The following is a 135,158-nucleotide window of genomic DNA, read 5'->3' on the forward strand; positions in this document are numbered from 1 at the left end:
CGGCCGAGATCCTCCCCTCCATCGACGTGCTGGTGAGCCACCTTTCCTTTTTTTCCATTTTTGGTTAAATCGAATGAAGCTTTTCCTTTCCCCTGCTCCGGATACAAACCGAGGATGTCCTCAATTTTTCTCTTTACGGTCGACCCACAGCGGCACTGTGCCGTAGGCTGCATCCACCTCGCCGCCGCCGCAGGCCATGTCCATTGTGGGCAAAATTCGGACCCTATTGGGTTGTGCCTATTATAAGCCAAGTTTGGGCTTTGTTCACCCTGTTGGGTCGTGCCCATTGTGGGCCATATTTGGGCATGTTCACCCATTGTGGACCCGTTCATCCATTGTGTCATCCATTGTGGGCTGTATTTATTTTGGGCCCTGTTCACCCTTCATGGGTCGTATTTATTTTGGGCCCTTTTTGTCTATTATGGGCTATATTCATTTTAGGTCACGATCATTCATTTTGGGCCTTCCTCATCTATTGTGGGTCATATTCCTTTTGGGCCCTATTCTTCTATTATGGGTCGAGTCCGTTCATTATGGTCCAGATATATTGATTGATTCAGGTCGACCCAGGCTAAATATCTCTTTTCCAATTTTGGTCAAACCGGACAGAATAGGCCAAGCCTCTAATTAGACCTAACTAAGTAGATCAAGCCGAAAAGTTCAATTAGCCTTAGATTGTGTATATCTTTTTCTCTCTAAGCAAGCCCACATTCTAACTAGGTCTAGACCTTTTCTCTGATGGTCAATCCGAACCATTCGGACTAAGCCCATGACCAAGATCAGACCAAATTCAGACCCGAGTTAAGATTCTCTCTCCTCCTTTTTCTTCCTTCAGGCAAGCTTGACGATCCTAGTGTAAGCCATGTCCTTCTTGTAACTCAAATCCATGTTGACCTAGTTTGAAAATCCCAAAGGACCTAGGTACCCGAGTAGTAGACCGGCTATTACTTCAACCCTAGTTAGATTTGGTCACCTTCGATCTTCACCTTTGACCCATTGAATCCTCCTTGCACGAACCAAACTGATCTAGGGGCATAAGACCGTAGTATTTAATTTTGACTTCTGAAATTATGTTAAAATTAATAATATTTTAATGATATTAAATAGGTGTATCTGACATGTTTGTGGAATTTAAAATGAAAAAAGATAAATAACTTAATACTTCAAAGTGTATTTTCCAAAGTATTTAGTAAAATAATTATTAATGGATTAAATTTTTAATATATATTTTGTTCGTAGTTAAAAAGGGTCAGGCATGCTAATGATTATTTCGAAATTATGTTCTATATCATGAAATCTGAAAAATGTGACTAGGCAAATTATGAAAAATCTATTTTGTATACATATATGTATTTTCAGCATGGCTATGATCTGGCTCTGCCAATAGAGATTCTTTGTTGGCCCTGTCGACTTGTAATTTATAGGAAACTAGTTTCGGCATCGCACCACTGGTGATTAGAATAGTAGTATTTGGACACCATTACCGATGGTTAACAATAATGATTTTTGGCACTTTATGCGAGCCATGCCATTGGGTTACGTGGTCATAACCTATTGATATTGGGATTCTAGTATCAGAGTTTTTATAAAAATATTTGGTAAATTTTAAAAAAATACATGTTATTTGTGATTTATTTACCAGTCATGATTTTATGTGTAAATTAAATATCTAGCAAGCTTTGACCCCACTTTAGGTATTATGTTGCTTACTGGGCTAGTGTAGCTCATTATCATATTTTCTCTATTTTTCATTTCTAGAGACATGATCGAACGAGATTGGGGAGTGCACTAGATTCCAAAAAATTTATTTAATTATTGGCATTTTAGTTAAACTAGCTAAATTATTTGATTTATGTTAGTATATACTTTGAAACTTTTGTAAGAATTATTTGATTAAATTAATGATTAAATCAAATTGTTATTGCTTTGATATATTTCGTTGCCTTGCATGCTTGTACGGTCCATCGGGCAGGCGTGCAGTGTCTTGCGTGCTCCGGACTTGGGGCATGACACACCTCACAAAATATTTAAGAATTTGACAAGGAGAGCGCCAATTCACCATCAAAAAAAAAATGCCACCCGCAAGTGACCTTGTTTCTATAGAAGGTGGCGTGAGGGTGCATGCCCATCATAGGAGTGCTGGCCTGGCGTGGGGTTAGTATTCCTCCAGGATGTTGGGCCTGTCTAGAGGTAGAGGAGTCGATCTTCCATATTCTCTTTGCCTTTCAGTGGGCTACTCAGATTTGGGAGTGTGCCGCAACTTCCTCCAAGCTGACGCAGGGGTGGACATCGACAGAGGAGTTCCTAACCTTCCTGCAAGATTCCTCCCGGAGGCTGGCCCGTCTGGACCAGAGATTTAGGGCAGGCTATCTGGCTTATCGTTGTTGGATAGATAGAAATACCCGAGTCTTTCAGGATAGAGACGTGCATCCAAGGTTGGTGGTGGACCGCCTCTCATTCATGCAGTGGAGGTCCTTAGCATTACTGTATCGTCGTCCCTTAGGTTGGCTAGAAAAATTTAAGGCTCTCACTCTGCTCTTGTAGCGCCCGGGACTATATCCGTAGCCTGAGAACCCCCACCCTCTAGTTTTCTCAAGGTAAACTTCGACCACAGTGTCAGCGAAGGAGGAGGCAACGGAGGTGTTTAGTTTGTCATCAGAGACTAGAAGGCCAAACTGGTGGCGGCCGAGGGTCGACGGATCTTCGATCAGACTGTGATCGGTGCCAAGGCCAAAGCTGCATGGAAGGATATCTCCTAAGCAAAGCAAGTATTAACCGCAGACCGTATCATTTTTAAGGAGGATTCAGCCACGGTGATCAAGTGGATCCAGGATCCGGGTCGCGTCTTCGGTGGGATGTGACTGATCCACCACATTTTCCAACTTTTGGGTAAGTGTGCCTCCCATCTAACTACTCGTGCCTATACGGAGGCGAACAGTGCAGCGGATTAGGTGGCATTTTTTGCAACTTAGCATTCCGAGAATTTTATTTGGGAGGACCACTTCTTGGTGTCGTCTTTTTTTTATTCTCTTATCTTTCTTGATTTTATGGGTTGCACCACACATGTTGTGTGTAAGTCGTCGTTGTCATAAAAAAAGAAGAAGAAGAAGAAAGAAGAAGAAGAAGAAAGAAAGAAAGAAGAAGAGAGAGAGTCTGCCACCGTCGGCACCAACTCCACCGCATCTTCAAAGGTCCCATTGAAGCACAAGGCCCAAGGGTCATTTAGCCAGTGCGGCACCTCCGGCAGGCGAGCATGTTCCCTCACCTTGGACACCACCAGATCGAACAACGGCTTCTTCAAGAAGGTAAGGGGTGTCACGAGGCAAAGACAGACGAACATTTGCCACCTAACAACTCCTCGGTGAGGTTCAGCGCCTTCGGGCCAACGCCTATCCCTCTCATGGTGGGTAAGAAGAACTGCGACATCGTGCCCACCTGGCATCTGGCTAGGGGGCTCGACGACCTGTCTTTCAACCTCGCACACTTAGTTTTATTTTGGATTTTCCTATTTTTATCTTTTTTCAATTTATAAATACTCAAAAATAATATTTTTAATATTTTTGGAATTAAAAATTAAGTTTGGTGATGGAAATTTCTGTCAATAACCTGTCATTACCAAAAATAATCTTTTAAAAATTTATAAACACTTGGGTTACGATTTTTGTGACGACTGAATTTGTCACTATATGGTTGCAATTTCGGTTACCAGTTTTATGACAGATACCCCGTCACTACGGTGGTCACTAAGTTTTGTCGCCCATCCTACTCGCATATTCTGTGACCGGTCTGTCACTAATCTATCACTGAGTTCATACCACGGTAACCAAATTCCTGTCTGCCATTAATCCATCACAAATAGTGACTGATAACGGGTCGTCACTAGTTTTTTGTCACTATACGTTTGTTTTCTGGTAGTGCTTCATAAGGCAGTGGGAGAAGGTAAATGGTGCAGAACTAAATCTGAACATGCGCGAGAACACATTGCTCCCAGTGAGGCCCACCCTTTCTGGAACTAGTCTCGTATAAAAGTTGTCTCTGCTGCAGCCAAAAGGCAAGTTAGTGTAGGCTACGCCGTTGATCGTGAGCACATCGAAGGTGAGGGAGCCGCTAGTCAGGACGTCGTTCGCGTAGGACTAGGGCTGGAAGTGGGCTCGGGCCGGCCCGAAGCCCATCGGGTCGGGCCGCCCGCGGGCAGGGCTATGGGCTGAATAATTAAGCCCATTTCTATTTCGGGCCGGGCTCGGGTTGAATAATTAAGCCCATTTCTATTTCGGGCCGGGCTCGGGTATCTCATTGGCCCGGCCCGGGCCCGACCCAAGCCCGAGCGGGGGAGGAGGAGGTCGGCGGGGAGAAGGGGCAGTCGGAGGCGAGGGAGAGGAGGGAGGAGCGGAGGAGGAGGAGGTCGGCGGGGGAACATGTCGACAGCGAGAGGGTCGGCGGATGGGAGGCAGGGGAGGAGTTGGAGGAAGGGGGAGGGCCAGAGGGTGGGGTACTCGAGGCGGATGAGGGCGGCGATGACCTGAGCGAGCTTATTGCGGAGGAAGGAAGGGGATGAGGGTGGGAAGGGGCAGTCGGAGGCGAGGGAGAGGAGGGAGGAGCGAAGAAGGAGGAGGTCGGCGGGGGAACATGTCGACAGCGAGAGGGTCGGGGGATGGGATGCAGGGGAGGAGTTGGAGGAAGGGGGAGGGCCAGAGGGTGGGGTACTCGAGGCGGATGAGGGCGGCGATGACCTGAGCGAGCTTATTGCGGAGGAAGGAAGGGGATGAGGGTGGGAAGGGGCAGTCGGAGGCGAGGGAGAGGAGGGAGGAGCGAAGAAGGAGGAGGTCGGCGGGGGAACATGTCGACAGCGAGAGGGTCGGGGGATGGGATGCAGGGGAGGAGTTGGAGGAAGGGGGAGGGCCAGAGGGTGGGGTACTCGAAGCGGATGAGGGCGGTGATGACCTGAGCGAGCTTGTTGCGGAGGAAGGAAGAGGATGAGGGTGGGAAGGGGCAGTCGGAGGTGAGGGAGAGGAGGGAGGAGCGGAGAAGGAGGAGGTCGGTGGGGGAAAGGCAAGAGTACCGGCCTCGCACACGATGGACCTCCGCGAAGACCTGGGTCTCTCCACCGCCGTCAAGGTATTCGCCCCTTGAATACCCACCTCTGGGGAATGCGACGAGGGAGAGATTCGAAGCGAAGGAAAGAGATTCGGGCTGGCCCAATTGGGCTCGGGCCGGGCTCGGGCCGAGTTTCTGTAAAACTGTTTGGGCCTAGGCCCGGCCCGAAGCCCGGAAAATAATTTCGGGCTGGGCTTGGGTAGAGGTGTGGCCCGGCCCGGCCCGGTCCACTTCCAGCCCTACGTAGGACCGGATGTACTCGCAAGTATCGTTGCCAGTTGCCACTGCATTTATCTCAAGACGAAGGCATTCGCTTGACGAGTCGGAAAAGGTGCTGCATGTTGAGGACTTGGAGGAGTTGTAGAGCGGGCCCAGAGACGGGCTGCAGCCGGGACACGGCACGCACTAAATCCAGATGGAGTCGCCCAGCACATCTAGCATCCCTGTCACCCGCACTTGAGGGGTGCCGATGGCAAATTCCATCACATATTCTCCACCGATCTGATCGAAGCCTGCCTCCTCATCTTCTGTATCCAGAGGTGTCAGCGACTTGCGGCGGCCCTCTAGGGCTGCTTGGAAGTGGTCACAGTAGGCAACCGAGTGCCGATGGACCCTCCGCCAAGGGCCATGGTGGTGCTCGAGTCGAAAAGAGGCGACTCAGGGGAATCACGGTGAATGAGGCGGATGCGCTACTGGTGGGAGAGAGATGGGAGTACAACGAGGAAGAGGAGCAAGAGGAACGACTTCGTTGAAGGTGGAGCAAAGGCCGTTGGGGGACTTCGAACGTTTAATTTGCTGCACAAGATATTTATGGTTGCTCTGTTTTAGTTTAGATGTGGGGGAGGATGTGGGACAAAGGATATTTGCTCCTTTTTTTTTTTTAGCATCCGATGTTACCATAAACGGATCGCCATCTGGATAAGAATTATGCTGACGTGTAAAAGTGAGCCAGCAAAGCCAGCCCTATTGTGTCGGATTTTAATTTCAATATGCATCAACGTAAGGACAATCCCGAGTGAGTTGGCCTTTACTCTTAATCCATACACGTGTAAGATTGGGTCATCATTGCTAACCCATTAAGTTAGATTTTAATTTCAATATGTGTGACATCATAACTATCTTCGGTAAATTGAATTTTAATTTTAATTTTAATCCATTAATTTTAAGAACGGATTAAGCAACACTATACTAAGCATGACCTTTGTAGCCATGAGATTTTAAAGATGGCAACCTGTGGCATTATGCAACACCCTATAAGTAGTACGTAGAACACAGCATCTTGCTGGGGTTTGGGTCGTTCTTTCGTGCGAAAAAATGATTGATCTTCTTTCACAATACCAACCATTAGATCAAGCTCCACACAGATCTAAAGCATTTTACACTCATGCCCCACACATATCTATAGCATTTTAAACTCCATTCATCCACTTACACATATCTCCAATAGTGATTCGTATAAAGGAAAGCAAATCCTTCTTTCACACAAAAAATACATGTTAGAGGTCACCGTTTTAGAAAACTCCTCGCTTTAACATTTTTTTATTTTTAAAACAATTTTTCATACTCTATCTCATCACTAAATTTTCTTTTTCTTTATTTTTTTTCATTTCATAACTACCTATGACATTATAATCCTCAGCAGAATGCTGGTGTGTGATGTAACCACGAACTAGATCACAATATTTTCCAGCTTGTGGCTGGTACCAATGCATCATGGTTAATCACAATTTTAATTCTTCAGCCTACCTATCCATGTCATGGTTGAATCCTACTTTTTCTTCCTCAAGTCTCTATACTTAGTATCATTCATTATAGCCAAATTCTACCCAATCTAGCAAGCGTCATACAACTCACATCTGCTATATTTCCATCAAAACCTAATCCATGTGGTGTTTGCTCTTGATCGCCAGCTTGATTTTTAAGATACAGTGTAAACACAAGTATATTGTGTAATAACAATTATAATGAGTGTATCAAATAGAGTAATATAAGTATTACCCAAAAACAAGATTATAAGAATTTGTATTAATCTTTTGATAGGTAGAGGGTGCGTGAATATGAGACACCCAAGAAAGGCATGTGTGTTCACCATACAATGTGCATATCATATATTAAAATGAGTTGGCTGCATTTCATACCTCCCAGGGTTATCTCAGAGAAAACAAATGTCATGCGAAAAAATGCAGTTTAGGCATGGCTGACTTTTAGTAACAGACTATTCTTGTACACCTTCGTTCGTCTACTATAACAAGCAAGTTCATGGACAAACGTACCAGAAACATTTATCAAGGCATATTTTTTCCCTAAGTACCATCAACTCCTGCCATCAGTAGCTTCTCGAACTTGCAGGAAATGTTAAGAATCGTTCACAGAGGAGACAAGTTTTGCATGCGCAAAGAACTAACTCAGCATGCACCGTATTCAAGTCAAAGTCATTCACAAAAGAAGTCATCCACAAGAAGTCACTTTTTACACAAAGGACCATACATAAGTTGCTAGTTTATCCAACATAACAAGAGAAACATAAGCCAGAATTCTTAAAGGCGAACAGTAGGCAATAGCAATAATCGAATATTATTGCTTCTTTTCTTGCTCCAGAAGTCAACTGCCACGATTTGGGCATACATTTGCAAAGTGTGAGGGATCACCACAGACGAAACAACTACCAGATACTGGCTCACCAGTTGCAGAAACAAATGTTACACCACCAGTGCGTGCTCCCCCCTGTCCTCGGCCACGACCGCCTCTCCTTGCAGTGGACGATGCCCTGCTACTGCTTCCATGAGATGCTCCACATCCATGTGTTCCACCATTCTCCAGACTATCTTCCCATCTGCACCCCCGAACATGTGTAATTAGAAGCATTTTTCCTCTTTTGATGCACTTCTTGTGTCACCATGACGTCCATCCATATATTATTTAACAAATTACAGAATGAAGATTAGCTAAGTCAATCTTTCACCCGCTGGTAAACAGCTTACCACATGGTTTCGGCTGTAAATTGCACAAATCGGAAATTGGATGACTTGATTCTTTGGCAATATAATATACGCCAAAAGATAAAATGGGTTGCATTTAGTCTGTAAACAGACCTCAACAACTGAAAAATCAGGTGGTAGCATTCATGGAGATTTTAATAAAATACTTTGGATGAGTCGTAATTGGTCCTTGATCAGTTGCAACATGACACTGTAAATTTTTTGTCTAGTGTCCTGACACTACCACCCTGTATCTCAGCATTGCAGAGAAATGTTGCTCTTTCAGGTTTCTCAAACAACAAATGGTGATCCCACTTTTCAGATCATAGCCTGATCGGGAAGTGAAGAGGTTTTAGATGCATAGGTGGACCCTTATAACATGTACTTAATTGTTGAAATTAGGACATCATTGTCTGAAGTGTTTAGAAAACCACATAACAATGAGTTTTATGTTCAAGAGTTTCTTAGGGAAGACAAAATATTAGAACCAAAATCAATAAAATAAAAGAACCTACAAGACAATTCAAAAATGTTTTGGCTGCAAGAGAGAGGTGTTGTTGAATCAACTTGCAAGTCTATGGACTTCAACAGTAATTGGGCAATAATGCAGCTATTACGGATATTGACAGCTAGAAAATAAACCAATGGAAAAAAGATCCATATATTCAGAGAAGAATTAATTAAATAAAGGTAATCCATAGAACATGGCTAAATACCTACTTGCATAACTTGTTTAAGGTATGGATAATATTGCACAAAGTGTAATCCGAAAGAGCAACAGTGACATCAAATTTACCAGATCTGAGCTGAACTAGTTGAAATATGAAAGGGAGAATATGGGGGATTATTGGGCAGTGGAAGGCTGGAAATTAGGGCATGAATATGAAATTCATGGATGCAGGAGTAAGTACGAAAGTCTAAGCATATACTATCAATGCAAAATAATCAAAAATTAAATTCCAGAATGTCTAATCGCACATACACAAAGAAACCACATTCTTGAGATTGGCATGTGTAGAACTTCCTTCCTCTATTAGTTTCTGTGTTAGCAGTTCTCAATGCGCATGGTGCTCCACAACTACACAAGACTTGGCCTGCATTAACATAAATATTCTGACATAAGATTATGATGACGATGATGATAATGATGAACATGAAGTGCGAGTTCCATGAATAGCTGGGAATTCCAGGAGATCTAATTGCTAACTACTGCTTAGTTTGAAATTTGTACAGTGTATTGTATTAATTAATTACTACTAACATGCGCGCATATCGTGTGGCAAATTGTCAGAATGCAGCGCAAACCAAAAGAGAAATGGATGACATTCCCATGGCAGAAGTTCATCAAATTCTAAAAATATATATGAGGCCAAACAATCAAGAATCGAAGTGTTCCATTATGGCCAGGCAAATATGACCCATGCAGATGATGCACAATCTATTCTTGACATGCAATGCCATCAGAAGATTCGCTTGTGCTTTCTTAAACATGCATGCAAGCTACTATACCTCATGCATTTGAGCAACAACTTGCAGGCGTACTTTGAATTCATAATGAACAGCACATCATTAATTAAGATCACCTGAACCATTCCTTGACTTTTGGATGCGAATGGATGGAGCTCCATGTGAATGGGAAACCTGGGAGGGGCAATCATTTGAAGAATGCCCTGTTCGCCTGCAATACATACAAGAATCCTGCCTTGAATTTCCTCGCCTTGTACTACTAGGAGGTTCTGTGGATCTCTGTGCTCTTGCTGGTAGCAATAGTGAAATCATATAAGAATAGTTAATTCTTCTATTTTTTCTTATGTATGCATGAAAATCAACTAAACATATGATTGGAAAGGAAGCAAAATATTCATCCAACAATGAAGATCCTATTTACTAGCTGAAAATGTAGTTTACCCTACTGTGTGAGTCTGTTTTTTCCATTCAGATATGGATTAATTATGAAATGTTTGAAGCTACAGACCCTGCACTTTTATATATGATAGATGGAATATCACATTCTTTATATATGGGTCAACAATATTTTTCCTGATAGTATGTTTAGTAAATTTATGTACCAATCTAGGGATTCACATGAGCATTTTCTGCTCCCTGTCACATGAGTTGTTATGAGCATCACTTTTTGGTCCACAAGTTGTCCGAAAATCAGGAAATTTTAACAAGCTGCTTGGCTGGCTCTCCATTCATCATAGGATCAACTACTTTGTTTTGTGCAGTCTTTTGGGGAAATTTGATGACACCAAAAGAGAACATAGAACACAATTTTAAATCTAGCATGAAGGTTGAGTAGGCCTTACACAACATTGATACTGATGCAGGGAATAAATTTTGTTTTTACCAACTACTGGCCAATGTAGTGAAATCAAACAATACATATATTTCTACACTGTTCATCTATCACACAACAGGACAAAGAACAGAACATAAACACACATGTGAAGAATGACAATAAATTAAGACAGAACTTGAGACAGGCAATTGAATTCCCATGGTTCTACTTATTTCAAGCTAGGCATTTGAGATGTATATCATCCAGCCTGAGACTTGAGAGGTTGTGTCTGACTGTCTTATACATAATAACCATGTGAACTCAGCATGGAGGACAATAGCCATGGGTTTGAGATAAACTTAACATGGTGACAATTTGTCAGAATAGATGAACAACCTAACTTACAAATGCAAAAGCATACAGGCACATGAAATGCACATAGAGATAAATGGATACATGAACTAACTGACAAAGGGTCATAAAAAGATCCATAGAAAATTAGCTCAGTGTGAACTTATTGGGATGGGAAAACAAACAGATGCATACGTGAACATACATGCACAAAAATATACAGACGTCAGACATTGAAAGTTATAGAGGGAAACACTGGTTTCTTCCATGAACTTGGGGCACTGGCCAGCAACTTGTCGGGCTTTCAAGTAATTTTGGACCTATAACTGGACTTCCTTCTTTCTCTCTTCTTCATCCTTCCCTCTTTTTTTCAGATTATTATTAATTTCTTGAAGGGACAGTTTATGGACAATGAACAACATCCACTGATATCATAATGTGACAACATGAATCTCCATATGTCAAAATCTGTTCAGCTAAGGAAACTGATTTTCTTCAGATGATCCACTCTATTGCATTGAAAATAGTCATTATCTAGTTCTGCATTAGTTAAGGAAAATACACTCATCGATGACTAGAAATGGTTTTGGAGTGTCAAGGTTGTACTTCATAGTATTTTAAAGGTGGATATTTAAGGACGATGGTCATTGCAAGTCCCTTGACAATCCTATGTAGATAGTGTCTGAGAATTTTTGATTACACATGGATCTTGACCAACAAAGAGACTGGATGTCATTAGGAATGATCTTGCTCGAATCATTTCTTATGTATGAGTAATGACATCTAGCTTCGACTAATAGTTTCTCTCTTTTATGTGACATGTTGAAAAGTTGTTAATCTAGAATGTTGAAACTTATGAATAGAATAGGACCAGTTGGGTTAATTAATTTATTTAATGGGATTAAACACTCAAAGAAGTGCTAGATGACACAAGAATCTAGAGGTTCTTGCTTGTAACAGTGAAAAAAAAGAACAAAATACGAAGTTTTCGTGATTAACAAAATATCAGAGTTACAAGTCAGTTTGAAATTATGGCAGAGGGGTGCACAAAAGAATTTTTATTTAATTTTTTTTTTTTTCAAATGTGTAGAAGAAGCCTATAGGTGATAGGCCGCACAATGGGAGGCAGCCCTACCCTAACCCCCAAAAGAATTTTACCAGCTAGGTAAGATGGCAACTTCAGTTGCAGAAAAGAAATTAAGATCGGTTGTTGCTTAACCTTGCTGATCTGAGATTGTGGATGCTACCAATAGCAAAAGGAAGTTGTAAACATGACTCCTCATAATGTATATCTGGAGAGTTAGTTTAATATTGGTTTTTCCACTAAATTGCCTAGAGGATGTGGTGAAATCTTGTAGTACAATAATGGAAATTATCCTGAGTAATAGGGCATTAAATTGCACACAGTTATATTATGGTACAAAATCCGCAAAGTTCTGTTCTACATATCATATGGTATAGATTTCTTTTATACGTATATGATGAAGACAGCATATAATGAAAACAAACCTGTCATACCAGTATTATTTCGAGATCCTGTTCCACAAATCTCTGCTAGTTCTCTAAGTGCAACATCACAGCCACCAATGCAACCTAATAGAGTGAAGCATTCTTGAGTAACTTTAAAGTGAGATGACCAACTTCAAATTTTCAACTCATAAATAATTAGGGAAAATTTCTTATATGGGTCTTTAATGGAAACATATAAAATTTCTACTGAATGAGAAACCATCCTAGAATTAGAAAATCAGCATGTTTCCAATTCTAAACATGCATATACAATGCACAAGCAATTGAATACAAAATTCTTTTCACAATCTAACTTAAATTGCAAAAAAAAGGGATAAAGGCAATGTTGTCATAAGTAGTGATACCTAGACTGATGGCTTAAGTGCCATGTGTCCTCGTGTGTCAAATACAGCTGCAATCAAAGATCTAGGCACCAACACATGGCAGATTTTTATCTGTGTATCTATATACTTTATACGTAAACAAACATATATAGGTGTATGTATATCATAAATACACAAAGATTTAGATCCTGGTCCTCGGGTCTATCTTGATCTAGGACCAAGCTAGTATGAGACATACCGGAACAACTTGTAACAACATGAACAAAAAGAAAAATAAAAACAAAAATAAATTAAAAATTGGTGTTTTGGGAGACCAAGCCATCCCAAGTATCGAGGCAAAGCTGCCCTCATGCCTCTTGGCCAGGACAGACTAGGATGACCTAGTATAGAATGATTTAGGTCATGCATGAATTCCAAGACATAGTCTCCCTTAGGTCTAGTCCAGTACAGTTGAGAAGCTCCAGGATCTTAATCATTCTATACATATATATACATGCCAACATCTATTATCTCTGTATGTATGTTTGTATATTTCTGATGATTAACAAGAAAGAGAAACAAAATGGAAAAAGGAGAGTAATCTATACTATCTAACAAACAAATTATAGAATAGCTATGAGTTTCTAATTTGTTTATATATAGGTTCATTTGAGGTTGCTTAAGATGTGTTAAGAAACTCAAATACTTAACCATGATAACTTTGTATTTGAAATACAATGACACTTTAGTTAAAGTGTCCATATAATTTTGATTATATATATATATATATATATATATATATATATATATATATATATATATATATATATATATATATCATATCATATTAAAAAAAATATAGACATGTTGCCTTGAGTATCCATATAACCTTGACAACTTGATACTAAAAGAAAAAGGATGCTTCATTAATTTTCTGACACTTGAAACTAGGAGTCCCTTGCATGACATTCCAAAAGAAATTGCCACGTTGTCACTTTGTGTGAATGTTGGCCATGTTCTATCCAAATGCCAGTGTCGTGTCCAAAACTGTTGACACTCCCATAAATCTTCAACATGGAGTGTCTAGGTAATATACTCACTGGTAGCTAACTAAACACCTAGGCGGTCCCACCTAGGTGACTGGACAACACAAATACTCATCACTGTTACGAGTAAAGATCATCTACTCAACGCATCCGCCACTATATTCAACTCTCGAGTTTTATATTTCAGTGAAAAATTGAACTCATGAAGAAAAGAACTCCACCTCGCATGACGTTCATTAAGCTTCTTCTTAGAATTCAAATACCACAATGCCTAATGATCCGAATAAACCACAAACTCCTCATTAGCCAAGTAATGCTGCCACTAATGAATAGCCCACACCAAAGCACAAAACTCGAAGTCAAAGGTGGAATACGTCATTTAAAATTCAGATAACTTCTCGCTAAAAAATTCCACTAGCCTTTCATCTTGGCTGGAACAATACCAATTCCCACATGCAATGCATCACACTCCACAACAAACAACTTCTCAAAATCTGGTAATGCAAGCATTGGAGCTTTTGTCATCGAAGTTTTGATCTGTTCAAAGGCTCTTTGCGCAGAATATGACCACTCAACATTGTTCTTCTTCAAGTTTTTACTCATAGGACTCATAATGGAGCTGAAATTCTTTATCAATCTCCTATAAAATGAGGCTAACCCTACAAACTTAAAATTCTTTGATTGATTGAGGAGTTGGCCACTCCGTGATGGCATGCACTTTATTAGGGTCTGGTTTTAATCCATCTGCTGAAACAATAAATCCTAGAAATACAACTTCGTTGTGCAAGAGAGCATTTCTTCAAGTTTATAAAGAGTTTCTCCCTACGGAGCACCTCTAAAACTTGGCCCAGCTGAACCAAATGCTCCTCTTTGGTTTGACTATAAAGTAAAATATCATCAAAATAAGCAACGACAAATGATTTCAAAAAAGGTTTTAGTACCTCCATCATAACCCTCATAAATGTACTCGGTGCATTAGAAAGGCCAAACGGCATCACTAACCACTCGAAGAGCTCATCGAGTGTTTTGAATGCAGTCTTCCATTCATCGCCGCTCCTCAATTTGATTTGGGGATAACCACTTTGCAAATCAATCTTCGAAAATACTCTCGAATCAGCCAACTGATCAAGCATATATTTTAGGCAAGGAATGAAAAATCGGTAGTTGATAGTGATTTTGTTAATAGCACAGCTGTTTGCATACATCCCCAAGAACCATTTTTTAGGAGCAAGGCTGGACAAGCACATGGGCATTTGATTTCATGCACCAACCTTTTAGCAAATCAATGGCATGTTGGATGCTCCTAGAACCAAATCACTGGCATGTTGGATGCTCCTCATGGGCAGTAAACCCTGTGGCAAATCATCACCAACCAGCTCCTCAAACTCTTTTAACAATTGCTGAATTTCAACAGGATGTTCATGTGATTCTCCAATTATGTCATCCTTTACCAGTTTGCTAACCAACGCATTCATAACTCCTATTTGTCTACTCTCAGCTTCAAATTTTTCAGCAGATAAAAATCCATTAACTTTGTTGCTTGGAGAAGAACTAACCGCTATTCCAATCCACCTCATACCGCATGACTTACAGGTCCAACATCATGAAAAGGGTTCTCATCTTTTTGATCATCAATTTCATCCTCAAGACCACCTTCCGGCATGTCTAGAGGATCGTGGTCACATTCTCGATTCTCCATATGATCTCCCACATGTTCCTGTCACTGTAAACTTTGTACAGTCCGCGATAAATCTTCAATCACATGCTGCATCCCAGCCAATTCTATTTGCTGGGCATGATTTCCCCTTCCACAGCCTCTACCATGTCCAACCATAGTTTATAAATAAAATCGTATGCAACCTTAGGATCCTTTTGCTTTGATAGTAGTGTTGGATGTAAAAAACAGCAAATAGACAGCAAAATAGGGGCTAAAATTCAGCAATATTGAAACAGGAACAAGAACAATGGATTTTAGGGTTTGTAAACCACTAACTTCTGAAACAAGAATAAGACGGCGACTTAATTTGAGTCTAAAAGACTATTTATACTAGGGTTACAGAAGCTCTCTAATCCCAGCCCTTGATGATAAATAACCCTATCTAATCTTAGCCATTGAAACTCACTAAAAGTCACATGCTAGTCACATAACTACTTAATATAACTAGAGACATAATTACTGACTATAAACTAAACTAATCAAAAGAACAAATTAAAAGTAGTTAATTAAGCAAACTCCCTGGATGCTCCTGCATCACATGGTGTCCATCTTGCTATCAAATTGTTCCTTGTTTTTGATTTTCTCTAAAAATATACACAAATGAACTTTAAATCAAATGTCTTTGTGATTACAGTCATTCTTATATAAGCATCAATACTTCATAACATGCTTCTACTATTTTTTTTTGGCACTAGAATAAATTCATTTTGCATCACTCAATTAAATTATTTTCATTATTTGCTTAATAGTGGAACTAAAGCTTATAGCTTTGTTTGCATTACCTTCCAGACTGTAGTGATTGACAATCATGTCGAGTAATCCAACCATATCTAACACTTTCAGAATGCTGAATGTTTTGATACATGATCACAATGAAATCACAATATGGTCTAAATCAATAGTAGCTAATATTATTTACTAGTAAACATGGCTAATGTCTAGTAACTTATCACAAGGTTATTTATGTATAAATATAATGCACTTAACAGTGCTGGTATGTTTGACCAGAATTGGAGGGGAACAAAATGTCAAAAGAGACACCAGATAAGTGCATAAAAGAAGACCTTCAAAATGTACCAAGAGCATTTTAATAGATTTTGTGCTTTGTTTTGTATGATATTCAAAGATGGAGTGTTAAACAGAATAATTTAAAGGGATAATAATCAAGAATGATGCATCTCTTAGTTCAATAAAGGCTGGACAAAGTACAAATACATGATGAGCTTGATTACTGTTATCATAGAAGAGTACTTACTCTCACAGAAAAAAAAAAAAAAAATAAAAAAAACTGCACTTACCTAAATGATCAACATCATAGTTTGGTGGTATCTCCAGTCGACGAAACTTAAATTGAATCAGAAAAACAGGACCTATAAATGAAATAGAATTTTATTAATATAAAATAAATATTTAGAAAAAGAAAATACAGGTTCATCTTTATGAGGCAAGGTCAGAGAAAAAAAATTATATATTGTACACTTTGATGATTGGATGACCTGGAGCACAAGTGGGGCAAACTTCGCTAGTTACAGCTGCCTCTGAAATGGATCCTGGGAGCCAAACCACATTCCTACACTGCGAAGTTATGGCAGGTAATTAATATGGCAAACAGAAATTACTTGAAGAATTACAGAAAATGCAGAAACTGGGAGCTCAAATCATGAAGTAGCTAGGCAAGTTAGAAGCAGCTCAAAATTTCATTACTAATGAATCTGAAAGCCAATGTTGAAATATGCTCTATTTTCAATAGCCACTGCTCTTGGGGCAGTGCCATGCATTGTAGCTCAAGCAGTAAGATGTGTTATCAGCATCAATTCCTTATTAATACTATTATCACAAAACTCATAGTTGATTGCACTTTTCATAGCTTCAGACCAGATGGTGTTTTAGGACTTCTCCATGTCGGCTCCAAATTATTTAACAATTTCTTAACTCAAGTCTCAACCTGTCTTATTGACCAAACTATTATAGTAACCCAGGCCAGTCATGTATAGTTCAGATTACAATGTTACAATTTTATAGTCTGAAACTAATAAAACATCACATAGTTATTCAAATATTAAGCATTGAGGTCAAATTTAACTCTACTAACATATAACCACTTTGTTACCATGCTTGATCGATCTAGATCGGTTTCATACCTTTTCTAATACCTTCAATGAACTCGGCATTATTGTGCATTGGAACAAACAGAATCATACAGAAACTTATATATAATCATCATAGTAAGAACGGCACGAGTTAAGTCATGATATCATCTTAAAAAGAAAATAATGCTTTGAAGTTTGAACAGTATAATCTTTTGTGGATGAATATGACTAAACTGTAGTAATGCACATGTTGTGTGTTTGCCATTGCAAGGTGCAAACAGATTAAGTCTATGATCAGTAAAGGTCGTTCCCTAGATTATGGAATGGTTAGAAACAAAGTTCCTTATTCTTAAATTGTATTATTGATATATTGATAATCTAAATTCTTCACAAAATCTATTATATTTCTTCCTCTGAATGCACTAACATACTAAGGTCCAAGGATTGACGACCTAGTATTTCCTGGTCCATATCCGGCCATTCTGATCAAACTGGTCGTATACTAGGTCTTGGGACTGATCTGAGAACCCAGGACCTGTGAAAACAGGTTGTCCTGGTTGATCTGCCCCAAGGCTGAAGGCCTGAGGAGAGGGCCCGTGTCAATACATCCTTTAAATACAAGAAACAACATAACAAGAGCTAGGAGAAAGAAACAGGGATAGTGTGCTTAGAAAATAGGCACTATAACCCAACACCAATTTGATGTCAAACTGGTACGGGAACCTGCACCATAAAGCCAATCATGGACCAACAATTATGACATAAAAAAACCATAAAATGCCTCTAAACAACCATTAAAAAAGAATAATAAGAAGATAAAAAAATGGCATCCAATGAACTACAAGACACCAAGCAATCCCAAGTGTAGATATGTTATCATCCCAATACTGCACTAACCTGGACACAGACCAATACTTGATCTGGAACTGGGATTTCAAACCTTGCTCAATGCCTTCTTCTTGGATAATGTGCTCACATGTTTCTTTTTCTAATAAGCATTGTTCGGTTTCTATGGCAGTCAAAAATTTTGGTATTCTCTACCCTGGCCTTCAACTTTCCATAACTAAGCAGTGTTATCTTTACTTGTCTTCTAAAAAACTCCTGCACTCTCTAATCTCAATCTGTCAATCAGAATATTAGATCACGAAAATATTCTGCAGATCCTCCTCATGTTGAAGTCCCCTGTTCTCTAAAGATAAAGATGACTCCTTTATTGAAATTGGAGCAAATAATAGTATGAATTGGTATTAGACATTCCAATTCACAAGACACATATGAGGAGAGCAAGTTAGGTAACCCAAGTCAACACCATCTGTCATACCATAAACCAAACTTCACTTATAGGTCCTGTCTTCATGATTCAAAGATCATAAAAAATTGAATCATTTCCTTAATAAAAGATCATAACAAGTTAAGAATAGATTTGTAATTTATCATTTAATGTAGATATGTGTTGGATGCATCCTATCATAATATACAATAACTGCTGAGAAAAAATTAACAGAGTTACAATTTTCAAAAATCTTCAAACAGCACCAATCTTTTCCTAATTTATAAGTTGCTATGAGACTAAGGTATCCAGCATATGAAGCTCACCAATGGAAAGCGCAAACATCCAACCATAAAGTCACCACTCTGGAAAAATGGGAAAAAAGGCATAAGGTGTCAGAGAAACAAGCCAAGATAAAGAATTGCATATTAGCTCTTCAATTAGGAATCATTTACAGCTCAGAAAATGGGAAAGCCTATACCGGTCTTCGCTTCAGCACCATATCCGATTCATGACACGAATCACACGGCCTTACAGTCTCTCCGATATTATTTGTATCTGCACCAGATCTATTAGATCTGCATCATAAGAAAGAATAAAAAAGAAAGTTAAAAAAGTTACATGAACAGAGAGCATAGAGATCTAATGTTACCTTTCAAAAAATAACTCCATTGCTTCAAAGAGTTTCACTCTATTCAGCCTTGCCTGCAATTAGATAGACACATCATACACTAAACTACAGGAAAAACTATTTCAATGCAAGAAGGAAACTTTGTGAATGACTCAAGATGAAATGTGTAGAATTTCATAAGAATCTTCAATATAATAAAATTATTAGCAGCAGAAAGAGAAGAGCCCGGTCGTGCACTAAATATAGTCAACGGTCTAATGAATGGTAGCACTACTAACCATGTCTCAATAGTTGTGTACAGAGAACAGCATTTAGGTTTAAGTTCCATTCAAGTCTTAGTATCTTGTGTCATGCCTATGTCAGTCAGGGGTGGGGACAGTGGGTTTGCTGTATTGTATCAAGCCAAAACTTGGCAGATATAGGCATGGTAACTTATATAACTTTCGTAAAAAATATATATATATATTCAACTAGAATTCTTAGATATGCTCCTTTTTTTCCGAATTAGCTTAGACAAATTTTAATTGCTTTATCCTTTTTAAACAGCTCGAAAGAACTAGCATCATAAACTATTCTAGATAACCAAGCAATTTGTTTATTAGCAATAAATATTGTTTATTAGTTTCAAAACATTTGGCTACACATACTAAAATCACACACCTATATTTGCATATTAACAACAAAAATTAGCTCAAATTTCATAGTCCAAACTAGGTCTATAAATGAACAACTTGTTCAGGTATGTACATACTGGCAGAATGATACGAAGCTTAGATATTGGTAATACCATGTCAAATACCATCCTGTGTACTTCATGTCCTCTATAGCATCATCATGGGCATCAACAGCCGCTGCCAAAAACATACCAGAATACCTAGTTCAGTGTTCCTGGGATTTTCATAATGGGAATAGGATCGCTTACTGCATACATTGGTTGGGTACCCTTTAGGTGTGAAAATGCCTACCCATACACATGCATGCATACGCATTAACACATATATGCACACATGCATGTGTGTATACATATGCTTGATTTAACTTGAATCACCAGATAGACAAGACAAAAAACTATATGTGGGATGAGATGGAATAACCCGCATGTACTTAAATTTCTAATTAATACCAATGTTGGTGGAACGAGTACCATAACCCATACTGGTCAAGTATCGGGTCAGTATGGTATGATATAGTATCGCATCGACATATGTTATGCATGCCACTGCTAATTCACCCGAAACCTAGATTTCACCCTAAAAATAGAGAGAGTTGGTGAGGGGAAGAGGGAGGGAAGCACCATTCCAACATCCTACTAGTGCTGGCGGAGAAAATAATGGGGGTGCAGCTGTAGGAGCCATTGAAGTGGAGATGGTCGAGGGCAAAGATGGGTTCGACAACCTCATGGCTTCAATGCCGAGGCCAAGGCGACTAAGAGACACAATGGAGATGACTCAATAAGGCCAACATCAAGTCCAACCGAGGAGATTGGATAAGCAAAGGTGAGAGAGAAAGCGAGAGCTAAGGGGGTTGAAGTGCAATCAAGAAATGCATAGAGTTAGGAGATTTTATAGAGATGGGCAGTTCAGTGCAGGCAAATTGGGTCAATACAGCTCGAAATTGAGCAAAATCAGTTAGCTCAACCTGTTGTGCAGTTCACCCCTTGCCTCATTTTGAGAGCCCAAATTGAACCATGCTAATGTAGTTCGATATGCCCTAAACCACTCAACTCCGAACAGTTCAATGAGCCTCGACTAATGCATTGTATATCATATATATGAACCTTTTTCTTAAAGTGCAGCATGTTGATATGTATCATATTCGACGAAAAGACAAACAAAGATGTTAACCTTTACCAAAAAGTCCTAAGTTTTAGCAATATTGGATATATTTACATTTATGATCTATTAAGATTTTAAAAATACCCTTAAGCATGATTTTGACCCATGCCTAGAAATCTGCTATTTTTTCTTTACCTGAAATGTTGACCTTTTTTTCTTATGGAGATTTGAATTTTTCAGTATTTTTATTGAACTCAAATGGAAAGAGTTGCCTTATGTCAATTGGTTGACTAAGTGATTATCATCAGTTCAAATAATAAAGCAAGAATGACCAACTTGTTGATAAAATCCTATTTGACGGTACTTGATCCAGATCAGTTCAACTTACTAAGTATAGATCAAGGATTGCCAAACCAATACCGGGTGTCGTACCGGTCGGCACCCGTTCAATACCGATTTGGACGGGACTAAATCGGTCCGAACAAGTCGCCAAAAATGCCACAGCGTGCGCGGACTCGGTGCGACCGGTTCGCACCGAGTCCAGGCCAAACTAGACGGAACCGATCAAGTTCCATCCAGTTCGCTCTTGTACCAGCCGGTTCCGGCCCATACGGGGTCAAAACCGTTTTATATGCCCAAACCGATCCGGTCAGAGATCGGGTCGGTTCAGTTCGGCCTGAACCGGGCATGTTGCCCAAGGTGACAAGACAAGAGGGGGGGGTGAATTGGTTTCTTTTAATTTTAATTATCTTACTTGTGTTAAATGATGAGTTAGTAAACTTAAACAACTCACAATACAAACAATAAGAAATATAGTGGTTCGGTGCTCTCCTTAGCACCTACGTCCACTCCCCAAGCGACCCCTTGGGAATTCACTATAATCCCGCGGATTACAGTTGGATTGTTTTCCGGGCTCACAATCCAAAAACCTTTACACCTTGGTTTTCCGGGTTCACCAAAAACCTATGTTGGTTTTACGGGCTCACCAACGAACCTATGTTGGTTTTACGGGCTCACCAACGAACCTTTACAATTGGTTTTCCGGGTTCACCAATCAACCTATTCCGTTGGTTTTGCGGGCTAACCAACCAACCTTTACAAGTAGTTTAACAAATAAAGGAAGAAGATTTAAACTCCTAGATGAGCAAATAAAACAATATAATCTACAAAGAAGAGTTTAGAAAGTATTTATCGCTTGTAGTGACTTCTCTCTTCTTTGTCAAGGATGCTTCACTCTTCAAGGGAGGATGGAGCTCTTGATGACTCTTTGAATCTGCTCAACCCCTTTCTTTGATTCTTGAATGAAGCACTTGGATGAAGAAGATTAGGGCACTTTCTCTTTCTTGTGTACTCTTTGATATTCTTTGGAAAGGATGTTCTATCTGATGAATAGTGCCACTTTAAATAGTCTCCTACATCCATTGGACAAGCCCCAATGGTTAGAATTCAAAAACTAGCCGTTACTCACTTTTGGAAGGACAAAAAGTACTTCTGCAGAACTAGCCGTTATGCTTCTGCCCGTGTTTGGGTCGGCTCAACCTGTCCTTGGGTCGACCCAACTTTCACTTGGGTCGACTCAAACATTCATTGGGTCGACCCTCTCAGAAACACAGAAACTTGCAATTCAGCCTTCCTTCACTTGGGTCGACCCAACCTTTCTTTGGGTCGACTCAAGGTTCAGTTGGGTCGACTCAACTTCTTCTTGGGTCGACCCTAACAGGGTTTCCAGAGAACCTTTTCTGTCTTCTGTTCTGTCTTGCCTTTGGGTCGACCCACACAGGGTTTGGGTCGACTCAAGCTTGGGTCGACTCAACTATATCTTGGGTCGACCCTCTCAGTAAATCCAGAGAACCATTTTCTGAGTTGTTTGAGGATCTTGATGTTTGGGTCGACTCATGCTTTCCTTGGGTCGACCCAACTCACTGTTCATCTGTGCCATTTTTGCAGAAGTGTGCCAAATGCTTTCTTGACGTGCCGGGGTCGACTCAATCCACACTTTGCTGCATCTCAAAGTTAGATTCATTCAAATAAACAATGAAATGTATCTATATCAATTTATACAAATATACTGAGAGTAATAGACTTATAAATGAAGTATCGATTTAACTTATAACATACTCTAGATAATTGCTTGTTAATCATCAAAATAACACTATCATCCTCAATCTCCCCCTTTTTGATGATTACAAAATAAAGAGTATGAGCCTATTGATACTTATCTTAAATTCAGTTTTTGAAAGGACTTAACTTGCTGAATTTCAGCTTTTCATATATAAGAGTGAAGTCTCCCCCTATATCATTCAAATGTTGCCAATTTGACTTTTTGAATTGCTCCCCCTTTCATTTATAATTCATTAAAGATGAAACTCCAAAAATTTGAGATAAAACATGAGTTTCAGGTTATGTATCGAGGTGTGAAAGGAGCGTGCCAAATTCTGAAATTCTATGTGCCAAATTCTGAAATTTGATAGAAATTTTTGATTTGATCATTTCCATTGTTGCAAATTGCTCCCCCTTGGATGTATATGCATTCCTATATGATTTTCAATTTGTTTTACAAGTTATTTCTCCTTCTTTCTTTACTTCTCCTCTTATCACTCTATCTTTACTTCTCCCCCTATTACTCTTTCTTTACTTCTCCCCCTTTTTGTTATCATCAAATAGATGCATGGGAAAAGACACAATAAATAACAAACATTCAAACTTCATTGATCAAAATAGAAACATTTTAGTACATTCATGCCCAAAAACAAAAACAAATACAATGTTCCTTAATCAAAGTTTAAAGATACATGATAAAAGCAAAATACATATGAGAACTAGATATCTAGCCTAGGCTCTAAACAGAAATGCTAATATCAGCCTAGGGAGTATCTAATGGCTGGGATCTAGTCCTCATCCTCCTAGTGTACGTGGCGAGGGGAGGTCGAGCCTGGTGAGACTGTGTCTGGCGTGGAGCACGATGAGCTGGATGACTCTGTGCCGATATCTCTGACTCAGCAGCCTGTGGCACAGATAGTCCATGGGTCTCTCTCTCTCCGGAGTGCTCCTATCTGCTGCCTCAGATCACTGATCTCAGCAGACATGATGTCCAGTCGGCTCGTCAGCCCATCAGTAATAGTCCTCGCCTGAGCTGACATACTATCTAATCTGCTCGTCAGCCCGTCAGTGATAGTCCTCGCCTGAGCTGACATGATCTCAGTCATCCTACTCCAGAACTCATCTGTATCTCTCGGAGGAACAGATGACGATGGTCCAGCCTCCGAAGGTGCAGTAGGATGATCCATATGCTCCTCATCCTCAGGGATAGGGTCTCCAAGATCTGGTGCATCACCTTCTGGTGCCTCCCCCTGAATCCCTGCTCCAGTATGAACCCACTGCCCGTTCACTTTCTCATAACCCATACGTATAAGTGTACGTGCAGTGTAGGTATTAGTAAAGAGTAGATGCTTGGATGCCTCCTCCTCGACAGATATGCCGTGCTGTCGAAAAATCAAAGTGAGTATCATACCATAAGGCAGTGATACTCTGGAGTTGCAGATTACTTTCCTCATCTGCTTCAGTATCATGGCCGGGAGATTCAGGGGAATACCCTGAATAATATACTCCATCACTACTAGATCTCGCTCTGTGATGAGATCGAATCTCCCGCTCTTTGGAAATAAAATTCTATTTATGATACTAAGCAATAATCTCATTTCAGCAGATAAAGAGCTTGCTATTACCTTCTCAGAGAAGTCGAAGTCCTGATTTTCCATAATCAACTGCAGAGCACTCATCTTGTTTTCTGGCTTTTCCGGAGTGGCTCCTTCGCAGGGAAGATGAAGTAGCTCACTCAAACTTTCCTCGGAAACTCGAACCCTTACTCCTCGAACTTCCGAAACAAGCCCTCCCATTCCAGTTTTAAGGAAGGCATAGAACTCCCGAACTAATCCGGGGTAGATCATCACATCTAGGGAGCAAAGATACTTCCAACCTTGCCTTTGGATCCATTCCCTCAACCGAAACCCTTCTTGATCAAAGAACTCGGAATGGATCCTTCTCCCCGTAGTAACTGGTCTCCCCGCAAATCTTGCAAGTATAACTGATGGGGAAGGAGGAGGAGGTGGCTCTGCACGTGCCTCACGTTGTGGAGACACTGTAGATGGCTCCGTAGGTTGCCTTTCCTCACGTTGGATCCGTGAGACTCTTCCGGATCTCTTGGCTACGGCTCTTTTGGGTCCCATTTCTCCAAGATCTTAAGGTAATCTACTGTTTGGAGAAGTTTGGAGGAGTTTGGAGAGTGGGGATTAGAGTATTCAGAAGAGGACAAGGGCAAACAGTGCCCTAATAGTGCTCTCGGGTCCCCCTTTTAACAGTGGGGTCCCGACGTTGGGTCGACTCAAGAAATTTCTTGGGTCGACTCAACGTTGGGTCGACCCAAGTGCAGAATTTTTCTTTTCTCTTCCTTTTTGCTTCTAAAAATTTTCCTTGCTTCCAATCCTTATAAATTCTTTCTGGGACAATGATACATGAGTAAGGAATCTATGGATAACAAGTTTGACTCATGTTTCATGGGTTTTTTTGAAATTAGAGGAATGTATCATGAGACTACTTGCTCCCTTTTATATTTCTTCAATAAAAAGGATCACATATGCCTAATTCCCTCCTTAGCGTGCAGAATCTATCTTCACTCAAGGGTTTTGTAAATATGTCGGCTAATTGTTTTTCAGTGCATATATGTTCAATACATATGTTTCCATTTTGCACATGATCCCTAATAAAATGATATCTTATTTCTATGTGCTTGGCTTTAGAATGCTGAACTGAATTTTTAGTAAGATTGATGGCACTAGTATTATCACACTTAATAGGAATATTATCTAGCTTAACTCCATAGTCCTCTAGTTGTTGCTTAAGCCATAATACTTGAGCACAACAACTACCAGCAGCTATATATTCAGCTTTAGCTGTGGACAGTGCCACTGAATTCTGCTTTTTGCTAAACCATGATACTAAGTTATTTCCTAAGAATTGACATGTGCCACTTGTGCTCTTCCTATCTAATTTGCATCCGGCAAAATCAGCATCTGAATATGCAAGCAAATCTAGACAGGAGTCTCTTGAGTACCATAATCCTATATTGGTAGTTCCTCTTAAATATCTAAGGATTCTTTTAACAGCACTTAAATGTGACTCCTTAGGATCCGATTGGTATCTAGCACATATTCCTACACTAAATACGATGTCGGGTCTACTAGCAGTAAGGTAGAGTAAGGATCCAATTAGTCCTCTATAGAGCTTAATATCAATACTCTTCCCTTTTTCATCTTTATCTAGCTTACTAGTAGGATTCATTGGAGTGCCTACTCCCTTATGATTTTCATTCCCAAACTTCTTTAGTATTTCCTTTGTATACTTAGTTTGATGAATGAAAATGCCTTCTTTAGTTTGTTTGATTTGTAATCCTAGAAAGAAGCTTAGTTCTCCCATCAGACTCATTTCGAATTCTCCATGCATTAAATCAGCAAATTCTTTGCAAAGAGTATCATTTGTGGCACCAAAGATTATGTCATCTACATATATTTGTACCACTAATAGATTTTTGTCCTTTCTTTTGAGAAATAGTGTTTTATCTACATTTCCTCTACTAAAGTCATTATTAAGCAAAAATTTGCTTAATCGATCATACCAAGCCCTAGGTGCTTGCTTTAATCCATATAATGCCTTATGTAGTTTAAACACATGATTTGGCAATTCATGATTCTCAAAACCAGGAGGTTGTTCTACATATACTTCCTCCTCAATAAAACCATTTAAGAATGCACTCTTCACATCCATTTGATATAATTTGAAATCCATGAAACATGCAAATGCTAGAAGTAATCTAATAGCCTCTAATCTAGCTACAGGAGCAAATGTTTCATCAAAATCTATTCCTTCTTCTTGATTGTATCCCTTAGCTACAAGTCTAGCCTTATTTCTTATAACTAATCCATTTTCATCTAATTTATTTCTAAATATCCATTTTGTTCCAATTACTGAGTTATGCTTTGGTCTTTCAGTTAATGTCCATACATTACTTCTTTTGAATTGATTTAATTCTTCTTGCATGGCATTTATCCAATTAGTATCTTTTTCAGCTTCTTCATAAGTCTTAGGTTCTAATTGTGAAACAAAAGCAAGATAATCATTTAAGTTTCTAAGAGATGATCGAGTTCTTACCCCTTGAGATGGATCACCAATGATTAAGTCTTTAGGGTGTCCATATGCATACCTCCATTCCTTTGGCAAGCTTTGGGATTGTGGTGGCACGCAATCATCTCCCTTATCTTGAATTGGCACGTCATCAATATTCAACTTTTCAAAGTCGATAATTCCTGTATCATCATCAACAATATTTTCTTTCCTAGCAGACTCACTATCAGACTCATCAAATATAATATTGACTGACTCTTCCACTACTAGAGTTCTTTTATTGAATACTCTGTATGCCCTGCTAGATGTGGAGTATCCTAAGAAGATACCTTCATCTGACTTGGCATCAAATTTACTTAGATCCTCCTTGCCATTGTTTAAGATGAAACATCTACATCCAAATACTTTAAGATATTTAGCAGTTGGTTTCTTATTCTTCCAAAGTTCATAAGGAGTTTTCTTGGTTATTGGTCGTATTAAAACTCGATTTAGAATATGGCAAGCAGTGCTTATAGCTTCAGCCCAAAAGTACTTTGAAAGATTTGACTCACACAACATCGTGCGTGCCATTTCTGCCAATGTCCTATTTTTCCTTTCAACAACCCCATTTTGTTGAGGCGTTCTAGGTGCTGAAAATTGATGTGAAATACCATTTTTAGTACAAAATTCTTCAAAGTGTTGATTTTCAAATTCAGTACCATGATCACTTCGAATTGCTACTAAGGTGAGTTTCTTTTCATTTATGATATTATTATAAAGTTTCAAGAATTCTGAAAATGCTTCATTCTTATGTGCCAAAAATGAAACCCATGTATATCTTGAAAAATCATCAACAATAACTAGACCATACTTCTTCCCTCCTAGACTCGCAGTTCTAGTGGGTCCAAATAAATCCATGTGTATAAGTTCAAAAGGCCTAGTTGTTGATACTATATTCTTTGATTTGAAAGATGATTTAGTTTGTTTTCCCAAAGAACATGGTCCACAGATTTTATCCTTTTCAAAAATCAATTTTGGCACATCTTTTATTAGTTCCTTCTTGACTAGTTTTGATATTAATTCCATACTAGCATGTCCTAGTCTACGATGCCAAAGCCAACTTGTTTCGTTTTTCTTTTCTTCATTAGTAATTAAACATAATCCATTTTTCTTGCCTAACTCATGAAGATCTACTAAGTAAATATTTCTTTGTCTTTGTCCTACAAGTACAATACTATTATCTTTAGGATTTGTGATTATGCATACTGATGCTTCAAATGTGACTTTAAACCCTTTATCACAAAATTGACTTATGCTAAGCAGGTTATGTTTCAAACCCTTAACTAATAAGACATTTTCTATAAAAATAGATGGAGTAATGAAAATTTTACCCTTTCCAATGATATGCCCTTTACCATTGTCTCCATAGGTTACTACTCCACCCTTCTTTGATTCCAAGGTGACAAATTGATCTACGTCACCGGTCATGTGTCTTGAACAGCCGCTATCTAGATACCATCGTTTTTCCATTTTATCAGCTGCAAGACATCCCTGCAATCAAGATCAAGAAAGAGCTTTAGGTACCCAAACTATGTTGGGTCCTTTAGGGTTAGTACTCGATGTTCCTTTTGAAACCCAAACTTTCTTGAATTTAATCTTTTGATTATTACTTAATTTGTTTTGACCTGGACTTTCTATAGTTACATTCATATGCTCTATGTCCTAATTTATTGCAGCAATGACAAGTAATATTTTCACTTTTAGCTTTCACAAAAATGTTCTTTAAGAATTTTTGTTTCCTATTTGTTTTATATCCTAAACCAGCCTTATCATATACAGCTTTTTGACTATCAAGAATCATATTTAGTTTGGTAGAACTAAGTGTAAACTTATCTACCAAGGATTTATATTTTTCAGCATCTTCTTTTAACTTGATATTTTCAGCAATTAGATTCTTAGTTTCGTTTGTAAGTTTCCTACTTAATGTTTCATAGTTATGAGATAGTTTTAACTTATCTTTGATAAGAGATTGATTTTCTTCTTTTAGAACTTTATTTTTATTGATTAGTTTCTTATGTTCTTCCATGAGTTCTAAGAATGCATCATGTAATTCATCAACAGTAAAATCACAGTCAAGTTCAGAATCTACCTCATCGTCATTGGCCATATGACACATTTGGGCCGTCTCTTGATGATCTTCCTCTTCCGAACTTGACTCCTCACTTTCACTCCATTCAGCCATGAAGTTCTTCTTTTTCAGTTTTCTTGCCATCCATTTCAAATCTGGGCAATCTATCTTATAATGCCCGGGTTTGTTACACTCATAGCAAATAGGAGTTTCTTTTTTCTTTTCTTTGTCCTTACCCTTTTCTTTGCTTGAGCTACCTTTGAGGAAGGGTTTCTTTCTATAAAATCTATTCTTACCTCTCATAAATTTTCTGAATTTTTTTCCAAGAATAGCCATCCCTTCTTCATCAAATTCATCATCATCATCTGAATCTTCCGATTCAGTTTGTTGTTTAGGGGTGGTAGTCTTTAGGGCAATGGGCTTTCTTCTCTTAACCTCATCTTCTGAATTTTGCCTCATTGTCAACTCATGGGTCATGAGTGATCCTAGAAGCTCCTCTAATTGCAGTGTGTTGAGGTCCTTAGCTTCCTGAATTGCGGTAACCTTGGCCTCCCAAATTCTTGGTAGAGACCTGAGAATTTTTCGCACCAATTCAGAGTTAGTGTAAGACTTTCCCCAACTCTTAAGCCCATTTATAATTTCAGTAAAACGAGTAAACATATCAGTTATGGACTCAGTAGATTCCATTTAACCAATTCATACTTGTGTACTAATATGTTTATTTTTGACTCCTTAACTTGATTGGTCCCTTCATGAGTGACCTCAAGTTTGTCCCAAATTTCTTTAGCAGTAATGCAAGTAGATATTCTATTAAATTCACTTACATCTAATGAGCAATAAAGTACATTTATAGCTCTTGCATTTAACTGTGCCAATCTTCTATCACTTTCATTCCAATCCATTTCTGGTTTGGGTATGATAGTGCCCTCTATATTAAGTGTGGGTGTGTGAGGTCCTCTAGTTATGATGTACCATAATTCATAGTCTGAAGCTTGAATGAATATCCTCATCCTAGCTTTCCAATATGTGTAGTTTGTGCCATTAAATAGAGGTGGTCTATTTGTGGATTGACCCTCACTCATAGAACATCCCACTTGGGTTGTCATGATCTTTAACTCTTGATTATGAGATCAATGAGTACTATTGGAGCACCTTGCTCTGATACCACTTGTTGCCCAAGGTGACAAGACAAGAGGGGGGGTGAATTGGTTTCTTTTAATTTTAATTATCTTACTTGTGTTAAATGATGAGTTAGTAAACTTAAACAACTCACAATACAAACAACAAGAAATATAGTGGTTCGGTGCTCTCCTTAGCACCTACGTCCACTCCCTAAGCGATCCCTTGGGAATTCACTATAATCCCGCGGATTACAGTTGGATTGTTTTCCGGGCTCACAATCCAAAAACCTTTACACCTTGGTTTTCCGGGTTCACCAAAAACCTATGTTGGTTTTACGGGCTCACCAACGAACCTATGTTGGTTTTACGGGCTCACCAACGAACCTTTACAATTGGTTTTTCGGGTTCACCAATCAACCTATTCCGTTGGTTTTGCGGGCTAACCAACCAACCTTTACAAGTAGTTTAACAAATAAAGGAAGAAGATTTAAACTCCTAGATGAGCAAATAAAACAATATAATCTACAAAGAAGAGTTTAGAAAGTATTTATCGCTTGTAGTGACTTCTCTCTTCTTTGTCAAGGATGCTTCACTCTTCAAGGGAGGATGGAGCTCTTGATGACTCTTTGAATCTGCTCAACCCCTTTCTTTGATTCTTGAATGAAGCACTTGGATGAAGAAGATTAGGGCACTTTCTCTTTCTTGTGTACTCTTTGATATTCTTTGGAAAGGATGTTCTATCTGATGAATAGTGCCACTTTAAATAGTCTCCTACATCCATTGGACAAGCCCCAATGGTTAGAATTCAAAAACTAGCCGTTACTCACTTTTGGAAGGACAAAAAGTACTTCTGCAGAACTAGCCGTTATGCTTCTGCCCGTGTTTGGATCGGCTCAACCTGTCCTTGGGTCGACCCAACTTTCACTTGGGTCGACTCAAACATTCCTTGGGTCGACCCTCTCAGAAACACAGAAACTTGCAATTCAGCCTTCCTTCACTTGGGTCGACCCAACCTTTCTTTGGGTCGACTCAAGGTTCAGTTGGGTCGACTCAACTTCTTCTTGGGTCGACCCTAACAGGGTTTCCAGAGAACCTTTTCTGTCTTCTGTTCTGTCTTGCCTTTGGGTCGACCCACACAGGGTTTGGGTCGACTCAAGCTTGGGTCGACTCAACTATATCTTGGGTCAACCCTCTCAGTAAATCCAGAGAACCATTTTCTGAGTTGTTTGAGAATCTTGATGTTTGGGTCGACTCATGCTTTCCTTGGGTCGACCCAACTCACTGTTCATCTGTGCCATTTTTGCAGAAGTGTGCCAAATGCTTTCTTGACGTGCCGGGGTCGACCCAATCATCCTTTGGGTCGACTCAATCCACACTTTGCTGCATCTCAAGGTTAGATTCATTCAAATAAACAATGAAATGTATCTATATCAATTTATACAAATATACTGAGAGTAATAGACTTATAAATGAAGTATCGATTTAACTTATAACATACTCTAGATAATTGCTTGTTAATCATCAAAATAACACTATCATCCTCAGGGCGGTACGGCCCAGTTTGGCATTCTTTGGTATAGATCAAATCTCTAGAGAGAACAACCTATTGTGTTATTGTTTAATCTGTCGTTCTGTCATCCAGCAATAGAACTTCGAATGATCCAAGATTATTGGTACCATCTTGAACCGCCCGATTCAAAACTTACCAAAGCATCCACCCCAAATCCAGGCAAGTATGGGGGGTCAACTCGAGACGAGGCCCAAACTGGTCAATTCAGGCCCACACATTGCAGTTCAAGCCCAAACTCAGCAGAATTGCCCAGTTCTCCAGGTTCAAGCCCTGTTCGGCCCCTAATCCTCTTAAATTATGAAGAGGGAGGTCGAGAAGGCCTCCCATGCTCTCTCCACCTCTCTCTATTTTATTCTTCCACCAAAAAAATAATGAAAAAGGGAGGATTTTCATAGAGTTCAGCTCATATCCAACCCAAAATTAGGTAAAAGGCCCTCTCCTCTTCCCTCTCCTCTCTTTTTTTTCTTGCTTAGGCTGAAAATTGGCCAAAAATGGAGAAATGTGGGAAGATCAAGCCAAAATTCTGGATTTTCGCATGAATTCATGTAATGTTGTAGATCTACGGATGGTCTACATGATACAGCCAAAATCATATTTTTTCATTAAGTATACGTAATTTTAGATTAAAAATTTATTTTGGATTAAAAATAATAATAAATAAAATAGCGATCAAAAATTTTCTACAAAATTGGGAGCATGTTTGGGAAAATTCATGTTATTTCTTATCTTAATTTAACAGAAATTTGTTTAAACTTAGGCATGATCATGCACGTGGCAACATAAGCCCAAATTTAAATAAATTGGAAAAATAAGTGTTGATTTATGCGTATACATGGATCGAGAAAACATATATGTAGCACCTCTGGTATGGTGCAACACTAATCCGATCGATACCATACCATATCGAACGTATTGTACCATACCGGTACCAAACCAGTACACAGCCTCATATCATACCAACACTCGGTATGCCTCGCCATCTCGTATCGTACCTTATACCAAATTGTTATAGGATGGTACCAGTATGGGGTCTGGTACCAATACGGCAAACCTTGCCTGGACGTATCGAGATGCAAGTCGTCCATAGATCCTATTCCACAAAATCAAGCTATGACGTGTTGTATTCGAGTGGGTACCACCTTCCACGGCCTTAAGCAGTTTACAAGTTGGATTTCATTGCTGCGATCTACGAATGGCCAGTCCAGTATCAGACAGAAGATCAGTATCATGATGGCTATCAAGCAGGCACATGTTAGGAATATGGGATAAATTATCTAGAAACTTGATGTAACATCCCAGGCCCCGACTTTGATCACAATCCCAATGTCTACGAGGGATATAGACCTCCACAAGATTTTAAATGTCGAAATGTATTTTGTACTTTAAATCCATTAAACAAAAAAATCCATTTGTTATATTATATGTATATTTACTTATATGTACTTTAATTGTACTTTAAGTCTATTTCTTGACCAAAAAGACATTAAAACAATATCAAAAACATAAACTAAACAATTATAATGACTATAATAATAAATAAAAACAAAAACATATTAAAAAAGAAAAATAAAAAATAAAGAAAATGAAGTATCGATCAGATGACCGGTACACCACCCCGTACCATGTGTCGGTATTGAATCAATACCATACTGTACAGTCAACGACCGGTGCAGCACCCAGTACACAGATCTCATTAGACACCTTCCTCCTATAGTACTAAATTAAGTGACCATTAAGCAAGGGTATCTAATGACAAAGTTCCTAGCACAACTAATAATAGAATTATAGCTAATAACAGAAACGATTAAAGAAAACCATTACATTATAATATTTAATGCTCTCCCTCGTGCTAGACATAGTTGTCATTCACAAACAAGTTGGAACACATGGTCCGAAATCTGCCACCCAAGTGCATTGACCCAGCTAATCTTCTTGATCATCAGAGCATCACGAATGAAGTGAAAATTAATATCTATGTGTTTTGTTTTTCGAAGGAACATAGTATTACAGATAACAACACCTACTACTTTACTGTCACAAAACATCCACATAGCCTTACCTAAAGAAAAGCCTGACTCTAATAGGTTTCTTAGTGTTCTGGACCAGGCAGCCTGAACCGAACCATTTCAGCAGCTGGGTCATGGGTCTGTGGTTCGATAGGGGTTCAACCACATCTTGACCGTGATATGTTATTTAATCACTTTCATAATGCTTTCCCATCACTTTTGGCTCTCTCATCTCCATGCCTCTCTCCTCTCCTACACTCTCACCACCATCTCTTTCCCATCGCCTTTTTCCTTGTCTCTAGAGTCTTGGACTAAGGACATGAAGAAGCTTTGATAGAGAAACTCTGGCAATCTTCCCAGCCACCAGTCGAGTCAGCACCTCGGATCTAGATGGTGGTGCCAAGAATGGTGGAATCATCCTCTTCCTTCCTCCACCAATCATCCCTCATGGGATTGATGTCCATATCTTCCCCTACCCTATCAATCAGCATTCGAATGATCCAACACCATAACACCGATGATCATCTAATTGATTGACCAAAACTCCAGCAAAAGACTTCGATGGCTCCAAAGGGGGCTCGGAAGCCCTCCTCTCCTCCTCCAGTAATGAAACGAGGCTCAGCCAATATGCAGACAACTGAAGGAGGAGAGGAGGGCTTCCGAACTCCCTCTCTCTCTTCCGGCATCTGCCCCCCTCCCCCTCTCTCCCTCCCTCCCTCTGTCCCTTCCTCTTTCTCTTTTCCTCTCTTTCCTTCTCCCTCTCCCCCTTTGGTTTTCCTTTCTTGATACACACCAGGACGGGATGGCACGGTACCGTACCATACCACTGGCCTACCGACATGAGTGCCGGTTTTGGTACTACCGACCAAGTTATTATTTAAGCTTTTACCAAAAGCTTGATTGAAGTTCCAATTAATTTCAGCTCAATTTACGATTCTCATGTTGATGGATTATGTTTGTGTTCGGCTAGGTTCAAAAATTAGCTGGAATTTAGCTCAAAATAATGGTAAACAAAGTAAGCTTGATCGCTAGTTCAAGCTTGAAATAATTTCAAACCAAGCTTGATCAAGCTCGGCTGGTTACAACCCTCACCATATTGGATATAGATCTATTAAACTTTATGAGACCCAGATCCAATCCTAATAAAGAATATCATGCTATCTCGTTCTTTAATCTTTCATTGTCTCTTTCAATAGTAGATATCTAGATGATCTTTATTAGACAATCAAAAAGAAGGTAAAAAAAGAATAGGAAAGAAGAAATAAGTATGGCTAGTGGAAAAGAGAATACAGATGAGTTGTTCATAACAGATCTTACCGGATACCACTAAACAAGGGAATATTAGGATATCTACCAGATATTGAAGATCTTAGAGATTGTCAAGTTTATCGTTAGTTTAACAACTTGTACATTCTATGTTTATTCACAGAAGTAAGTCTTTATTAGTATAGTTTTCTCCTAATTTTCAGGCTAGTATGACCGCCTGATTGGCTTGCTTGGCAGGTTAGCCCCCAGATTATAAACTTTGTAATGGAGAGTTGCAAAATTATCAGGATTCAGTAGTGCTCCTAACGTGCCTGACAATATTCATTGAATTGAGCAACCAAGATATATTGAGTAAAAAAAGGATTTTGATCTATAATTGTATCAATCACTCCACTGGAGTCTACACACCCTTTACAAATTCAAAGGGAAGTAAATAAAGAAAGCATTTTACTAATAAAAGTTTTTCACAATCATGTGAAACGCTCCATTACTAAAAATATATAAAATAGCTATATTCAAGGTATGCTGAATCAGTACCGGTAGGCGTACCGGTCACCTACTGACACCGGTCCGGTACAAACCGGTCTTCTGCTCTCTCTTTTTTTGGTTCCGTCCGCGCGTCGGCAATTTTTCTTTTTTTCGGTTCACGTCTGCGCACGGACGCGCCAGGCTGGCCAATGCCACTCTGTGGCATTTATGAAGCGCAGGGGGCAACGCGCCCACACGCGGGGCGGTTCCCAGCGCAGTGGAATCGCGCCCGCGGCAGTTCCCAGCGCAGTGGAATCGCGCCGTGAGCGGTTCCACCGCGCGCGGGGCAGGAAACACGAAGGACAGAATTTTTTTTGGTTCACGTCCGCACACGGATACGCGCTCTATGGCATTTATGAAGCGCAGGCGTGCTGCTCCGCACGGGACAGGGGGGACCACGCGCAGTGGAAACGCGCCGAGCGTGGTGGAACTGTTAGATGTATGCCCTACAAGCCAATCTGGCTGACACATTATTAATTCTAGGACATAAATTTGTACTTGACTTTATTATTATTGAATAATAAATGGGCATCTTTTTCATTCATATTGTTTGTGTCTATGAATCGTCCAAGAAATTAATAAGATGATATATATTCTCAAGAGTTGAGAATTTGAGCCATGTATCATTGGTGATTAATTTCTAAATGCTCCTGATCAATGGATCATCACGAGGACGGTGATCGATCCGATCAGTGCACAGATCGCTTTCCTTATGGATGGACGAGACTCGAGTCCATAGTATAGGGACACTGAAGTGATAGTGCAAGTGCTTGTTAGAGAACAAGGGTACTGAGCGTGACCAAGACAAGAAGTCACTTGGATGTCTATCCACTCGTCAGTGACTTGCTTGATGTTGCAGTAGTGTGATTGGTCCTTTGATCTGCGGTGCTTCGGCTATTCATAGTGAGGTTATTGTAGTTTGACTGCACATATACATGGTCTCTAGTCATATGGGTCCTTATGGTGTAGATTGGCTGCAGTAGGTTCACTGTAGGAGTAGGGTATGCACTTACATGGAATCTATCGACCTTGATAGAAGAGGAGTGATCCTATGTGATTTATTAGACTGAGTTCTAAGACCTTGGCCAGGGCACTAATATAAAGTGGAGAAAGAGTTTTCCACTATCGAACTGAAGTCGAATAAATCTAGACATATGACAGACAACGGGGTTTGACGAGTTATCCATGACCTCCGGTCTGTAGGGATCCACGATAGAAGGACTGTATCATACGATAACTGCACCTAGAGGTTCATCATTCTATTCTGCTGGGTAGCCACTACATACTGCTAGGTATCACTGGTGGATGGTGAGACTCACAGGGATCATCTCGATGGTCGATAATCCCTGATGAGTTGAGTTGGAATTGTTTCAACCCATTGAAAGGAGTTTTCAATGATATTGTGATAGAGATTGCAATATATCTCACTACCGGTCAGAATAGAACCTATGGGGTCACACACATTAGAAGTATTGACCGATCCGATGGTTGAATTGTGATTAAGAATCACATATGATCAATTAGATTGATAAATTGAAAAACCGCTAAGAGTTAGTGGTTAGAAGAAGAAATAATTGCAATCAGATTGAAATTTAATTTAATTAATTGGATTTAATTAATTGGACTTGATCATGAGTCCTACTTGGAGTGGGATTCATGAAGTCCTAATTGGATTAGAATTTCAAATTAAATTAGAGTCCTACTTGGAATAGGATTTCTAAATTCCTAATTGTCTTAGGGCTGAAATTTGAACAGGTCCTGATTAGATTAGGATTTTCTCAAGTCCTAATTAATTTTAATTTTAATCTAATTAATTAAATGACTCCTAATTGGATTAGGATTGAAGAGTTCAATTGAGTCATGGTTCAATTAAATTCTAATTGGATTAGAATTTGGAGAAATTAAAATGGGTGTACATAATCCTATTTTGTATAGGATTGGACCCATCCTTTGGACCCAACCCTCCCTACTTGATTTGATCAACTAGGGGCTGACCATATGGGAGAAGAGGGAGGGGCCCACGCCTCTCCCTTGGCTGGTGGCGTGAAGGAAAAAGGAGGGGCCATGCCCCTCCTATTTTGAATTCACAAAGGGATAAAGATGAGCTCCTAAAATTTAGGAGCTCATCTCTATCCACACACCATAAAAGAGGGGTTCAAAGGGGCTACGAATTTTTCATGATTTTTCTTGGGATTTTTCGCAGCAAGGAACCTCCTCTCATTCCTCTCTTCAGCCACAAGAACAAGGGAAGAAACCAAGGGCGATGTGATCTCTTTCTTCTTCTTTTGGTTCTAGCGCAAGGGAAAATAAAAGGCTGCGAAGAGCCTTCGTTTCTTCTTCCTTGGCACTTCCTTCTTCTTCCTCCTCTCAAGGCAATCAAAGGTTTATTCAAAGGAGAGGACTTCAGCCATCCATAGCCTTCTCTGTAAGGGAGCTAGCACCCCGGGGAGATCCAAAGGTTTCGATCGACTCATTACTTCGTGTGGATACCTGTAGAGGCCGGACGCGTGTGCGGCTTCCACTGAACCCTCATCAAATACCACGTAAATCAGATTTGCGGAGACCATCTATCCGCACAAGGTGAAGATCTAATCTTCTTAATCATGATTTTAAAATGATTTAATAACAATTTAATCCTGATCTATCTACAAAAGGTTTTAAAATACGTTCATGCAATGAACAGGATATGCACATGTCTTTCCGCTGCATATCTGAAAATTTTTGAATTTTCAGCGGCATGTGACAGATCCTAACAGGAACCGCGCGCGGAAACGTGCTAGGCGGGAACCGCGGGCGGGCACGCAGCCCCACGCTCGCAGGGGGCGCTCTGCCCCGAGGGAGCGCGTCGCCCTTTCGGGCCACGCACTCTCACACCACAGCGCAGGCTGTGGTTAAAAAAAAATAGTACCGATGCGAATCGGCCGGTTCAAACCGATACGGGCCGGTACGCAGTCGGTATGCATGCGTACCGATCGGTACTAGCCCGAAAATAGCTGGAACCGGTATGCAGACAGCTGGAACCGGTATCCACGCTATTCGAGTATCGATTCCAGGCCGGACCAGTTGGTACCAGGCCGAACCGGCTGATACGGACCGGTTCGGCAGACCATGGCTATATTTGTATATTTCATAATAACACTACAAATTAGGTGGTAGAGAAAAGTTCCAACCAAATTAATATAATTTACTAAAATATGATTAAATATCATAATTTCTTTTAGAATATCAAAATGCAGAGGCAACTACTCAATTGTTCCTCCCTATTGGGATGTGACCAAGTTTCACTACTAACTTACATCTAAAAAACAAGCTTTCATCTGCTGCAAGCAACCCTCCAGAACTTCAGATTTCCTCTTCGAACCTATACTAACTGCTTTCATATCGCACTCCATCATTGATCTAAGGAACGGCTTCCAAAGCTCATACCTGAATAGGAACATGTATAAATTCTATATAAATATATTATCAAAAAGGAACAGTAGTAACAAGGAAATATACCCACAAAGGTTTTGAAAAAATGAAATTTACTAATATCAAGATTACAAGAAGTTCAAATATAACCTATTAGGCAATATTTCATGATTTTCAATACATCCTTCACAACAATAAGCAAAAAGTATGGCAGAGAAAAGTTTGTATGTATATTGACAAGGTCATTTTAGAAGGTAGCTATGACACATTGAATACAATATGGGGGGTTCAGGACTGGTAATAGTTGTATACACACTTACCAAGAGCTATTGTCTCTCATAAGAAAATATATATCCAAAATTCAAGGTAGTACATGTCATTATGAAGTTCATGAGATGCTTAATAGAGATAGCATAAGGAAGCAACAAAGTAATTGGGTCAAAGTGCTGGTTGGAGTCTTTGTTTGCATAGGAATAATTGGATTATGTAATATGAATATTTGCTAATTATCACTATCGAGAATAAGATGGTGCAATAGTCAATGCATCACTTAATCCTAGAGGATGTAGTACAATGTAACGACAGTTGTATAAGTAATTTTCATAGATTTGGTGATGCAATGAGAGGTAATGTCTTGCTTCTTGCTTATCCAATAGAAAAGAGAACTGCAAGTAAGATAAAATAGACCATGAAATGCCAAGTAGAAAAAGGCCTAGGATTCTATCCATGTTAAAAATCCCAATTTAAATGGGATATAGTAGAAGCATCATTACCAACAATGATCACGACATAAATGTTAAGATTGTAAGAATTACCACTCATACAAAGGTATCAACTATCAAGCTTTTCTGTTTTGAAGATTTAATGGTGTAGAATACCAAAAAAACTTTATTAATAAACAGAATAGAGGGGAGAAGCAATGAGAAGTAATAAAAAAAGGAAAGGGGGAGGGGAAGTGAACATAAAAGATCTGGGGTAAGTGAAAATTAAAATGATCCAATTCTTTCTTAATCCGAGATCGATTCCAATTCTTTCTTTGGAGAACATAACTGAAGGGGTTTGGCTCCAAATCAAGGTGTCGGGTCACTTGATCCACGTCAGACCAAACTAATCTATATTACACAATATTATGTATTATGTATATAAAGTTTATACTTTATTGTACAGTCACATATTGCCTCATGTTTCTAATTATATACTTAATGTATATCAAGTTTACTAAATGATGGGTTCTTCTTGTTGTGACAAGCTATGTCCAAAATTTGTAGTTTGTTTTTGGGTTTGTTATTTTATAATTTTGTTTAATAGATTGTTTGTTTGTTTATATTTCTTACTATTTGTTTTAAGAAGATTTTCTTGAATTATACAATAAATTATTAATACCAAAATATATTTTTTATAGTCCATATGACCCAAGAACCAAACTGATGTTTATTGGCTTGGTTTGTTTCGGCTCCTATCCTAAAAATTGGTGAACACATTGAGATTGGTCTGTACCAGGTTTGCCCCTATCTCAAACCGACCGAATCCATGTGCACACTTATGTACATTGTTGTAAAAAGAGATGCATGTTTATCAAATGATTCATGACAGATACACCAAGGTAATTTGCCTAACTTTAACTAGATATACTTGTATATATATATATTAAAGAAATTGGCTTTTGATTGATTTATAGTAACAAGTCACAAATAATCTTAGATATCTCCATTCATTGTATTTTACCATGTGCATTGCCTACCATATGGAAAACAGAATTAACAACTTAACAACACAAATATGATCAAAATTACCATATATGATGTGCTGCATATTCTAATTATCTGTAAAATTTTGTTGGCGAAATGGCATAATTTTGATTCGGCGCTCATTCATTTAATGTTCATAAGGCTTAAATGATGGAATAATATCATCCAACTGTGATAAAGTTTGGCATTTGAGGCTACAGATGACAACATTATTCAAACTTAAATATAAACAATTTCTTTCACTTCAAAAATGATGGAAATAATAAAGTATGTTGTGTTTCTCCAATAGATATGTGGTCTAAGGTGCAAGATGTGCAGCAAACATGAGTTTATTCCTGAGCTTTAAGGTATTTCCATAAAGTATCACCTCAAGGAGTAAGGCAAGTTGATCCTCTACGGTAAGCCTTTAAGAACACATTTCTAGGCAAGCATGTTTAGAAATGCTTATCATGTTCTCACCTCAAAGGCAAGGTGAGCCTCTAAAGTATTTCCAAAAACCGTCACTTTTTCCATGTTATATGACTGAAGCAGCATGAAACAAAGAAATTGAAAAAATTCTTAAAGTTGTTAAGTGATTCTAATAGCTGGATATTAATTCTCCACCATTCATCAACAAGTTTCAGTATCCACTTCCTTATATCAGTATAAATAATGCCATGAAGGAGTTAGTTAGCTAGGTTTTCTTATGTTTCAGATCAACTTATGCATATCATTAGCAAATCCTGCATGGGGTTCATCCCTGAAGCACCTTTATTTCCTATGTCCTCACACATAAACATACTAAAAAGGGGAATTATAGAATTAAAAGCCCTAGTTGTAAATCACCACAAAATAATCCTTTCATCAGCCAAGCATCATAAATTTGGAATTCAACATAAGCAACTACAGAAATAGAGCAGCTCTTACATTTGTATGTTAAAACATCAAACCTAATATATTGATGCCACAATTGTAGAAGTCTTCGAAGGCCCACAATCATAGAAGACACTAAAAAATTTCTTGTCGTCAACCCCTGACATCAACGCATGAACTGTATATATTTTCTCTTGAAATTGCTTTTAACTCCTTGCTTTCGAAGAACATTTGTATAAATGGATGAAAGATCACAAAACCATTTCAAATGGGTATTTTAACATGCCAATGACTGAATGGCATCTTCAAAAAAACCTTTAAATACTGGTTCAAGTACCTATAAAAATCACCACCTGGTGTGGCACATACCACAGTATGTACTATACCAACAAAGGGAATAGGCCATTACTTGTTGGTTCAAATGAGTTTTAAAAATGAAAAAAAGAAAGAAAGATACATCAAGAGATACAAGCATGCATTTGGCATAGGGTATTGCCTGAATGCAAAGTGCGGATTCACAGTTGATATGGCAAATCCCCATCAGTACACTCATATCATCAATCCTTAATCTCCAAAGAGACAAAGAATGTTAAAACAAATTATTGTTGTCCATATTCTACATAATTAGAGAATGGTATAATTGACGATGTGTTTTCCAACCATAAAAAATGATCCTAAAGTCTAGAGATTTAAAAGACATCTATAACAAACGTCCAAAGTAATAGACAAAAGTATATCTTTCAACACCAATAGCTTTGGAAAAAATATATGTATGCACTTAAAACATATGGATGCCATAGAATAATAATAATTTAGAAGTGAAAACTAAATTCTTGTGACTTCCATTGTCAATAATATGTTAAAAGCTGAACAATTCGCATTAAATTAGATGGTCATATTGCTTATAATAAAAACAATGGCATACCCCATCTCATCATAGCCCATTACCAACGCCTCGCCCTGAAATTAATGAATCTCAAGATTAACCAAAATTTATTATAGAGAACGAACAAGAATAAATTATAACTCCATCATATTATGTCTATTAAGGGTCAGTTTGGTTGCATGTAAGTGTCAGAAGTGCTAACAGTGAGTTTAGGAGAAGCAAGTCTATAGAATATAGATTTTGTTTAAGTTCTAAATGTTTGGCAAAAAAAAAAAAAGATGAGCTTCTAATCGTGACAAAAGTGAAATGGCCAGACATGGTCATTCTAAACATCTGGCGGTCAATTTGCTAAAGATTGTATCATGGTATGCTGAACCGGCCCGTACCGGCCGGTTCAGCCCATACCGGACCGGTCCGGTTCCATAGTGAAAAATGGTACAAGGCCCATACTGAGAGAACCCAGCCGGAGCTAGGAAAAAAGAAGAGGAGAGAGCAAGCAAGGGAGGGAGGGAGATGGAGAGGCTTCAGCGAGGGGCGGCGGAGCCCGCGGGGCGTGGCTGCGTCCTCGGTTTCGAACGCAGGTCCAGGCCGCATGTTCCGTCGGGGCAGGCCGAGGCGGCCGAAGCGCACGTCCGCCGCAAGCAAAGGGCCTTCCTGCCACGGCACGGCAGGCTGTCCGCGGCTGCAACACCCGCTGCTACCCCAGCGGGGCATTTGCCCAATGCCCTCCTGATGGCGGACCACTGCAGGAGAAAGAGGAAAAAAGGAAGAAGAAGGAAAGGAGGAAGAAGAGGTTATAGAGACACAGGAAGAAGAGGAGGAGGAGGAGGTGGCTAAGGTTTTTTTATTCAATTATCAATTGCCCTAATTCATGAGCAGGGTGGCCCTTATATAGGCCTTACATCATGAATTGACCAAGTCAAACAATTAACAACTAACCAAACTTGGATCCTTCAATTAATTGACTAAGTCAATTAATTGATTACAAACCAAATTAAACCTTACTAACATTAGACCATTAAACCAATTGATCACACCCAAAATTGGACCTTTATAATTAGGTCTTACATTAATCAATTAATCCAATCACTTGACTCAACAACCAAATCAACTCCAAAATAACAGAAACACAACCAAATCAACTCAACAAAAGCAATTAATAAGGCAATAAAAGAAACATGACGCAGACTCGAATGAAACCAATCTGAGGTCCGACTCAATCTGGTGGCTCAAGAGCATCTCCCAGCCATAAGAATGCCAATCTTTCGTACGAACGCGAGCGAGTGGCTCTGATGATGCGATCATCTGAATGAAGGGCTCGGATGTCCCAATCACCTCTCCGAGGGTTCCAAATTACCAAGCATTGCAGATGGGGCTGGCCTGCATGCGAATTCCGTGCGCACGGTTCGCAGTCCGAGCCCGCACGGATGGTTGCCCGCCGCACCTGGGCCTCGATTCCCGATCCTTCTGGGACTCACGTCCTGCTGTGCTGGGTTGTGCTCTCGTGCAGGCAAACTGAGGCGTCCCGTGCGGGGAGCCCGCGGTCCGGGCCAACATATGCTCTCCGAATTAGCATCCCGGTCCGTCTAGGACTCGCACCCCTGTCCGCTATCCCCGCATACCGTGTCGACGGGCCGAGACCATCAACGCATCGCCCGCGACCTCCGCTCGGGTTCGACGGGCCAATCACAGAATGGCAACACGCGCCGACTGCGACCTCCGATGGCCTCCACCACCCCTTCGCGGCCTCCGCCGGCCCCCTGCGGCCTTCACAGGCGGCAAAAGCCTGTCCTTCTTCCTTCCTCCTCCGCTCGCTTTCTCTTTCACCTCGTCTTCTCCATCTTCGGCTGGGGCTCTCGGTACGGGCCCGGTACCAAAACGGTACCAAGACGATGAACCGGTCTGGTAGGCCACCGGTACGCCCACCGGTACCGATTCGGAATACCTTGGACTGTATTGTACTGGTTGTTCATGACATTCAAGAGAATTGAGATTTGAGTGTATTATGACTTAAACCAGCCCTAGAAATGAAATCTGGAAACTCATCTGGCTACCAACTTTGCACAGTAACCAAAGGATGATGGTAACATTCCTTGGTTGCTGGAGACAATACATCATCATTTAGGTGGGCTATCACACATTAATAGGCTGAGTTAGAAACAAGTTTGGCTGAAATTACGTAGTCAAGATAGGTTATGTTCTCATTGTGTGATAGTCTTTGCATGACCATGGTCTGAGGGATTCATATGGACCATAGTTAAAATATTAACTGAAGTCTGAATTATTGAAAATTCTGAAACATTCTTCTCTTTAAGTAATGATTCTCCAAATTATTCTTCAAAAATGAATCGGTCAAGAACTATTCAATTATTCTCATTTACACATGAATTTTATGACTTGTTCACAAATTATTCATGACCATTTTAAGGATTTTTAGGTGTTACAAACTTACAAATTTATGATACTACATATTGTCACAAATGGTGACTTTTTTGCTGTCGTTTGTTACTTTTGCCTCTCCAATACTTATTTTTAAGTAAATAATTTTTTTAAATATTTTAGAAAGCCCATTTTTAATTTTATTTTTTTCCTAATTTTGTTAACCAAAATCATTGCGAACTTTTAATGAATTTTCAATTTTTCATGAATTCCAATCATTAACCTTTCTGAGCTTCTAATAGTGAAAAAAGCAAGAAAGGCCGAACCAGAACAAACTACCCAGTTCGGCCCATATCGAGCCGGTAGAAAATCGGGTCGGTTTGGATCCCACCAGGTCAATTCGGCCATTGGAGGCGATTCCGGCCCCAAATCGGCCGGAACCATCTCCGAACCGACTGGAACCGACCAGAAAACATCCAAACCGGACCGTACCGGCCGGAACCGGCCAGTTCCATTCGAACTCAATGCCAACTAGAGACCAAAACCGGTTCCGAACCGACTGGAACCAACCCAAAAGATCCGAACCGGAACGTACCGGCCGGTTCCATTCGAACTCGGTGCAAACCGGACCTCCACTTTTCTTTGTTTGTTGATTATAAAATGTTGGAAAGGCCCTAGAAGGCCTTTCCAACATTATTTCTAAGCGACGGAGAGCTTTCCGCCTTTTCGTCTTCTCAAAACAAAAATCACACTATTTCAGCACTTCAGAAGGAAGATCCAAACCTAAATATGGTGTGTTTTCTCTTTTCTAACTCATTCCTTCATTTTTGGGGGCTCGAAAAACTAGCTCAAAAATTGCAAAATAAGAAGAGATCATGCCAAAATTTTCGATTGTAGCTTGATTTTATTATATATTGGAGATCTATAGATGATCAACACAATGACATCAAAATTTATAATTTTTGGATTATATATAATTTTTAAAAATTAAAAATATATTTTTGGATTAAAAAAATAAATAAAATATATATAAAAATAAAAATTAAAAAAATTGTAAAATCAGAAGCGTATTTAGGGACAGAAAAACTACTCTCCAATAAAATTTGGTGTCTATTTATTCAAATTTTGATGTGATCATGCACACAGTGGACTAGGCCTAAATTTGAAAAAAAACTGAGAAATAAGTTGCCTTCGATACATGCTCACCGGCCTAGAAAAATATATGTAGCATCTATTGTTGAATTCTATATGGATCTGAGCTCAAATTAATTTTTTAAAATATTAATATTTAAAAACTATTTTTAAATTTAAAAATAATAAAAAATATATAAATAATACCAAAAATATAAAAAAAGTAGTACATATTACATAATTGAAAAGTAATTTCTGAAGCAGAAAACATATTGTTTTGAATTTATGATATTTAAAATATTTTAAATTTAAAAATTATTAAAAATATATAAATAAATAAAAAGTATATGAAAAATTAGTATTATATATTAGATAAATCAGATGTATTTTCTGACGTAAAAAAAATTATCGTCATCGTAACGAAATTTTACTATTTTTAAAATCATAATTTAAACATCGATAAACCTTAAAACAATTTTAAAAATAAAAAAAATAAGAAAACAAAAAGAAGGCAAAAAAGTGCCAAAAATCAATACCAAACAGGTATGCATCTGTTTAGCAAGTAATGATACAGTTCAATTTGTTACCATACTGATACTTGAGCACTACAGTACCTAGTACCCATGTGTCGCTATTGTTTTTATTTTTTCTTTTTCTTTGCAAAGATATAGAAGGCCATCTTACACAATGACAATAAAAGTTACTGTTATAGATCAAAGATTACAAATGATACCATAGCATATAAATAGAACTGTTAATATTGGATCTTCCTATAGTCCTGCTGTATTACTGAAAAACATATGTAAAACTCTTAAATATACAATTACATATACTTGCATATTATCGTATAGTTTTTATCATGAATTTTGAGCTTATTTGTATTATTAATTAGTAAAGTAGATTTAGATTGTTTAATTGTATGAAAATTACTTGAAACTATGCAGCGTCCATGATAAATTGCAATAAGCTCCAAATAACTATAATGATTAATGATCCTAGATTTCTCAAAAAGAAATTGTTCACAACTATGTTTAGTTGTTTACTTAAACATGTATGTACACTAGCATACAGCAATTAAATCAGTGTCTTTAAAGGGAAAAAAGAAATAACTAGCATATATTTGCATGTCAATTGCAAATCCTTTTACATACTAGGGTACTTTTCCCATGCTGTTTGTGCCAAGTGTTGGCAAAATATAGCACAATAATGTACAATTCTATCACTTGACTAATAAAGACAATATGCAATACTTCATGGACACAATACACAATACTTCAATCTTTCAAATGAATTAGCTTCAAACTATATTCGTGCATTAGTTTTCCAGGGCAACACACTCGCGCACATACAGAAAGAAAAAAGAAAGAAAAAGAAATTGAATGAACATAAAGTAGTGAGATATACAAGATTTGTTGGCGAGAAACGTGTATCTGAATCTTTGGTTGCATAACATCGATCAAGTAGCTTTTTGATGTGATCATGCATTGTTGCATCTGTGCCAATTCCTGCCTAAAAACAGAAAGAAGATGTCATCGGTCAAGAATCTACTTTAAGAAATGTATAAAATTAACAAGACATCTCTTTTAAGTTTAAGCTAACAAACTTACTAGCAATGAATACAAAATTACATATAGTTATGAAAGATAATAGAATGTTGTTATTATCGAAAGACTCAATGCCAATGAATACTTACCTTGTCCATACAACTAAGCAAATCAGCTTCACTTAAAAGTTGGGGTGGTCTTGTCACCCCTGAATCAAGTGTCAAAGTTGTTGGAATAAACTGCATAAAAATAAAGGGACACTTAACCTCTTATCCATCTTGCCATATAAATATTGATTCGGGAAAATATATATGTGCATGCATAAATATGCATATATATACATTTACAAATATGTATTTATTTACATACATGCATTTGTACATGAATATGTTCTTATATGGAATATCAACAACTAAAAAAATAATTATTATTATAAAAGATACAATTTAAACTTGGTAATATTGATAATAAAACCATCTTCAATATCATATCCAAATGTGAATATATATTCATGTATGTATATATGTATGTATATGAAATATCAAGTAGCAACTAACAGACAAATCTAACAACTACGTAACATACATTGCAGACCTGGTAAAACTTGATAAAACAGCCCTATTTAAAAATAAACTAAGAACTGTAAAATGGAAAAGTTAAATCTATAAAGAAATGCTAAATCTCACTATTGGTGTGAATCCCTGAGCAACCAATGAAGAAGTGTCTCAGATAAATTTTCTATTTGGCAACAAATTTAGTTAAACTAATTTAATAAGTGAAAAAATGAAAAAAGAAATTACAGAAGTTTGAAAATCATTAACATAGGAAAATAACAATCCACAAATCACAAGACAGTACCATCATTTCATCAAAATAGTAATCAACATAAGATGGCCACTTTTTTCCTTGACAATAATAAGACCACATAGAAGAGATAAGAATCAAAACACTTGATCATTACTCACTATTTTGACAAATTTCTAAATTCTATGCTAACAAGGATAAGTATTAACTATACCAAGTAATCAAATATTGGACCATATTATACAGAGTCATATCATATGCATCATCCAGCACAGTTTTCAGCACAATATAGCAGGTGTACTCCCATACCATATTGTTGCCCAATGTGACAACCCAAGAGAGAAGGAGGGGGGGGGGGGGGGTGAATTGGATTTTCTAAATTCTTTCGATCTTGACTCTTCTTAATGAATGTGTGTGTGATTTAGTTAGTGTTAAATGTATATGTGAAATTGAAAACACAAACAAGGAAATACAAACACACAAGAAGTATAGTGGTTCGGTGCACCCCACGGCACCAATGTCCACTCCCCAAGCGTCCCCTTAGAAATTCACTATAATCCCTCGGATTACAGTTGGATTGTTTTCCGGGCTCACAATCCAAAAACCTTTACAATTGGTTTTCCGGGTTCACCAAAAACCTATGTTGGTTTTCCGGGGTCACCAACAACCTATTCCGTTGGTTTTACGGGCTCGCCAACAAACCTTACAACAGGATTAAGAATACAAGAAACAAAGCTCCTAAATAAGCATATAAATCAAATATGCACAAAGGAGAAGAAAAGAAAAGATGTTATCTCTTTCAAGGCGCTTTTCTTTTCTTCGCTGAGATTGCTTCACTCTTCAAGAGTTGGTGGAGCTCTTGATTTCTTTTTGAATGTGCTCAACCACCTTCTTTTTTGTTGTTGGAATGAAGCAAAATTAATCAAACACTTTGAGGCTAGGGTTTTTCACTTGAATGTCCTTCTTAATTGCAAAAGATTCTTTCCACTGATGAATACCCCTTAAATACTTCCCCAACCTCTAATAGTACCTCTCTAGCTGTTTGAATGAAGAAACTAGCCGTTGGAGACTCAAAAAGCACTTCTGCAGAACTAGCCGTTATGTTGTCAGTCGTGCTGGGGTCGACCCAAGCATATCTGGAGTCGACTCAAGTAACTGTTCCTCAGACTGGGGTCGACTCATGTATTCCTGGGGTCGGCTCTGGCTGCAGTGGGGTCAACTCAAACTTTTCTGGGGTCGACCCTCTTAGGTTTCCAGAGAGTTGTCTTTCCGTCATTCTGGGCTGGGGTCGACTCAGGTTCTCTTGGGGTCGGCTCAATCTTTTCTAGGGTCGACCCTCTCAGGGATTCCAGAGACCTGATTTTCTGATTCTTCAGGCTGGGGTCGACTCAGCTTCTCTTGGAGTCGACTCGAGCTTCAGTGGGGTCGACTCAATCTTTTCTGGGATCGACCCTCTCAAGAATTCCAAAGAGTTGCTTTTCTGGCTCTTTTCACTAGGGTCGGCTCATCATATCTTGGGGTCGACTCAACCTAGGTCGGCTCAAGGTTTTCTGGGGTCGACCCAAGGTTTGTGCCAACTTGTGTCATCTTGTGCCAGAGTATGCCAAGGAGTGCCAGGGTTGACTCCATTACTTCTAGGGTCGACTCCAATTCTGTGCCAAGTGTTCCAAGGTTGTATCACATCGTGCCAAGACGTACCAAATGTATTAGGGTCGACTCCAAACTACTTGGGGTCGACTCTAACCATGTTTTTCTACGCTTAAAGATTAGTTTACCACAATAAAGTAATAAAAAGATATTCCAATGAAATTGATGAAGTATGGCACATTCAAGTTTCATTTCTTTAATTAACAGAATTACAGAAATGCCCCTTATTAAGAGAAACTTCACTCTTAGTTTGATCAATCTGAAAATTAGATTTTCTCTCATGTTCTTTTAGTAGAATTATCCTTGGATGAGTTCTTGAGGATCATATTAAGCATTGTAGATGAGTGTACCATGAGTGTATCAAGTTTGTTAGATGTATCGAGAGTGTATCACTTTTCTCTTACTTGATTAACTTTGTTAATTGCATTGGTTCTTCCCTATGGCCTTCATGGTTTTGTAAACATCAAAATAACATTATGATTCTCACATATCAGCAAGCATCAAGATGTATTGGTCAATCCCTTTAGTAACCCTTTAGTAAACAAAAATAGAGATCTATAGACTGGAACCATTCCATACATCAAAAATGCGGCGAATTGGGAGCTTTTTGGAGGGTTACCCTCAGTTTTTAGGGTAAGAAATGGATATTTTCAATTTTCAAGGGCCAACAGAAAGATAAAAAATGAATAAGAGTTTTTATTTTGAAAAAGAAAAAAGATTTTGCCAACCCAAACGTCAAATAAGCATGCCTCCAGTATTTCTACTATGCATGATTGATTCCAACTGATTCGTGCATTCATTTCAAATAATATTCGGGGGAGAATTATTATAATCATCGTCTTAACATTATTTCATTAATAATGAACAACATACAAAAGGATCCAAAAAAAAAAAGCAAAATAAAGTTTGGATAGAAAAGCGAACAGCACAAACAAAACCATGGGGATAAAATGGAATGATCTATTAATGCAAAAGTCTCATGAAGCAATTTAGATGGAAAGCATAAGAAGACTGATAGCAAACCTGTTGCCCAATTGTGTATGTTGGGAGTATAGTACCTCCCCAAGATTCAAATCTATAGACATCCAAGTAATTTTTCTACAAAAGAAAAATAAAAAAGGATTAAAATCTAAGGATAAAAATTTCAGTCAAACAATATTGAATGGGGCATTAAAAATATCTATATCCATTTATCACAAGAAAAACTCATAACCTTTTAATAAAGTTCAACTCCCTGTAGACAGATATGGCAGAAGACAATAATGTGAAACTTTGATCTTTCACCTTGGACAAAAGGGAAACACAGATAATAAATTTGAAAGATATCCTCATGTTGCTTATTTATCAAGAACACAGCTTAGCTCATACCCCTGCTTTGAGTCTTTCCTACTTACATATTGAATCATGTGCTTGTTCCTTTCTCATACAACCCACTCCAAGTAAATGATAGACCAAAACATATTTGAATTAGCAATGTTCACATTGAACTTTTTATCAATTACAATCATCCCATTATATGATCTACTCCCATAAAAATTACTTGTTTGGAAAGTTAAGAAAACAACCCACTTGTCCATAGAATCCTATTCATGCCTCACATATGAGTCACAAAGTGGCAAAATCTGGAATTTTTTGTGGCTATCTTGTTCAAAGTACACCAATCAATAAAAGCATGACTTTCTCCTCTTCCAAAGAAATTAGCATATTCATTTCTTTTTAAGTTTCAATAATCAAGTAGAGCTGCATATGAAACACTATCATCATAACTTGTATAAGGATTTAAATCAACAGCTTTTGATACACAGATTGAAAGATACCTAATTTAATTCAACATGCGAATATCAACTTTTCCATTTCAAGGAGAACAGTGAATAAGCTAATAAAGTATCGAACATCAAGTGGAATTCCACAATCAAAATGACAAGTTGTAATGATGCTTTAATTATGAACCAGAAAATCCTACACAATCTATTATAGTTATAATATTTTTTCACATAGGTACAAGTAATTCTTTTCTTAACCAAGTCATCGTCATACAACATATAAAAATACCTGACTTGATTTAAGTGGAACTTGTATTGAACATTAATGATTAAATGATGTTAGGTATCTTATTCTATTATCTCTAACTTGGATGGTGCTCCTAAGATTAAGGTTTGCCATCTTGGTTTTGGCCCATACCAGTGTCACACTAACACTATGTCCGTATAGTATGGTATGGAGTCTTTTCGGAGTACTGAGCATCAGTACGCCACCCGTACCGAGTACCAGTACCAAACCAGTATAGTACAGTACGCCTTGTACCGTCCGATTTGGTTGGTACGGCGAACCATGCCTAATATCATTATATGGTGGCTTCTATGCTACACCCTATGTTAAGATTATTAGAGTTGGTATTTTGTTTTTAACTCCTCTGCATGAAAAACCATCTGAAAAGATGCCAAATCAGATATGGTTATGGGTCAAGTAACATATTGCTGCCCAGCCCTCGGCAGAATGATTTCGCTTAGAGGAAACATTAGCACAATACAAGCTTGTTGGAGTTTCTATAGTTGCTTCTAATCCCCAGCCACAGTGAGTTCAGTCATACTTGTATATGTCACTCTCTCCCATGCAGGTCCAATCTCTCATACGCACCTTCAAATTGTTGGTCATCCTTCATACATCATGAACAATACAGCAAGCTGTCTCCTTAATTAGTCAACTATATCTATCCTGGATAGAGCACTAGGTACAAGATTGTCAGTGCTGTACTCCTTTCCTAGAACCTCTCCCCCTCTTACAGCATGATGTCTCCTTTATCTATATTGTTGGCTCCTTGATCTTTCCTACTTGATCTAGCTTTCCCATTGACCACCTAAATTACGAATCCAGTCTCATCTCCAATGGACGTTGTTGAATTTTCCACTTAATTCCGAGACAAATCTCAAAACTCATTGCCCCTCTAATGCATTCTCCCCTCCCTCACCTGTAGTTGTTCCTTATACCTTAAATGATGATCCCACTGAACTACTTTGCATTATTCAGATTGTCGCCAGAAGCACATTTATCAACTACCCTATTGTTATGACATTTCTTTCTTTGTGCTTTACTGATTTAATCTTTCTTGCAACAATTCTCTCATCTTTAGAGAAACTATATCATAACTCATAAGCCAAGAAACATCCACAATATTTGTGTAGAACCGAAAAGTCGTAGACTTTATAGCACATTGGGGCTTCAAATCCCTTTTCAAAAGAAAAGACCTAAGGAATCAGTTCTTCAAAATCAAGACTGATTTAGATATCTTTATTAAGACATATTAGGCCCTTCCAGTCAATTACGACTTAATTTAGAGAGGGGTATTTTAGATGCAATGATTTTTTTCCTGAGAAGGAGATGACTATTATAGGAAGCCTATTGATGAATAACTCGTAGTTGGCCTTACAAACAAGGAGAAGTGTTATGTGAAGCCTCCAAACCCTTGCTATCCCCATTGATAAATGCTCATGATATGCACAAGCCCACACTGTTCCTCGCTGACATAGAACAAAACTGCAGGTAACCTGTCTATGCATCTTTTCTTCAAAGAAAAACTCAACAGATGCTTACCTAATTAGGTGTATAAGCAATTTTGGTGAGATACCATCAAGCTGGTATTTCCTACTTACGACTTTTCTTTAATACAGTCATTATGGGTGTTGAAAATTAGGTCAAAGTTAGATCATGAGACTAAAGAAGGATGCGAGTCATATTAGGATTTATTTCCATTGCTTGTTTCAAAATGCTTATCATTTGTTTGATTATTTCGAGGGCCTTAGACTCATCTATGCTAGCAAGTTTTATACAGATAGTCGACATATGTAACAGAAAAAAAAAGTTTTGTTGTTTTACTGTTTTCTTCTTATTGCTATAACCCAAGCATCTCCTTTGCCTACTCCTTTCTCTGGTTTTATTCTTAGCCACTGTCACCTTGTAGCCCTCCGATAAGACTAGATTCAAGAAATGAAATTTCATCCAAAACTAATTCGCTTCCACCAAAACAGATCAGTTCTGGCCAAGACTGATCCAAGACTGACCAAAATTTTGGTCCATTTTGTCTGATTTCAACCAGTTTTGGCTGAGCTTTAGCCAATTTCTGCAGTTTCAGCAAAAAAACGACTGAGACTGCTTTTTTATCTTTTGTTTCTGTTTAACAAGTATATGTGTTTAATGTTTTCTAAAATTTGACCATATCACTCGATCCCACATTTATCCAAGGTTCTAGTTAGGCCTGTTAACGAGCCGAGCTGCTCGGGCTCGGCCCGGTAACAGCTCGGCTCGAGCTCGGCTCGTTAGTCAAACGAGCCCGAGCCCGAGCCCAAAATGAGGCCCGTTTAAATTCGAGCCCGAGCCCGAGCCCGAGCAGCTCGCTAGCCCAAACAAGCTCGTGACTTAACAGAGCCCGCGGCCCGCACCCATACTCCAAAACCCTAACCATTGGTCCATTGTTCCTAGGCTTTAAAAAATTAAAAGGTTCAGCGGCTGGTACAGTGGTATCAACACTCGGTGGTCTTCCCCTCCTCTGCCGGCGACCCCAACGTCCCCCACCAGCACTGCGCCCCGGCTACGCCGCCCATGCAGCCCTCCCACCCGGCCGCTGCCTCCTTCGTCGGCGGCCCCTCCAACCCCAGCCTCCCCTTCTTGTCCTACAACATCGGCTCCGCCCCCTCCAGTTTACCCTTTCCGCCCCCGTCTTCGATTCCGCTATCGGCAGCCCCCTCTCCACCGGCGCTGTCTCCTTCGACGACGAGACCCCTCTCCTCAAGGAGTTCGGCATCAACACCCGCCAGATCTAGCGCACAACCGCCTCCATCCTCAACCCCTTCCGTGTTAACCCTGACCTCCACGAGGACGCCGACATTTCCGACCCCTTCCTCTTCCTCATGGCCTTCAGCCTCTTCCCGCTCCTCACCGGCAAGTTCCACTTCGGCATCATCCTCGGCTGGGTCATCGTCGCCGCCCTCTTCATTTACGTCGTCTTCAACATGCTTGCCGGCCGCCGCCCTCTTCCTTTAGCTCGTGATTGAAATGAGCTTCACCTAGGCAAAAAAAAAAAAACCGAGCTTTACAAGCCCGGGCCGAGCCTTTGTTTTGCTGGGCGAGCCCGAGCTCGAGCCCAATACAAAGCTCGGTACCGAGCCCGAGCCCAAAATTCTGTGAAACAAGCCGAGCCCGAACCTCCCAAGCTCGGGCTCGGCTCGGCTCGTTAACAGGCCTAGTTCTAGTGATAAAATATATGTATTTTTCTTCAAAGTTGCATCACTATAGTGGACAAACTGCAATCTTGATGTGTGCCTTCACTAATTAGGAGCATTATGTGTTTCCATGATTCGTTCTTGTTACCTACATGAACTCTTTTCTCTCTTTTTTCAGAATAATGAAATAGTATAACGAAATAATGAAATAAAATACCTCTCATTTGAATGGATTTTCTTTCTTCAATGGATTATAAATCCAATAGAATGAATAAATATGAAAATCTAAAAAATAGAGAAAAGTGTTGAAAAATTATAATATTAGAGGAGAAAAGTGCAATATATAAAATGCATTAAGTTTAAATATGGTTTAATTGAACCAGAAACTATCCAAATTCCACGCTACAAATTATGATCCCAAAAGACTCAAAAACACAATAAAATGATGTGAAATAACTTTTATTGATCTTTTTCATGATTCTTATATTTTTCATTTTCTACCTTTTTTGACTAAAGTTTCAAAACTCAAAACAAAACTGCCAGAAATGCTAAAAAGCAAAGCTCTAACTAAACAATCAAAACCAAAACAAAGAGCAAGTTTTAAAGCCTCAATTAGATTGCATTTTTTTGATATTATAACAGAACAATAAATTCACCTTTCAGAAGCAAAGGATTAAAATTGCTCCGCAATAACTTGTCAGGCTTGATACCGTTCAATATTAAAGGATTTTAGGAAGACTACTACCAACTTCATGACACCAAATAATATCAAGAAGAAAACCATCATGAAGCAAACAAAGAATCCCTTTGTTTTACTAGATTAAAATTCCCCATCCGAAATTATTTGTATTTAGCATATTTGGTCCCCTATTATATTTTTCTTCTCATGCAGGAACAAAAAAAGGACATCTAATGAGCAAGATGACATCTGGATTGACTTTAGCAATGAAGACATGACAGTTTAAAATCGACACCTCCATCAAAATACCCATCATTACAAATCGTTTCATGGTCAACATTGAATGGCTCCTTTGCTCAACTAACCTATAAACTTGTCAACTATGTTCCCGACAACCCATGATAGTTGTATTTGCTTACAAGTGTTGTCCTTCAATGATTTATTCTAATAAATATTGAATTAATTCTTTTACTTGTTGAGCTCCATTTGTTGTCTTTTGGTTTTCCTCTCTATCTTGTTTTTGTTCTTTCACCATCAACTTCCAAACTCAATATTGGCTTGTATTACCTTCAGCTTCTTTGATCACAATAGCTGTACTATAATTCACCAAACACCAACTTGATTATGTTTATTCACTTGTTGGACTTCATGTGGCATCATCACCTGGTTCCTCTATTTAGACATTATAATCAAAGGTTCAATGGTTGCCCATATTTTTCCTGCATTTCTAACATCAGCTTGAGACAATCTTGGACACTAGGCTATTTTTAAGGTCTCAAAGATGTCCTCTCTCCTAAGATTTATGAAATCACAATGAAGCACATCACCAAATAATTTCATCACTGATACTCCCATGGAGCTTCATCTAAAGATCTACATTGGCTAGCTACCCCAGGATATGTTGCTGTATGATTGGTTGATGTGACAGCTTGCTAACTTGGCTCTCTGCAAATTATAGATTGTGCAAGTTGTTAACGCCAGAACCATGTAAGAATGCTCCATCTCATGGGACTTTTGTGGCATCATCATCTGAAATTGTGAACCTTATTGTCCAGCACATTTTTCCTTGGAAATCCATTGTCTTCTAAAAGAGAAAGTAAATTGTCAGTTGTCCCCTGGCAGAGGCCAAGAATCATATGTTAGATTATAGATGGAAGAGATTTCATACTCTAACAGTAGGCATCATACCATACATCCACACACCCTTCTTCTAGGAAACTTGAAGGGCTATCTCAATTGTGAGCAGTTTAAATTTTTAAAAGCAATGGACACATATCAAAGATAAATTGTTTCCTTGTGCATCAGCTTTATCAAATACCATTTTGTACCCTACCCATGAAAACTCCCTCATCTCTAGGAATAGGTAGAAGTAGGGAAAACACTCGATTAAGGCCAAGCATCAAGTGAAAACTCAAAATGGCATAGGTTATTTGCCATCATTATCCTTCATTTTCAGTTTCCGCAATATACCACTATCTCCACAAGTCTAGTATAAAATACATGGGTTATTCTAATTTCCAACAATTTGAATCTTTTTCAAGTTATCATCATAGGCAGCTATACTTTTCCTTCCATCATTCCATCGAGTAATTTGCAATTTTTTTGGAGGACCGACTACCTTTGCTTTCAATTATTTCAGAAAAACTCTCATCCTATGATCCAGCATGAGTTTAAATTAATGTACATATTTTTACCAAAAAATGCATGCATCATACTTCCTGCATTAGGTCTGCATCTTACGGCTTTGTTTGGTTGCTAGTTAAGTAGTGGATAAGGGGAAGCTACCAGTTAACGCCAATTACCACCCAAAAGTTAGTGAATATAGTTATTCAGCCAAAGTCTTAAAAAGGTACTTAACCCAGGTAACTTTATTTCAAGGGAATGGTAAAATAAAGTTGACCACCAAAGTGCTCTCTCTTTCTCTCTACTTTTTCACATTTTCCACAACTTATTCCACTAATCATGGGAGCACCAACCAACCAAACGGTGAATAACTTTATCCATTGGTTAGCTGCTTAGGAGGGTGGTTACAAATAGTTAAATCTGTTTAGGAGCTAGTTAGTTGTTCAGCGTCCAAACACAGCATAAATTATATAGAAAACTAGTGCAATGTTGCATTATTATTGTCTTTCCTGGATTTTGTCTATAGTTATGAATAAGAAAAAGTACATTGCATCATTGTTGTCTTTCCAGAACATTGTCCACAGTTACGGATGAAAAAAATAGAATGCCTAACCTTTGAAAAGGATTAAGCATTTCCTAGATTTTGTCTACAGTTATGAATAACAAAAAGCACATCGGATCATTGTTGTCTTTCCAGGACATTGTCCACGATTACGAATGAGAAAAATAGAATGCTTATCCTTGGAAAAGGATTAAGCAATTGACAACTAGCACTAGACCTGTTCAACAAGCGGGGCAGGCTGGGTTCAATTCGCGCTCCACCCAAGATATAACTAAAAGTAGCCAATCCTAAGCCTAGCCTAGCCCTGCCTTTGGGCCTACTTCCCAGGCCTGAGCCCAATACTTACTCAGGCTTCGGGCTTTAGGCCAGGGCTCGAGCTTACTGGACATTGTCGAGGTGATGAGTGCGGAGCATGGAAGCATGCCAGCATTGCAGGTGAAAATGAGGGCGAACGGAGGAGAAGACGGTATAGCGGCAGTGGTGAAAGTGGAGTCGAGGTCGCTAGATGGAATGAGGGGTTGGACGCCGTTGTAGAGATTGAGGAGGGAGCTGACAAGGGCGAAGGTCGAGTTGAGGAGGCAGGGGTGTTCGAGTCGAGTGGAAGGCGGGGGCATTCGGGTCTCACGAGGGGTGGGAGGCATTCGGGTCGCAACGAAGGGCATAAAGGGGGCTAGATGCGAAGGCGGTGCTTGTAGAGGAGACATTCAACAGTGGCCTCCTTAGCGAAAGAGAAGGCAAAGGAGCAAGCAAGAGTAAGGAAAAATGGGGTTTGCTGCAGAACACCGAAGATGACTGCAATCGAGGGGAGGAGGGAGGATTTGGGAGAGGCACGGCAGAGGGAGAGGTGTTAAGGGGGATTTTAAACTCGAGTAGCAGAACTCATGACCTCTAATCACCCGAAGCTAGCCTAAACTCATGACATCTGACTCCTCTTTTTTGGAAAGCAAGAGTAATTCTTCAACGACACCTGAACCTAAACCTAGCCTCTAACAGTGCTTGGGCGACTCACTCCGGAGATGAGGAAGATAGGATAGAGGCCAAACAAAGGATGACATTGGAGAGTCAACTGGAGGAGATAGGGGAGAGATCAAAGATGGAGAGGGATTGGCCATAATGGCAGCTAGAGAGGGGAAGTAAGAAGGGAAAAGGGTGAAGGACAAGGAAGATGGGGTGGATGGCCTACACAGATATATAGGTTGGGCTATATGGCATAGTTTTTATATAAATCCGAGCCAGGCCAAGCTCGGGCTAGTCTTCCACATCTAAACTCAAGTTCGGCCGATTTAACAAGCGAGCTTATATTTCAAGCCTGGCCTAGCCTGTCAGAAAGCCTTCAAGCTTGATGGGGCTGGGCGAGCTATCCAACCGATGAACAGGTCTACTTAGCACCCACAAGCTAATATAAGATAACAGGATACAAGCTAAACCAGCAAAAAAAAAAAAAGAATGATATCACCATATGGAGGACTAGCAAAGCAAAAAGGGTGCTAAAGGTTAACAACATTACAAACAATGCGTAACTCGATATGGCATAAATTTATAACAAAAACCCACAAAGATGAGAAACAATCATATTATCTTTACCTATAATAGTATAGAATACTTCCATGTGCACAAGCAAATTATGTGAAGTCATAAACTATAACTAACTCTAAACCATGGGATATAATAGTATACCAAACCACTACGTCCGATCGATATCGTACCGTACCAACCATGAACCGTCCCAATTCACAATCTTGGTTAGACATTTGGCATAAGCCAATCCTCACTAGCCAAACCACATGAACCATACCAGTTCGAGGCTTCAATAATTGAGGGAGAAAGAGCCATACACCCTTTTCTCCATCTTTTTCAAGATAAGAGAGCAGAAAGAGGGGAGAAAGAGAGGAGGAGAGAGAGAGAGTGAGTGAAAGGGTGAGCAGGAGGTCTTATCCAAGTATGTCCCTGTTCCTTTTTCCTCATTCTATTACATCCCATAAATGGGTAAAAATTGAAAAATATGGAGAAAGCATGCCACAATTTTGTATTTTGGCATGATTTATGATATATCGTAGATCTCAATCAGATCTACACAATAGTATAACTTTTCAAATTTTTATATTTATTTATTTTAATTAAAAATATATTTCTGGATAAAAATTAATAGAAAAAGGGAGATGTTAGATTGTTGTTTAGCATGCTATCTGTTACGTTTTTATGACATAAATTTGAATTAATTTTTGACATATTAATTTCTTCTCAAATAAAACTAAATAAAGGAAGCTTAAACACCTTGAAAATAAAAAAAACAAAAAAAATATTTTTTTTCATTTATGAGTACTCTTGTCAGTATGCATTCAAGTATTGATACAATGAACCTTGGTTTGAACTACAAAGTAACAACAGCTAAAAACACTGACCGCTATTATCACACGTCCAGATGCAGAAAATTGTTCACCAGCAATGTCAATTTCAACTGTAGTTTCAGCTCCTACAGCAGGTTTTGAGACACAAGCAAGGAAATGGCGCACCACAAGCTCATACAATCTCTGAAAACAACCATGAAGATGATCAAGAATCTTTCTAATATCTAATAACCAGTAAATAAGTTATCTGATTCTTTTGCATTGAAAAGAAAATTCCATAGTCAATAAATGTGGTTTTGCAATAAAGATTATCGAGAATCCTCTTACAGCCTAATTAGTAAATAAAATATGACTCTTATGTATTGAAAAGGCAACTCAAACAATGCTTGGCAATGCAAGACATTTTGGATGCTACCTAATTTTGAACATACATTATGGTCTTGACTCCACCCTGGTTCACCAGCAGAAAATTTTGTAGGATGGATAGGAGGATGTGCCTTGTCATTGTGTCCACCATTACTGGGGTTTCTCCAAAGACTTGCCTCTGGATCCAAAAGTCTTTGAGCATATGAACCCCAAGCTGGATGTCCCACTTGCTCCCCCACAATGGCCTAAAAAAAATACTAGTGAAGTAAAAATTTCCAAATTCCAGAAAAGGAGATATTACAAGAGCAAGAAATTACCTAACAAAATTAAACCTGAATGCTGATACAAGTAGATTTTGAATATTAATTGGATAGAAAAAAAATATATTTAAGAGGCTCTTTATATCATTTCTTTAACGAAACAGGCTGAGGCACACAGCAGAACCTTGAAATAGTCAGTAACCATAAGGAGAAGTATCATCATAGAATCTGAGGGAAAGCATGTTTATATGCTGCTCTATGTATATATTTCAAAACACTTCTTCATCATGACAGTATCTTCAAATTTTGCTAAAATCTATCTTTGAATGAGAAACCAACAACATTAAATTTCCTCAAAAACAAAAATAAAGCATGTCACTTCAAAAAAGCAATCATTGCAAGCCAAATATCAAATGTTAACAGTAGTTAAGATGCCTCCATGTGAAAAGCTATAGCAGCTGCACAGTCAGAGTACAAAGTTTTTAACTGTATTGTTTTTATAACCAACAAAGGACAATCCTTCCAAGTTTAGAAAGGAGAAATTCCAAGTCGCAATCTCTACTAAAATAATAACCCCTTGGTCAGATGAATGACTCCATCTCTCCACTCTACATACATCTGTAATATTCCCTATTCATTAGTAAATACACTCCTTCTGATTTACTTGTTTCTCTCTCTTTCAGGGGGAGGAAGTAGAAGCGCACCAGCCTAGAGTGGGAGTTCATTGATCAAGTTATATAAAAATATCAAATTTTAATCAGTGGCATGCTTCATTTTCATGTGCATTGCAGATCCTCAAAATTATTGAATGCATTTTGCTCAATTTTCTTTAAGTTAAATTAGAATAGTCAGTTTGGGCAATATATGAAACAACCAAAAAATCTGACTTGCATATGTGCAAGTCAAATTGTCGTAATTCATGAAATGGCTCTCAGTTTCACAGACAAAGGTAGTAAGATAGATGTTTTTCCTCTTACTTACATAGATGTTTTGCTACACATTCTATCACTCTCTCTTGGACAACTAAAGTTTTTAGAATTCCTTGAGAAATTTATGGACCCAGGGAATTCCTTGAGAACTTTAATCATTGTTTGCTTCTTTTGCGCATATAATACCGTAGTGAAACTTTATAGTTGAGGCCAACAACTAGTTAAACACATGTCCATCTTGGGAAGTTGAATGCACAACTTTATCTAACACCCAAACAAAGATATAAACCAAGATAAGTGTTAGGCAAGGATCAAATTGTCAATCAAACCACATCATATCCTATGGTATATACCAAAATTGTAGGTTATTAGTACCGAAGTTCACAATCTTGTTACCGAACTGCATATTGGTAGATGACCGATATGGTATGGCACCGCAACTGTTCTGACCCACGCCAATATGCAAAAAAATATATATATATTCAAATTTTAAACATCCTCCATTTAGTTATGAGTGGAAAATGGGGTTTTGTGAATTTGTTTTTGATGTTTAAATGTAATATACTTTTTTTATATTATATATCTAAAGGATGATGTGACTATTTAATACATAAGCTAAGTATAAATGATCTGACTAAATAAACTAAATAAATTAAGCATAACTTTGAAAATGTTTAAATATTATATACTTTAATTTTTAAGTACATGTCTAAAGGATGATGTGACTAAATAAACTACGTTAACATTGAAAATGTAAAACACTTACACTAAAATTGAAGATGCAATATATATGCATTTGTTCAGTTCCAAGTAAAGTGTTGATGTCCCTTATACATGTGTCGGTCACATTCATAGTCAGGTACTAGGACTTGACGCCAGTAATAATATTGCATCCACCCAGGATCCTGGTAACCTATTTATACAATATAGCCATGTTGATACAGCTACTCTATCCGGTACGATGGAGGAAATCAAAAAACAACTGACCAAAGTTTGATCCATAGTCTAGCTGTAGCTAGGGAGGATGATACCAACTCGAACATAAAGACTCAAAGGGTGCATAGCCATATGGGTTATAACTAAGCACGGGAGGATATGATCCGAAAGATGATGATCTTGAGTGTTGGAGGGATCTTGATATTCAGGACTCCCACTCGATGCACCAACTCATTTGTCAGATCAATACGGCATCCGCCACCTTTGGGTCCCCTCCTATATGATATAATATTCTCCCTAGCCCTATGTTGTGATCCCTATCCCGCGTTGCATGCTCAAACTGGGACTTACTTGTGAATAATTAAGCAAAGGGAACTGTGTGCCACCCCCTCCCTATCCACTACTAATTATGGTTTCTCCTTCAATATATTTGATGATTAGAATCACATTTGAAAGTCCATGAAAATACATAACTCATATGCGTACTCAATTTCAGATGGATACAGCCAGTAGATGCTGAACAGTTATACAAAGTCCACCCCTAGTATACGTACCCCTCTAATGCTAACATCATACAGTAGGTGTAATAATGCTAATGTTGGCTGTTATTTTCTATATCCATTACTAGTTATGCATGTACAACAATTTGAGAAGCTGTGTTATTAATGTGTAAATACGGTTGTGCAGTCTTAGGGGCTCTTTAGGCATTCTTGCAAGAATCGCGTTTGTTGGCCTACCTAGCATGCATTCTTCTAAGGGCACTCCCAAGTCGTCTTAAATCCCAGCCTGTGGACTCGTGGTTTGAAGGAAGGAGAAAATAAGACCCACCAAGATGAGGAGTGTTGAGTTGATATGGGCTATACCTAAATGGGCTACCCAATCCACAAATCCAATAAGAAATCCAGCCCAATCTTGTTGGATTTCCCAAACAGGCCCTTAGAATGATAAATTTACGTTACAACATGCCAAATGATATTCATGAGAAAGATTAACAATGCTAGATTTCTAAAAGATTTGTGAAAAAAAATGTTTATTGAAAATTTGTCTATTAACTAGAATAAAATTAGTATAAATGGAAAAAGTCATTGCAACATATCTTAGTGTGTGGATTGCCATTCTTTAAATACAGTAGCGTACTATTTGATGTCAATGTGCAATAAGTGGCAAAACAATACAACATGATATGTTTGCCAAGTGTTAGCACTTAGCACAATACCAAGTGTTAGAATAGTACGAAGTGTCAATAAACTTGCATACAAGTATCCACATAATTATTATATAAAAATCCAATTAGGGCTATAAGAATATTCATGATAAGTTACAAAATGTACGTCATAGTATTTTTTTTTTTAACTCCTTAACATTTTGATTACATCTTGAAATTTACAAAAAGAACAGCAAATATAGTTACTACATGATTAGTTTCAGGCAAAATCACAAGGATGATTTGGTCATTACCACTCAAAAAGGATACCCACTGCTTCTGTGAGGTTGGCCTTTATACCCATATAGCACCTTGCATATGACAGTGCTATGCCAAACTAATGGCTAATAACTAAGCCATCAAGCATAGGTGCTCTAACGACACAAGGTCAATGTTGACAATACATTTAAAGAAACAATTATGTAAGTGAAATTGCTTATGTCATCTATACATGAATTAGAATAAGCCTTTCACCTAAGAGCATGGTCATTCAATATATACTCATGAGAGTTTTTTGTTTTCTAGGCAGAGTACTAATTATAATTCACTCAGTGAAGCTTGCATGGGGATATAATCTCCCAGAAGTTTGCTAATCATTATTAGTCTCTCAAAGAATCTTTCTTTAATGGGATTGCATACGGTGTAACCCTAGGTTAGAGGATATAAAGGGGAGTGATCCTGCTAGGAGAAAGAATCCCAAGTTAATGTAAAGCTCTTCACCTCTTTATATACCTATGCATGGTCAGACAGGAAGGAGGCTGACACTCTCCCTTGAGAATCCATACTCTTATATGGAGGTTAACAGATGAAGAAAGACAGTAAAGGGGGATTTCTAATGATTCTTAAAGGATCTACAATGCCTTACAAGTTTGTTAACCTCATCATAGAGGATATAGTTATAACAATGGAGGCCCAAACCTGAAATCTCTAATTGCTATAGAGTTTGGAACCGCACCAAACCATAAATCTTCCGGTCTGGCTCAGGTCCAGGTCAAGTCTGGCTGAGGTCTGGCCTATAGCTTAGGTCCAGATCGGTGGTTCTTAACTAACAGCCTTAAGTCTAATTAGTCAGTCAATATGAAAGATACTTCTCTAAGAAAGTTAGTACCTAGACAAAAAAACCTAAACTTCAATAATTAAAGTTGCATTTGGCTGCAGAACAAAGTAAGGTGAAATGGAATAAAAGACCATTTACTCCACTTATTGCACTTTAAACTGCCAAATGGTAGAAAATTAGCTCATTTATTCCCAGGGCAAAATGGGAAGTTTGAGAAGTAATTAAAGCTATTTTTTTCCACTTAACCCAGAATAAATTTCTCCACCATTCATGGTGGAGTAAATTAATCTAAGTAAAGCCAGTTAGGAGTGAGTTAACCCATTTACTCCAAGTTAGCTTATTCCACAACTAGACCATGGATGGGATCTGTAGATCTTGCCAAAATCCAATTGTGTGATTTGTCGTCGTTAGATTATCCATCCATAGATTTGATCTGCACCTTATCCTCATCATCCCCATGAATTGAATATCTGGCTAACTCAGTTCGTGCTGAAGATGACATTATACAAACCTTGTAAAAAGGAAAAGCCAGGAAGTTTTTTTTCTTTAAATGAGTTATATTATTCTCATGTTAAATATTAACAAAATATGTCTAGCTCACATCATATAGATTGTGCTAGAAAAACCGCAGAATGATATCAAAACACACCCCCGACATTTGTCATCCTATGGCAATGTGATTGCCCATTCTTGTAAACTAACTGTGGTAGTCACAAAACATACCTTTCCTTGGGCAAAAGGCTAAATAATCTTCCTAGTCTTACCAAGGCAATCATAAGAAACATGAAGAACCTTGTTGATCAAAACAAGGCCAGTTGGAAATAATAGAAGCTTCACAACATCGCAGCTAAATCATCATGGAACTAGTTACCAACATGTAGGTCTGTGTTCACTGAGAAGCTATCTGTTTCCGTACGAGGATAACTAATATATCCAGCCTGATAAAGCTCTTCAGCTACCTAGATACAAAAGAAAATACATTCTGTTATGATAATGCTAATGTAAGTCAACAATATACTTTCTGCAAGAAAGAAAATAGATAACAGGGCTATAAGTAATGTTGCAGAAGAAAGTGCAAATGAGAAATTCTGCAAAGAATGAGATTGAAACCTGCATCATAAAAGAAATCATATGAAGCAAAAAGACAAAGGGAATCATGTTCAGCAATTTAGCATGAATATTTCAGTGGCACCTCTGTGTCAGCTATCATAGCTTAAGATAATCAGTTAGCTGCAGTGTGGAAACTAGGAGATCTGAACTAGAAGGACAGTCTAACAATGAAACTAACTAAAACCAGACTCTGAAACCATGCAATAATAATTGAAAAAAACAATACCGCTTTTCCCCTCCAAAATCTTGTTACACCAAGAGATATAAGAGAGTAAGGGGAAGAGAGAGAAAGAGAGAGAGAGAGAGAGAGAAATGGGGGGGAAAGGGGGGAAGAGAGAGAGAGAGAGAGAGAGAGAAGAGCCATAAATAGGTAATTTTGCAATTTATTGTCATAAAATTCTATAGCGGAAAAACCCACAGGCCCATTGTCATCAAACTGGCATGATTTCAATATGATATGACCATTGATTTTGAGATTTTATGTTAGTTCTCTATGTGCCATGTTGACAACTGTTAGAAAGAATAGACAAATAGCCAAGAAGGCTTTGATAACCACATTGTAATAAGAAATTGATCAAATTCTTGATATTCTGCCCATATAACCTTATTGCAGAAAACCATGGTATGTTGAGCTGGCCCGTACCGGCCGGTTCAGCCCGTACCATACCGGTCCGGTCCTTAATCGGTACAGTACGGCAGTGAAAAACAGTTTCGGCCCCTATGAGGCCGAAACTGAATGGTATCGGGGCGTACCGGTGCAAACCAGACTAGTTTGCACGAGTACGCGCGCCCGCACGCACGCACGGGCGTGCGCTGTACTAGACAAACCGGTTCGGCACCGATACGAACCAGTCCGTTAGGCCACCGGTATGCCTACCGGTACCAATTCAGCGAACGTTGCAGAAAACACAAAACTAGAGTTTTCTATTTTCTTGTTTATCAAGATACAGAAATTAGTATATGAGTAAAAGATAGAATGTATTCAACCTTTGCCCATCCATCAAATGACCAAATCCAATTGCAGTAATCCTCAATAATAAAATGAATCAGCTAATCTCATCAGCAAACAAGAAAAGCCTTGAGGCAACTACGAGCCGATACCCTTATGACATGTTTAGTTTGCTGGAACGAGAATTAAGAATATCCATACCCTATTCCAGTCCATTCTCATGTTCAGTAACTCACATTGACACGGGGAATGCTGATTCCAATGGGTGTCAAGTTCTTAAAAAAGGGGTACAATGATACCCAGGGACAGAGCTTAGGCATCATTTTCCATAAAGTTGAATATGTATCTAAGAAATAATAAATATATCATATCTACTCATAGAAATTGTATACTATATAACTATTACATATATTATTTATTGCTTAACATTATATTATATTATCTATTATTAAACCAAAGTTACTAGATATAATATAACAATAGTATATATTCATGTCAGATATAATTTTAACATTATATTATATTATATTAATATAACAATATAACAATATAGTATCAATTATAACAATAGTATATATTCATGTCAGATATAATTTTATGAACTATATGGTAAAAAAAAGTTACAATATATCAGAATATAGTACATTATTAATATAATACAGTAGTAAGATATTATGGAAGTTCTAATATCACAATATTTGTACAATCTATAGTTACTCTCATAATAATAATTATAATTTTATTTTTATAAATATTTACCCAGCAGAGAAAATATTATATGTATATTATAATATTATAATCTAATATATTATCATATACCAATAACATTGTATTTTACATTATTATGTCTATACAAATATATATATATATATAATATATAGAAATTATAGAATATTGGTATACTAAATATTAACACTTGTCATTAAGTATATTATATCATAGAATAAGTAATTATATTCATTATATTACTAAAAATATAATATGAGAGACGCTCTTTTGATGAAATCATAAGAGAGATGTTGGTAGACAATTTAAATCCTGCCTTTTGAGCCCTGGTGCTTGAATTTTGCACTGTCGTGCTTTCACATTTCTCAGCCATAGCTACAAATATATATATATATGTATGTATATATATATATGTATATATATATATATGTATGTATATATATATATGTATATATATATATATGTATGTATATATATATATGTATATATATATATATATGTATGTATATATATATATGTATATATATATATATGTATGTATATATATATATGTATATATATATATATGTATGTATATATATATATATGTATATATATATACACACAGATGCATATATACATACATAAATCCATTTGTACATATATATAGATATAAACATAGATGGACAAGCAGAAGAACACATTTATACAAATAACACTCATATACATATATAGATAAATAGAACAAGAGAGAGAGAGAGAGAGTTGGACTACATGCTTTACTTTAAATATTTAACAAAAGATTTAACGATTCCAAAATGAATGATGGATCATCCATATTGAAGATCTATGCTGTTAAAGATGCTCTACACTATAAAAACAGCCTAGTAAAATTCATGTATTTCAGTTGTCTCTCACTATACATCAAGTACAAAAAATGAATCATATCAATTGAACAAGGTGTACTAAAATATATAATAAGGGCTCCTACATTGAGAATCCACTTCATTTATCATGCTCTACAGCTCTTAAAACATGATATGTTTAAACTCAATAGATTTTGATGATTAATATCATAGTAAACCTATCATGCTACCAAATACCGATCATATTTTGCACCCACTAGATGCATAGCTTAGAGACCACCCAAAATATATAAATTTTGATTTCTAGGCATTTTAGTTTGGATCAACTTCAACAATATGGAATTCAATTCGGATGGCCCATCATAAATTTTGAAGTGTTAAATCCTTTTGCAAAAGATTAACATAAAGTGCATAGTCTGGTTATATATAAATACAAATATATATAGATACATTATGTATTTATACAGGGGAAGAGAGAGAGAGAGAGAGAGAGAGAGACCAACATAGACATAGATGTACATACACATATACATATATATGGGCATACATATGTGTGTGACAAAAATCTTAACAAGTGGATTGGAGCCCCAATCCTATATTACTTAATCTAAGTCAAGGATCCATACAATTGAATACGATCAACAACATTTAAATGCACATTCTGGAGGTCTTTTATTACGCAATAAACGTATACCAAATCTACAGATTTAACAAAGACATCTGCAAAAATAGCCTAGCTCACCCATGCGCCCGATATTTTGCAAGCTTAGGTTAGGAATTTCAGCTTGACAAACCAAATTGGCCCTAAAATTTTAGGTCTTGATTTATACTCAAGCCCAGCTTGCACTCACTGTTTCTTAGCCCAACCCACCCTAGCCCATTGTATATATTAATGTTTTATATATAACCAATTAATATATATCATATATACATGTCATAATTTAAAATTTATATATCATACTACATATTTTATTTAAAATCTTAAAACCATAAAAAAATAGTGAGAAGAAAATGGGATCAACTCAAAATGAGAGAAATCGAGAAATCCCTAGACCTAAATTTCCTTCCCCCACATTCTACTTTAGCTTGTGCCACCCTCTCCCCTCATCCCCCACTCCTCAACAATCACTGATGGCAGCCATCAACAGCAACTGCCAATTGAATATGCTCTCCTCGCTCCCTCTCCCTCCCACCCTTCACTCCTTCCCTCCCCTCGAGACCACTTGCTAAACAAGTGCTGCTTGCTAGCACCATCACCTCTATCAAACCCACCTGACCTACTGTCTTGATAAATTAGAATCACATTGTTGTTTCTTTCATGTGCAAGGGATTATAGGAAGGGGAAGGGTATTTGGGTAATGTAAGCAACGTGCATAAACCTCCAAGTATAACTATGAGCCACAATAAAAGAAGGCAAATGGAACAATCGGTTGAAGTATCTAGACCTAAGGGGGGAAATAAGAAAGCAAAAATACTTGTAGTGTCACTCTCTCCATAAACTATTTGCAATGGACAATAAATTTGTCAGATAGAATTCCACCAATGTCAATGGAAACAGCAATGACTATAACCAAGGTCCGTCGTACCGGATCCAGTAGGCGTACCGGTCGCCAACCGGACCAGTACAATTCCGGTTCGTACCGGAACCGGCCGGTACGAATCGGCTGGCTCTTCTCCGCCGGAGCCAGGGAAGAAGAAGAGAAGGAGAGAGAGCGCGGGAAAGAGAGGGAGGGAGGAGACCTGTGGCAGCCATCGGAAAGCCGCGGAGGGGCGGCGGAGCCTGGTGGAGGGCGGGGGAACCCGCGGGGGCGCAGCGGAGGCCGCGTCCCCTGTTTCTTTCGAAGCAGGGGACGCGGCCCCGCAGGTTCCCCAGCCCCCTGCCGGCCTGCGTCGCCCCTTCGCAGCTCTCCAATGGCGGCCACAGGTCTCCTCCCTCCCTCTCTTTTCCGCGCTCTCTCTCCTTCTCTTCGTCTTTTTCGTCTCCGACACAAAACCGGCCCGTACTGGTTTCCACAGCTCCGGTGTACCGGTAGCTGATCGGCTCGTACCGGCCGATACGAGCCGATTCGGCATACCATGGTTATAACATCATTGTTATCAATGTTTGACCAGGACATCACGAAATAGAAATCTCCAAAAGTTGGCTTCTACATTCTAGCAAACTATTATCTTTGGAATCGAATGACAGACAAATGACCACCACACAAATACCAAAGTATTCTATGAACTCTGAGGTGATTATAGTTGTCATCCACAAACAACATTGACAAAGAAGTAGCTTCTAGGTTTTGTTTGGAATCCCTTCCTAACATCTAGGACCTGAAAGGGGTTTACATCTATTGAAAATACTAGAGTTCAAAGGTGCAAATGTGAAAGTTTAAAAGTTGCATTCCATCAATGGATCCATTTAAAATTTGTTAAGAATTATTGATTTGCTACCATCTTTTACAAGCTTTAAGAAATTAAGGAAGAGATCTTCTACTTGAAAGGAAAAATACTTTAAAAAAAGATAATTATTCAGAAGAAAGCAAACAACCTAAAAGTGCTCCCTAGTAGCAAGATTTTTCTTATGGACAATGGAACCATCCCGAACCGCCCAATTTGGGGTGTGCCGAGCCATATCGGCAGCAGACCAGGATAGTCTCGATGACAGATTGGGACAGTTCCGACAAACAAAACAACAACTGGCGATAAATGGAGGATAAGAAGGAAAGAGAGAAAAAGAGAGAGAGAGAGAGAGGGAGGGAGGGAGAGAGAGAGAGGGAGAGGAAGGGGGAGAGAGGTGTGCCGAGAGAAGGGGGCTAAAAAGCCCTCCTCTCCTCCTTCGGTCGTCTGCACATTGACCGAGCCCTATTTCATTCGAAGGAGAGGAGGAGACGAGGGCTTCCAAGCCCCCTATCTCTCCCTCTCCCGGCATCTCTCCCCCCCCTCCCTCTCCCTCTCCCTCTCTCCCTCCCCCTCTCTCTCTCTCTCTTCCACTCTTTCCTTCTCCCTCTCCCACTGTAGTTTTTCTTTCTTGACATGCATTAGGATGAGATGGCACGGTACCATACCATACCGCCTACCTACTAGCATAAGTTTCGGTTTCGATACTACCGACTTTGATCGTGATCTGAAAACTCAACTTCGAGTCGATACAAGCCCTGTACCACCTTATACCAAGGCGTATCGAGGTGCATACCGACCCATACAAAAGCATCCCGACCGGTATAAAGTATACCGAGATAAAAATTAAAAAAAAAAATTGTTAAAGAGCTATTTCGGTACAGGATGCATACGATAAGCTGCCAATACGATATTCGCTACCGAGATTGCAAACCTTGGTCTCAATAATGCAAGGTTACACCATATATCGTCAAACAGCCTAACATACTAGGAAAGCCTACAGCCTCAGGGACCCCTTTTCAAACCACTTCTATCTTGGCTTCCCCTACTCAACACATTGTCTGATGTGCATGGAGATGCCATGCATCAGGTTCTCTATGTGTGTTTATATCTTATTTTGTTTGTATATTATAGGATACATTCGCTAGCGTTTAAGAGGGTAGGTGGAGAGATGGTAGATCTCCACTATTTTGTTTGTACATGGGGACTTGGTTCTCACTTGTTTTGGGCTCATCCGATCTTCCCATGGTGAGGTCTTGGTCTTCCCTCCTCCTCCATTAACTAGTTGCATATACTTTATACTTACTAAATAAATGACACTTGAACTTACCCAAAAAAAAAGCAATTAAGGAGCACATCAGGTTGCCTCCATGCCTAGGCTTAGATCAAGTGAATTAGACAACTCAAACAGCCACTTTCTAAGACATTGGACAAGTGTAGTAGACTTAGGAGAAAATCCTAGGTGTCGATCCATCTAAGTAGTTTTACATCCTTGGTGTTATTATTATAAAAGAAGAACATAGAGTTTTTCAATCTCCAATGATGATTAAAAAAAGAAAAACTTACTAGTTCTATGTAAATCTTTTTAACTCAAGATGATGTTTTAAGGGATGGACATAGAAAGTTGTAATGGATTGGTGGTTGGAACCAACTGAACCTTTTTTGCCGAGGTTCACTAGGAATATTTTGTTGCCTTACCCAACCATTTGGCAACTCTATAATAAATTTTAAAGACTGAAATTCAGTACATTTTTTTTATAGCAACAAACAAGTGGTGTCATACTGACCAAACAATGTCAAATGTTTTAAGATTCCTAATGTTCTAGAATGAGAAACCAAATTTATAGCAAGCACATAACTTGTGTTTGTGCTAGAAGAAAACTAGAATTTAATAATTGCAAGTACAATGAAGGATGTTCAATGAATGATGGCTACACATGGTATGAATAGGGATGGTAACATATGGAAAATGAAGCACGTACATGAAAAGGAATGGACAGATTAAAACAAGAGGAACATAGGAATCGAATTTATGGGACAAACTAAGAACTATAGAGGAAAGTATTGGCAGAAATGTGTTTTAAAACAAGTAAAGCCCACAAAGAATATTAATGGAAACAGAAATGAAAAGAAGACCCAACCACCAGTTAGAGAGAGAGAGATGATACTTCAATACAACTCTACTGGATGAAGTGGAGAGAATTTCTTTTTCCCTTCTAGGTAGTTGAGTTGCGCCCAACTGCCACTTTGGCAGTACTTGAATGATTTATGCAAGTGATATTTAAGAATAGGTTTAGAATTCAGTGATATAGATCGTAATGTAAGATATCAGATCGAAAAGCAATCTGATAACAAGTGTGCAATCATGGAAGGCAAAAATGGTAAAAAAACAGAATATTGAAGTGGATGTATGGTAAAATTTGAAAGGGTAATGTTAGAAGTATATCAGAATCAGAGGAAGTTTAGGAGTTGCACCAAGTAATGAAATAGTAAAAACCAGATGAGTCATCATGCACGTGCAAAATGAAGACCAAAGGAGGCCTTGGTATGGAAAGAAGCTCAGGCATTAAAGGATGTGGTATAATGGGAAGAGGAAGGATACATTGATGGAAATCATGAGAAAGGGTTCGTAGGAGTTTGCTATTCGTAAAAATGTAGCCTTCTTTAAAAATTTCAGAACAAAAGGAAGGGAATCATAATGCCTATTCCACATCGTAGGGGCATGGATTGTTGGTCATGTTTCATTATTTCCAAGCTAATTAAGTCTAATCAAAGCTTTAGCTAACAAGCAGTAAGTAGAATGAGTTAATAAGATTCTGCCCCACCTTGGTTGTGGGGGAGTTACTTATTTAATGGAAGAGAAAAACCAGCATCAGAGGACAAATGCCTGCCCCTCACCTTCATTGTGTGCTCAGAACTCATCCTGAAATATCTAGAGGCACGTTTCTGAAGCTCAACAGTACTCAATGGGTATGGGGGATACTTAAGCTTCTCCTGGTTCCTGACATTCATGACCTAAATGAATAACAAGACAGTACAATTAGACCACAGTGGGCATTCCCAGAAATCAATTTATCCAGCTAATCCAATTTAAAATAAAAGGTAATAAAGTAATACGCCTCACAGTTGCAGTTGATTCTTCAACACACATCTCATAAACTATAACAGCAGATGTGTAGTCAAACAAATGCCCGCGCCTGTGCAGAATAATATGGAATTATTTATACTGTTAAGCTTACATATTAAGTCAAAAATGGCAGAGAATCTGAAAGAATTACATCCAACTGAAAGTAGTAGTGCCCTCATCTGATGTGTGAGAGCAGTTAATTGTCCAAAATTCTTCCGGCTCATGAGATTGTATCTCCCAATAGCGTTCCACAATAAAACCAAGAGTAGGAAACTGTGCATGAAAGGGAAAGAGAAACTCGGCTCTAAAAACCGTTAACATGGAAAAGCTGGAAATTATTACAAATTATCATGTAAAAATTAGACAAACCTGACAAGGACCATAACTTAATACAACATTCCTGTCATCCCCAGCAAAATCCAGAACAAATGCATCTCTGAGCAGCATCGTCTGAAACCTAGTAAATGAAGCACCTATGCGGAGATCAATTTCCTGCCAAAAAATCCCATAAACCAGCATCCAGTTACCAAACCAAAAACAAAAAGGGGCAACAGAAGAAAAGAAAGACATTCAATTATAAGATGCATATTTTAACTTGTTTCAATAATACATGTATTAGAAGAAATGGAAAAGAAAAGGTACAGTAGTTCTACAAAATAAACAGGATATAATTATTATTGAAAAGAAAAGCACCAGCTCAAGGGTTGGTTTCAGAAAACCAATGCAATTCAAAAGAGAATCACAGTAACTAGAGATATCTGTCACCCCCCGTCCCCCCTCCCCCAAAAAAAAAATAAAAATAAAAATAAAACTAAAACTTTCATGTTCTCTTGGGTGGAAATGAAGTGGGCACCAGGCAAACTGGAGTACAACATAAATATTTGTACTAGTTTCATTTCTCCAGGGAAAAAAAATGATCGATGCTTACTAAGTACCCTATAGTTAGGCAATAACATGAGAAACTCATAGAACCAGATATAGTAAGAGCACCATAATAACAAGCAATTTTGAAATCACCTGCCTGACATCCACTGCATCTGCGAACAATTTGTTGGGTCGACCAAGATTCTGCACTGCTTCATGTATTTCCCTGTCATTTTCCAGGTCCCCATAGTCGGTTAAGATAGAAAAAAAATTGGCATCTTTATTCAAACAATGAACAGTTAAATTCCGAACATCTAATAATAATACCTGTCAATCAATGCTGAGAAATGAGCTCTCCACACATTGAGGCGATGATTTATTGACGTGCAAACCTCCATCACTTCAAACGCAATATTCTCACCTTCTCTATCACAGTCAAGCCACAGAACAAGCCACTGGCAACTCCTAGCTTCCTCCTCCAAAGTCCTTTTGATATCCAACTTGTCCTGCATTTCCAAAAACCATTCAAGTCAAAGCTTAAGATAGAAAACACATTTAACAGCCTATCCCAAAAACGAAGAAGAAATCCCTGGGACGTGGCAATAAATACCAACAAACAGCCCACCAAATGTATGAGATATTGCCGCAAAGAAGAGGATGCAAGTACCTGCGGAACGTGCTTGCGGACGGCGGCGTGGTAGAGGTCGGCGGGATCGCAGGAGTGCCACTTGCGGAAGCGGTCGTCGAATTCGAGCTCCATGAGGTGGCCGGTGACGGAGGTAACAAGCATGTGGCAGAGCTGGGGGCCGATGGCGTACTCGAACTCAAACACCCGGTTGTATCGCGACCGCCCCTCCCGGGAACGGAACCCTCCGCCGCGGCGGGACAGGATCTCCGCCACCGCCTTCGCTACCGACGGCTTCTCCGCCACGTTCAACACCCGGATCCGGCCGCGTCCCCCCGGCATCGTCATGGACGGTGCTGCGACGGCGGTGAGATTGGACGGCGGATACTCGTTCTCAAGAGACGCGAGAGACGCGCGGTTCCGGGTAGTTCTAAATACACCCCCCCGATTACTCAGGACACCCCCCAAAAACCAAAAAAAAAATACCCAAACTAACCTTTAGTGTAATTACCATATTGCCCTTGAAATTTTCTCAGTACACCCCCCTTCCTCCTCCTCCGTCTCCTCCTCCGTTTCGTTTTGAAAAGGAAAAAAAAAACCACCCCTCAAACCCCCCTTAAACCCCTCGATCCATTTACATCGTTTAGGCGATCTTTGAAGGAGATTTAAGCCCCATTCGAAGCATGGACAAGCAACTAGTGATTTGGGACGAAGAATCGGCCGCAAAGGTACGTGTTCCACCTTGTTTCGAAAGTTTTTTTTTTTCACGGTTCGTGCTCCGTTCGGCACTGGATCGCCGAACAAAAGGCTTCTGTTCGGCTGCACAGTGCCGAACAGAAGCCTTCTGTTCGGCAACGCTCTACCGAACAGAAGGCTTCTGTTCGGCTGCACAGTGCCGAACAGAAGGCTTCTGTCCGGCACACTGCAGCCGAACAGAAGGCTTCTGTTCGGCACTCTGCAGCCGAACAGAAGCCTTCTCGTGCCAAATCGCGTGCCGTGCTGAATTTTGTGCCGAACAGATCCTCTGATTCATTAATTCTTGGTGATAAATTATTTTATATGTAGAGCTATGCTACAACCGAATCGAGTATAATTGGATCAGAATTTGTACTGGATTACACAAGCGAATTTACAACTTACGAGGTATTATAATATATTGTGCAATTTTGTATTAGTTTAGCGAGCTATTTTTACAACTGTGTACTTACATAAATTGTTTAATGTATAGATCTTCAAGAGTAGAGAGGACTTGTGTAATTGGTGTCGTGAAGCTGGGAGGCGAAATGGTTTTGTTGTTGTAATCAAATCATCCGATGCAGGTACCATTTCTAAGAAACCCAGAATTACGTTAGGTTGTGAGAGGGGTGGGACGTACCGAACCACAAAAGAAAAGCGAATAAAGACTGCCTGTGGGACAAAGAAGTGTGGATGCCCTTTTGCATTAAGAGGAAAGAAATTGGATACTGCGGATGATTGGATATTACTGGTCGTATGTGGAGTGCACAATCATCCCGCTGCAGAGAATCTGGAGGGGCACTCATATGCAGGGAGATTATCTGAGCAGGAGACGGAATTGTTAGTGGATATGTCGAAGAGTTTGGTTCGTCCAAAGGACATATTATCCACATTGAAGGAAAGAGATGCCCTCAATGTTACGACTATCAAGACTATCTACAATGTACGTCAACGGTTTAAGGTTGCAGAGAAAGCCGGGAGGTCTGAAATGCAACATCTATTAGGTAAATTATCAGAGGCTAAATATATTGAGTGGCATAGGAATTGTACTAATACGGATGTTGTGCATGACTTATTTTGGGCACACCCTGGCAGCATTGATTTGTTCCGTGCATTTCCCCGTGTGTTGATAATGGATTGCACGTACAAGACGAATAGGTATCGTCTTCCGCTCTTAGAGATTGTGGGGGTGACATCTACTGACATGACATTTTCAGTTGCTTTTGTATACTTAAATTCTGAGGGGGAAGAAAGCTATACTTGGGCATTAGAGAGATTGCGCAGTGTCATAGCTGATGATGTTTTGCCTGAGTTGATTGTTACAGATAGAGACTTGGCTTTGATGAATGCAATTCATAGAGTATTTCCTACTGCTAGACATTTATTATGTAGATGGCATATTAGTAGGAATGTTTTGGCCAAGTGCAAAAAAATTTTCGAATTGAAGGAGAAATGGGATAAATTTATTATGAGTTGGAATGTACTAGTGCTGTCCTCCACGGAAGACGAGTATAATGATCGCTGGAGTGCACTGCAGAGAGAGTTCGGTACCTATCCAGATGCACTACAGTATGTGTCAGATACTTGGCTGAGCAAATACAAAGAAAGATTTGTTGCGGCGTGGACTGATACATGCAGGCACTACGGAAATGTGACGACAAATAGGTATCACAAATAAAGACTCATTTAAATTTAATTTGCCTCAATTCTTATATCTAACTTTCATTTGTTTACTAGGGTCGAGAGTGCACATGCAAAGCTCAAAAAGCAGCTTGGATCAAGCCAAGGAAGTTTCGAGTCATCTTGGACTAGAATACATGGATTGATTGAGTTGCAGCACAGCTCCGTTAAAGCCTCATTGGAGAAGAGTTTATTGGTAGTGCAGCACAACTTCAAGCCAGCTGAATTCAAAGAGTTGCGAGGTTTCATATCTATAAGTGCGTTAAATCATGTCCTCGCCCAATCGAAACGAGCCAATTCAGTTGGGTTTGATGATTCAAATTGTGGGTGCGCTATTCGACACACACATGGTATACCATGTGCTCACCAGATTGCGCGGTACAGGGTGGAAGGTCGGCCCATTCCTCTCGACTGCATAGATCCTCATTGGAGGAAACTTGATATTCTGCCTACCCCCCCCCCCCCCCCGTGCAGCCAATTCAGTTGAGTTGTGATGCAGAGTTAGATTTGATTGCGCTACGATTCAAGAAGTTAGATGGGGCTTCTCAATTGCAGATGATCAAAAAGTTACGAGAGATTGCAAGTCCAGATAGTACACCTCTTTTAGAGCCTGCAAAACGGAAGACCGGTTCACGTGGGCGCGCTTCACTGAAGGTTGATACGTCTACTCGACGTGACCCGTCTGCGTTTGAGTTGGTTCTATCTGGACAGGATAGTTATTCACCTGGTGTTGAGAAAGTTACCATCTGCAATCCATCTACTCAGATTCAAAAGAGACGGCCCAAGCAAAAGGTAAGTACCAAATATTTATTTCCTTACAATAGGTATCACAACGTCTACGGGACGGTCCGTGCCGTGCCGGTATGTCATGTGCCGATACGGGACATGTCGGGACGTGCCGTGCCGAGATGTGCCGATACGGGACATGTCGGGACATGCCGTGCCGAGATGTGCCGATACGGGATGTGCCGTGCCGAGATGTGCCGATACGGGATGTGCCGTGCCGAGATGTGCCGATACGGGACATGTTCTGCCATTGTTACATATTTTCTATCATTTGATATTATTTGCAGATTTTTCGTACTAGAGCCCAGTCACATACGCCCATTATCTATATTGATGCTATTCCTTCTGCCTTGAGACCATACATCCAGCATATCAAGGATGTAAAAGCTGATGGGAATTGCGGATTTAGGGCAATAGCTGACTTACTGGGATTTGGAGAAGATGACTGGGTGCGTGTTAGGAAGGATTTATTGCAAGAGTTGCAATGTCATTCGGACCACTATCGCACATTATATGGTGTGGAAGGGACGATTGCTGAGATCACTCATGCATTATCATATTATGATGATTGTCCACCATATGACAGATGGATGACTATGCCGGACATGGGTCATCTTATAGCATCCTGCTATAATGTTGTCCTATACCATCTCTCGTTGCAACAATGTCTGACCTTCCTACCTCTCCGTTCTGTGCCAGTACCTCTTCTATCCCGCAAAGATATCGCTATCGGATTCGTAAATGGAAATCATTTTGTTGAGGTACTACGTTCACAACACTTGCGAATATTTAATTTTGCTTATTTAATTTTGCTTATTTATAATTTTGTAGCTATTAATATTTTCTTATTTCTAATTTTGAAGGTGTTCTTGTTGCCGGGACATCCCGTTCCGCCAGTAGCGACCAACTGGCGAAAATATCATCTTCCTTGTGCTACCGGATGGGAAAATTCATATGAAGCACGGATTCAACAGTTCAAAGAGAGCATCTCACCTAATGTTATAATTAGCGAGACAGTAGAGTTGGATTGATTATTTATATATGTACAATTTTTGAAAGTTGTAAATTTTTTGGGGCTCTTAGAGTCATGTACTGTGAAACTCCATCATCAGCTGGGAATACATATGACGACTGTTGTTTCCGTTGAGATTTCAGATGTAAACAGAAACATACTTAAGAGCTGGTGGGAGCAAACAAATCAAACAGGGGAACTAATAGACCTTTCTGATGTACAAGAACTTAACGGTGACAAGCTTGAGCAGATGATTAACACATTTGTTGGAAAAGAGGGCTCTGTGATGTTCTTGGTTAAGAGGTTAATCGGCTGCCCTCTCCTTGCAAGGCCAGGTCTTGCCACTGGCACCCTCTTAGGCTTTGCTGCCTTTTTTGGAGGGGAACTTTGTCCAGGGTCAGCTTTGATTGGAACAACATTTGGAGGTACCTCAGGGGGAGGTGGAGGCAGAACATCAGTCGTATCAGATTCAGGGTCAAACCCCCCACGGGACTCCATCTCCTCAGGGGGAGGTGGAGGCAAGACAGTAGAGTTAGATTGATTGTTTATATATGTACAATTTTTGAAACTCCATCATCAATATAAATCAAAAAATATCTGTCTTCGCATTGTTAGATTGATTGTTATGTGCACTGTTATATTTGTGTAAAATAGAACGGGCCAGGCTTTACAAAGATTACACGTAAATGTACCAAAAATATATATTTTTCATTAATATCAAAGGCTTTACAAAGATTACAAAGGCTCCATCATCAATCCCTATGACGCCATCGTCGACGCGTGTACTGCTGTACGTCCGAATGAGAGGGTCCTGGATCCGAATGAGAGGGTGCTGTACTCGGGCCAGGCTCATCACCCAGAAGTACCTGATGCATCTGAGAAATAGCATCATATAGGTGCCCGGCACCTAGTGACGTAGCCTCTGAGGGACCCATCCGTACAATGTCGGTACTGATACCGAGTGCAGCTGCATTACGCCGCCGGTGCATGTCAGCATCATCATGACCTCCCCTAGCTCCAGAATGAGTACTCGAGCGCAGATGAGGAGGCTGAACTGCAACGTGCGTGATACGGAGATACCACTCCATGTATCCCGGTACGCTGTCTGATGGCCGGGTAACTGGGTGGCTCCTGCTCGCCTGGCTCAGCACGTGGTCCTCCCACCGCTCCCAAAGCTGATCCATATAGGAGTAATGTATCCGGTACGAGCCTGCTGTGGAACCTCTGTTGGCTCGCGTAGGGGCTAGTGGCGCTCGAGGGATGGTCTGAATACGACCAAACTGTCTAAGAACCCTTTCTGGATGATAGGGTTCTACGATATCAAGGCACTTGATGGAGCCACTAAAAAATGCGACGGGTATATATGGGCGATCTCCCCGAAGCCGATGATGGGGATCCCAAATAACCTGTAAAACAAAAGGTCCATTTCAGTTTTATACTATATCGCATATTAAATGTACTGACAAACACAAGCAAATGGTAATATGATACGTACCTCATCGATGCTCAAAAGGTCCAATGACTCACGTAGAACCACTAAATGGTCCATCGTGGTACGGGATGGAGTACCGGGCATCCAGCGGTGCACGCGGGGACTGGCATCAGTATACTCGAGCGACGGGTGAGGACTGAGTGCTGGAAAATGCTCATAAATCCATGCCTGCAGAAGCGTCATATAACCACTGATCTGTCTCACTGATGACCTCGACGCAATCCCCAACTGCCGATACAAATATGCTAAGGCAGCTGTACCCCAGGCATATGTGCTCACCCTATCCAGATCCCGCAGTAAACACAGATACGCTATAGGCACCCTGGTCCCACTCTTATCAGCAAAGAGTGTGCAGCCTAACAAAAATAACAAATAGGCTCGTGCTGCACACTCTATCCTCTGCTGCCTGTCTCTATCAGATACAGAGTGAAACTGAGTCCTCAGCCACTCCATCCTCACAGACTGACCGCGCGATGACAGTACCTCCTGACGCGCGTCTCCAGCTGACACCCCCAACAACTCCACAAGTAGCTCCTCAGCATCCCGATCACTCATCCTCTCAGGAGAAACTGATACTAAGGAACCTGCGACAGGAATCCCTAAAATGGCGGATACATCATCCAACGTGATAGTGATCTCGCCAAATGGTATATGGAAGGTGTTCGTCTCGGGCTGCCATCTCTCTACGAAGCCCGAAATCAGAATCTTATCGATGAATCGATAAGAGCACTGTACTAACTCTACGAGGCCCGACTGCCTCAATAGTGCTCTGAACCTGGTATTTGGTTGGTTTGAAGACCACCACTTCCATTCACCAACCTTGGCAGTATGGTTCATGCACTTTAGTGGAGCTCGTTCCTGTAATATAAATGTATAATTACTACTACTTTATAAAACATCAATAAACAAAATATAATGCTATAACAAATAAACAATACCTGTTGCCTCCAGATGGAAGCTGCTATATGCGTCTTGAAACTGATCAGGACGGACTCATCCTCTGGACCTCCTGGACATGGTCCAACGGACTCATCGTCTTCGCCCCTAGCGGGCATATCATCATGCTCTGACTCAGGAGAGTCCGATGGCATATGAGCAGGCTCGGGAGAAGCAATCCTAGCACGACGTCTCCTAGCTGACGCCGTAGGTCTAACTCTGGCGGGACGGGGATCCATGTCTGAAAATATAGAAATTCAATGTTAGGCTATATCAAAGAAAATAATTCAATTGCATACATAAATGTTCGGCACAAAATTCAGCACGGCACGCACCAGAACCCTTCTGTTCGGCTGCACGGTGCCGAACAGAAGGCGTCTGTTCGGCTGCACAGAGCCGAACAGAAGGCTTCTGTTCGGCTGCTCAGAGCCGGACAGAACCATTCTGTTCGGCACTGTGCAGCCGAACAGAAGGCTTCTGTTCGGCACCGTGCAGCCGAACAGAAGGCTTCTGTTCGGTTGAGTGTTGCCGAACAGAGGGCTTCTGTTCGGCACTGTTCAGCCGAACAGAACCCTTCTGTTCGGCGATCCAGTGCCGAACGGAGCACTGGAGGCGGGGGGGCGGGGAGCTACCTCGACGTGGTCGTGGAGGCGCCGGCGAGGTGCTCGTTGCTCGGGAGATGGCCGGGGAGGTGGTTCCGGGAGAATGCCGGCGACGAGAGGGAGAAGGGGAGAATGCCGGCGACGAGAGGGAGAAGGGGGAACGGGGGGGTTTTGGGCGAGGGAGAAGGGGGAGACGGAGGGGGTTTGGCCGCCGGCGAGGTGCTTGAGGTGCTTGAGGCGAAGTTTTTTGGGCGGAAGGGAGAAGCCGGCTGGAGTGGAGTTTTGGAGGGGAAGAGCGGGGTTGGGGGGGGGGGTTTGGGGGGTGTAGAGAGCAATTTAGGTGAGGGGGTGGGGAGGGTGAAGGGTAATTTAGGATTTTTTATTTTTTTAGGGGTGTCCTTAGCAAATGGGGGGGTGTAGAGAGTATTTAATTTTTTTTTAATTTTTGGGGGGTGTCCTGAGCAATCGGGGGGGTGTATTTAGAACTACCCCGCGGTTCCCCTTGGGAGTGTGCCCGTGGGTGGCGTCGGGCGGGGTTTTTGATTTTTGACGGTGGGGGTTTGCTAGGGGGTGAGATCCTCTGCCCTGCGACGTGTCCCGTCCTTTTGCCCTTCGATGTTATCCAGTGTGGCCCCAATTGGGAACCTCACGATGCTCTAACGGAGGGTCAAGTACGCGACTCTTCCGTGAATTCCGGATTTGATGAGCTTATACGCTTCGCATCGTCTTCGGCGCCCAATTTACCAGTGCCATGCGCCGGATGCCATCGGAGAACCAAGTCTCACAACGAATCGAATACAAATAAGCATACGGTCAAACAGATATGGATCTAATGTAGGTCATCCTACATACTAAAATTCTAATATGTAGTTATAAATACTGAAGCATAATTGAAATAAAATAACTATAGTATAACTGCCGATCCTTGTAACCATCTCTATCACCATGATTTTTAGCAGTTTTGTTAGTTCACTTCTACGATCTCGGGTGCATGTGATGTGATCGCAAATTGGGTCACTCCATGCCTTCCGGCCTGCTACCTGTACCGACATATGATTCTAATTTCTAAGTCTTCGGCCTGCATGTCTATATTCTAGCTGAATTCTATTTGTTTAGCCTGCATCTCCATACTTGACGTAATTCGTCACAACTAAACTCCATCCTATCTGTCCGGGGTTACATGACTTTCACTTGTTTGACTTTATCAATTCCAATCTACGTGACGGTTGCTATTGACCACCATTTAGATTATTGAGATGGGGTGTAAACACTTTCTTAATTAGAGATGGTATAAATGCAAGAGATCCCATGCTTTGATGATCAAACTTTTCTAGTTAGATCCAATATTTGCAAATGATAAAACCAATGGAAAAGCCCTTAAAATTATTAAAAATATAATCGGATTACAATCATAAAATCTTTCTTGGATTAAAGCTTTTATCAATAAATTCATACCCTCTTTCAAAATTATAATCCTTTGCACTAGTTGATAATAATACAAGTATTTGCTATTGTCTAGAGCATTCTGGTAAGGGTTTATAGATTGGCACGGGTAAAGTTTTAAATGAACAGATATTTCCAAGAGTTTGAAAAGGTCGGAAGAAGCCGACTTGTGGATGAGTGTTCGTGTTCTGTTTTTTCATGGACGGATTCCGTAGTCTCATGATCATGTGTTTTAAGTCCATACAAGATATAAGTTGTACAAATTTGGGTTTAGATGCTTCATAAGGAAAGCAAAGATTTTCTCTTTTCTTAGAGAAAATCATATCTTAATCAAAATTTTAAATATTTAATAATCCACTGTAGAATAACCCAATGAAGACTAGTTTCTTTTGAAATTATTTATGTTAAATGAATTGGAATTAGATTAAAAAAAAGTGAAGTACGATGCTTTCAAACCTCCAAAGGCAGCATCCATCTACCATCAGAGAGCCTCGAGGCGGAGGAGCTTTATGGGGATCAAGCTAGACATAGGGAAGGCCTATGACAGGATATGCTAGGACTTCTTGCAGTACTCTTTAGTGAGTTTTGGATTTTATGATGATTGGATTGGCTGGGTAATGGTTGTGTTAGGTCCCCTTTCTTTGCCATATTAGTAAACAGCTCGCCAACACACTTTTTTGAGTCCTCAATCGGGCTGCGGCAAGGATGCCCACTTTCTTCACTGCTCTTCATTCTGTGTTCGGATGCGCTATCCAAAACTCTTCGGCGTGCTGCTGAGATCCAGGTCTTGGAGGTATATAGACTAGTGTCAGCGTCGGTTCAGATATCACACCTCCTATTCGCGGACGACTGCTTGCTCCTGGCGCGGGCTACGAGGCACGCAGCAAGGCCCATACGGAGAATTATTGGGGATTACTGTGCAGCCTTCAGTCAGCGGGTTAATCTGGCCAAGTTCGTGATCAGCTTCAGTCCGAAGACCAAGCCGCAAGTGAAGGCATCCATCAAGAAGATATTGGGAGTGGGAGAGTAGGAGGGCACTATGAGGTACCTGAAAGTTCTCACACAGGTCGCCACCTTCGATGTGGTAATTGTGTTGATGTCAAGTTGAGTATCAAATGCAGGCTCGAGGTGTGACAGATGCGATTACTTTCTATGATGGGCAGAGTGACCTTAGTGTGATCGGTCCTCAATGCGATCCCGGTCTACCTGCTATTTTGTGTCGGTATCGCTTTTGAGGTCTTTGGAGCAGTTGTTCAGGAACTTCATTTGGGGCAGATAGGAGGGCAGAGGGGGTATTCACCTGGTGGCATGAGAGGTGGTCTTCCAGCCAATCAGACATGGCGACCTGGGGGTCCACTCTCTAGTGGCAAAGCAGGAGGTGTTGGCGGTGAGACATGCAACCAGATATATCCTGAAACTTGATAGTTTGTTGAGTGCCCTACTGAGAGCCAAGTACAGAGCTTATGCGGGGGTGGCAGATTTCGAGGCAGGGCATCGATGCTCCTTCATTTGGAAGAAGATATATTCTCATGCTCCGATAGTGCTTGCTGCGATCAGATGGGCTGTTGGTGATGGCCGATCCATTGATATCTTGAAAGATAGATGGGTGTCCGAGTAGCCGCTCTGTCAGGTGCTGACCTTGATTGATTCAGTGAGGTTGGATGGTCGCAGAGTCAGCTATTTGATTGCCCTAGGGGAGCAGGTGGAATGAGGTGTTGATTAGGGAGGTCTTCGGGAAGCAGTTGGCTAAGAGGATTTTGGCCATTCCATTACCTATGGGGGAGATGTTAGACATATTGGTTTGGGCAGCCACAGGAAGGTCCAAGGTGCGTACCACGAAATTACAGGAGGTGATGGGAGGGGGTGCTTGTTCGGCAGATGGATGGTAGATGGATCTAGAGGATGCATGTTCATCCCTATGTGGCCTTATTCTTATCGAAGGTGGCTTAGGGTGTTTACCAACCAGAAGTGTGTTGGTAGGAAGGGATGTCAGGGTCACTCCGAGTTGTGGTAGGTGTCCTGACATGGAGGAGTCCATCGACCATGTTCTGCCTGGGTGCCCGTGGGCAGCACAGATTTAGAGGAGGGCTGCGTTTCCCTTGCCTCAAACCACCCGATCTACTGATGATCTACTACTTGGCGTAGTAGATGAGGGAAGCCATGCAGAGTCCGAGGACGATCAAGTGGAGAAGCACATGTGCCTACTTGGTGTATCATATATGATTGGACAAGAACACCTGAGTCTTTGAAGACGTAGGCGCCCTTGAGGAGTATAGTGGAAAGAGCTCTTCTTTAAGCAGCTGAGATCACCACGGCTACCATGGTGACCTCATTTGGGATGGTCAGGGACATGTGGGACCCCCTCTTTGTTGTTACAGTGCCCAAGATCGTCCTTGGCTCTTGGGATCCCCCACCCCCCAGCCATCTTAAGGTGAACTTCAATGGTACCGCTCTTGGTGATGGAGATAGAGCATGTGTGGGCTTTGTGATCAGGGGTCACGACTCACGGTTGATTGCTGCAGGGGCAAAGCACCGTTGGACTGACAACCACAAGGGCGAAGCTCAAGGTAGCATAAAAAGGCATCACCTATGCGAGACAGGTGCAAAGGGCTGAGTGTATCCTTCTTGAGGGGGACTTAGCCACGGTGATCGACTGGATATGGGGTGAGGGGCGGAGGGGGGATGGAAGCCCTCTGCTCTGCAACATCTATTAGATGGTGGAGGACTGTAGCGCCTTCCAGGCCATGCATGTGTATTGAGAGGTGAACAGAGCCACTGATTGAGTCGCCTCCTATGCTTCCTAGCATTTCGGAGAGGTTATCTGGACACACCAGGGGGTCTCCCCTCTACCGTTGTGTCATTTTTTCACTCTTGATTCTGCTGGCTGTATCTACACTAGAATAGTGTGAACAACTGTTGTACCAATCACAATATCACATCATTGGACATCTTCTTATCTAAATAATTCTACTCCTATACGGATAAAACTCCAACAAATAGAGAATATCAACAAAAATTTAGGATAATGATGAAAAATATGAAAAAAGGTAAATAAAAGGTAGGGCTAGCCAACCGGCGGTGCCTAACAGTTCAGATTGGTCCAATCAAGATAATCCAATTGATTAAACTATAGATCAAGAATTGGGCTAACGTATGATAGACCAATAGAGATTGATGGCGATAGAATTCAATGGTGTTCAACAAGGTCCAAGTGAGCTAACATGCTGCCCAATAGCCAAAGGGCTAGGATCCCTTACTGTGGTCAACCTTTGCTGCAGGGGGTCTCACTAATGGGGCCCACATGTCATGAAGAGAAGAGAGAGAAAGTGAGAGAAGAGAAAATGATGGTAGAGAGAAATTAGATCCTGATATAAAATAAAAGGTAAAGAGATTGGAGACAAGAAAATAAATAAGACACAAAAATTTTAGAAAATTAGTTCTTCAGGAACTAATAGTATTTCTCATTTCTTTCTTATACCTTTTTTTCTCTTTTCACTTGTGTACATTTTATCCTCCTTAAAGTGCTCTTTTATAGGCCAAGGATTATAATGAGGAGGTATGATAGTCATAATGATAAAACACCCAAAAGACAAGAGAAGGTGAAAAGGTGGATGAATGTAGACATCCCCAAGAGATAAGGGGCATATCTAGGAGTTACAAAAGGTAGAAAACCAAGAGGTGAGAAAACTCTAAGAGGTAAAAGTTAAGTGTGTTAGATGTATGCCCTAGAAGCCAATTTGGCTGACACATTATTGATTCTAGGGACATAATTTTGTACTTGACTATTTATTATTGAATAAATAAAAGGCATCCTTTCATTCATATTGTTTATGTGTCTATGAATCGTCCAAGAAATTAATAAGATGATGATACATATTCTCAAGAGTTGAGAATTTGAGCCATGTATCATTGGTGATTAATTTCTAAATGCTCCTGATCAATGGATCATCACGAGGACGGTGATCGATCCGATCAGTGCACAGATCACTCTCCTTCTGGATGGACGAGACTTGAGTCCACAGTGTAGGGACACTGAAGTGATAGTGCAGGTGCTTGTTAGAGAACAAGGGTACTGAGCGTGACCAAGACAAGAAGTCACTTGGATGTCTATCCACTCGTCAGTGACTTGCTTGATGTTGCAGTAGTGTGACTGGTCCTTTGACCTGCGGTGCTTCGGCTACTCACAGTGAGGTTATTGTAGTTTGACTGCACACATACATGGTCTCTAGCCATATGGATCCATGCAGTGTAGATTGGCTGCAGTAAGTTCACTGTAGGAGTAGGGTATGTTGGAAATTGTGTCCCAAAGCCAATTTTTTAATTGTAAGAAATTGAATTATGTATATGTTTTATTAAAATGAATAAAAGTTTATTCTGGCAATTTTCTATTTATCACAAGTGTTGCATCTTCAAATTGAACTCCTGTGTATTGTGATGAAGTCCTTAGGACTAATTTGGTGGATAAAAGAGGTTTTATCATTTAGTCCTTAAAGCAGTTCGCGACCAAATGACGAGCTGTCAATTGGACGATAGCTATGTCAAGTATAGGTCGTTGTATGCCATTTAGTTGGTTGTCCTCTTAGACCAAGGAGTGTGGAGACACTGTATGGCATACAGGTGAGATGTAGGAGTACATCGTCACTGAATAGTGACTCACCTGCGTAGCACTCCACTGTCGGGAGTTAGCTCGTAAAACGTATGGGCATAAGTACCCCTTAGACCTGAGACTGTCACGGTGACTTGCAAGCAACTCACTGTACTTAGGCACTGGATGACCTGAATTTCTAATTCAGGGATTGGAAGGATGCTGGGTGCAGTCAAGTACTCGCGAAGTCTGTGTATGAGTCAAGATGGGATTGACCGCTCCAAATTTTAGGAGTTGATGTCTCACTGTATTTCAATTCAGTAAAACCTTGGCCAGGGTAAACCAAGTGATAGGTCACTTGATTTGATTATTTGAAATACACTATGGATAACCGGACCCAGAGGTCGACAGTCCTCTCTGAGGTCATCTTGAGCATCGAAGGTCATAGGGATGAATTATGCAACAACCATACGTCTAGGTTCTTGAATGTTGCTTTGCATATTCGACCTATCCGGACGTCGGGTATCATTGCTAGATGGTCACCTCGATTAGTGTATGGAGTAGTCCATGTACTACCGGCTTAGTGTTCGAACCTATCGGAGTCACGCACATAAGTCAAGTTAAGTAGGAAGGACTTGATCCAATTTAATTGAGAATTAAATTGTGGATCATTTGAGATTTGATTTTGTCTATGTTCAGCTAGCACTGAACATGAGGTACATACTGAATTTCATGGATGTGTATTTAATTATGTCTGTATTCTGGCTTAATCAAGTTTCAATTAATGTAATTGAAATTGAATTCAGCACAAGATTAGCATGGCCCCTGCGCAAGGATGACACGCATAAATCGAGAAATGAGTCCAAATCAATTTCAATTACATTAATTGAAACTTGATTAAGCCAGAATACAGACATAATTAAATACACATTCATGAAATTCAGTATGTACCTCATGTTCAGTGCTAGCTGAACATAGACAAAATCAAATCTCAAATGATCCACAATTTAATTCTCAATTAAATTGGATCAAGTCCTTCCTACTTAACTTGACTTATGTGCGTGACTCCGATAGGTTCGAACACTAAGCCGGTAGTACATGGACTACTCCATACACTAATCGAGGTGACCATCTAGCAATGATACCCGACGTCCGGATAGGTCGAATATGCAAAGCAACATTCAAGAACCTAGACGTATGGTTGTTGCATAATTCATCCCTATGACCTTCGATGCTCAAGATGACCTCAGAGAGGACTGTCGACCTCTGGGTCCGGTCATCCATAGTGTATTTCAAATAATCAAATCAAGTGACCTATCACTTGGTTTACCCTGGCCAAGGTTTTACTGAATTGAAATACAGTGAGACATCAACTCCTAAAATCTGGAGCGGTCAATCCCATCTTGACTCATACACAGACTTCGCGAGTACTTGACTGCACCCAGCATCCTTCCGATCCCTGAATTAGAAATTCAGGTCATCCAGTGCCTAAGTACAGTGAGTTGCTTGCAAGTCACCGTGACAGTCTCAGGTCTAAGGGGTACTTATGCCCATACGTTTTACGAGCTAACTCCCGACAGTGGAGTGCTACGCAGGTGAGTCACTATTCAGTGACGATGTACTCCTACATCTCACCTGTATGCCATACAGTGTCTCCACACTCCTTGGTTTAAGAGGACAACCAACTAAATGGCATACAACGACCTATACTTGACATAGCTATCGTCCAATTGACAGCTCGTCATTTGGTCGCGAACTGCTTTAAGGACTAAATGATAAAACCTCTTTTATCCACCAAATTAGTCCTAAGGACTTCATCACAATACACAGGAGTTCAATTTGAAGATGCAACACTTGTGATAAATAGAAAATTGCCAGAATAAACTTTTATTCATTTTAATAAAACATATACATAATTCAATTTCTTACAATTAAAATATTGGCTTTGGGACACAATTTCCAACAACTCCCACTTGAACTAAAGCCAATTTGTACAGTATCTAATACCCATCTTCGATTTGTGATAATCGAACTCCTTTACAGAAAGGGCTTTAGTGAATGGGTCAGCTAGGTTCTCCTTTCCATCGATCTTTTGAAGATTGACGTCACCTCGTTCCACGATCTCTCGTACAAGGTGGTAGCGACGCAGAATGTGCTTGGTTCTATGGTGGGACTTTGGCTCCTTTGCTTGTGCAATGGCTCCAGTATTGTCACAATACAAAAGAACTGGACCATTGACTGAGGGAGCAACACCAAGTTGATTTACAAACTTCTTGATCCAAACAGCTTCCTTTGCCGCATCTGATGCAGCAACATACTCTGCTTCGCATACGGAATCGGCTACTGAATGCTGCTTGGAACTTTTCCAGCAGACTGCTCCTCCATTCAGGGTAAACACAAATCCTGACATACTCTTACTGTCATCATGGTCTGACTGAAAACTAGAATCTGTAAACCCCACAAGTTTTAAGTCAGATTCTCCATAGATTAACCATTGGTCCTTAGTATTTCTTAAATACTTAAGGATGGTTTTCACCACCTTCCAATGGTTCTCACCCGGATCAGACTGATACCTACTCGCTACTGCTAGTGAGTAAGCAACATCCGGTCTTGTACATGTTATGGCGTACATAATAGAACCTACTGCAGAAGCATATGGGATTCTACTCATACGCTCTCTCTCTTCGGAAGTTGTCGGACAATCTTTCTTAGAGAGAGAAATTCCTTGGCCTATCGGAAGATAGCCCTTCTTGGAATTCTCCATGTTGAACCGCTTCAACATAGTGTCGATGTACGTGGATTGGGATAATCCAAGCAACCTCTTAGATCTTTCTCTATAGATTTTCATCCCTAGGATGTAGGATGCTTCTCCCAGATCCTTCATGGAGAACTGTGATGACAGCCAGAGTTTCACATTTTGTAATGCAGGAATGTCATTCCCAATTAAGAGAATGTCATCCACATATAAGACAAGGAATGTGATCACTGAACCGTTAGCCCACTTGTAAACACAAGGTTCTTCTTCGTTCTTAACGAAGCCATACGTTTTGATAGTTTTATCGAAACGTATGTTCCAACTTTGAGAAGCTTGCTTAAGTCCATAAATGGACTTTTGTAGCTTGCATACTTTGGACTCGTCTGTGGATATGAAACCCTCAGGTTGTATCATATACACCTCTTCTTCCAGCTCTCCATTTAGAAAAGCTGTTTTCACATCCATTTGCCAGATTTCATAATCCATATATGCTGCTATAGCTAGCATGATCCGAATAGATTTTAGCATTGCCACAGGGGAAAAAGTCTCGTCATAATCGATACCATAACGTTGACGATACCCCTTGGCAACCAGACGGGCTTTATAGGTCTCCACCTTTCCGTCTGCGCCTCTCTTTCTTTTGAAGATCCATTTGCACCCTATGGGTTTTATCCCTTCGGGTGGATCAACTAGTGTCCATACACTATTGATTTCCATGGATTCCATTTCGGATCTCATGGCGTTAAGCCATAACTCAGAGTCGGACCTCTGCATAGCATCCATATAGGTGATCGGATCCTCATTGTTCTCATCGAGCTCAATGGGATCTGCGTCTTGGACCAAGAAACCATAGTATCTATCCACTTGACGCAGTACTCTACCTGATCGCCTTAATGGTGCTTCTACATTGGGCTCCGGGTTTGATCTAATTGAATCCGGTTCTGTGGGTTCAGTAGATTGTGTTAAATCTTCCACCTGCTGAACTTCACTAAGTTCAACCTTAGAGGCAACAATTCCTTCACCAAGGAATTCCTTTTCCAAAAATGTTGTCTTAAGTCCTACGAACACCTTTTGTTCATTAGGAAGGTAAAAGTAATAACCCCTAGTTTGCTTGGGGTACCCTACAAAATAACACTTATCGGACCTAGGACCAAGTTTGTCAGTTTGAGAACGTTTAACATAAGCCGGACATCCCCAAACCCTAAGGTATGAAAGTGTCGGCTTACGCCCAGTCCATATCTCATATGGAGTCTTCTCAACAGACTTACTTGGAACCTTATTTAGTATTATACACGCAGACTCTAAAGCATAACCCCAAAAAGATAGAGGCAGACTAGTAAACCCCATCATGGATCGAACCATGTCTAACAAAGTTCGATTCCTCCTTTCGGATACACCATTATGCTGAGGTGTTCCTGGAGGGGTCCATTGTGAGAGAATCCCATTCTCCTCTAGATAAGTCAAGAAATCACCGGAAAGGTATTCTCCTCCTCGGTCTGACCGAAGGATCTTAATACTCTTTCCAGTCTGTTTTTCTACTTCATTACGAAATCGTTTGAACATTTCAAATGATTCCGACTTATGCTTCATCAGATAGACATACCCATACCTGGATAGGTCATCTGTGAAGGTTATGAAGTAGGCATAATCACCTTTGGCACTTACGTTCATAGGTCCACATACATCAGTATGTATGAGGCCAAGAACATCGCTGGCTCGTTCACCCTTTCCAGAAAAAGGTGATTTGGTCATTTTACCCAGAAGACAGGATTCACAAGTTGGCAATGATTCACAATCATTGATTTCTAAAATGCCCTGTTGGGCTAACCTGTTTATCCTGTTTTTATTTATGTGACCTAACCGGCAATGCCATAAATAGGCTTCATTGACATTATCTAACTTAGGGCGTTTATTAGAGGTGTACATTACATTCACAGGCAGTGATAGAGTATAAATGCCATATTTCAATTGTCCACAAAAAATTTTAATACCATTCAAAATGATATCACAAAAATTTTCTTTTATTGATAAACAATAACCATTTTTGGCCAAAAGGCCTACAGAGATGACATTCATTAAAAATGTTGGACAATAATGACAATCATCTAATATGACTACTCTAGATTCAAAAACAAGCTGAATGACTCCTAAAGCTAGGACTGGAACTGATCTTCCATCTCCAACGTTCAGGAATCTCTCGTCATTCTTGAATCTTCTACTAACTTGAAGTCCCTGCAACGAATTGCAAATATTAATTGGACTTCCGGTATCCAATACCCAAGTGGTAGAATCATAAATTGAAAAATTACAAGGTGTTATCATATAATTACTTTGTGCAGCAACTGTTTGCTGCTTTTTCTTCTTAGGCCTGTTTGGATCAAGGGACGCTATGTAAGCCGGACAGTTCCGCTTCCAATGACCCATCTTCTTACAGAAGAAGCACTCTGCATTGCTCTTATCGGCTTTACGCTTCTTAGTCTGGCTGGGCTTAGAGACCCCAGCACGAGCTTTCTGCACCTTCTTCTTCTTTCCTTTCTTAAAGGAAGAAAGTCCTGCAGAAGTCCCACCTACCACATTCACCGACTCCTTTTTGAGTTGGTGATCCTTCTCATAGGTCTGCAGTAAACCTAGCAAACCATGATAGGTTACTTCAGGTTTAGTCATTCTATAATGACTAAGGAAGGTCAGGTAGGACTTGGGAAGTGAGTTCAAAATGGCGTCCTTGCCCAATTGCTCGTGCAAAGGAAAGCCAAGTTTACTCAGGCGATCGATTTGTTCGACCATGTACAATACATGATCGGTGACCGATGCCCCTTCCCTCATGCGGGCATTGAATATAGCGCAGGAGGTCTTATGTCGTTCACCATCATCAGGTGTGCCGAAAGACTTCTTCAACATTTGAAGAATTTCCACTGGCTGCGCTTCCTCGAATTTACGACTAAACTCGTCATTCATTGAGGCCCTCATGATGCAACGCACTGTAGTGCGATCGTTGAGCCACTTCTGATAAGCGTCTCTGATTGCACGTGGTGCATTGGCTGCAGGTTCCTCAGGTGCAGGATCCGATATCACATACAGGATCCGCTCATGCTCCAATACTATTTTCATCTTTCGATACCAGCTATCGAAGTTAGGTTCATTAAGCTTATCATTGTCTAATAGTGTTCGGAGGGACAATGAGTTAGCCATATCTGAAAAATAAAGGAAAAACCCAACTAATCAGTATATGATTTATTTAATCCTAAAGACTTGGACTTTAGTCTAAAGTTTTCTCCCACTATTTTAATCGAATTAATAGCCTCTACCTTTAATTCGAGGAATTACTTTAATTCCTTAGCGGGTACTAGAATCCACATGGACTGTATACAGGCCCGAGGAAAGCTCGGCCAACCCATATGCATCTAAGGGTAGGTACATTACCAATTATTTCTCTAAATAATTTCTAGTATTTTATTTTGCCCCAGGTGGTAATCAGTAGGCGGAGGCCTCCACTGAAAATCCTGGTCAGATCCAACCATTAATGAACTAACTCGATGACACTACCTAATGTATGATCAGGCCCGAGAAAAGCTCGGCCAACCTAATCACAATCAGATAGCTCAAAGAGCTATCATATAATGAAGGATAATTCCAATATTCAGATGAACACCAGACGGAAGCGTCCTGCATGTCCAACTGGAATATTGGACCAATTATCATCCATTTTAATGGGAGGCTATGACCTAGTTATCTATATAACTATATCATTTTAAGGACCTAATAATTTAGAGGATTTTAAATGATATGTAACACTGACCGTAATTCTAAATCCTCCCACTGACTTCACCAAATCATATAGAGGACTAGCTCTTATTGGTCTATTAGACACCTAAATCAGTCACACTGATTTTTCTTAATGGCATGGGTGAGTGCCAAGTCTCAAGGTACCTTAATCAAAACTTGATCGACCAAATTGGCCAGGTAAGAGAGATCATGGGAGGGTTACGCCATTAACCTCTTTCCTAGACACCAACTATGTTGGCCAGGTAAGAGGTAGCCCCAATTAAAAACCATGATCAAATGCCGACTTACCTTAGACACCAATTGGTTTATCAAGTTGATTTAGGTTATCCTTGGGAACTCGGGCTCGACCACTAAGCCACAATCAGATCCAATTGAAATGTTTGGATATGATAAACTACAACTATTGAGTTTGATCATTTTATAAACCTTGATTTAGTCTAGTTCAACTATTGATTAGATTAAATCATGTTTCTTAAGTTAGTCCATTTCAATTTGATTTCATGATTAGGTCTAACATAGTCAACTAATCTGATTGTGCTAACCCATCCCCAAATCCCATGTTCAAATTTAAATTTTAATTCAAATTTCAAATTTTGAATTTTAAATCTTTATTTGAAATTCAAATTTTAAATTTTAAATTCAACATTTAATTCTTTATTAAATGTATTATGATCATGGATTCAAGGTGTCAATTTATTCCAAATATAAACAATTTATATTTAAACTTTATGGTCATAATAAATTTAAAACTGAAATTTCATAAACATCAATTATGCATAATTTCACAAAAATAAACTATTTATTTTATGATACAAATTAATCTCAATTTTGTGCTAGGACAACCTTTTCACTATAAGGGGTTAACCTTATAGCAGGACAACCTTATAATTCAGCACAAGATTGATATTTTATTAATAAATCTAGATCTAATCTAAATTTAAAAATTAAATCATGCACAATTCTAGATATTATAGGCCAATTCCATCGGCCAACCTGGCTCTGATACCAGTTGTCAGGATCAAGCGCTACCATTACACCAAAACCCGCAGGTGTTAGTGAAGGCGCAACTTTTATTTCCTTAAACCAGCGCAGGGGCCCATAGCGCCACGAGTCGACTCCGACCAAGCCTCGCCCAACTCCGGACTCCGACAGGGCCTCGCCAGTGGGTTCAGGGACCCCCTAGTGGTATAACCCACCCTACTCCTCCAGCGCATCCACGTTGGCAGGCGGCGGGACTGACTCGGCCCTCCAAGCCTCCGCCAACGTTGACTCGGCCCCTCAGGCCTCCGCCAACAGGGTATGCACCTATAAGGAATCTATCGACCTTGATAGAAGAGGAGTGATCCTATGTGATTTGTTAGACTGAGTTCTAAGACCTTGGCCAGGGCAGTAATATAAAGTGGAAAAAGAGTTTTCCATTAGCGAACTCAAGTCGAATAAATCTTGACATATGACAGATGATGGGGTTTGACGAGTTGTCCATGACCTCCGTCCTGTAGGGATCCACGATAGTAGGACTGTATCACATGTTAACTGCACCTAGAGGTTCATCATTCCATTCTGCTGGGTAGCCACTACATGCTGCTAGGTGTCACTGGTGGATGGTGGGACTCATAGGGATTATCTTGATGATCGATAAACCCTAATGAGTTGAGTTGGAATCGTTCCAACCCATTGAAAGGAGTTTTCAATGATATTGAGATAGAGATCACAATATATCTCACTACCAGTCAGAATAGAACCTATGGGGTCACACACACTAGAAGTATTGACCGATCCGATGGTTGAAATCGTGATTAGGAATCACAAGTAATCAATTTGATTGATAAGAAGTTGAAGAAGGAACAAAGGGAATTAATTGGACTTGAAACAAGAGCCCTACTTCGGGTAGGATTCCTAGAGTCCTAATTGGATTAGGACTGGGAATCCTAGTTGGAGTAGGACTGGGATTCCTACTTGGAATAGGATTCCTACAATCCTAATGAGATTAGAAATTTTGAATTAAAATTGGATTCCTACTTGGAGTAGGATTCCTAGAAATCCTAATTGGATTAGGACTTCGGATTCAAATAGAGTCCTAATTGGATTAGGACTAAAATTAAACAAATCCTAATTGGATTAGGATTCCTTAAGTCTAAATTAATTATTAATCTAATGAATCAACATGACTCCTAATTGGATTAGGATTGAAGAGTTCAATTGAGTCATGGTTCATTCAAGTCCTAATTGGATTAGGACTAGCATAGATTGAACCCAATTTGGCCAATCCTAATTAGATTAGGATTAAACCATGAAAGAGGGACCTAATCCTCTTTGGAAGAGGATTAGGCTAACCAAGTAAGAGGGGCATCAGCCCCTCTCCACTTTATTAGGTGCGACATGAAGAGAGAGGGGGCCGACGCCCCCTCTTGGAAAGTTGTCAAGGGCTCCTAACTTGTAGGAGCCCTTCATCCTTATTAAAGGAGGACTAGGGCCGGCGCCCTAATTGAATCCTTTTCCTCCTCTTCAAGCCGTGGAAGCCCCCTCTCCTCCTCTTGGTTCAGCCGCAAGCAAAGGGAGAAGAAAAGCCAAGAGTTGGCGGCTTCCTTTCCCTTCCCTTCCTTCATCCAACGCAAGGAACAGCAGAAGGCTGCGTAGGGGCTCATCTTCTTCCTCTTCTTCATCCTTCTTCTTCCTCCTTCCAAGCACAATCAAGAGTTGATTGAGAGGGAGGACATCAGCCATCAAAGCTATCTCTGCAAGGGAGCTAGCACCCCGGTGAGATAGAGAGCTTGGATCGGATTCTGCTTCGTGTGGATACCCGTAGAGGCCGGACGTTTGAACGGCTTCAAGCGAACCCTATTCCAAAACCACGAATTCAGATTTGCGGTGATCATCTACCCGCGCAAGGTGAAGATTTGATCTTCCTATTAGTTTTAAAAGTCTTAATTCTTACCTAATTACGAAAGGTCTCGAAACAACGTTCATGCGATGAACGTCGAACCCGTGCATGCCCCCTTTCCGCTGCCATCTGATTTTTGTTTTTGAATTTTCTGCGGTGTGGGCGGGTTCCCAACAGTGGTATCAGAGCCAGGTTTCGTAGATTAAGGTAAGAATTAAATATCTAAAGGCATATTAGATCTGAAAATTGAATGATCATGCATGCTGAAAAATTCTGCATGCAGATTTTTCAGGGGTGCTGATTTTTTGCATGCTGATTTTTATGTGATAAAAAGATGATTCTAAATGCATTGTTAATGGGATTACAAAGTTTAGAATCATGATTAGCATGATCAGCGACCTATGTCGTGATATAATCAGTTAGTTTTCAGATCTGAAAATTATAATTGTTGCATACGGTGATGATCATATGATTCAAACCCTTTTGGTATCAAATGTAATGACCTGCGATGTGATCTGCGATGTCATGTAATTTTTCAGATGCTTGCATGCATCTTATTTGATATTTTGAGAGGCCTGCGTGCCTCCTAAAAGGAGATGTAATTTATTTTTATTTTTATTTTACATCTGGTTGTATTTCTGTGATGTGATGTACATCAACGATCAAGCTGAAGCGAAGGCATGAGATGAAAGGTGATCCAAGCGGTTGATGGCGATGGGATCAAGGGTTGATCAAGGATCGAATCAAGGAGGCTTGGAACCAATTCAAGAGTTGAAGACCACTTGATCGATTGATGTGCATGTGCTTGTAATACAACCTAATTAGAATCCATGATCATCACCTAGTTAAAGTTTAGCTTTAATTTGATGCTGCGATTATAACTGCCTGTAATGCGCCGTTTGCATGTGATGTGAATGAGAGCCGGGTAGATAGGTTTACATGTGATGTAGCAAACCCAATTGAGACCTAAATCAAAACCTCCTCAATCAAGTCGAGAGTGAACCGACATGAGCAAGTCATATTAGATTAATTGATCTAATTGGTGTCTAGGAAAGCATGAAAGGTGGTTACTTAATTAGGACCTTACTCTCTGAGTAAGGGGAGCCTCCCACCTGCTTACCTGGCCAATTGTTCGATTACCTCTTATGAAGGGCTCAAGTTGCAAACACTAAGACCTGATTAACCAATATTAAGTCAATAGGTCTTCCACTGTAGTAGAGCTGCTAAGGCCTTTCTGATGTTGATTTGTCTCGGCTGGACACAGTGGTCAAGTTGCATCGGGGGGCTGGACCTCTCTATAGACATGAGATGTTGTAGGGTAAAGGTGGGGTTGGGCACCAATAACTGTTAGGTGAGGACCCAATGACGACTTTATTCCTACGGTTATACGGTGGGTCTGACTTAACTAAGAAATGGGACCAATAACTGTTAGGTGAGGTCTTCATGGCTTAGAGACCAAGTTACACTGCAACATGCTTGAGAAGCATTGTACAAGAGTTGTACACTCATCCATCTATGTGTCACCAATAACTGTTAGGTGAGGTGGCATGTAAATCGGTGGGACCGCAGTACCCACTAGAAACCCTAGTCGTGTGGGATTTCCGTTTTCCTACCAGGGGAGTGTGAGGAATTCGAGAAAATAGTGGGAGTTACATTTGTTCTAAAAGACCTTGAAACAGATTAGGATCAAGTACAAAAGTCTAACTAGAATCTTTACTCTCTGCAGATACAATGTCAGCTTCAAACCCTTTGACCCGTATTCTTGAGACCAACCGACTGACCGGAACCAATTACAAAGACTGGCTTAGAAATCTCAAAATTGTTTTGGACTGTGAGAAAATAGGCTACATACTCGATTCGGATATCCCCACACTACCAACACGTCCTACTGATGTTCAGCGTGAGATGCATAAAAGGTGGTTGGATGATGACATTAGAGTAAAATGCTATATGATGGCATCCATGTCTAATGAACTCCAATGCCAGCATGAAAATATAAAGACTGCTAGGGACATACTGGCACACCTGCAAGAGTTGTATGGTGAGCAGAGTCGCACAGCTCGTTTTGAAGTGTCCAAGAGGCTTTTCAAAGCGAAGATGCGCGAGGGGCAGTCTGTCCATGATCACGGTCTGACCATGATCAAGGATCTAGGAGCTTGAGAAGCTCGGTATGGACATGCACAAGGAATTACAAGTGGATTTGATCCTACAGTCACTTCCTGATTCATTTGGTCAGTTTATAGTAAACTACCACATGAATAAGATTGAATGCACTAAGACTGAACTAATCAACATGTTGGTAACTGCTGAGGGAGCCTTGAAAGGTTCAAGGGGCAATGTCCTTGCTGCTGAGTTGACTTCTGGTTCCAAGAGAAAGTCTACTTGGAAGAAAAAGAAGCCTGCTAAGAAGCAGAAGAAAGACAAGAAGCCAAAGAAGGAAGTTCAAAAGAAAAAGGCTAACGACAAAGGAAAATGTTTCCACTGCAATGTCGAAGGCCACTGGAAGAGAAACTGTCCTTCATACCTCGAGAGCCTGAAGAACAAGAAAGGTGACACACCTTCAGAAGGTATAGACTTGCTCATAATTGAAACTAATCTAACGGTTTCTTCTACTTCTAGTTGGGTTATAGATTCTGGTTCTAGTGCTCATTTGTGCACTACCATGCAGGGTCTAAAGGAAAGTAGAAGGCTGGCGGAAGGTGCGGTAACCCTTCGGGTTGGCAACGGGGCAAAAGTTGCTGCTGTGGCTGTGGGCACCTACCATCTGCGACTACCGTCTGGATTTAGTTTAATACTTAGAGACTGCTATTATGTACCTGTTGCTAGCAGAAATTTGATTTCTGTTTCATGTCTAGCACAAAAAAGGTCATGTTTTTACATTTGACAAAGACTGCTGTTCTATTTATTTAAGAAATAAAATAGTCGCACGTAGTTTTATGATTGACAGTCTCTATCATTTACATATGGATGTATCTGTGAATGTTACCGAGCAAGAAGTGAGTGCCAAAGGATCCAAAAGATCCAGAGATGAGATAAACCAAAGATATTTGTGGCACCTCAGGCTTGGCCATAGTGGAGAGGACAGAATGAACAAAATGGATAAAGATGGGCTTTTAGGCTCATTGACTTCCGAGTCATATCCAGTTTGCGAGTCCTGTCTTCAAGAAAAAATGGCTAGACTGCCCTTTGTAGGACATGGGGAGAGGACCACTGAAATACTTACCCTAGTACATACAGATGTATGTGGCCCATTCGATGTGCTAGCCAGGGGACGTTATTCTTACTTCATTATCTTTACCGATGATTATTCACGGTATGGGTATGTGTATCTTATGAGACACAAGTCTGAATCTTTTGAAAAGTTCAAAGAGTTCAAGAATGAAGTAGAAAAACAAACTGGAAAACCTCTTAAGGCTCTTCGATCAGATCGAGGAGGAGAATACCTTAGTGGGGAATTCCGGGACTATCTCAAAGAAAAAGGCATAGTCTCACAATGGACACCTCCGGGTACACCTCAACTCAACGGGGTGTCAGAGAGGAGGAATCGGACCCTATTGGATATGGTCAGGTCCATGATGAGCTTCACTGATTTACCTATGTTCCTTTGGGGAGATGCCTTACTCACAGCGATTTATTTATTAAATAGAGTTCCCTCTAAATCCGTTCCTACCACACCGTATGAGATATGGCATGGTAAGAAACCAAGTCTTGGTCATCTCAAGATTTGGGGATGTCCGGCCCACGTCAAGCGACTACAGGCAGACAAGTTAGAGGCTAGGACCATAAGTGCTCGTTTTATAGGATATCCTAAAGAGTCATTATGATACAATTTTTACGTCTCAGAGGATCACAATGTGTCTGTGAGCCGTCATGTCATCTTCTTGGAAAATCAGTTTATCCTTGATAGAGGCAGTGGGAGGAGAATTGAGCTTGAAGAGAAAGTCTCTGAAAAGCAACGAGTCATGGATCCTATTGAACCCATTCATAAAGAGCCAGTACACGATGCCCCTCGACCACCTCGTAGATCTAGTAGGGTCTCCCATCCTCCCGATAGATACTTAGGTATACTAGAAGAGGATACCGAGGAAATGTTCCTAGTGGGAGATAGGGATCACATACAGGATCCCAAAACCTACAACGAGGCGATATCTGATATCGATTCCGAGAAATGGCTGGAAGCTATGAAGTCAGAGTTAGACTCCATGCATTCAAACCAAGTCTGGACCTTAGTAGACCCACCAGAAGGTATTGTACCTATTGGATGCAAATGGATCTACAAAAGGAAGATAGGTTCGGATGGAGAGGTAGAGACCTATAAGGCAAGGCTTGTGGCGAAAGGGTATAGTCAGCGCGAAGGCATTGACTATCAGGAGACCTTTTCACCTGTAGCCATGCTAAAATCCATCCGAACATTGCTTGCCATTGCAGCATTTCATGATTATGAAATCTGGCAGATGGATGTGAAAACTGCTTTCCTGAATGGATATCTTGATGAAGATATCTATATGGAACAGCCTTTGGGTTTCACTTCCAGTGATGGAGATCACAAGGTCTGCAAGCTGCAAAGGTCCATCTATGGACTAAAGCAAGCATCTCGGAGTTGGAACACTCGTTTCGATGACGCAATCAAAACATTTGATTTCATCAAAAACGAAGAGGAACCGTGTGTTTACAAAAAGGTTAGTGGGAGCGCTGTCGTTTTTCTCGTACTGTACGTAGATGACATTCTCCTAATAGGGAATGATATTCCCATGCTAACCTCGGTCAAGGTCTGGTTGTCAAAAGAATTCTCCATGAAAGACCTTGGGGAAGCATCCTATATTTTGGGAATAAAGGTCTATAGAGATAGATCTAAAAGGATGCTTGGCCTGTCACAGAAAATGTACATAGAGGAGGTGCTGAAGAGGTTCAGCATGGAAAACTCCAAGAGGGGTCTCTTACCCCTAAGGCATGGAATTCATCTCTCCAAGAAGATGTGCCCCAACACATCTGAAGAGATTCAACGCATGAGCAAGATTCCCTATGCATCGGCAATAGGAAGCCTCATGTATGCCATGCTATGTACACGACCTGATATAGCCCTTGCTGTGAGTGTCACAAGCAGATATCAGTCGAATCCAGGTGAAGAACACTGGACAGCTGTGAAGAATATTCTTAAGTACTTGAGAAGAACTAAAGATTTATTCTTGGTCTTTGGGAGAAGATCAGAGTTGAAGGTAGAAGTGCACACATATTGATGATAGAAAGTCTACATCAGAATATGTGCAATTGTGATTCAGTAAATTGGAAGAGTTCCAAACAACCGATCATTATAGATTCTACCTTAGAAGCTGAATGTTAAGCCGTATCTAAGGGTGCAGTGGAAATCTTCTGATTAAAAGTTAATTGCAGAGTTAGGTGTAATGTCATTAGATGCCATAACACTTTACTGCGATAACATTGGCACCATAGCACTAGCTATGGAACCATGGTCTCATCAGAAGTCTAAGCATATAGAGCGGCGCTTCCATCTCATACGCGACTATGTTGAGAAAAAATATGTAGAGGTGCAGAGAGTAGACTCCGCGGATAACGTGGCAGACCCGTTCACTAAGCAGCTGAGTCAGCAAAAGACTGAAGCCCACCTTGAGAAGATGGGCCTAAGATATATGACTAATTGGCTTTAGTGCAAGTGGGAGATTGTTAGATGTATGCCCTAGAAGCCAATTTGGCTGACACATTATTGATTCTAGGGACATAATTTTGTACTTGACTATTTATTATTGAATAAATAAAAGGCATCCTTTCATTCATATTGTTTATGTGTCTATGAATCGTCCAAGAAATTAATAAGATGATGATACATATTCTCAAGAGTTGAGAATTTGAGCCATGTATCATTGGTGATTAATTTCTAAATGCTCCTGATCAATGGATCATCATGAGGACGGTGATCGATCCGATCAGTGCACAGATCACTCTCCTTCTGGATGGACGAGACTTGAGTCCACAGTGTAGGGACACTGAAGTGATAGTGCAAGTGCTTGTTAGAGAACAAGGGTACTGAGCGTGACCAAGACAAGAAGTCACTTGGATGTCTATCCACTCGTCAGTGACTTGCTTGATGTTGCAGTAGTGTGACTGGTCCTTTGACCTGCGGTGCTTCGGCTACTCACAGTGAGGTTATTGTAGTTTGACTGCACACATACATGGTCTCTAGCCATATGGGTCCATGCAGTGTAGATTGGCTGCAGTAAGTTTACTGTAGGAGTAGGGTATGCACCTATAAGGAATCTATCGACCTTGATAGAAGAGGAGTGATCCTATGTGATTTGTTAGACTGAGTTCTAAGACCTTGGCCAGGGCAGTAATATAAAGTGGAAAAAGAGTTTTCCATTAGCGAACTCAAGTCGAATAAATCTTGACATATGACAGATGATGGGGTTTGACGAGTTGTCCATGACCTCCGTCCTGTAGGGATCCACGATAGTAGGACTGTATCACATGTTAACTGCACCTAGAGGTTCATCATTCCATTCTGCTGGGTAGCCACTACATGCTGCTAGGTGTCACTGGTGGATGGTGGGACTCATAGGGATTATCTTGATGATCGATAAACCCTAATGAGTTGAGTTGGAATCGTTCCAACTCATTGAAAGGAGTTTTCAATGATATTGAGATAGAGATCACAATATATCTCACTACCAGTCAGAATAGAACCTATGGGGTCACACACACTAGAAGTATTGACCGATCCGATGGTTGAAATCGTGATTAGGAATCACAAGTAATCAATTTGATTGATAAGAAGTTGAAGAAGGAACAAAGGGAATTAATTGGACTTGAAACAAGAGCCCTACTTCGGGTAGGATTCCTAGAGTCCTAATTGGATTAGGACTGAGAATCCTAGTTGGAGTAGGACTGGGATTCCTACTTGGAATAGGATTCCTACAATCCTAATGAGATTAGGAATTTTGAATTAAAATTGGATTCCTACTTGGAGTAGGATTCCTAGAAATCCTAATTGGATTAGGACTTCGGATTCAAATAGAGTCCTAATTGGATTAGGACTAAAATTAAACAAATCCTAATTGGATTAGGATTCCTTAAGTCTAAATTAATTATTAATCTAATGAATCAACATGACTCCTAATTGGATTAGGATTGAAGAGTTCAATTGAGTCATGGTTCATTCAAGTCCTAATTGGATTAGGACTAGCATAGATTGAACCCAATTTGGCCAATCCTAATTAGATTAGGATTAAACCATGAAAGAGGGACCTAATCCTCTTTGGAAGAGGATTAGGCTAACCAAGTAAGAGGGGCATCAGCCCCTCTCCACTTTATTAGGTGCGACATGAAGAGAGAGGGGGCCGACGCCCCCTCTTGGAAAGTTGTCAAGGGCTCCTAACTTGTAGGAGCCCTTCATCCTTATTAAAGGAGGACTAGGGCCGGCGCCCTAATTGAATCCTTTTCCTCCTCTTCAAGCCGTGGAAGCCCCCTCTCCTCCTCTTGGTTCAGCCGCAAGCAAAGGGAGAAGAAAAGCCAAGAGTTGGCGGCTTCCTTTCCCTTCCCTTCCTTCATCCAACGCAAGGAACAGCAGAAGGCTGCGTAGGGGCTCATCTTCTTCCTCTTCTTCATCCTTCTTCTTCCTCCTTCCAAGCACAATCAAGAGTTGATTGAGAGGGAGGACATCAGCCATCAAAGCTATCTCTGCAAGGGAGCTAGCACCCCGGTGAGATAGAGAGCTTGGATCGGATTCTGCTTCGTGTGGATACCCGTAGAGGCCGGACGTTTGAATGGCTTCAAGCGAACCCTCTTCCAAAACCACGAATTCAGATTTGCGGTGATCATCTACCCGCGCAAGGTGAAGATTTGATCTTCCTATTAGTTTTAAAAGTCTTAATTCTTACCTAATTACGAAAGGTCTCGAAACAACGTTCATGCGATGAACGTCGAACCCGTGCATGCCCCCTTTCCGCTGCCATCTGATTTTTGTTTTTGAATTTTCTGCGGCGTGGGCGGGTTCCCAACAAAGTGGTCATCCACCCAAATATGGTGGATTCATAATACTCCCCCTTGGATGACCACACATAAAGAACATGCCTTGTTAAAACCTTGCCAAGAAAAAATCCAGTGGAAAAAAACCAATGGTGAAGAAAAAAAGTACAGTATTTTTGTGTACCATCAAGTGTATTAGGATTGCCTCATTAAAACCTTGCAAAGGTAAACCCAGTGGGACAAAACCTTAGTAAAAGAAAAAGAGTACAACTGGCACAAAACTTCAAGTTCTTGACTCCCCTTAAAAAGTGCATGATCAAAGGTCTTTAAGTTGTCGCATTCCAATATTATGCACAATCTTTTTAAATGTTGCAGTTGGCAATGCTTTGGTGAATAAATCTGCCAGATTTTTACTTGACCGTATCTATTTGACATCAATATCACTTTCTCTTAGAGTTCATGAGTATAAAAGAACTTAGGTGAAATATGCTTCGTTCTGTCACCTTTTAATAACATCCACTGATCTGGGTGATGCAAGCAGCATTATCTTCATACAAAATTGTTGGGCTATCATTTATTGTGGATAGACCACACTTTTTTCGAATATGGTGAATTACTGATCTCAGTCAAACACATTTCTGACTTGCCTCATGGATAGCAATAATCTTCGAGTGATTCGAAGAAGTAATAGATAATATTTGCTTCACAGATTTTCATGATATAGCAGTACCTCCACAAGTAAACAAATCTTATGTTTGAGATCGACCCCTGGGTGGATCACATAGATAGCCAGCATTTGCATATCCAATCAACTGTGAGTTTGATCCATTAGGATAAATCAATCCCATATCAGTTGTTCCATGGAGGTAACGAAGTATGTGCTTGACCCCATTCCAATATCTTCTGGTTGGAGTAGAACTGAATCTTGTCGATAAGTTAACTGCAAAGGCTATATCAGGTCGAGTGCAATTTGCAAAATACATTAGTGCACTAATAGCACTTAAGTATGGTACTTCAGGATTAAGAATTTCATCATCCTCTTCAGGAGGACGAAATGGGTCTTTCTCACATCAAGTGATCGAACAACCATTGGGGTACTCAAAGGATGAGCTTTATCCATATAAAAGTGATTCAGGACTTTTTCTGTATATGTTGACTGATGAACAAAAATTCTATTTGGAAAATGCTCGAGCTGCAGGCCGAGACAAAATTTTGTTTTTCTAAGATCTTTCATTTCAAACTCATTTTCAAATAAGTAGCAGTTCTTGTGAGCTCTTCAGGAGTTCCAACAAGATTAAGATCATCAATATAAACAGCAACAATAGCAAATCCGAATTCTGACTTCTGGTGGGGACACCAATGAGCCAGCATCACTTTGGCTTGACTGTTAGTCCACATTTCTTGTGTCGTCCAGTTTTTATTTTTTTTATTTCTCTAGTGATTTATTTAAGTCAAGTTCGTGTCAGTTCCAATCCAATTCAAGTCCAGTTCAAGTAATGCTGAGTCAAGTCAATGTCGGTCCAGCCCAAGTAGTATTGAGTCCATGTCATAATAAAGTCTACATTCAAAAGAACCATCCCAAAGCTCCAGCCGGTTCACTCATCAAAGCACCAGCCGGTTCACTCATCAAAGCACCAGCCGGTTCACTCATCAAGCACCAGCCGGTTCAGCTCCCCTGTTTTGTTCCAAAGCACCGTACTCATCTTCTCCCCAGCCGGTTCCAAGGGGTTTCTTCCCAACCGAATGAAGCTCCAAGTCTTCTTCCCAGCCACGTCTTCAAAGAAGCCTCAACCGATGGATTTTCAGAAGGGATCATCCAAGCCTCCATCAGCTGACTTCCCGTGGCTCATCTTCCTCCCGAAGCGGCAAGAGACGGTTCGGTTTCTGCATACCTGTTCCGCATCAGATTCACTCCCATTTTCAGCCGAAGAAGATGAAGAGATAGGAAAACCGACGGAAACCCATCAGGTTCCAACGCCTTCCAGCCGTTCTTTGAAGCCCAAGAGGCATCCCTGTTTCAAGGAAATATCAGCCGGTTGCCATGAGATCTTAAACGCTGCCGTTACTCATCCAAGAAGAAGCCATCCCGATCCATTTCAATGTCTTGTTCCCCATCACGAGTCTTCCCAGCTTCCACGATTCCTTGGAACATTTATCTTCCCATCGATGCATCAATGTAACAGCCAGTTTTTGAATCCATTTATTTCAGCAATATCATGTAAATGGGTTGCCCTGCCTATAAAAGGGGTTTATCTCGTTATGTAAGGGGATGAAGAAAAAAATCTATGAATAGAGGAGAAGTTGTTTGATGAATTGCTTGAAAGAAGTTTGGTGTCCAATCCCAAGATCCTACATTCCTTTCTTCTCTAAAATCCTTCTCTTCTAAGTGAACGCGGCGTCCCCTGACTTCCGCAACTTCCTCTAGCGCAGGCGGCGCTCATCCTCCGGCTTCCCACTCCCTCTTCCGGACTCCTTCCCGATCCGACGAATCTTCGTCCGGATTATTTATCCTTTGAATAGATTATTGTGTTGTGTTTTCCCAAACATCTTGCTACCTCAATTAACCCAGGACTTCTGTTTCAGGTCTTGTCGGTTTCCTCCATCCGTCTCAACGAAGGACGACCCGTTAGCGAATCAGGACCCTGGACTTGCCTCCCTCTTCCAGGACTTTTCTCGAGCATCGTGTCCGTGTGATCCTTCTACTACAATTCTGAGTAAGTCGTTATTGGGTTCAGTTTAAGTTCCCAAATTTTTATGCTTAACAACAGGAACTAAAAGTAGATCAACGTGCCCTAATTATGTGTTGATTTCCTAATCAACAACGATCCTTCTTTAAAATTTGTTAAAGGAACTGGTTCAATTGTCGGTAGTTTCTTACAGTAAATTCGATTTTAATATAATCATCTGATAGCTGTTAGATTTGAGTTGGCTAATAGTTTGTGAATTGGGTTGCTGAAATCTAATCATATATAAAAAGAAAAAAAAAAGAAATTTTAGATTGCATGCATTGATCTTGTGCCACATCAAAAAAAAAAAGAAATTTTAGATTGCATGCATTGATCTTGTGCCACATCAATTTGGTATCAGAGCACGGTTTATTAGGGCACCATTTTCATGCATTAGTGTAGAACTTAGAATTACTAGGCACCAGTTTTAATCTTTCCGCATCCTTTTCTGAGTATAGTTTATTTGGGACATCAACATTAAGATTAGAAGTTTTAGCTAGTTTGCTTGATCAACTATTCAAATGCAATTTAATGACATGACATAAAATGATTAAAAATTTTTTTTGATTGTTGCATATAAGCATTTGCATAAAATAATCTAAGGGCTGAACCCATTAACAAGATAAGGTCGGGATTTCATCACTCGTCCTTAGTCCAAAAATCATCCCAGTGCATAAATATCCTAAGCCTAATTAAAATCAACTAGACGTTGGCCCCTAAGGATACTCGAGCTCAATAGGACGAAGACCACTGAAAGTTGCACCAATTTTGCTCTATGATCCCGGTCGATGTCTAGGCAAGCTTTGTCCCTTTAAGTAATTAAAGGGAGACAGTTTCTGTTCGAGGAAAGTGGGTTTTAAGTGGGACCTTTGCTACATGCAACGTGACCCCTCCACTTACCTGGGAGCTTACCTGGTCGACTAGGTTATTAGACCGGATTGGAGGCTTAAGTGTACTCTTCAACTCAGTTAGGAGCTGTCTAGAATTTTTAGGAAAAACCTTAGAAATTGTTGGGTGATGCATGTGTTTGTTTTATTGTATTAGGGTGTTTGTGTAAAAAAACAAAAAAATAATAAAATTCAAAGAAAAGCTTCCCAAACTCCATGACTACCAGATCCGGAACTAGTTATCAACCAGACGAGCCTGAGTCCAGTCGTGGGATGGACCCTGACATCAGCTCAATCCTTAGAGAAATTAATGAGAAGCTAGGAAGGTTATGTACCCGAGTCGATGCCTTAGAAGAATACCAAGATAGGGGTAGCCCTTCCCTAGCAAATAACCCAAGAGAAAGAATTGATCACCCACTCTTTGATCGGAACCACCAACATGTCAATGACTATCCCAGGAATAGGCAAAACTTTGACAGAAATCACAATCGTCCACTAGATGACTATCCCAGAGAAAGGCCCCATCACAATGAAAGAGGTCGTGATCCTATAAATCAACCTCTTAATGATCACCGTGACATCGATGACCGTATACTTCGAAGTGTCAGGGTTGAGGCACCCAGCTTCGTTGGCCGCATGGATCCTCATGAGTATCTTGACTGGGAGTCAGATATGAATCATTATTTTGAATGGTACGACATGTCTGAAGAGCGAAAAATTCGATTTGCAAAAATGAGGCTTCTCGGTCAAGCCAAATATTATTGGCAGAATGTGGAACGTCTAATTTTACATAGGAGACGGGAACCCATCCGAACCTGGGATGAAATGAAGGATAAACTTAGGGAGAAATACCTTCCCACTTCCTATCAACAACGCCTTCTTGATCAATGGCAGACCTTGACCCAGGGAAACAAATCCGTCACTGACTACATCGCCAAGTTTGATGAGTATCTCATGCGATGTCATGTCAATGAGGATCCCTCTGTCACCCTTTCCCGATTTCGTGCCGGGTTAAGAAATGACATCCAACGAGAGCTTTTCATGCGAGAGGTCTATAGTCTAGAGCAGGCATATCAATTAGCTCAGGATTATGAGAGATTCCAAAGAATGCCAATCACTCGACCCAGTGAACCTAGAACTTCGAGTATACTAGGTCCTAGACCCGAACCACACCAAGTTCCCAGAACTAATCCAAATCCAACCTCAACCACTAGACCTCCATTAGTTGCTCCTCCACCCAGGAAAGAAGACCGAGGCAAAGGCACCCTGAATGAAGGACGTAGGGAGGGTAGCTCAAGGGGTAGATGTTTCAACTGTCATGGAATTGGACATTTTGCAAACCAGTGCCCTTCTCGTGCCCTACATATTGGAGAGATCGAAGAGGAACACCCTGGGGAAACTGTAGAAGACGAAGAAATTCACATAGCTGATCCTGAATTAGCTGAGGGATTCGATGAACCAAATTTCACTGAAGAAACTGAACCTGAAGTTAGGATAAACGTACTAAGATGTACCCTGACACAATCAAAGGAATGTGAAGATTGGCGAAGAACTACAATTTTTCATACCTACATAAACAATGGGAACAAGGTCTGTAAAATTATCATTGATAGTGGAAGTTGCATCAACGCAGTTTCCACTGATACGATTTCCAAGCTTGGGCTAACACCCGTCGACCACCCCAATCCCTACAAGGTCGCCTGGCTAGACACTTCATCCATACCTGTTAGATACCGTTGCAAGGTACCCATTAAGTTTCAATCTTACCAGGAAGAAATTTGGTGCGACGTTCTTCCCATGGACGTCGGAAGCATTATTTTAGGACGACCTTGGTTATTCGATCAAGATGCCACGCTTTTTGGTCAAACAAATACTTGCTCATTCATGCACAAAGGCAAGAAAATCACACTCTACCCTTCACCACCAAAAAAGCCAAAGGATAGTAACCCAATAAAACCAAAAGAGGAAGAACAACCCAAGGGATTACACTTGATCAACGCAAAAGAACTTGAAAGAGACATCAAAGAAAGCCCTTCTGTGTGGGTTTTAGCTGTTAAAGAAGTTAGTCTGAAAGAAACAAGCCCAATTCCAGAAGAAATGACTAGTCTTCTTAAAGAATTTGAGGAAATCACCCCAGAGGAACTTCCTGATCAACTACCACCTATGAGGAACATACAACACGCAATAGACCTAGTCCCAGGAGCGACCCTACCAAATGCCCCTCACTATCTACTCAACCCTACCGAACATGCCGAGTTGAAACGTCAAGTCGAAGAACTCCTAAGAAAAGGATTCATTAGGGAGAGTTTAAGCCCATGTGCCGTACCTGCCCTTTTAACTCCAAAAAAAGATGGAACTTGGAGAATGTGTATTGATAGTCGGGCAATTAACAAGATCACAATACGATATCGATTTCTGATTCTCCGACTAGACGACATGCTAGATATGATCTCTGGATCGAATATATTTTCTAAAATTGATCTTAAAAGTGGCTACCATCAGGTTAGAATCAGACCAGGAGACGAATGGAAGACCGCATTTAAAACAAAGGATGGACTATATGAGTGGTTAGTAATGCCGTTCGGTCTGTCAAATGCTCCCAGTACTTTCATGAGATTAATGACTCAAGTACTACGACCTTTCATGGGAACATTTGTTGTTGTCTACTTTGACGACATCCTCATTTACAGTAAAACAAAGGAGGAACATCTAGACCACCTTCGGCAAGTTTTCCAGACGCTTAGATCCGAAAGCCTATTTATCAACCTTAAGAAATGTGAGTTTATGACTACACGTGTTACATTCTTAGGATTTGTTGTGACGCCAGATGGACTATCTGTGGATCCTGAAAAGGTGAGTGCAATCAAGAATTGGCCCGCACCCCAGAATGTGCATGAAGTAAGAAGTTTTCATGGGTTAGCCACCTTTTACCGTAGATTTATTAAGGGATTCAGCACGATCATGGCACCAATTACAGATTGTATTCGTAAAGGAGCCTTTGAGTGGACTAAGGCTAGTGTGAAGTGATTAATTAAAACCCCGTTTGATTTTGATGAGCTCAAAGCATTTGAGTATATCTTGTGATTACTAATGAATTCAATTAAGTGTTTCAGTGAAAATCCTGTCTAAGTGTCTCTAGACTTGGTTCATAGTATTTTGGATAAGTTAAGAAGTCTGCATGAACCAATGTCTGAGACTCGAGTCGACTCCCGAGTTTCACGAGTCGACTCCAAGCGTATCAAGGTCACTGGCACGAGCTCGAGTCGACTCCAGATCAGTACGAGCCGACTCCGACTGAAAACAGACAGAAGGACAGAAGAGCAGTTTTCGGGTCTGAGATTCGAGTCGACTCCAGTGGAACGCGAGTCGACTCCCAGCGGTGCACAAAGAAAAAGTCAGAGAGCGTTTTATGGACTCTGAGATTCGAGTCGACTCCCGCAGTACGCGAGTCGACTCCGAGACTGTGCGACCATCGACAGACAGAAGACCATGTTACTGCTTCTGAGATTCGAGTCGACTCCCAGACAGCTCGAGTCGACTCCAAGACAAGCTTCACGTCAAAAGGCAGAAGACCAACTTTCGGAAACTGAGAGTCGAGTCGACTCCAAGGAAGTTCGAGTCGACCCCAAGACTGGATGAGCCAAAAGACAGAGAATCGGGAGTTCGGGCTCTGAGATTCGAGTCGACTCCCAGGACAGTCGAGTCGACTCGAGAGGACAAAATTCAAATTTGGATCCACGGACTTCAGTGGATGAGCCGACTCCAAAATTGCCAGGTCAGCTTCAGAAGTTGGCGAGTCGACTCCAGGTCAAGACGAGTCGACTCCCAGTCAAGACGGCAACTTTAATTCAAACTTGGAACAGTTGCCGAGTCGACTCAGGAAAAGCTCGAGTCGACTCCTGCTACAGCCGAGTCGACTCCTGATCGCGCGAGTCGACTCCAACCCACCAACGGTCACATTGTCAGGCTGCGCAGAGTGTGCAGAACGGCCAGAAAAAGCAGAGTAACGGCTAGTTTCCGTGGGGGTTGGCTTAAATAGCCACAGAAGACTGTAGCAAGGCAGAGAATAGATATTCCACTCCAAGCATTCAAGTTTCCAAGCTCTCCAAGTGCTCTTCAACGAGAAAAAAGGGAAGAACTGCATTTACTGCTTCAACAACTTCTTCCCAGCATTCAAAGCTTCCTCCTCCTGCATTCAAGTCGGCCACTCCCTCAAGAGGAGACCGGAGTTCCAGAAGCCATACCTCTTCACCAATTTAAAAGCGTTTGAGGGCTTCTAAACTCCTTTACGTTTATATTGTTTAAATCTGCTTATTGAGAAGCTATTTTCTGTTTTCTTCTATTTCTTGTATGTACTTGATTCAATCGGGGGATTGAATCAAGGGGATCAAGGTTGGTTGGTGAGCCAAGTTAAAACCAACGTGTGTAAGGGTTTGATTGTGAGCCCAGAAAAACAATCGGGGTTGGTTCTAGTCGGTGAGCCTGGGAAAACCGACCGAGTTCGTTGTGAGCTCGTAAAACAACAAGTTTGGTTGTGAGCTTGCAAAACAACCGGCTGTAATCCAAGGGGGTTATAGTGAAATACCCAAGTGAGACTTGGGGAGTGGACGTAGGAGCAAGGGTTAGCTTCGAACCACTATAAACCTTGTGTTTGTGTTTGATTGGCTCTTTTTCTCTTCCTCACTCATTACTCACAGCACTTAGGTTTAATTAAATAACTTGCTCTAGATTTAATTAATCATCCTTAACGTTTTAATTAGCCAAATTATTTTAAAAACCCAATTCACCCCCCCTCTTGGGTTGTCTATCTGGGCAACAAGTGGTATCAGAGCCAAAAACTCTTCCACTCAAGAGTTAAAAGATCAAAATGACAACCCCATTTGGATCTTCTCACATTGAGGGTCAGTCCACCCAAAGACCCCCTTTCTTTAATGGATCCGATTACTCATACTGGAAGGCTAGGATGAGAATATTCATCCAAGCCCAAGACTATGAGATGTGGACCATTGTAGTAAATGATCCATACATCCCATCCACACTTGTAGAGGGTGTTAAGGTACCCAAACTAGAAATGGATTGGGATGAGCATGATATGAGGAAGGCACAATTAAACTCTAAAGCCATGAATGTGTTTTATTGTGCCTTGGACCGAAATGAATTCAATAGGATCTCTACTTGCAACTCTGCAAAAGAGATCTGGGATAGACTTGAAGTGACCCATGAGGGCACGAATCAAGTCAAGGAATCCAAAATAAACATCTTGGTTCATAAATATGAACTATTTAAAATGGATTCAAATGAAACAATCACAAGCATGTTCACTAGGTTTACAGATATTGTCAATGGCCTAAAAAGCCTTGGCAAGAACTATACTAACAGTGAACTTGTCAGGAAAATCCTTCGGTGTCTACCAAGGTCATGGGAAGCCAAAGTGACGGCAATCCAAGAAGCTAAAGACTTGAACAAGCTTCCACTTGAAGAGCTCCTTGGATCCCTGATGACGCATGAGCTTACCATGAAACAACACAACGAGGAAGAGTCCTCGCATAAGAAAAAGGTAATCGCTTTAAAATCTATTTCTTCTAACAAGGATTTGTCTTGCAGCAGCAGCAGTGAAGAAGAAGAAGATGAGGAAGATGGTGGTGAGGCTCTTCTTGTGCGCAAGTTCAAAAAATTCATCAACCACAAGAAGTCCTACCATCAAAGGAGAGGCTCCTCAATTTCCTACCGCAAGGACAAAGGTAAGGAGAGGGAAGGTGAGGGGATCGGGTGCTATGAGTGCAAAAAGCCGGGGCACATCCGAGCTGAGTGTCCCCTACTAATGAAGGGCAGCAAGTACAAGAAGAAGAAGAAAGCCCTTGTCACCACCCTATCGGACTCCGACGCATCATCTTCATCATCGGATGAAGAACAAGAAGAGAAGGCCAATGTTTGTTTCATGGCCAACGAAAACGAGGTAATCTCCGATACGCATCTTGATTTTACATTTGATGAACTTTATGATGCGTTCAATGAATTAATGATTGAGTATAAGAACATAAATGTTAAAAATAGAGAACTAAAAGTAACTAACCAAACTTATACTCATAAGCATGATTCATTAATTAAGGATAAAGATAATCTTACCAAAGAAAATCTAGAAGTTAAGACAAGCAACCAACTCTTAATTAAGAAAACTCACACCTTAACCAAAGATAATGAAAAACTAACTAAGGAACTTTCAGAACTCAAAAAACATAAACAAGTCTTAAACAAGGATCTAACTAAAGAACTAAGTGATCTAAAAGCCGAAAATCAAACATTAACTGAAGAACTAAACAAATACAAACCCTTAGTTGAAAGATTCACATATAGTTCTGAAAAGTTAAACATGATACTTAATAATCAACGAGCCGTGTTTAATAAAGCGGGTTTAGGATATAAACCAAGAAATAAACAAAAACTACTTAGTAATTTCTTTGTTAAAGCTGGGGAAGCTAAAGTTAAGAAAATAACTTGCTTTTGTTGTGGAATAGTAGGACATAAAGCAAATGTATGTAATTTTAGGAAAAGTAAAACCAAAAGAAAAATTAAAAGGGTATGGGTTCCAAAAGGAACCAACTTGACTAACCATGAAGGACCCAAGAAAACTTGGGTACCTAAGATGACATAATTTGCTTGTGTAGGAGTGTCTTGCAGCCAAGGTCAACAAGAACTGCTGGTATTTGGATAGTGGCTGCTCAAGGCACATGACGGGTGATAAAGATCAGTTTTTCACCCTTGAAGCTAAGAAGGGAGGTGCTGTGACGTTTGGAGACAACAACCAAGGTCACATCATTGGTATTGGTAAAGTTCAAATCACCCCTTCTACTTTTATAGATAATGTTAGATATGTTGATGGTCTTAAACATAACTTGTTAAGCATTAGTCAATTATGTGATAAAGGATATGATATTATGTTTAAGCCATCACTATGCATCATAACAAATCCTAATGATAATAGCTTAGTCTTTAAAGGAATTAGACGTGGAAATGTTTATGTTGTAGACCTAGAAGATCTTGCAAAACATAACCAATGCTTAGTTGTAAATGAAACCAAAGGTAATGAGGCTAGTTGGTTATGGCACCATAAGTTAGGTCATGCAAGCATGGACACAATAACTAAACTTGTTAAAAGAGATTCTGTGATAGGTTTGCCAAAATTAAAATTTGAAAAGAACAAAATTTGTGAAGCATGTCAATTTGGCAAACAATCTAGGAACTCGTTTAAATCTATAAAATGTGTCTCTACCTCTAGGCCATTAGAACTGTTACATATGGACTTATTTGGTCCAACTAGAACAACAAGCATAGGTGGAAATAAATATGGTCTAGTCATAGTAGATGATTACTCTAGGTACACATGGGTTATGTTTCTAGCACATAAGGACCAAGCATTTTCTATGTTTAAAAAGTTCCATAAGGAAGTAACAAATGCTAGAGAGTCTTCAGTCATAGCCATTAGAAGTGACCATGGTACCGAATTCGAAAATCAATTATTTGACGAATTTTGTAGTAAAAAGGGAATAACCCATAATTTTTCTGCACCTAGGACACCACAACAAAATGGAGTTGTGGAGAGGAAGAATAGAACACTAGAAGAAATGGCTAGAACGATGTTATGTGAAAGTAACCTTCCTAAGTACTTTTGGGGAGAAGCCATTAATACTTCTTGCCATATATTAAATAGAGTTCTATTAAGACCCATTATAAAGAAAACACCTTATGAACTTTGGAAAAACAGAAGACCAAAAGTTAATTACTTTCATATTTTTGGATGTAGATGTTTTATACATAATAATGGGAAAGATAATCTAGGGAAATTTGATCCTAAATCAGATGAAGGAATATTTTTAGGATATTCTACAACTAGTAAAGCCTACAGAGTCTTTAATAAAAGAACCCTAGTTATAGAAGAATCTATACATGTAGTTTTTGATGACTCTAGTGACATCTCATCTAGTAAGAAGGATAATCTTGATGATGATATTGAAATACTTGAAGAAAAGATAGATGAGATGGGATTACAAGATAATAATCAAAAGTTGATTGAAGGAGAATCATCAAGCCAAGAGCCTATTGTAGATCATGGGTTAACAAAAGCTTGGAGGTATGCTCACGGGCATCCTAAGGAACTCATTCTAGATGATCCATCTCAACCGGTTAGGACTAGAGCATCCCTTAGGAATTTAAACAACCATCTAGCTTTTGTTTCACACTTTGAGCCCAAACATATAGAAGAAGCCGAAAATGATGTAAATTGGATAAATGCAATGCAAGAAGAACTAAATCAATTTACTAGAAATAAGGTTTGGGATCTAGTGGAGAGACCTTCTGAATATCCAATTATAGGTACTAAATGGATATATAAAAATAAGCTAGATGAAAATGGAATTGTTATAAGGAATAAGGCTAGACTAGTAGCAAAGGGTTATAATCAAGAAGAAGGCATAGATTTTGATGAAACCTTTGCTCCCGTAGCTAGACTTGAGGCAATTAGACTATTATTAGCATATGCATGCTCTAAGGACTTCAAGCTATATCAAATGGATGTAAAAAGTGCTTTTCTAAATGGGTTTATTAATGAGGAGGTGTATGTAGAACAACCTCCTGGTTTTGAAAATCATCAATACCCTAATCATGTGTATAAACTGAACAAAGCACTTTATGGACTAAAACAAGCACCTAGAGCATGGTATGAGAGACTTAGTAAATTCCTATTAGAACATGAATTCTCTAGGAGAAATGTAGATACTACATTATTTCTGAAAAAGAAAAATAAGGATATGTTATTAGTACAGATTTATGTTGATGATATCATTTTCGGTGCTACTAACAATCGCCTCTGCAAAGAGTTTGCTGATTTGATGCAGAGTGAGTTTGAGATGAGCATGATGGGAGAGCTGAACTACTTCCTCGGGCTTCAAATCAAACAATCTGAAGGAGGCATCTTCATCAATCAAGCCAAATATATCAAGGAGATGCTCAAGAAGTTTGATATGGAGGGAAACAAATCAATCAGCACCCCCATGAGCTCATCGTGCAAGTTAGACCAAGATGAATCAGGTAAATCTGTAGATCAAAAACTTTATAGAGGTATGATAGGTTCTTTACTGTATCTTACTGCAAGTAGACCTGACATTATGTTCAGTGTGTGCATGTGTGCTAGATATCAGGCTAATCCTAAAGAATCACACCTAGCTGCAGTTAAAAGAATCTTTAAATACTTAATAGGAACTAAGAACATAGGGCTGTGGTACTCTAAAGAATCTAGCCTAAACTTAATAGGGTACACAGATTCAGACTTCGCTGGATGTAAACTTGATAGAAAAAGTACCAGCGGGTCTTGTCAATTTCTAGGAGAAAACCTAATCTCATGGTTTAGCAAAAAACAAAACTCGGTTGCATTATCCACTGCAGAAGCTGAATATGTTGCAGCCGGGAGTTGTTGTGCTCAAATCTTATGGATTAAACAACAATTAGAAGATTATGGCATTAAACAAGATAAAATTCCCATTAATCGTGATAACACAAGTGCCATAAATCTCACTAAAAATCCAATTCAACACTCAAGAACTAAACACATTGAGATAAGACATCACTTCATAAGAGATCATGTATTGAATGGTGATGTGTCACTCCAATTTGTGTGTACTGATAATCAATTAGCAGACATTTTTACAAAACTCCTAAGTGAAGAGAGGTTTAGTGTACTTAGAAGGAGACTAGGAGTGATTGATCCATCCTAGTGGGAGTTTCCACTAGATTAATTGATTTTGATGATTAGAATGAGGTTAAAATAGAGTTTGTATTCAATGATCATCAAATCAGGTCCCAATTAGGTGATTTTTCCTCATTTGGCACGATTATGGCATGGTTTTTAGGTGTGTGCCAAGGTTAGAGACGACTCGAGTAAGTTTCAGAGCCGGCTCCTAAGGGGGAGTCGACTCGCACATTTGCGGGAGTCGACTCGCAAAGATGGCAGCTGAGGGGGAAATATACAGGCGCATAAGGTGAGTCGACTCGCGCATTTTCTGGAGTCGACTCGAGATCGAGTCGACTCGTGACTCAGGGGAGTCGACTCGCAGTCGGGATCCGACTTTTTAACCCTAGGTTTGTCGTTTCGCAAACACTATTCCTCAAGCCGCCACTGTTCACAAAGCCCTAGAGCCGACTCCTAGGTCATCCTCGATCGTCTCCAAGCCCTTTTCCCGTCGATTCTTCACCGGACATTGAGTTTCCGTCCGTTCCTAGGTCTTTTCAGGTCAGTCCCGAGCTTCCTCTGTCGATCCTTCTTCCTTCTCTAGGTTTTTCATCTCGTTTAGGTCAAGATGCCTCGCAAGGGAGTTGTTAGAAAGAGGTCCCGTCCCGAGGCCGGTCCCGAGCGGCGCTCCAAGGCGCGGCACGATCCCGCGAGGCAACCTCCTCCGGATCGTTCCCCGCCTAGGGTGGTTCGCGTTAGGCCGTTGGCTGGGAAGGCTGTCACGACCGGGAGATATGTCACTTTCGACTATCTCTCCCGGGAAGGGTTCACCATAGGCGATAGGCTTAGAGCCCAGGGCCTAGAGTACTTCCTCACCTTGGACCTTCCCACCTATCCTGGCCTAGTTCAAGAGTTTTACAGTACCGTCCATCGGGGAGATGGAGGTATTGAGGGCACGGTACTAGGTGTCCCGTTGCGAGTCACAGAGGACCTCATTGCCCATATCCTCCACCTTCCATTAGTAGGGATGGCTCCTGCACATCCTGAGGATAGATTCGAGGCCCTTACGATCGTCTTAGGGCATCCACCTCAGTCTTCCCTAGATGAGGTATATGCTAGCTCACTTCCTATTGAAGTGAGAATCCTTTTGAGCATTCTGTCCAGGTCCATCTTCCCTAAGACGGGGAGATTTGATTTTGTGAATGAGAGGGACCTAGCTATTATGTCTTACATTCTTCAGGACACCCCGGTCAACTTCCCCAAGCTCATTTATAGGTATATGTGTGAGCCCCTGGATAGACCTAGGCTCTCCCTCCCATACGGGATGATATTCACTCTTCTCTTTAGGCAGTACGAAATTCCCATTCCTGAGAGGGAACCCTCTCGTGCCTTGCGATGGACTGATCGCTTGGGTACGGGGACCATGCACAGGATGGGATTTCGGAAGAGAGAAGGGATCTGGGTTAGGAAGTCCACTCTCACCGCTCAGACCACCAGACCATCACCCAGTCCTGAGCCAGATTCTGACTACCCAGACTTCCCAGACCATCCAGACCTTCCATCCACTCCTCCTGCTCCTACCACCTCTGCCGGACCTTCCTCCTCAGCTCCACCATCTATGGAGGTCCGTATTGATCCAGAGCAGCTCCGGGAGCTGCGGCAGGAGATCGTCCGAGATTTGAGGGACGAGCTGCTCCGAGAGCTCCGAGGTTCCGTGCCAGCTCCCACTCCTGCACCCACTCCATCCTCAGCATTGGTCCCATCCTTGACAGCCGTGACAGACATGACGGCTGAGGTGCGGCAAGAGATATATAACATGAGGGACTTGATGCAGGCCCTGTTCCGCAACATGAGTGAAATCACGAGCACCACTCGACAGTTTCGAGAGGACATAGGTCGTGACATGCACACCACCACCGAGGGGGCCGAGCGTTTGTCGAATGTGCTCATCGACAAGCTGGACGCACTTCAGACCTCGGTGACTGGGCTTCAGACCTCGGTGACTGGGCTTCAGACGTCGGTGACTGAGCTCTCCACTATGCACAGCAGAGCCACCACGTCTATCATCACACAGCTTGGCCATGTCACAGAGGCAGTCGCCCTCCTCATGGAGCGGAGCCGATTGGGAGGAGGAGCCACATCCTCCAGAGGGGGAGATGCATCCTCGAGAGGAGGAGCCGCATCCTCGAGAGGAGGAGCCGCATCCTCGAGAGGAGGAGCTACATCCTCGAGGAGGACATAGACGATTTTGAGTTGTGTTTTGTCTTCTTTTGTATTGTTCTTACTTTACTTATTGTATGCTCAGATGTACTTACATTCATATCAATACAATGAGTAGACATCTTATCTTCACTTCTGTGCCATTTGATGATTGTTTGTGCCATTGATTGTGTGTGATCACCTCCTTTTTGATATGATGACAAAAAGGGGGAGAAATATGTATAAATATAAAAAAAAAGGGAGAAATATGGATAAAATATGTAAAAGAACTCTTAAAAACACACACAAATTTGTTCTAAGTGGACTCGGTACCTCGAGGCTCATTATCTCTCTTTTGGGGCTCCTAATGGAGTAATCTCCAGAATCTATTCAAGGGATATTCGGAGATTAGCTGAATCTTACTCAAGAACAAATTGACAGATTTTCCCTCTAAAAACAAAAAATTCAGTTCAAAAACTTCAAAACATGAAAAGAAAATTCAGAAAATCAAAACATAGTTGAATGCATATGTTGAGGGGGAGAATCTGAATTTTAATCAAACTAAATCATTAATGACATATAAGCCAAACAATTGATTGCATAATATGAAGGCTTATATAATTCCAAATGAAAGGGGGAGCTTTAACTCCGAAATTTATTGTTTCACTCCTTTCAAACTTGGATAAATTAAATTCTCAGACATTTGAATTCATTTATGGATTTCATCTCATTAGTTATTGAGCAATTCATTTTACATATACTCAAAGTTTTGTCATCATCAAAAAGGGGGAGATTGTGAAGTGATTGATTAAAACCCCGTTTGATTTTGATGAGCTCAAAGCATTTGAGTATATCTTGTGATTACTAATGAATTCAATTAAGTGTTTCAGTGAAAATCCTGTCTAAGTGTCTCTAGACTTGGTTCATAGTATTTTGGATAAGTTAAGAAGTCTGCATGAACCAATGTCTGAGACTCGAGTCGACTCCCGAGTTTCACGAGTCGACTCCAAGCGTATCAAGGTCACTGGCACGAGCTCGAGTCGACTCCAGATCAGTACGAGCCGACTCCGACTGAAAACAGACAGAAGGACAGAAGAGCAGTTTTCGGGTCTGAGATTCGAGTCGACTCTAGTGGAACGCGAGTCGACTCCCAGCGGTGCACAAAGAAAAAGTCAGAGAGCGTTTTATGGACTCTGAGATTCGAGTCGACTCCCGCAGTACGCGAGTCGACTCCGAGACTGTGCGACCATCGACAGACAGAAGACCATGTTACTGCTTCTGAGATTCGAGTCGACTCCCAGACAGCTCGAGTCGACTCCAAGACAAGCTTCACGTCAAAAGGCAGAAGACCAACTTTCGGAAACTGAGAGTCGAGTCGACTCCAAGGAAGTTCGAGTCGACCCCAAGACTGGATGAGCCAAAAGACAGAGAATCGGGAGTTCGGGCTCTGAGATTCGAGTCGACTCCCAGGACAGTCGAGTCGACTCGAGAGGACAAAATTCAAATTTGGATCCACGGACTTCAGTGGATGAGCCGACTCCAAAATTGCCAGGTCAGCTTCAGAAGTTGGCGAGTCGACTCCAGGTCAAGACGAGTCGACTCCCAGTCAAGACGGCAACTTTAATTCAAACTTGGAACAGTTGCCGAGTCGACTCAGGAAAAGCTCGAGTCGACTCCTGTTACAGCCGAGTCGACTCCTGATCGCGCGAGTCGACTCCAACCCACCAACGGTCACATTGTCAGGCTGCGCAGAGTGTGCAGAACGGCCAGAAAAAGCAGAGTAACGGCTAGTTTCCGTGGGGGTTGGCTTAAATAGCCACAGAAGACTGTAGCAAGGCAGAGAATAGATATTCCACTCCAAGCATTCAAGTTTCCAAGCTCTCCAAGTGCTCTTCAACGAGAAAAAAGGGAAGAACTGCATTTACTGCTTCAACAACTTCTTCCCAGCATTCAAAGCTTCCTCCTCCTGCATTCAAGTCGGCCACTCCCTCAAGAGGAGATCGGAGTTCCAGAAGCCATACCTCTTCACCAATTTAAAAGCGTTTGAGGGCTTCTAAACTCCTTTACGTTTATATTGTCTAAATCTGCTTATTGAGAAGCTATTTTCTGTTTTCTTCTATTTCTTGTATGTACTTGATTCAATCGGGGGATTGAATCAAGGGGATCAAGGTTGGTTGGTGAGCCAAGTTAAAACCAACGTGTGTAAGGGTTTGATTGTGAGCCCGGAAAAACAATCGGGGTTGGTTCTAGTCGGTGAGCCTGGGAAAACCGACCGAGTTCGTTGTGAGCTCGTAAAACAACAAGTTTGGTTGTGAGCTTGCAAAACAACCGGCTATAATCCAAGGGGGTTATAGTGAAATACCCAAGTGAGACTTGGGGAGTGGACGTAGGAGCAAGGGTTAGCTCCGAACTACTATAAACCTTGTGTTTGTGTTTGATTGGCTCTTTTTCTCTTCCTCACTCATTACTCACAGCACTTAGGTTTAATTAAATAACTTGCTCTAGATTTAATTAATCATCCTTAATGTTTTAATTAGCCAAATTATTTTAAAAACCCAATTCACCCCCCCCTCTTGGGTTGTCTATCTGGGCAACAGCTAGTAATCGCGCTTTTGAGGAGATAAAGACTTTAATGACCAGTGCACCTGTGTTACGCCTTCCTGATTTTTCTAAAGTCTTTGAAGTCGCATGTGACGCATCAGGTGTAGGAATTGGTGGAGTTCTAAGTCAAGACAAACACCCTGTGGCCTATTTTGGTGAAAAACTAAATGAAACCAGGCGCAAATACTCCACCTACGATAAGGAATTTTATGCCATAATTCAAACTCTTAAATTCTGGAGGCACTACTTATTACCACAAGAATTCATTTTATATTCAGACCATGAAGCCCTCAGATTCCTTAGTTCACAAAAGAAATTAAATCCTAGACATGGCAAATGGGTTGAATTTTTACAATCATACACTTTTGTATTAAAACATCGATCCGGTGTAGATAATCGAGCTGCTGACGCATTATCTCGAAAGGCAAACCTGTTGTCAGTAGTCAGTATTCAAGTCACTGGATTCGAGAAGTTAAAAGAAGAATATAATAACTGTCCTGATTTTGGGAAAATCATGTCTGTACTCCAACAAGGAACTTCGAAAGAGATAGATAAGTATTCCCTTCAAGAGGGGTACCTTTTCCTGAATAATAAATTATGTGTCCCGCATACGTCTGTTCGAGATTTTTTAATTTGGGAATTACACGCTGGGGGATTATCTGGTCATTTTGGGAAGGCCAAAACTATTGAAGCCGTAGAGCGTCAATTCTACTGGCCCAGTTTGAAGCGCGACGTTGCCAAAATTGTGGCTCAGTGTCGAATCTGTGCTGTTGCGAAACAGCAAAGACAGAATACGGGATTATACACTCCACTTCCAATACCTGAATATCCATGGAAAGATGTCAGTATGGATTTCATTCTAGGATTACCACGGACTGCCAAGGGACATGACTCCATCTTTGTGGTTGTAGACAGATTTTCGAAAATGGCTCATTTTCTGCCCTGTTCTAAAACCTTCGATGCCTCTCAAGTTGCCCGGATATATTTTAACGAAATCGTTCGTCTACATGGGTTACCCGAATCCATTGTATCAGATCGAGATGTCAAGTTTGTTAGCTATTTTTGGAAAACTTTATGGCATCTAATGGGAACAAAATTAAAATTTTCATCTGCATATCATCCTCAAACTGACGGTCAAACCGAAGTCGTAAATAGAAGTCTGGGTAATTTACTTCGGTGTTTAGTAGGTGAAAATATGAAAACTTGGGATCTTTTACTCCCTCAAGCCGAATTCGCATATAATAGTTCCGTCAATAGAACCATTGGCATGAGTCCCTTTGAGGTTGTTTACGGTCAGCACCCTAGAAAACCTGTTGATCTCATTCCATTACCCATGCATTCCAGGACATCTGAGTCAGCTGAGTCATTTGCACAACATATTAGAGATCTGCATAAAGATATTATAAAAAAATTAAATATCAGCAATCAAATTTATAAACAATTAGCAGATTCACATCGCCGGATATCTGATTTAGCTGAAGGTGATTATGTTATGATACGAATTAGACCAGAACGATTTCCTTCTGGAACTGTTAAGAAATTGCATGCACGAGGAGCAGGTCCTTTTAAAATTTTAAAGAAGATCGGATCAAATGCATTTGTGGTAGATTTACCACCAGATTTTGGCATTAGTTCTACCTTTAATATCTCTGATTTGGTTAAGTATAAAAAGCCAATAACGATACCCAGTGAGCCATTTGAGCCTAATCCCTCCTTTGAGAGTGAACCCATACCTGAGTGTCCACGGCCAAAGTTTTCCAAGAAACACGATCGCATTGAGAGGATCCTGGACGAGCAGATTATTTCTACTAGGAGGAAAGGCTACCAGAGATACTTGGTTCGTTGGCACGGTCGGCCAGAGTCTGATGACACATGGATAACCCGAGAAGAACTGCAGCAGATTGATCCAGACATTCTTGAGCACTATCAGAGCCAGAAACAACTTCCTTCAACGGAGTTGAATTTTCTCCAGTCCGGGAGAATTGGTGGGGACACCAATGAGCCAGCATCACTTTGGCTTGACTGTTAGTCCACATTTCTTGTGTCGTCCAGTTTTTATTTTTTTATTTCTCTAGTGATTTATTTAAGTCAAGTTCGTGTCAGTTCCAATCCAATTCAAGTCCAGTTCAAGTAATGCTGAGTCAAGTCAATGTCGGTCCAGCCCAAGTAGTATTGAGTCCATGTCATAATAAAGTCTACATTCAAAAGAACCATCCCAAAGCTCCAGCCGGTTCACTCATCAAAGCACCAGCCGGTTCACTCATCAAAGCACCAGCCGGTTCACTCATCAAGCACCAGCCGGTTCAGCTCCCCTGTTTTGTTCCAAAGCACCGTACTCATCTTCTCCCCAGCCGGTTCCAAGGGGTTTCTTCCCAACCGAATGAAGCTCCAAGTCTTCTTCCCAGCCACGTCTTCAAAGAAGCCTCAACCGATGGATTTTCAGAAGGGATCATCCAAGCCTCCATCAGCTGACTTCCCGTGGCTCATCTTCCTCCCGAAGCGGCAAGAGACGGTTCGGTTTCTGCATACCTGTTCCGCATCAGATTCACTCCCAGTTTCAGCCGAAGAAGATGAAGAGATGGGAAAACCGACGGAAACCCATCAGGTTCCAACGCCTTCCAGCCGTTCTTTGAAGCCCAAGAGGCATCCCTGTTTCAAGGAAATATCAGCCGGTTGCCATGAGATCTTAAACGCTGCCGTTACTCATCCAAGAAGAAGCCATCCCGATCCATTTCAATGTCTTGTTCCCCATCACGAGTCTTCCCAGCTTCCACGATTCCTTGGAACATTTATCTTCCCATCGATGCATCAATGTAACAGCCGGTTTTTGAATCCATTTATTTCAGCAATATCATGTAAATGGGTTGCCCTGCCTATAAAAGGGGTTTATCTCGTTATGTAAGGGGATGAAGAAAAAAATCTATGAATAGAGGAGAAGTTGTTTGATGAATTGCTTGAAAGAAGTTTGGTGTCCAATCCCAAGATCCTACATTCCTTTCTTCTCTAAAATCCTTCTCTTCTAAGTGAACGCGGCGTCCCCTGACTTCCGCAACTTCCTCTAGCGCAGGCGGCGCTCATCCTCCGGCTTCCCACTCCCTCTTCCGGACTCCTTCCCGATCCGACGAATCTTCGTCCGGATTATTTATCCTTTGAATAGATTATTGTGTTGTGTTTTCCCAAACATCTTGCTACCTCAATTAACCCAGGACTTCTGTTCCAGGTCTTGTCGGTTTCCTCCATCCGTCTCAACGAAGGACGACCCGTTAGCGAATCAGGACCCTGGACTTGCCTCCCTCTTCCAGGACTTTTCTCGAGCATCGTGTCCGTGTGATCCTTCTACTACAATTCTGAGTAAGTCGTTATTGGGTTCAGTTTAAGTTCCCAAATTTTTATGCTTAACAACAGGAACTAAAAGTAGATCAACGTGCCCTAATTATGTGTTGATTTCCTAATCAACAACGATCCTTCTTTAAAATTTGTTAAAGGAACTGGTTCAATTGTCGGTAGTTTCTTACAGTAAATTCGATTTTAATATAATCATCTGATAGCTGTTAGATTTGAGTTGGCTAATAGTTTGTGAATTGGGTTGCTGAAATCTAATCATATATAAAAAGAAAAAAAAAAGAAATTTTAGATTGCATGCATTGATCTTGTGCCACAACAAAAAAAAAAAGAAATTTTAGATTGCATGCATTGATCTTGTGCCACATCAACTTCTTAATAAAAACACATGGGCATATAGGATTATTCTCAAATCCTTCTTTCAATAAATATTCGTTGAGGCGATTATACCACATGCACCTGGATTGCTTCAACCCATATAAAGATCTTTGAAGCTTGATAGAATACATGCTTCAGGATGTACTTGAATTACATGCTTCAGGCATTTTATATTCTTCATGGATTTTCATGTATATATCATGATCCAATGATCCATATAAATATGCAGTGACTACATCAATCAACTACATATCTAATTTTTCTATAACTACCAAGCTAATCAAAAATCTGAATGTAATTGCATTCATAACGGGAGAATAAGTTTCTTTATAATCAACCCCAGATTTCTGCAAAAAACCTTATGCAACAAGTCATGTTTTATATCGCACAATTTCATTATTTTCATTACACTTCCGTACAAATACCCACTTATATCCAACGGGCATTACACCTTCTGGTGTTTGGACTACAGGTCTAAAAACTTTTCTTTTTGCTAATGAGCTTAATTCAGCCTTAATAGCTTCTTTCCATTTTGGCCAATCATTTCAACGTCGGCATTCTTCGACGGTCTTTGGCTCACTTTCCTCATTACTATTGGTAATGACAACATTCCTTCTGGTAATGTCAAGAGCAACTTTAAATGAAAATATATTGTCGACAACGGTTTTATTTCTATCCCATATTTCTCTTGTACTTATATAATATATTGAGATCTCATTATTTTCATGTATATCTTCCTCTTCAGAGGATAACTCTTCTAGAGGTTCCTCTTCAGGAGGTTGTATTCCCGAAGATTTTAGAATGGAAGTTATGGTCTCTTCAGGAGCACCAAATTTTATGGTATGTTTTGTGGGTATGGCCTCTTCAGGTGCACCAATTTCTTTTCTTTGCACTTTTCGCTTCCAAAAATTCTTAACTTTCGATACAATAGGTCTTCCATGCTTCAGGTGTGCCTCAGACTCGTTCGCTACTTTATTTGCAAGTTGTCTTTCAGGGACTTCAATCCATGCTGGAGCATTAACAATAGAAATATTAGATTTTACTACACTTCTGGTGTCAGTAAATACATCCGATAATTGATTTGCAACACTTTGCAAGTGTATAATCCTCTGAACTTTCAGTTCATATTGATTTGTACAAGGATCAAATTGAGATAAAGAAAAATTATTCTAAGTGATTTCATATCGTGCTTCAGGCACTGACTTTTCCCCCTAATGATGGGAAGATTGTTTCATTAAAATGACAATCCTCAAAACGTTCCTTAAACAAATCTCCTGTAAGGGGCTCAAGGTATCTAATAATAGATGGAGAATCAAAACTAACATATATACCAAGTCTACATTGAGGACCCATCTTAGTGCATTATGGGGTTGCAATTGGAACATATACAGCATAACCAAAAGTGCGAAGATGAACAATATTTGGTGGTTGACAAAATATAAGTTGCGAGAAAGAATATTTACGATAAACAGATGGTATAACATGAACTAATAATGCTGCATGTAATATAGCATGTCTCCAAGCAAAAATAGGTAATTTTGATTTCATAAGTAAAGGTCTAGCAATCAACTAAAGTCTTTTGATAAATGATTCAGTTAAATCATTTTGAGTATCTGTATGAGCAACAGGATGTTTAATATCAATTCCAATTGACATGCAATAGCTATTAAAAGCTTGAGATGTAAATTCATCTATAGTATCCAACCAAATTGTCTTAATTGGATAATCAGGGAATTGTGCTCTCAATCTGATTATTTGAGCAAGAAGATTAGCAAATGCAATATTTCTAGTAGAAAGAAGACAAACATGTGACCATCTAGTTGATGCATCAATTAAAACCATAAAATATCTAAATGGTCCACATGATGGATGTATAGGCCCACAAATATCTCCATGAATTTTTTGTAAAAATGAAGGAGATTCAACAACAACTTTTGAGGGGGATGGCCTAACAATCAATTTACCTTGAGAATAGGTAGAGCATGGATAATCACTTGGTAAAAGAATCTTCTAGTTTTTTAATGGATGCTCAAATGAATTCTCCATAATTCTCGTCATCATTATAGAACCTGGATGTCCAAGGCGATCATGCCAAATCATAAAGACCTTTGGATCAGTGCACTTCTGGTGCATCACAATATTTGATTCAATCATTCTCATCAGTGTATAATACAACCCAGATGAGAAAGCATGCAACTTTTCTAAAATGAGTTGTTGGCCCGAACTCATTTGAGTAATAAAAAGAAGCTCTTTGTTGTCTTCGTCGGTGGTTTCAATATGACAACCATTACGATGTATATTTTTAAAACTCAATAAATTTCTTCTAAACTTTGAAGAAAATAGAGCATCGTCAATACAAAATGTTGTGCCTTTTAGCAATATGGTATATGTTCTTTCAAAACCTTAAATTAAATTCGATGAACCCGATATGGTATTGACATTGGCATTGCATAATTTCAAGCATTGAAAATACTTCTTATTTGTAAGAATTGTATGAGTTGTAGCACTGTCTACCAGACAAACATCATCACCATTCAATTCATCAGTAAGATCCATGTCTCTACAAACATGCAAAACATATGTAAAACTTTATTACTTAAAACATAACATAAAGTCTTACAACATGATAAAGAAAGATGCACTAACTAAAAGGAACACTTCCATCACCAATCAAATGGTCAATTCTACCATTAGGATCCTCAAAGAAATCAGAAACATCAAGATGAGTAATATCAACCCCATCAGAGTTTTCCAAATGTGTTAATGGTTCAGCAAAATTTATTTCAATTCTTTTTTCTTTTTCTTTCAAAGAGGCTTGGTAGAGGTCTGCCAAATGCTTAAGTGTACGACAGGTACGCGATCAATGTCCGTCCATACCACATCTATAACACACATCTTCGGATTTCTTTTTACTCTGAGAGCTTTCTCTCTTATCTGAGTTATTCCACTTCGGGTGGTTCCACTTATGGTGGTACAATGCATCCTGCTTGTTATTTCTTCTTTTGGTGGTTTCACTTCTGGTGCCACCATAATAGTTCTTTCTACCACGTCCTCTTCCACGTTCACGATTCTTCTAGAATGATGTTTCATTCGCTTCAGGGAATGATGTACCATTCGCTTCAGGGAATAGTGTGGAGCTAGTGGGATGAGACTGGTAATTTTTTAACAAAAGCTCATTATTTTGCAGCCATTAGAAGACAAGATATAAGTTTAGAATACTTCGTGAACTTCCACTTTCGATATTGCTGTTGCAGGAGCACATTCGAGGCATGAAAAGTAGTAAATGTCTTCTCTAACATATCCTCATCGGTGACTTTCTCACCACATAATTTCAAAATTGAGCTGATTTTAAAGAGTGCAGAATTATATTCACTAACACTCTTGAAATCTTGCAACCTCAAGTGCATCCAAGCATATCGAGCTTTTGGGAGGATTACGCACTTTTGGTGCTCATATATCTCTTTTAAACTATTGATCAATTGTGTTTGATCCCCTATTTGATTTTGATGAGCCCAAAACACATGAGTATATTCCTAATTGTACTAATAAATTTAAGTGAGTGTTTCAGAAGAAAATACATAAAAACTTAAGAAGAACTTATTAGGAAAAGGTTCAAAGGAATTAAGATGAGTTAAACACTTAGAATGAACCTTAGTTGCAATTGGACAGTCCACAAGACGTCCCTCACCGTGAACGAGATGTCTCTGGCACTTAGAAAATAGACTGGCACATCCTTGAGTCGACTCATGACTCCCGCAGTAAGACAGAAGACTGTCTCAAACGTGCCAGTGCGCGAGATGTTTCCAGCTGAGTGTGAGCCGTCTCCCGCAGTGAAAAACATAACAACACTTTTCTCCGGGCAGAACACGAGCCGACTCCCGACATATGCGAGCCGTCTCCTTCAGAGAAAAGACAGAAGAATGGTTTTTGCAAGCAGTGCGCGAGTCGACTCTAGACTGTTGCAAGCCGTCTTTCGCAGAAAGACAGAAACTCATTTTCAACGAGGTTGAGGATGATAATGTTATTTTGAGGATTAACACAACTATTAAGGCCATATCCAATTAGAAATACAAATTAACTCAATACATCATTAATAAATGACACACACTCGATACGTTCACGATACATTAGGAATATATGGTCAAAACCACTTTCAAGAATTGATAACGAGATAAAATTTGTAATAAAGAATGGTAGAAAACTTAAGAATCTATTTTGGCAAAGTTTTACGTTAAAAATACCTAAAAGGGCAATTCGGTAATTTATACTCTTAAGGATATGAAACTCTATTGTGCCATGCATCGTAATTTATTTGGAATATATTTTATTAATCCTATGTGCAAGTCTAACCCTAAGATGTAGAGAATCATGATTAGAGTCGATCCCAAGAGGTTTGGAGCCGACCCTAGCACATTTGGCACACATTGGCACGAAGTGGCACACTCGGCATGGGGTGTAAAATCAACTCAAATGCACTTAGGACAGAGTTGGAGTCGACCCAGGAGGAGTGGAGTCGACCCCAAAACATTTAGAGTGATTTGGAGCTCAAATGGCACACGTTGGCGTCAAGTGGCACAAGGCTGGGTCGACCCCAAGGAAAGTGGAGCCGACCCCAGTGGAGCCTACCCCAAGAAATCAAGAGCCAACCCCAACAATACAAGAAAGAAACTGCATTCCCTGAAAACACTGTAGCGGAGCCGACCCCAGAAATAGTGGAGCCGACCCCAGTTTGGAACGCATAAAAAATGGTTTCTGAATTTTCTGAGAGGGCAGACCCCACTATAGCAGGGGCCGACCCCAGAAAAGCTTGAGCCGACCCTAGCGTGATGAACAGTAACTCGGGTCGACCCCAACACGACGGACAACATAACGACTAATTTCTGCAAAGCTCCAACAGTTCTATTTTTGTGTCTAACGGCTAGAACCTTGTTCCCACGCCACTAAGAGGTATAAAAACAAGTGGGGAACAATGGGAGAAGTTAAAGAATAGATAGGGAAGTGATTTCAAAGTGGTTTTCAAGAGAAATCTTTCAAAGAGCTTAGAAGGGCCAATCAAAGCAAAAGAGAGTGAAGGAGTGCATTCTAGTGAATCCCAAGCTTCCTCTACATCTACATGGTGCCTCAATGATCCTCAGCTTCGTGCAAAATCAGAAGAGGATCAAGTAAAGGAGAAGCCAAGTTTTTCCAACATCGATTTGAGTTTGAGGGCTTCCTTCCTTTACCCTTTTGTTTATCATTGTTAAATCTGCTTTCTTAGAAGCTTGTAACTATTTTTTACATTTCAAATCTTGTAAACTTGATTCAATCAGGGGATCAAATCAAGGGGCTTTGGTTTGGTTGGTGAGCCAAGGTAAAACTAACTAGGTTGTTTGTGAGCCCAAAAAATAAACATTGTAGGTTGTTGGTGAGCCCGTAAAACCAACAGTGTAGGTTGTTGGTGAGCCCGCAAAACCAACGGTAAGGTTATTGGTGAACCCGTAAAACCAATTGTAGGATTTTTGGATTGTGAACCCGGCAAAACAATCCAACTGTAATCCGAGGGATTATAGTGAATTCCCAAGGGATTGCTTGGGGAGTGGATGTAGGTGCTTGGGGTGCATCGAACCACTATACTTGTTTGTGTTTGTAATGCTTTGCTTTCCTTTTACACTTGCTTGTATAGTAGCTCTAGCTTCATTTCCTATTGTCTTACTTGTGTCTGACTAAAGCTATTTGCATTCGCTTCCACTGCATTCACACCTATCACATAGGTTGAATTAATTAAATAACTATAAGTTTATTTTGGGATCAATATTTTTAGAAAATCCAATTCACCCCCCTTCCTCTTGGGTTGTCACCTTGGGTAACAGAGGTAGTGTGCGAGTCAAATCCAGACTGTTGCGAGCCGTCTCCCACAGATGAAAGCAGAAACCCAATTTGAATGAGGTAGAGTGCAAGACGACTCCCGAAATACGCGAGCCGTCTCCCGTAGGATGAACATAAAGTCATTTCTGAAGAGCCCAATCTCGAGTCGACTCCAGATAGACTTGAGACGTCTCCAACATGAGACGAGTCGACTCACAAAAAGGCCGAGACGTCTCCAAATCTGCTGGCACTCCAACGGCTAGTTTGTCAGAAATCCAGGAGTGGCAGAACGGCTAGATTTCAATGTCTACCGGCTATTTCTCTGGAAGAAGGCTATATGAAGGTGTGTTTTACAGTTTTTCAACAACTATTCAAAGTATTCAAGGGATCTAAAAGAGCATTCAATACATATACCTAATTAAGAGCATTCAAGGGCCATTCAAAGAAAAGAGAGAGAGAAGAAAAGCAAGTGGTTGAATTCAAAACTTCCTCTCCAATCAAAGTTGCCTCAGTGATCCTCAGCTTCGTGTCAAATCAGAAGAGGGTCAAGTAAAGGAGAAGCCAAAGTTCTTCCAGCAGCATCTTTGCTTACAGGCTTTCTTCCTTTACTCTTTTATTTAAATTGGTATATCTAGTTGTATAAAGAAGTTTGTAATTGTTCTAAAACAATCCTTCTTATCTTGTAACTTGATTCAATCAGGGGATTGAATCAATGGGTTAAGGCTGTCCAAGCTCGT

General features: G+C 40.2%; 4 protein-coding genes, 1 non-coding gene and 1 pseudogene across 9 annotated transcripts; 5 read left to right on the top strand and 1 right to left on the bottom strand.

The window, feature by feature from the left end:
* Positions 1-7,542: 7,542 nt before the first annotated feature.
* Positions 7,543-76,634, bottom strand: TOP3A (topoisomerase 3alpha). Of its 5 annotated transcripts, none has more exons than XM_008809677.5 (24): positions 76,096-76,634; positions 75,756-75,934; positions 75,582-75,654; positions 74,934-75,056; positions 74,716-74,837; positions 74,562-74,634; positions 74,336-74,452; positions 66,298-66,381; positions 61,102-61,281; positions 60,725-60,853; positions 51,266-51,340; positions 47,941-48,030; positions 47,652-47,756; positions 42,777-42,811; positions 39,137-39,266; positions 19,312-19,364; positions 19,141-19,237; positions 18,986-19,024; positions 16,796-16,874; positions 16,598-16,669; positions 12,223-12,297; positions 9,656-9,829; positions 9,055-9,166; positions 7,543-7,927 (listed from the first exon to the last, which is right to left on the bottom strand). In XM_008809677.5, the coding sequence occupies exons 1-24, from the start codon at positions 76,399-76,401 to the stop codon at positions 7,696-7,698; spliced, it is 2,754 nt and encodes a 917-aa protein (XP_008807899.3). In that variant the 5' UTR covers positions 76,402-76,634; the 3' UTR covers positions 7,543-7,695. The 5 variants fall into 5 exon arrangements, 4 of the variants coding, with proteins under 4 accessions (XP_008807899.3, XP_008807898.3, XP_088577794.1 ...); XM_008809676.5 differs by having other exon boundaries at positions 12,214-12,297; positions 76,096-76,492; XR_015986987.1 differs by lacking the exon at positions 7,543-7,927 and having other exon boundaries at positions 9,582-9,829; positions 12,214-12,297; positions 76,096-76,492.
* LOC148703390 (protein transport protein yip1-like) lies at positions 51,489-55,290 on the top strand (annotated as a pseudogene).
* Positions 76,635-77,511: 877 nt separating the features above from the next.
* Positions 77,512-78,955, top strand: LOC149753468 (protein FAR1-RELATED SEQUENCE 5-like). Its single transcript, XM_089930687.1, has 2 exons — positions 77,512-78,453; positions 78,526-78,955. The coding sequence occupies exons 1-2, from the start codon at positions 77,639-77,641 to the stop codon at positions 78,953-78,955; spliced, it is 1,245 nt and encodes a 414-aa protein (XP_089786813.1). The 5' UTR covers positions 77,512-77,638.
* LOC148703391 (uncharacterized) lies at positions 78,928-80,285 on the top strand. Its single transcript, XM_088721669.2, has 3 exons — positions 78,928-79,260; positions 79,542-80,015; positions 80,118-80,285. The coding sequence occupies exons 1-3, from the start codon at positions 79,024-79,026 to the stop codon at positions 80,283-80,285; spliced, it is 879 nt and encodes a 292-aa protein (XP_088577795.1). The 5' UTR covers positions 78,928-79,023.
* Positions 80,286-90,090: 9,805 nt separating this feature from the next.
* LOC148703392 (U6 spliceosomal RNA) lies at positions 90,091-90,195 on the top strand. Its single transcript, XR_015987765.1, has one exon. It is a non-coding gene; the product is annotated as a U6 spliceosomal RNA (small nuclear RNA).
* Positions 90,196-110,609: 20,414 nt separating this feature from the next.
* On the top strand, positions 110,610-113,363 carry LOC148715105 (uncharacterized). Its single transcript, XM_089923511.1, has one exon. The coding sequence runs from the start codon at positions 110,610-110,612 to the stop codon at positions 113,361-113,363; it is 2,754 nt and encodes a 917-aa protein (XP_089779637.1).
* The last annotated feature ends 21,795 nt before the right edge of the window (positions 113,364-135,158 follow it).

This window comes from Phoenix dactylifera, chromosome 5 (assembly GCF_051530095.1).
Source record: "Phoenix dactylifera cultivar Ajwa chromosome 5, Ajwa_hap1_PhDact_Kaust_v1.1, whole genome shotgun sequence".
NCBI lineage: Eukaryota > Viridiplantae > Streptophyta > Magnoliopsida > Arecales > Arecaceae > Phoenix > Phoenix dactylifera.

What these genes read in the sequence shown, in the direction of transcription:
- TOP3A (XM_008809676.5), bottom strand. Translation starts at nt 76,401, where the DNA reads ATGACGATGCCGGGGGGACGCGGCCGGATCCGGGTGTTGAACGTGGCG. An exon ending in ACTACTACTTTCAGTTGGAT is followed by an intron (nt 74,635 to 74,715) that starts GTAATTCTTTCA and finishes TATTCTGCACAG; the next exon opens with GCGCGGGCATTTGTTTGACT. An exon ending in GATGTTTGCGCTTTCCATTG is followed by an intron (nt 16,875 to 18,985) that starts GTGAGCTTCATA and finishes ATAACTTCGCAG; the next exon opens with TGTAGGAATGTGGTTTGGCT.
- LOC149753468 (XM_089930687.1), top strand. Translation starts at nt 77,639, where the DNA reads ATGTCGAAGAGTTTGGTTCGTCCAAAGGACATATTATCCACATTGAAG. An exon ending in GGAAATGTGACGACAAATAG is followed by an intron (nt 78,454 to 78,525) that starts GTATCACAAATA and finishes TTTGTTTACTAG; the next exon opens with GGTCGAGAGTGCACATGCAA.
- LOC148703391 (XM_088721669.2), top strand. Translation starts at nt 79,024, where the DNA reads ATGATCAAAAAGTTACGAGAGATTGCAAGTCCAGATAGTACACCTCTT. An exon ending in AGAGACGGCCCAAGCAAAAG is followed by an intron (nt 79,261 to 79,541) that starts GTAAGTACCAAA and finishes TATTATTTGCAG; the next exon opens with ATTTTTCGTACTAGAGCCCA. An exon ending in ATGGAAATCATTTTGTTGAG is followed by an intron (nt 80,016 to 80,117) that starts GTACTACGTTCA and finishes CTAATTTTGAAG; the next exon opens with GTGTTCTTGTTGCCGGGACA.
- LOC148715105 (XM_089923511.1), top strand. Translation starts at nt 110,610, where the DNA reads ATGGACCCTGACATCAGCTCAATCCTTAGAGAAATTAATGAGAAGCTA.